Genomic DNA, 144,179 nt, shown 5'->3' on the forward strand with positions numbered 1-144,179 from the left:
TGCCAGCTGGGCATACGATCTTGCTGCCCCGGACAAGGCCATCCTGACTTCTCCAGGACATTCAATAAAAAACCTACTGCCTTGTTTTGTCTCACAAAGATATTATGTCTACAGAGTCAAAGGAATTTAACTGTCTCACAGATTCTAAAAGTCTAAAAAATATTAAACAGACAATGAAATATATGTAGTCAAAGTTTCTAAACCAAAATTAACACACAAACATAATCATTGTATCAAAATCATATTGTCTGACTTAATATAAATGCATAGAGATATTTATTACACTCAAAGTTTAGTGAATTACGCATGCATAGTGACCTGTGATGACTGTTGGGAGAAAAATCACAAAGAGGAAAAAGAGAGGAAGACAGTAACATTTCATTTTCAACAAGTATAATATTCAAATTATTTTAACAGCATACAGGGGGAGGCAGTGGAGTGTGTGGACAACATTAAGTTCCTGGGTGTCCATATTTCCTCTGACCTTTCTGGGTCACTCAACACCTCACACCTGAAGAAGGCCCAACAACGGCTCTTCTTCCTCAGGAAACTGAAGCGGACTGGGCTGTCCTCTCAGCTGCTCGTAAACTTTTACAGAGCAACAATAGAGAGCATTCTGTGTTTCAGTGCTACAGGTACGGCAGCTGCACGGCACAGAACAAAAAGGATCTAGCTCAGGTGGTGAGAACAGCACCGGGGGTTGTGGGCTGCCGTCTGCTCGATCTGGACTGTGTTTACTCATCCATCATCCAGAGGAGGGCCAGACACATTGCCAACGATCACACCCACCCAGGAAACAGACTGTTAGTACCACTGCTATCAGGAAAGTGGTACAGATACATCAAAACCAGCACTACAAGTCTCAGTAACAGCTTCTTCTCAAGGCTGTGAAAGCAATCACCCCCCTGTAGTGACGCAAATCCCCCTGCTCACTCACTTCCAACCCCCCTAATGGGGTTCCGTACTAAGTTCAGTACTAAGTGCACTTTATCTACACTACAGCTTTTTCAGATCATGTACAGTCATGTCTATTTTATTTTATTTATTCTGTTTTATTCTAACTATGTCTTTTTAACTTATTGTATGTCTTTAAGCCGCGAGTCTGAAGTAAATTTCGTTATCTTGTATAATGACAATAAAATCTCTTGAATCTTGAATCTTGAAACACACACACACACACACACACACAAACATACATACATACACACACACACACACACACACACACACACATAGAAACACACACACAATCACACACACGCAGAAACATACACATAGAAACACACAAAAACACACACACACCACATGCACACACACACACACACACACACACACACAGAAACACGCACACATACACACACACACACAGAAACACACACACACACACACAGAAACACACACACACACAGTGTGACTCAGCTGTTTTTTTTTATCCAGTAAAGTTAAAGTTTTATTCTGTGAATTAGTAAACCCAGTGACTCCAGTCAGAAAACATGGTTTTAACATGTTGTTGTTGTTGTTGTTGTTGTTCTAACACCTGCTGCTTAATGTCTGGAACAGTGAACAGAATAAACCAGACAGAGTCAAAACAGACTCTCTCCAGATATAGAGATGATTATAGAGAATAACTGAGCTGTCTGACTTTATTCTGTTGAAAAAAGGTAAAATAACATTTCTGTCACCTGATTTACTGTCAATCTCAGCAAGAAGGGATGCGTGTGACAGGAAGTGGTTGCTGCAGCAGGTGGAGGCTTCAATAACTGTTTCCTGTTTCTCACTCTTCATCTAATGTGAAAACACGCGGGACTTTCAGAGTTTCACTTCTTCTTCTGTCACATTTTGTTTTTCACTTTATTTGCATCATCAAACCGCAGACAGACAGAGAGACAGACAGACAGACAGACATGATCAGATCTGTAATCAAAACTGTAATCAATAACTGTTATCAATAACTTTAATCAATAGCTGTAACCAATACATTTAATCAATAACTGTAACCAATAACTTTAATTTATTTATTTTTTTATTTTACCAGGAAATCCCTTGAGATTGCAATCTCCCCCTTCGAGGGAGACCAGGCCAAGATTGGTTGCCAGTTACAGATTAAAATGGCAGTGACAAACATGGAAACATAAAGTAAAAACAGCATAAAAGAAAAATAAGCAATACACACATTATACTGTACATACAGAAAGGTACTGAATCCAACTCAGGTAAGACAAGTGTACTTTTCAGTAACATGGACGGTTTGAATTGCTTTAATTTTTTCCAGGGATACTAGATTTTTAAAATGTAACAGCTTGCAGATTATTCCAAGACCATGGGGCAAAGTAGGATAAGTTTCAGTGAGGACTCTTGGAACATGGTAGGTGATCCATTTAGAGGAACGACGCAGAGCATTGCTGTTGTTCTGTGTCAGGAAGTTACATAAGTAAGACGGGAGGAGACCCGGTATGGCCTTGTAGATGAAGATGTGCAAATGGAGTTTTCTATGTAAATTTAGTCAGAGCCACTTGAATAAAGCTGTACAGCACACAGTGGCGAGTATGAGGACCAGAATTAGTGATGAAACGTAGAGCACTGTGGTATACAGCATCTAATAGATGGAGTGTACAAGATGTAGCATGCATATAGAGAACATCCCCATAATCCAGTACACTTAAGAAGGTAGCCTGTATAAGTTTTTTTCCTGGCTAAGTGAAGCAAACCTTATTTTGATAATAAAATAATTAATAACTAAACAATAACTGTAATCAGTAACCAATTCTTATTATTATATATAATAATATTGATTACAGTTATTGATTCCATTTATTGCAGTTATTGATTACAGTTATTAAAGTTACTGATTACAGTTATTGATTTGAGAGGTTTGAATGTTGTGAGTTGTAAAAGAAAGAAAACATAATTTAGACTTTTGAAGCTTTGATAAAAGTTTTGATTACTTTTAATATCTGTTATTGATGATCTGTTATTGATGATCTGTTATTGATTATCTGTTATTGATCTGTTATTGACCTTTGTGACATTTAAAACTTGTTGTGATGAAACTTCTGATAAATGCCATTTTTCTTTCTCTTTTTACAGAACAAACAAACTGTGAAGAGGAAGAAGGTGAAGAAACATGACTGTTTACATCAACTTCCTGTTTTACACACACGCCACACACAGTCACACACACACACACACACAGTTTCAGTCAGTTTACACACTTTATTTAATATTAAAACATTTACATTCAGTTCAGTCTGAGAAAAGTTTCATGTTTCTAAACATCAAAATCATTCAGAAATTCTGTCCACGTTAGCATGTGAGCATATGTTAGCATGTGTTAGCATGTTAGCATGTATTAGCAAGTTAGCATGTGTTAGCATATGTTTAATAATTTGAAATCATTTCTAAAATTCACATTCAGAGAAAAATCACATCGTCACTTAATTCATGTGATGCGTTTCCTGTTCAAACACCTGAGGAGGTCATATGACCAAACTGTCCAACCACAGCAGCTAAAAGAGAGCTTCACATTTAATACACAGGAAGGTCCTGAAAGGTCATATAGGTCCTGGCAGTCCTTAAATATCAAGGTGACTCCAGTTCGGCTGTTTTATGTTTTTTTTTGTTGACAAACTGAAACAAATTTGAATTTAATGAATTTATCTTAATTTAAGTCTTTCTTTTGTCCTTTAATATGAAAAACTAAATGCCTAGAAGTCACCTTAATTTGAAAAGCCCTAAATGAACACAGGAAGTCGATTTTCAGGGCTTTGAAGATCAATGATGTCATCTGCTGACATCACAGGTAAACAGGAAGAAGCGACTCTACAGTGACAACGCCTGAGAGGTGTCGCTGTCCGACATCACGGAGGCGCGGGTCGAGCTCAGCGGGCTCCTGAACTTCAGTGGTTTCTTGCTGGCGGTTGTCCGACAGCGGCAGCCGCGCAGCAGCTGCAGCACGTCGCGGCGGAAGCGATCGCCCACAAAGGCGTAGAGGAACGGGTTCAGGCAGGCATGCAGGTACGCCAGGCTCTTCAGCACCTGCCCAACCACGTCCAGCCGTTTCAGCTCCTCACAGTCTGTCACCGTCATGCGGTATGCCTGCGCCGCCTCAAACACCAGCATGCCGTTGTATGGCAGCTGGGACACGATGAACACCACCACCACAGCCAGGATGACCCGCATCGCCTTGTGCTTCTGGAAGTTGCGCGTTCGGAGCAGCTTGGCGAAGATGACGCTGTAGCAGAACGCCATGACGAGGAAGGGCAGGCAGAAGCCCATGCTCACCTGCAGCGACAGCACCAGGACCTTGGTGCGGTTGCCCAGGTGAGACGGGTACACCATCTGGCAGTAATCCTTTGATTCCTCCTTGGTGGCAAACACAAGCTCTGGCGTGGCGAGCAGCAGGGCCAGAAGCCACACCCCCAGGCACACCAGCCGGCTGCAGCGGCGGCGCTCCACCTGTGAGTTCTGCGCCTTCGTACTCTGCACAATGACCACGTATCGGTCGACGCTGATGCAGGTGAGCAGCATCATGCTGCTGAAGAGGTTCACCTTGTAGAGCGCCGAGGTCGTCTTGCAGAGTGGTGAGCCGAAGCTCCAGGTGCCCTGCCACGCCTCCGCCGCCCACAGCGGCAGCGTGACGAGGAACAGCAGGTCGGCCACCGCCAGGTTCAGCAGGTAAACGTCCGTCATTGTCTTCAGCCGCCGCCGAAAGTTTGTGTAGATCCACACCACCGCCAGGTTCCCGACTCCGCCCACCAAGGCGATCAGCCAGAACAACGGTGGCTCGTAGCGACCTCGGAACACTCGAACCGATGCCCGGTCGCACATCAGGTCGTCATAGTCGTCATAGTCAGGAGTTACCGACGGGCTGACGGAGGACGGGTCCTGAGGAGACGGCACACGTTAACTCCTGACACACCTGATACACATGAACTCAACTGAACTCACCTGAACTCAACTGAACTCACCTGAATTCACTGTAACACACCTGAACTCAACTGAACTCATCTGAACTCACTGTAACTCACCTGAATTCACCTGAACACACCTGACCTCAACTGACCTCAACTGAACTCACCTGAACTCAACTGAATTCATCCGAACACACCTGAACTCAACAGAACACACCTGGACACACCTGAAGACACCTGAACTCACCATAACACACCTGATACACCTGAACTCAACTGAACTCTCCTGGACTCACCTGAACACACCTGAACCCACCATAACACACATGACACACCTAAACTCATCTGAACACACCTGAACTCACCTGACAAACCTGAACTCAACTAAGCTCACCTGAACACACCTGAACTCAACTGAACTCACCTGAACACACCTGAACTCAACTGAACTCACCTGAACACACCTGAACTCAAATTAACTCACCTGGACTCACCTGCACACACCTGAACACATCTGAACTCATCTGACAAACCTGAAGTAATTTGAACTCACCTGAAGTCACCTGAACACACCTAAACTCACCTGAACTCATCTGAATTCACCTGAACTCACCTGAACTCACCTAAACTCACCTGAACACACCTGAACACACCTGGACTCACCTGAACACACCTGAACGCACCTGAACAAACCATTAATTCTAAATCAATAACTGATAACGAAGGTGATCTGAGTGGGCGGAGTTATTTACCTCGGTGGTGAATTCCGTCATGATGTCATCCATGGAGGTCATCATGTGATCAGATGCTTTACAGTAATTATGTCATTCACCTTCAGGAGAAAGAGAGAAGAAATGTTGTTACAGAAATAATAATTAATAAATTATGTTAATACAGAAATTATCATAATAAATTATGTTATTACAGAAATAATAATTAATAAATTATGTTAATACAGAAATAATCAATAATAAATTATGTTAAGACAGACGTAATCGATAATAAATTATGTTAATACAGAAATAATCATTAATAAATTATGTTATTACAGAAATAATCAGTAATAAATTATGTTAAGACAGACGTAATCATGAATAAATAACGTTATTACAGAAATGAGTAATAAGTTATGTTAATACAGAAATAATCAGTAATAAATGATGTTAATACAGAAAGAATCATTAATAAAGTATGTTAATACAGAAATAATCAGTAATAAATTATGTTATTACAGAAATAATAAGTAATAAATTATGTTATTACATTTATAATCAATAATAAATTATATTATTGCAGAACTAATCAGTAATAAATTATGCTATTACAGAAATAATCAGTAATAAATTATGTTAATACAGAAATAATCAGTAATAAATTATGCTATTACAGATTAATCAGTTCATAAAGTCCCGCAGTAAGTCAGCTTGTACATTAACTAGTTTAAGGTTAATCAGGTTAAAAAATGTGTTACTAATAGAAACACATGATAAATGATGATTATTTTAAAAATAAACCCTGTTGTGGTTTATATTTGTTTTATTAACTGTTGATGATGAACATGAACATGATTAAGATTTATCCTACAGTAACCCCTGCAGTCCCACCAACAGCATTAACCCTTCACACACAGTGACACACCATGACGAGCTGTGTGTGTGTGTGTGTGTGTGTGTGTGTATGTGTGTGTGTGTGTGTGTGTGTGTGTGTGTGTGTGTGTGTGTGTGTGTGGGTCAATGACCCCTGACCTCCAGGCCACGCTGCCACACATGAACATGAATGTGTTCAGCTTCTGAACATCGTTTATTATTTTTCTTATCAAATAACAAAAACACGTAAACAGTCTGAGTAAACAAAGTACACATGTACATAAAATAAGTGTGTGAGTGTGTGTGAGTGTGTGGACTCACCGTGGTCGTCTCTCAGTCTGAGCTCGTGTTTCTATCTTCACAGTTTTTGTCCGTTAAACCGCAAAGTGACGCAGAGCAGAAGTTAGAGGAGGAGCTACACACACACACACACACACACACACACACTGATCACACATACACTCACACACACACTGATTAGTAGTGTGTGTAGAACTACACAGTGTGAGTATCTGTGGTACTGAGGTGTGTGTGTGGTCTGATACCGAACACACCGTCCTCTTTCTGTTTTTATTCACTTCCTCAAGTCAAGTCAAGTCAGATTTATTTATATAGCGCATTTACAGACGGCTGAGCCACACCAAAGTGCTTCACATAAAAGTGCAAGAAAGTGCAATAAAATACAGAATTGACAAAATTGACAAAGGTAACAAAGAAAACAAAAACAAAACAAAATTTAATTTAAAATACTTTACAAACTTCCTGTTAGAAACACACAAACACACAGTAATCAGACTACTCCACTACAGTAAAAGTACATGAGTACTTGTTGTTTTAAATATATTATTATTATTATTGATGCATTTGACTTGAAGGTAACAAACTGTTAATGATCTTTAATTTACAATAATCACTTTAAATGTTACATGTTGAATCTTTTAAGGAACTGAAGCTGAAAATAAATAATAATATTTACCTGTAAAAGTGCTTCAACATAAAGGTACACATGAGGAAATACTGCAGTAAAAGTAGTTCAACATAAAGGTACACACGAGGAAATATTGCAGTAAAAGTACTTCAACATAAAGGTACACATGAGGAAATACTGCAGTAAAAGCACTTCAACATAAAGGTACAAATGAGGAAATACTGCAGTAAAACTACTTCAACATAAAGGTACACATGAGGAAATACTCCAGTAAAAGTACTTCAACATAAAGGTACACATGAGGAAATACTGCAGTAAAAGCACTTCAACATAAAGGTACAAATGAGGAAATACTGCAGTAAAACTACTTCAACATAAAGGTACACACGAGGAAATACTGCAGTAAAAGTACTTCAACATAAAGGTACACATGAGGAAATACTGCAGTAAAAGCACTTCAACATAAAGGTACAAATGAGGAAATACAGCAGTAAAAGTACTTCAAAACTGACAGCAATGATTTAAAGCATGGCTGTACTCAATTTTTTTTGTGTGCTTTGATGAAAAAAAGACTGAAGTCATGGTCTTTAGTGGCACAAGAAAGTATGACCACATTTCACCTGTTTTAGCTTCACTGCACTGGCTGCCCGTTCATTTTAGGATTCATTTTTAAATTATTTGATTTGCTTTTAAAGCTTTGAATGGCCTTAAAAATACATCAGACAGGCCTCCTCACTGTCTCATTTTAAATATCTTCTTAAAACCCTCCTCTTATATTTGGCTTTTAACACCATGTAGAGTGTTGATTTTATGATGTTATGTTTTTATGTGAAAACATGCGTATTTTATTTTGTGTGGGCAGTACATTGTATTTTATTCTATTTTTTGTATTTAACTGGTCCATTGTTTACTTCATCTCTTTGTATTGTGTTATCTATTTATTGTTGTGCAGCACTTTGGAAACCTTGTGTTTGCTAAAATTGTGCTATATAAATAAAATGGATTAGAATTTGTGTGTGTGTGTGTGTGTGGACCCTTCCTGACCCTCTGTGTGTGTGTGTGTGTGTGTGTGTGCGTGTGCGTGTGTGTGTGTTTGTGTTCGTGTGTGTGTGTGTGTGTGTGTGTGTGTGTGTGTGTTTGTAAGCTTGTCATGCAACATTGTACAATGTGAACAGGTTGTCACGCAATGTGGCTGACTGCGGTTTCTATGTCGTCACACACACTCACACACTTCCTGTCAGAACAGGAAAAAACAAGCTGACATGTGACCTGACTGACTACCAACTGCAGTGACTGAGGTGCAAGTTGCCATGGTTACAGGTCGACCAATCAGATCAAAGACACTCAGTGCTCGGCCTCAGGAGGATTTATTGATCGTTCAATAACTTATTATTATATTGATTGATTGACAGGTAGTCACAATGGCTGACAGGAAGTGACATCACTTCTTCTTTGAGCTTGACTTGGTTGCCACGGCGAACTTCTGCATGCTCTTCACCACGCCGACCGCCACCTTATGCTTCATGTCCCGCATCGCAAACCACCCTGAGACACAATATATATATATTTATATTTATATAATTCATATATTTATGTATTTTTATTTAATTAGATGTTTATATACATTTAAACATACATTTATAGTTTTATTTATATCTATTTATATGTTTATATACATTTATATTTATTTATATGTGTATATACATTTATAGATGTATTTATTTATATTTATATATTGACTTATATTTGTGTATATGTTTATATACATTTATACATACATTTATAGATTTATCTATATTTAATTATATGTTTATACATTTAAACATACATTTATAGATTATTTATATTAATATATATTTATATGTTTATGTATATCTGTGTGTCTCTGTGTGTATATGTGTGTGAGTGTGTGTGTGTGTGTGTGTGTGTGTGAGAGAGAGAGAGAGAGAGAGAGAGGGCCGGTGGAGGAAAATGATCTGATTCTGTATTCTGTATTTAAATCCTCTTCTTACATTTCACATATCTAACATTAATATATGATATTAATATATAACATTAATATATAATAATATATAACATGCATATATAATATTAATGTATAACATTAACGAATACCATGTATTTAATATTGATATATGATATTAATAAATGGCATTAATATATAACAATAACATTAATATGTAATATTAATATATAACATTCATATGTAACATTAATACTTAAAACTTGCTGAAGTAAGTAAGTATCAAAACAGATTGTTATAAATATTCTAAATATAACATTAGATTATTTGTATTGATGTAATTATGTTGTCTTGAGCTGCTGTGACAACTACATTTCAACACTGCGGGATAAATAAAGTATGATTTTTTTTTTAATCTTTACTGTTTGCACTTACAAACATACACTAATAAAGAAAGGACATAGTCAGGTGCAAATATGGTTTAACCCTGAAAAATTCTGACAAAAGGTTTCTCAGTGGTTTACAGTAGTATCAGATGTCCTTAAAAACATACTAAAAGTTTACCAATTTTTGACTCAGAGAAATGCCACATTTCCATTATGTGATCTTTGTAAATGTAACAAATAATATAAGTGAAGCTAATAAAGTTCAGTGAAATGTATGCATGCTATTCATTTTTCAGAATATACTGTATATGACCTATGAGAACCAATATAACTTCCAAGCCACTCAGAAGGTCAATCTTGGTGTCAAAATATACATTTTCTGGGTCAAGGAATCATTTAAAGCTCTTCAGAATATCACTAGATGATTATTTGATTAAATAGATTTTGGCCATGTATTTACGCCATTTCCAACTCATTAATATAGGTCATATACGGTACATATATTGTGAAAAATGAATAACATGCATAAACTTAACTGAACTTTATTAGCTTCACTCATATTATTTATATTTACAACCACAAAAATCTGTGCAGTTCCAGTTCAAGGACATCTAATACTACAAGAAACAGCTGAGTGACATCTTGTTTTTTTAAGGAATTTTTTAGGGTTAGGTGTTTTTTTTTTTCATTTATGCACCTGCCTAACAGTACAAGAAACAGTTAAAATGTGCAGTGTTAGAGAAATGCATTGAGGAAACCTTTAAAATTAAATTATCTGACGCCAACAGTAAATCCTCTTACCAATTCTCTGCGCAGATTGTTTGATGGGTAATGATGATCAGGAGACGTCCAAGTTCTTCGTTTTTACATTTTATTCCAATACACCAAGGAATGTGCAGTTACAGTCTCTGGGTTCAGTCACATTAGGCTGGTCAGTTCATGGAGGTTGGACCCCCTTCTGTCCCTCAAACCCTTTTTTACAACCTAACAATGTTTTACTAATATGTGGGTAGATCTCTCCAGAAGGTGTGCCCCTCTTGAACCGTTGATTCATCAGTTGTAATCAATTTTGTGGACACGTCATGACACCAAGAAAAGAAGATAGTTACCTCCTCTCCTCAGCACACTGTGTCCATGACCTCAAAATTGTACTTAAGTCCAGTACTTGAGTAAATGTACTTAGTTACATTACACCACTGATCAGTAATGATGTGAATCTGAGCAGAAACAAAGTGCAGCAGAGACAAAAAATACTAAAATTAATACCTATAAACGCAAAGAGGGTGATGTACAAATAGGCCTTGATTTGTACACGTGTTTTGCTATCCACAAATACAAATTTGTAATTTGTAACTTGAATTTTGGTTTTTACAAATAAGTGTGTATTTGTAAATATATTGTGTATTTGTAAATACACAATTTTCCATTTGTAAAAACAAAAAAGCCATTTGTAAAACTGAAAATGTTGTTTGTGACGTGTGACTCTGCATTTGTGAATCGCCAATCACACACAAACATCTGTTTCCTTAAAGACGTATTTTTGAGACATTATTGACGAGATCCGCATATCCACAAACAGCTCGTAATTCACAAATGGCCCGCCCTCCTCGACAGTAGGTAGCAGTGTTGTTATACGCATTGATGGAGCGATTGTTTGGACTCTGCTTAAGGTGGACTTACACATAACTTTCGATTTTACGGTAAAGCCATGGCCGAAGATGGAGAGCAGCCACCATCCCCCGTAAGTAAAACTATTTTTCCTTGCCCTACATTACATTAGCACCTATACCGTGAAAATAAAATGAAAACAATAACACTCTGTGCGTATTAATGGCATTAATACATTAATATTAATTTATTAGGTATTAATGAGACAAATTTAAGCCCATACTTTTGATTCAATTAAAGTCTGATAAACATTCAAAAAGAAAAGAAGAATTTAAATCAAGTTTAAAGAATCAGAAAATGATCATTCTCTTCTTCTTCTTCTTCTTCTTCTTCTTCTTCTTCTTCTTCTGCTCCTCCTCCTCCTGCAGGTGGCGGTAGAAGGGTAGAAGCCATCTATGGTAGAAGCGTCCAGTGACGTAGAGACCGTAGAAGAAGAGAACCGGAAGTAAACAGCAGCAGCAGCAGGTGAGTCCGGAGACCAAAGTTCTCTTTAACTGGACACCTGGTATCCATGGTAACAGCTGTTCTCATCTGATCTCTCCCGGACCAGGTAAGTGTTCCATCAGCGCAGCTAAACAAACCGAAGGATTCATTAAACAGTTAGAATGAACAACAGCAACAACAACAACAACACATGAGTCCAGGCTGAAGCTCCTTTAACAGCTCAGCCTCAACCAGGATAGACATGAGTATATATACTATATATCCTCTATATCTATAGATATAAAGAGTATATACTATAAGTAAATATAGACCATGATGCCTTTTTTTCAATGCATTTTCATAAGAAAATATGAGCATTTTAGTTTAAAAGCATCTAGACTATGTGGCCTCATGGCTGAAAATCAGCCTCGGATCACATTGGCATGTCTGTTTTTACTGCCTTGAATAACCGACGTTTTATTTTGAAAATCATATGTTATCATAGACATATATACGTGTATATGTCTATCTTTCATTCTGTAATACGGGCGTACTAGAAAGACGAACATAATAAGTATATACGTATAAGCAGCTCAGATTAATCTATCAGGGATCAGCCAGTCAGATGTCTCTATAAGAGATGAACAGCAGCTGAAGGAGCTTTATGAAGAATATCAAGACAATCCTGCTCCATTAACAGAGCCAGAGAGATAAAATGACGACTCATTCTATCCTACTGATTGTGTAGTTGTTAATAAATGAACATGTATAGTTACTGTATCCCGAATCAGACACAGCAGTGATGCCGCACATTCCGATGTTTTCACGGTCATTCTGAATGCGATCGCCACCACCAGTGTAGGTATAATTGGTTTATACACATTTAACAATCTAGGTGTGAAATATCATTGATGTACATGGAGATTTACATGTCTAAGTACAATACGGAAGTAACTCTGGTGAGAGAAAGCAGTAAGAACACTCAGGCGGCGATCTTAAAAGTACATCTGTATTTTTACTGGACTGTATTTTATTGTGAAGGACAGAAGTATGGTCCGTGTGTGTGTTGATAACGGTGATATTTATTTGGCTTATCCAAAAATCCAATTTCCCCTGAAATTACAGACTTTGGTAAACCCGAGACTAACGTAAAGGTTAGAACAAAATAAGGTTCGAAAGATTAGACATTAGACTTTAGTTTCACATCATTTAATTAATTGGAAGCATGAAATGATAATTTATCTTAGAAGTTAATGTGAAATTTTAATCGATTGATCTGAGCCGAACGGTGTCCGATTTGGGATACAGTTACGCTATATATCCTCTATAACTATAGATATAGAGGATATCACCAGCCGTATTATTGGATAGTGGATCAGCCAATCAGATGTCACAATAAGAGTTGAAAAGCAGCTGAAGGATCTTTATGAAGAATATAATGTGAAATGTAAAAAAAAAGAATATAATGTGACCTCACAGAAACAGACAAACTGCTCCATTAACAGCCAGGAGTCATTCAATCCTACTGATTGTGTTATCTGTAATTGTTAACAAATGGACATGTGGATCAATTGATACAATCAGACTGGTTATATTATCAGTAGGCTGATAATAACAGCTGTATGTTCACAGTGATGCTGCAGAACTCACTACAATAAATTCACTGTAAATCAGTAACCCTGCCCTGTATTAATTAATTATTAGTGATTCTGTTACATCTGAACAGACTGAAAAGCAAGCAATAATAAACTGACACATTAAATAATAATCAGCTGCTCTTGCATGTTTTCTTTCTCAGGATGTCAGCTCCATCTACAAGCTTCAACTGCTTATAATATATATAATATAATATAATGAGACTCAAAATCAAAAACTCCATATGGAGACAACAAGCTAAACATTTAAGAAACTAAGTTGGAGATAAAGAAGTTAAATTTAATGTGTTTTTTTTTAAATTATATTATAATAATTAATATATATATATTATAATAATAATTTTTTTTGTCTGAACAGCTCGAACAAAATTACTTAATAAAGGACTAAAAAAAATGCACACTTTTGTAAATAATACATGTTAAGCTTTCATATAAAGGGTTCACTCCAAAACAAAAGTTGCATGAATTAAATAACAGATTGACTGAAATAGGTGTGTAAATTCATGCCTCGCCACATCATTAGAAAAAAGGTACAGAAGACAAACAGAAACGTGGCGGAACTGTCTTTGGGGATTTCGTTTCCGTCCGTCAGAAATAAATTGACACACAGCTAAAGTTAGCTTGTCTGTTATCCTGCCCCGGAGCAGGCTAGTTCAGTATCCGGTACCATGGTTGCTGAGCAGTATCAGTTACCACGGTTACCGAGCAGTATCAGTTACCATGGTTACTGAGTGGGGAGTCACATAAGCCACTTTAATGGAACACATCTTTCACTAAAATTAGTGAAACTTATCATGATATAACAAGGTTCTCCTGAATCCACCTGATGAAACATCCCTTTGGTCACCATGGTAACAGCCCTCTGGTCACCATGGTAACAGCCCTCTGGTCACCATGGTAACACCGGTTCTCACCTGGACCCGGTCTTATTGACATGATGCTGTTCGCTCCTACAGTCTGTTAACTTCCTGTCAGCATCAGGTTAGCATCCTGCGATGCTAATTTGTGTGTGTGTGTGTGTGTGTGTGTGTGTGTGTGTGTGTGTGTGTGTGTGTGTGTGCGTGTGTGTGTGTGTGTGTGTTAGCTGAGATACTATAATAATAATAATAATAATAACAATAATAATGATGAGAATAAAATATATATATTTCTATAATGATAACAATATTATTATTATTATTATTATTATTATTATTAATAATAATAATAATCATCATTCTGACAAATTTGATGAATTTCATGTTTTAATCATCTGAATGAACTCATTTTGTGTTTTCAGTGCTCTGATATCGTGGTGATGTCACGGTGATGTCATGGTGATGTCGGCAGTAAAGCAGCGGTACCGTGACATCAGTCCGGTGACGCTGCAGGTGGTGGGCGGGGCTGTGAGCTCCAGCCTGTACTGCGGCGAAGTGGAGGGGGTGGCCGGCGGGCTGGTCGAGGCCTTCATGGTCGAGTTCTTCCGCTGTAAACTCTGCCAGTTCACCTGCGGCCTCAAGGACGCTATCAGCAGCCACCTGCAGCTCCGCCACCGCCCCCCCTCCCTCACGTACCTGGGGCCGGAGGGGCAAGGGGGCGGGGCCGTGGACAGGGAGGAGGCGGGGCTTCAGCTGAAGCAGAGCGACGAGGACGAGGACTTCCTGCTCTACGACATGCTTGACAACATGAGCCCGCCCACCTGTGACATCAGCAGCGAGGTTGCACACACCTGTGAGGTGACACACCTGGCACACACACAGACACACACACAGACACACACAAACACAGGGCTTAGTGGAAAACATGGCGGCTGAATCAAGACGATATTTTACAGTCTGAAACTCGTCAGATAAACACTCTGATTCTATGTGTGTGTGTGTGTGTGTGTGTGTGTGTGTGTGTGTGTGTGTGTGTGTGTGTGTGTGTGTGTGTGTGTGTGTGTGTGTGTGTAGGTCACCACTCTCTTTGAGTCCTCCATGTTCCCTCTGAAGGGGGGTTCTGTGGACCTGGTCTGTCCCCCCTCCACCTCGGAGCAGATGGCTCAGTCGGCCCACCTGATGACGTTGGGTTTGTGTCGGATCTCAGCAACGGGACCTGCGGCAGCGTCCGCCGGCCCACCACGCCTGATCCCCGCCTCCCCCCGCCCGCCGCGGGAGAGGTCGTCCTCCTCGTGTCCCCTGTGTCCTCTGACACTGCCGTCCCGGCGGCTGCTGGATGTCCATGTGCGGTCCCACCGGGCCGGCGGCGGCTTCGGCTGCGTCTGCTGCAGCTGGACGGCGGGCAGCTGGGAGGAGCTGCAGCCACACTGGAGGAGACACCAGCGGGAGGAGAGGAAGAAGAGGAAGAAGAAGAAGAAAGCCGTCTGTCTGAGGAGCGTCGCCTCGCCAGATCTTCACCACGGCGACGCCTCAGGTCTGAGTGCCACCAGCAGCAGCTCGTCGTCATCAATCAGAGATCATGACCTTTGATTTGTTTCCTCAGACGGATGGAGCCGCCTGACTGGACGAGCAGGAGAGCAGGGGGCGGAGCTTACAGACAGGTCGACAAAGCTTCAATTTTGGAAATAAGAATATGAGAGTTTTAACAGTTTGAAAACAGACATTACCATCAGAGTTTCAGCTATGTTTCGGCCAGTCAGAAACAAGTATTTGTGACCAGCAGGTGTCAGACAGGCGCAGTGCCGAGCATCTCAGAGAAGAAGAAGACAAGCAGGAGGAAGAAAGAAGAAGAGAACAAGAGCGAGGAGGCGGCGGCGTTCTGCTGCTCTCTGTGCCACAGGTAACTACATTACCCACAATCCCTCACTGCACAGCTGAGACAGGTGTGAGACAGGTGTGAGACAGGTGTGTGACATGTAAGAGACAGGTCTGAGACAGGTCTGAGACAGGTGTGAGACAGGTGTGAGACAGGTGTGAGACAGGTGTATGACAGGTGAGACAAGTGACACAGGTGTGTGACAGGTGAGTGACAGGTGAGAGTGTGTTACCTGTTGGTCACTTTTACAGGAAGTTTTCCACCAAGCTGACTCTGAGGCGTCACCTGGGGACACACGGAGGTGAGAAACCGTTCAGCTGTCAGCACTGTGACTACAGCAGCAGACTGAAGGCCTCGCTGAGACAACACCTGAGGACACACACAGGTAACACACACCTTAGGACACACACAGGTAACACACACCTGAGGACACACACTTGAGGACACACAAAGGTAACACACAACTGAGGACACACACAGAAAACACACACCTGAGGACACAAACAAGTTACACACACCTGAGGACACACACAGGAAACACACACCTGAGGACACACACTTGAGGACACACACCGGGAGCACACACCTGAGGACACACACAGGTAAAACACACCTGAGGACACACACGTGAGGACACACACAGGTAACACACACTTGAGGAGACACACTTGAGGAACACACTCCCACACTTGAGGAACACTCACCCGAGTGTGTGTGTGTGTGTGTGTGTGTGCATCTACAGGTGAGAAGCCGTACAGGTGTGCTGAGTGTCCATATGCTTCGATCGACCGAAGCTCTCTGCTCAGACACAGCAGGACACACAGTCAGGACAGACCGTACAGGTGTCCTCACTGTGACTACAGCAGGTAACATGTCTCACACCTGTCTCTCACCTGTCTCCCCTGCCTCTCACCTGTCTCACCTGTCTCTCACCTCTCTCACCTGTCTCTCACCTGTCTTTCACCTGACTCACTCGTCTCACCTCTTACACCTGTCTTTCACCTGTCTCTCACCTATCTCACCTCTCTCACCTTTCTCAACTGTCTCTCACCTGTCTTTCACCTGACTCTCACTCGTCTCACATCTTACACCTGTCTCTCACCTGTCACACCTGTCTCTCACCTGTCTCTCACCTCTCTCACCTGTCTATCACCTGTCTTACCTGTCTCACCTGTCTCTCACCTGTCACATCTGTCTCTAACCTGTCTCACCTGTCTCTCACTTGTCTCACCTGTCTCTTACCTGTCAAACCTGTCTCTCACATGTTACACCTGTCTATCACCTGTCTCACACCTGTCTCTCACCTGTCTTACCTGTCTCTAACCTGTCTCGCCTGTCTCTCACCTGTCTCCCCTCTTTCACCTGTCTCTCACTTGTCTCACCCGTCTCTTACCTGTCAAACCTGTCTCTCACCTGTTGCACCTGTCTCTCAGTCTCTCATCTATCTCACCTCTCTCACCTGTTTCTCACTCGTCTCACCTCTTACACCTGTCTCTCACCTGTCTCTCACCTGTCACACCTGTCTCTCACCTGTCTCTCACCTGTCTCTTACCTGTCAAACCTGTCTCTCACATGTTACACCTGTCTATCACCTGTCTCACACCTGTCTCTCACCTGTCTTACCTGTCTCTAACCTGTCTCTCACCTGTCTCCCCTCTCCCACCTGTCTCTCCTTGTCTCACCTGTCTCTTACCAGTCAAACCTGTCTCTTACCTGTTACACCTGTCTCTCATCTATCTCACCTCTCTCACCTGTTTCTCACTTGTCTCACCTCCCATACCTGTCTCTCACCTGTCTCACCTGTCACACCTGTCTTTCACCTGTCTCACCTTTCTTTCACCTGACTCTCACTTGTCTCACCTCTTACACCTGTCTCTCACCTGTCTCTCACCTGTCACACCTGTCTCTCACCTGCCTCACCTATCTCTCATTCGTCTCACTTCTCACACCTGTCTCTCACCTGTTTCTCACCTGTCTTTCACCTGTCTCTCAACTCCCTCACCTGTCTCTCACCTGTCACACCTGTTTCTCACCTGTCACACCTGTCTCTCACCTGTCTCACCTCTCTCACCTGTCACACCTGTATCTCACCTCCCTCACCTGTCTCACACCTGTCACACCTGTCTCTCACCTGTCTCTCACCTGTCTCACACCTGTCACACCTGTCTCTCACCTGTCTCACCTGTCTCTCACCTGTCTCAGTATCCAGAAGAAGAGTTTGGACCTCCATGCTCGCCGCCATCACACCGGCGAGGCATTTCCATGCCAACAGTGTGAGTACTCAAGTCCAGACCGCCAATTGCTGCGGCGACACGTCCGCAGACACCACGCCCCCTCCCAGCATGCCACGCTCTGATGTCCCAGCCCAGCGGACGATATGATTGGACAGTTACTTGCTGCTGATGTCACAGACTTTTATTACTCTGTTTTTATTGGCTGAGCTTTGAATCAAAATAAAAAATATACTGAACTCAGTGTTTCCTTTTTATTTTATTCTATATGACATCCCATCATTATCAGGGGGAACTGTAGCTTAGCACAGGTGAGCTTGTGTTTTATTTGCTCTACAGGTGAGTCTGGAAGTACAGAATCACTCACCACTGATTGAAACATCCACTCCATTCCTCCTCCTCCTCTCCTCTTTCCCCTCTTCTCCTCCTCTCCTCCCCTCCTTTCCTCTCATCCCCCCTCCTCTCCTCTCCTCTCCTCTCCTCTCCTCCTTCTCCTCTCCTCTCCTCTCTTCCCCTCCCCCCTTTAATCTGTCAGATTAGTGTGTTCAGTGTGTTAGCAGTTAGCAGATTAGCTCTGTTTTGTTAATCCATTAGTCAACATGTCTGACAGAAGGAGCGTCGTCTTGCTCTCAGGTACGTCAACAAACTCCTCGTTTCACCTCCTTCTGAAGGCTTGGGTCAGAGGGCTGACAAGACGGGGCAAAACATTTAGGGTTTTTATAGACATCTGGAAAAATCTAGCAGCTCATTTCAACAGAAATTTTCTGAATCTGAAACACGACACGTGTTGCTGCAGGATTAACTTTGATCTGATGGGACAAAGAGACCATTTCCTGTTCCTCAGCAAGTTTTACTCTGGACCTTTCTGGCTTTTAAAAATCCTTCCATCAGTTTGGCTTCAGTAACCTTCTGAACAATTTTTTTTACCTTTATTTTTCTCACTGTGGCCTCGTGTTTCACTGCAATATATAAATCTAAAAGTCCAGCTCTATGGAATCAGCACAAACGTCTTTGTGTAGACATTGGAGTGTTTTTGTCCTCGCCCTCAGCTCTGTGTAAACATCCTGTCTGTCCTCTCCCCTCTGCTCTGTGTAAACAGCCTCATCTGTCCTCTCCCCTCAGCTCTGTGTATACAGCCTCTCCTGTCCTCTCCACTCAGCTCTGTGTATACAGCCTCTCCTGTCCTCTCCCCTCAGCTCTGTGTAAACAGCATCTCCTGTCCTCTCCCCTTAGCTCTGTGTAAACAGCCTGTCCCATCCTCTCCCCTCAGCTCTGTGTAAACAGCCTCTTCTGTCCTCTCCCCTCAGCTCTGTGTATACAGCCTCTCCTGTCCACTCCCCTTGGCTCTGTGTAAACAGCCTGTCCTGTCCTCTCACCTCTGCTCTGTTAAAACAGCCTGTCCTGTGTTTTCAGCGCTGCTGGTTCTGTCGGTGTCAGCTTTTGTCGAGGAGCTCGATGACACGTGAGTCCAAACTGCTGTTTTTAAAGTGTTGCTTTCTTAATTTATTTTAATAAACTGTAACTGTGAAGTGCAGCTTATCCTCTGTGTTTCTTTGGTTTTGTACCTGAGAACACAAGCATCAGAAACAGTTAGCTTAGCTAATAGCTTAACTGTTGCTTAGCATGAAACAAGGTCATAATAATTTCACCATAAAACTAATGATAATGAATTATTCTGTTTTTATTTCTGTTAATGAAGTTATTATTCACGGAAATAAAGAAAAACAGCAATTTAACAGCTGACAATGAACTTTAGTGTATAATAATAATAAAAAAATAATAATAATGATAATGATAATTAAAATAATAATAATAATAATAATAATAATAATAATGAAAATAATAATGAAAATAATAATAATAATGATAAAATGTATAATAATTACGACCAGGTCACAAGTTATGAAAAGGGGCGGGGCAAGTTAAGGGGGCAGGGCAAAGTCCGTCAAAAGGTTCATTAGTCATGAAAGGGGCGTGGTTAAAGCATAAGGGGCAAGACTTTATGAAGTATTTCATCAACTTGTTCAGAATCTCATCCAGCCGGACAAACTTTGGCCATGTTGGATGCCAGTTATGACAACTTCCTGTTTTTCTGGCAAAATGCCACATTGTGTGACGAAAACTCTCCATTCCATCCAAGATGTTGGTTTTTGGGTTCTTCAGACTTTTTTCTTCTGTGATACATAAAAGTACTGAATTTCATGTGAAGTAATTTAGCCACGCCCATTCGTGCAACCACCAGAGTACATTGTTTCATCGGAGATTAATTATTATTATCGGAGATTTATTACCTTCAAAAACTATAATAATAATGATAATTGGAACAAGATCCTGATAATGTATAAATGAAACACAAAACTGAATGAAAGTTGTTTTGTTTTTCAGTTTCATGGAGATGAAAGAAGCTGACGACATCTGGCTCATCAAGGTACTGAAATTATTTACTGTTACAGTTATTACATTATTAGTTATTACATCATTACAATTATTACATTTATTAGTCACTAAATTATTAGTTATTGCATTATTAGTTATTACATTACATTACTACAGTTATTGCATTATTACAGTCATTATATTATTACAGTTATTACATTATTACAGTGATTACATTATTACATTATCACATTTATTAGTAATTACATTATTACAGTTATTACAGTATTACTACATTATTACAGTTATTACAGTGTGTATCTTGTGTGTGTGTGTGTGTGTGTGTGTGTGTGTGTGTGTGTGTGTGTGTGTGTGTATCTGTGCGTGTGTGTGTTTGTGTGTAGTTCTACGCCCCCTGGTGTGCGTTCTGCAGACAGCTGGATCCGGTGTGGCATCAGATCGGATCAGAACTTCGGAGTCTTGGCTCTCCGGTCCGAGTGGGAAAGGCAGACGCCACCTCCAACCCAGGTCAGTACAGACTCATCATGCTGAAGTCCTCCTGAGGGACTCGAACCTGGTCACAGGTCAGAGGTCACAGGTTCTGTTTGTGTCTGCAGGTTTGGCCAAAGAGTTTCAGGTCAGGGTTTATCCAGCCATCCACATGTGAGTCTACACATCTTTCATTAATTAAAAGCTTCCGACCATAAAGCAACAAACTAAAACAAGAATAAAATTTTCTGTTTTGTTTTTTCAGGCTGAAGAAAGATGTGAAATATAGTTATTCAGGACCGAGAACCAGAGATGCCATCATGGACTTCGCTCATCGAGTCGGAGGGCGAGTCTTCAGACATTATTATCATTATTATTATCTTATATTATTATCATTATCATTATTATTATGATTATCTCATATTATTATTATTATTATTATTATTATCTCATATTATTATTATTATTATTCAAAGACCCTTATGAAGCGGATCAAAAAAAATCAGCGTACCTCGCCCGGCAAGGGTAAACCAGGCCCCCTCCCGGAGCCAGACCCAGGAGGGGAGCACACAATTATTGATGTGGCTGGTAGGAGATGTAGCCTGAAGGCCGTCGTTGCCTGTCAAGGCGGCAACCCAAGAACCCTGCTTGAAGGGAGGCCTTCAAGCTGAAGAAGGAAAAGCCAAAAGAGCTGCAGCTGCGGCAGTGGCTGAAGCAAAAACTCGGGTATGGGAGGAATTTGGGCAGGCTATGGAGGAGGACTTTTGGTCGGCCTCAAAGAGGTTCTGGAAAACTGTCGGGCGACTCAGGAAGGGGAAGCAAGGCTTGGCCTAAGTTGTGTTCAGAGGGGGAGGAGACCTGCTGACCCGACCTGGGGATGTCGTCAGTCAGTGGAAAGAGCACTTTGAGGAACTTCTTAATCCAGCCAACAAGTCCTCTGTGGGGGAAGCAGAGTCTGAAGACTCAGGGGAAGACTCATCAGTGTCCCTGGCAGAAGTTGCTGAGGTAGTTAAGAAGCTGCCCGGCGGCAAGGCGCCAGGGTTGGATGAGATTCGCCCTGAGGTGCTGACGGCTGGACACTGTTGGGCTCTCATGGATAACACGCCTCTTCAGTGTCGCGTGGAGGTCTGGGACAGTACCAGTGGAGTGGCAGACCGGGGTGGTGGTCCCCATTTTCAAAAAGGGGGAACAATGCAGCTTCCGTCCTGGCCAAGGAACAGTGGACCAGCTCTTTACCCTCGCAAGACTTCTGGAGAGGTCATGGGTGGTCCAGTCTACATGTGTTTTGTAGACTTGGAGAAGGCTTACGACCATGTCCCCGGGCTCATTGCTATGAGCTATCCAGTCCCTATATGATCAAAGTGAGAGCTGTGTCCTCATACTCGGCACAACGTCAATCACAATCCCGGTGGGTGTTGGCCTCCGCCAGGGTTGCCCCTTGTCTCCGATTCTATTCATGGTCTTCATGGATAAGATCTCAAGGTACAGCCGGGGGGAGGAATGGATCCGGTTTGGTAATTGGGATGAAAGTCAGCGCCTCCAAGTTCGCCTCAAACGAGTTCAAGTGTCTTGGAGTCTTGTTCACGAGTGAGGGTAGGATGGAGCGTGAGATGGACAGGCGGTTTGGTGCAGCATCAGCAGTGATGCAGGCGTTGTACTGGACTGTTGTGGTGAAGAAGGAGCTGAGCCGGAATGCAAAGCTCTTGATTTACCGGTCCATCTATGTTCCAACCCTCACTTATGGCCACGAGATTTGGGTAGTGACTGAAAGAACAAGATTGCGGATTACAAGCAGCTGAAATGAGTGTTCTCCGTAGGGTGGCTGGGTTAGCCTTAGAGATAGGATAAGGAGCTTAGACATCCGGAGGGAGCTTGGAGTACGCCGCTGCTCCTTCGCATCGAAGGGAGCCAGTTGAGGTGGTTTGGGCATCTGGTAAGGATGTGTCCAGAGCGCCTCCCGTTAGAGGTGTTCCAGGCATGTCCAACTGGTAGGAGGCCCCGGGGAAGACCCAGAAAATGGTGGAGGGATTATATCTCTCGCCTGGCCTGGGAACGTCTCGGGGTCCCCCAGGAGGAGCTGGACGATGTGGCTGGGGAGAGGGATACCTGGAATGCCCTACTTAGCCTGCTGCCCCTGCAACCCGGCCCCGAATAAATGAATGAAAATTGATGGATGGATTATTATTATTATTATCATTCAGTATTATTTATTATCTCATATTTTCGGATTAGATGATCAAATGTTATTAGCTTCTTACCTAATGTGCTGTTAGTGACATCACAGCTGTCAGTGTGACATAACGTGTCTGTCGTTCAGGCCGCTGGTTCGATCTCTGAGCAGCCTGCAGCTGTTCCAGCACGCCATGAACCACCATGATGTTATGTTTGTTTATGTTGGAGCCACATCACAGCTGAAGGTACACACACACGCAGACACACAGACAGACTGACACACAGACACAAAGACAGACAGACAGACAGACACACACACACACACAATAACCTGTTGTGTGTCTGCAGGGTAACTTCTCTTCAGCAGCTCAGGATCTGATCGTCCACACGTACTTCTTCTCTTCAACCAGAGATGCCCTGCCCAAGGTCTGAGGACAGGAGGGGACAGGAGGAGACAGTAGGAGACAGGAGGTTACAGGAGAACAGGAGGAGACAGGGGGAGACAGGAGGAGACAGGAGGACAGGAAGGGGACAGGAGGAGGCAGGAGGACAGGAGGGGACAGGAGGACAGGGGGAGACAGGGGGAGACAGGAGGAGACGGGAAGGGACAGGAGGAGACAGGTGGAGACGGGAGGAGACAGGAGGAGACAGGTGGAGACGGGAGGAGACAGGAGGAGACAGGAGGAGAAAGAAGGAGACAGGAGGGACAGGTAGATGTCCCCTGTCTGTATGGGACCTGAATTTGTGATGTGCCTTTGTCCCCAGGCGGTGTCTCTACCGTCCCTGCCAGCGGTGCTAGTCTTTAAAGATGGAACCTACTTCAGTTACGAAGGTGAAACAAGAAGCTGTCCCCTGTCCTTTGACCTCTGACCCATGTCCTCTGTCTCTGTCCTTCGACCTCTGTCCTCTTTTTCCTTCCTCTGTCCCCTGTCCTCTGGTGAAGTGGACTTTGTGTTGATGGGTTGTGATGTTTCAGAGGAACAAGACGGCGATCTGAAGTTGTGGATCAACAGAGAACGTTTCCCGAGCTACCAGAGGATCGACAGCTACACTCTGTACGCCATGGGAGACTCAGGTAACTAACGCTGTCACCATAGGAGACTCAGGTAACTAACACTATCACCATGAGACTCAGGTAACTAACGCTGTCGCCATTGGGAGACTCAGGTAACTAATGCTGTTACCATGGGAGACTCAGGCGAGTCCTAGGCTAACGTGTTATTAGGAACGCAGTCATGTGACCACATCGACTCTGCTGATTGGCTCATGTGATGTGAATCCACCACTGTCTCCAGGTAAACTGGTGCTGTTGGCGCTGGTGGAGGAGAACAGTCTGAGTGAGGAGGGTCTCAGGTAAGACCTTACCCAACAGGTAACACTGTGACATCATCTGTCAGCTGACTTTCATGTGACGTGTTTCCTGTTACCTGTTCAGGTATAAAAGTCTGGTGGAGAAAGTGTCAGAAGAGCACAGAGTGACATACAGCAGGCGAGTCTCCACAGCCTCCATCAGAGCGTCTCACAAAATCTCACAAAGTCTCAAACATTCAGAAAGTCAAATCATACTTTTATTCAGAGAAATTTCTACATATTTTAAACATAAATATTAAAGTTTCTCTGTCTGTTTGTCTGTGTCTCTCTGTCTGTCTGTCTCCTTGTCTTTCTGTCTGTCTGACAGGAACTTTTACTTTGGTTTCATGGAGGGGAGCGACTACATTGAGGGACTTGTGATGGGGTTAGTTTGTCTTTAAATTCTTGACATCTCTAGTTCTTGATGTCACTAGTCCTGGATGTCTCTAGTTATTGATGTCTTTAGTCCTGATGTCTCTAGTTATTAATGTCTCTAGTTCTGGATGTCCTTAGTCCTTGATGTCTGTAATTATTGATTTCTCTAGTCCTGGATGTCTCTAGTCCTTGATGTCTCTAGGTCTTGATGTCTCTAGTCCTGGATGTCTCTAGTTCTTGATGTCTCTTGTCCTGGATGTCTCTAGTCCTTGAGGTTTCTTGTCCTGGATGTCTCAAGTTCTTGATGTCTCTTGTCCTGGATGTCTCTAGTCTTGGATTACTCTAGTCCTTGATGTCTCTAGTCCTGGATGTCTCTAGCTCTTGATGTCTCTAGTCCTTGATGTCTCTAGTTATTGATGTCTCTAGTTCTTGATGTCTCTTGTCCTTGATGTCTCTAGTCCTGGATGTCTCTAGTTCTTGATGTCTCTTTTCCTTGATATCTCTAGTCCTGGATGTCTCTAGTCCTTGATGTCTCTAGTTAATGATGTCGCCTTGATGTATCTAGCTGATAACATCTCTCCATGGACACTTGGGGACTTGTGAGCCTGTCTTCTGTGTCTGTCCCAGGTGTCCCTGTAGAGACATGGTGACATGGTAAATAAACGTCTCTGTGTGTTGTCGACAGGGACGTGTCTCTGCCATCATTCATCGTGGTTAATCTGTCCAATGATGGCTACTTCCTGCCGCCGGGCGCCGTGGAGACGGAGCGCCACCTGCTGGACTTCCTGGATGGCGTCCTGGACAGCAGCATCGAGGTGAGTGGGTACAGCAGACACCTGGAGTACATTCAGCTGCTGTGAGCTTGTTTCTGAGCCATGTGTTTAATCACCAGGGTCAGGGAGGAAACAGCGCCGCTCAGCGCCTCCGGCGCCTCGTCTATGACATCAGAGTGACACTGACGGTAAGCTCTGACATCATCAGTACTGTGACCTGTTTCCTGTCTCAGTGACCTCTGACCTCTGTCTTCTGTCCATCCAGCTGCTGTTCAGACAGACGCCACTGCTCGGCAGCTTCCTGCTCTGCTTCCCGATCGCCGTCTTCTCCATCTTCTTCTATCTCTGCTGCAAGAACCACGCCGCTGGCGTAGACGAGGACGAAGACAGTACAAGGGACAAGAAGTCAGACTGAAGAGGACCAGGAGGACATCATACTTCATTGTCCAATGTCTCTGAACCTGTCTCTGACCTGTCTCTGAACCTGTCTCTGACCTGTCCCTGAATCTGTCTCTGAACCTGCCTCTGACCTGTCCCTGAATCTGTCTCTGAACCTGTCTCTGAACTGTCTCTGAACCTGCCTCTGACCTGTCCCTGAATCTGTCTCTGAACCTGCCTCTGACCTGTCTCAGAACTTGTCTCTGGACCTGTCTCTGACCTGTCCCTGCACCTGTCTCTGAACCTGTCCCTGAACTTGTCTCTGGACCTGTCTCTGACCTCTCCCTGAACCTGTCTCTGAACCTGTCCCTGAACCTGTCTCTGACTTATCAAACTATTAAAACAAAATAAAAATAATTTCACCTTTTGGTGTGTTTTATTGATGGCAGCTGAAACACTGAGGTGTAAATAAATGTGAGAAGAATACAGACGGAGGACGAACAGAGCTTTGGGTTTTCTGTCCCTGATGATTCTTGGATTCTCCTTCATGTTGGAAGAATCCAGCTGACGAGTTCTGGTTTGGGCCGGTCCGAGGATCAGGTTCAGGTTCTGTTGGTGTTATTGGATTTTAATTATTTTCACGGATTTGAAGAGCTTGAAGTGTTTGTTGGTTCATCTGAATGAAGTTTTACTGACAAACTTTACATCAGTGGGCCGGAGGGCTTTTATTTTGAAGGCCGTCAGTGAGGCCGGATGTTTCCGTACAGCAGGTGAGCTAACAGCTAACGGCTAACAGTTACCTGAGATAAAGTGCGTCCCGTCCCGGTGCAGCTGACCCCGCGGACTGCAGCCGGCAGCGGACACTCACCTCCACCTGTCTCATGCTGCCGCACGCCTGAATAAGCTTCTGGAAGCTGCTCGTGCACGCGCACAGTCTCCATGGCTACGGAAGAGTTCTACGAGGTGATGTGAGCTAATGCTAATAGCTAGCGGCAGAGTCCCGAGTTAACTTTGTAACAACAGCAGAAAAGTGAAATAAACTGGTTAGTTAGCAGCTGCTCGACTCGTTACAGTCAGACTGCTGGTCGGATTAGCTTCTTTGACTAGCCTGTAGAAGCCGGTGTCAGCTCAGTGCTAGCTCAGTGCTAGCTCAGTGCTAGCTTATAAAGTGAATACGTTCAGAGAAAGTTTGGTTTTAAACTTTAATTGCTTTGTAATCAGTAACAGAACTGTCAGAATCAATAATACTATCAATATCTCCCTAATAATCAATACAGCCGACCGATATTTAAACACTGATGTCAATATATCAGCTGGTGTGTGAACATGTTAATCTGTTAAATCATCAGTTAATATTTGTTGTTATTTTGTTTTGTTTACAGTTTGAATCATTAATAAAGCTGCTGATTTGTGACTGTAATAATGATAATACAGATAACTGTAAATAACAGAAAATAACGGAGAATAACTGATAACTGATAATACCGATAATTGATAATAGAAAATAACTGATAATACCGATAATAACTGATAATACTGATATCTGATAGTACAGATAATAACTGATAATACTGATATCTGATAGTACAGATAATAACTGATAATACTGATATCTGATAGTACAGATAATAACTGATAATACAGATATTAACTTATAATACAGATAATACCGATAATAACTGATAATACAGATAATAACTGATAATACCGATAATAACTGATAGTACAGAAAATTAACTTATAATACCGATAATAACTGATAATACTGATATCTGATAGTACAGATAATAACTGATAATACAGATATTAACTTATAATACAGATAATACCGATAATAACTGATAATACAGGTAATAACTGATAACAGATAATAACTGATAATACAGATAATAACGGATAGTACAGACAACTAGAAAATTTCCTCTGGGGGAAATTTTGAAAGGGCCACGGGAGCTACTGCCGGTGTGTGTACACTATGATGAGATTCTTCAGAGATTTCAAACAATTAATACTAGTAATGTTATGATACTATTCCTCTTCAAGTATTTATTTATACAGCAACCTATGCCCTTTAACCTCAAAATGTGTGTGTGTGAAACATTTGTATCTGGAGGAGTGTGCGCGCTTACGCGCGCGCATATGTGTGTGTGTGTGTGTGTGTGTGTGCGTGCGTGTATCTTTAACTGATATTACATTAAATGACCATTGTGTGTGTGCGTGCGTGTATCTTTAACTGTTATTACATTAAATGACCAGTGTGTGTGTGTGTGTGTGTGTGCGTGCGCGTGTATCTGTAACTGTAATCACATCAAAACATCAAAGCGTGGGGTCGACCAATCAGAGCAGAGCAATCAACGGAATTAACAGCTGTGGAATCTTCTGGCAGAGTGAAAGCATCCAGAGGTTGGCAGAGTGAAATTTCTGGCCTCGAACAGAAAGCATTTTTGGCAATATTATAAGAGCTAACTTATAATACAGATAATAACTGATAATAACTGATAATGCACATAATAACTGATAATAACAGATAATGACTGATTATACCGATAATAACTGATAATATAGATAATTGATAATACAGATAATTTAGCGTTTGGCCGTCAGTATTTTCACCATTTTTGTTTTTCTCACTGTTATGAATCTCCTGGAGATCCAGGAATCACACTATAAGATGTAAGGAATCTATAGGCTCCGTGTGGTGTAGGGAAGTTGTGGAAATAACGCTGCAAAGTTTGTCTTTTTTTCTGTTTGATTCAGAAACATTTTTAGCAGTGAAGCTTGTTGTTTGTGAAAGTTTGATAAAATGCTGCTGTTGTTGTCATCCATACATGTTTGATATCAGTTCAGTTTAGTTTAACTGAATACTTTGTTGGTCAGACTGTGGGTTTGACTCTTATTGTGGACAAATAAAAAGACTGAAGTGAGATGAATACACTGAGAATATATTGTACCAATACTCACCATATCACAATAATGTCATGTCATGGGCCAATACGCTGATTCACTCCTCTAATGTGTCCCATGATGCTTTGCGACCGTCCTCTCTACGACGTTAATGTTTTTTTCTTGTTCTTCTGGTACAAATCCCCGTAGTTGTCATGTTCTGAGCCAGTTAGAATCAGTTTTGTTGCTGTCAACTTTTCTGCCGAATAAACTGTTTGGACGGAACTGAAAGTCTCTGAAGAGCTCCACGCTCCATTTATTTAGACCCCTTAGATAACATAATAATGATGATGATGATGATGATGATAATAATAATTTAAAAAATAATGATAATAATAATAAACTGTGCCTGCTGGTTTTGTATTCACTGCAAATTGTTTTTAAACCAGTAAATATTTAAAATGAATCACAAAAATGAACAAGTTCATTCTGACGGCACAAAGACTTTTCTGTAGTTTGATGATGTCAGCAGTGAGGTGCTGCAGGTGGAGCATTATGTCAGATCTGTAAGTGTGGATGTGTGTGTGCTGTAGGTGGAGCGTATCGTGGACCGGAGGAAGAATAAGAAGGGGAAGGTGGAGTACCTGGTCAGGTGGAGGGGGTACGGCTCGGAGGGGGACACCTGGGAGCCTGAGGGTCACCTGTCCACCTGTATGATCTACGTCCACGACTTTAACCGTCAGTACGGCGAGCGGCAGAGAGACGCCACCTTCTTGCGCTCCACCCGCAGCTCGCCCAGCCACCTGTCCAGCCCCGCCCACAGATTGCCCTGCAGGTCCCCTGCCGCTGCTCGCAACAACCTCAGCGCAGGTTTCAGTGGCTGTGAGCAAGTGAGACCTCAGCTCCTCCCTGCCGGGCCGCCCCGCCCTGCCTCTGTCAGCTCCCTGCAGCCCTCGCCGGTTGCCAGGTTCAGCGGCAGCCTGATGTCAGCGTCTCCGGTGGGCTCAGCCCGCCGCAGCGTGGACCTGTCCAAAACCGGCATCAAGATCCTGGTCCCCAAGAGTCCGATCAACAGCCGGCTGGACTCGGAGGACTCGCACAGCGAGGCGGCTCACGGCCTGGAGGCCGGCGCTCAGGAGGCGCACCTGGTCCCCCCAGAGGTGGCGCTGCTGGAGAAGCCTGCCGGAGTCCAGCTGGGCCCTGGGGAGGAGAGGGCCCGCATGGGGACCAGACCCCGCAGCCAGAACCCCCCCGCCCCGCCCCCAGGGCCCATCACACCTGCTGCCATGCGCTCCCTCAGCGGCACAGGTAAGGTCAGAGGTCAAACAGCTGCCTCATGATGTCACAGGTCAGAGATCACACAGCTGCCTCATGATGTCACAGGTCAGAGGTCGTGGAGGATTTAATGGCTAATTTAAAAATATTCTGTTTTATTGAAAAGTCCTGATATTTTGGAGCTTTCAGAGGATATTTTTTATTACTGTCTATTAACTACTATTGTCTATTTATGTCCTGGATGCTTGCAGTCGACTCGCCAATGATGGAGGCCGTTGCCGCTAACGGGATGTCGAGTGTGCAAAGCACCGTCACTGGGGCGACTGGTGCGCTGGGGAAGCGGCGGCTGGAGGAGCGTTCAGCCTTCGACAAACGTCTGCGGTTCAGCGTTCGGCAGACGGAGAGCGCCTACCGATACCGCGACATCGTGGTCAAGAAACAGGACGGGTTCACCCACATCCTGCTGTCCACCAAGAGCTCCGAGAACAACACGCTGAACCCCGAGGTGAGGTAGACCGCAGGTAGGCCCCACCCCTACAGGACGACCCCGCCCCCACAGGTAGACCCCACTGGTAGGCCCTCCATAGGTAGACCACTCAGATAGGCCCCACCCCCACATGTAGGCCCCACAGCTAGGCCCCGCCCCCACAGGTAGACACTGGCCACAGATAGGCCCCGCCCCCACAGGCAGGCCATCACCCCCACATGTAGGCCCCACAGCTAGGCCCCGTCCCCACAGGTAGACCCCTCAGGTAGGCCCCACAGGTGGACCCTGCCCCCACAAGTAGGACCTGCCCCCACAGGTAAACCGGTGATTAAACCTATTTACCTGTCGTCAGGTGATGAAAGAGATCCAGAGTGCCATGGCGACCGCAGCGTCAGACGACAGTAAGCTGGTGTTACTCGGCGCAGTCGGCAGCGTGTTCTGCTGCGGCCTTGACTTCCTGTACTTCATCAGGCGTCTGACAGACGACAGGAAGAAGGAGAGCATCAAGATGGCCGAAACCATTAGGTATTCCCACGGCGGCCCTCAGTGATGTCATCAGGTAGCGGCGCCATTGCCAGCCTTAACCTCTAACCTCTGTCTCCTTTTCAGGACCTTCGTCAACACTTTTGTCCAGTTCAGGAAGCCGATCGTGGCGGCAGTAAACGGGCCGGCGCTCGGCCTTGGTGCTGCCATCCTGCCGCTCTGCGACGTGGTGTGGGCCAATGAGAAGGCGTGGTTCCAGACGCCATATGCCGCCTACGGCCAGACGCCCGACGCCTGCTCGACCTTCACCTTCCCCCGCATCATGGGCCTAGCCTCGGTGAGTCCGCCCGCCATGACATCACCACGTCGTTCTGTTCCTCGCCAAGTCTAATGTTCTGTTCTTAGTCTAATGTTCTCAGTCTACCGTTCTGTTCTCAGTCTACTGTTCTGTTCTCGGTCTAACGTTCTGTTCTCAGTGTAATGTTCTGATCCCAGTCTAACCTTCTGTTCTCAGTCTACTGTTCTGTTCTTGGTTTAATGTTCTGTTCTCGGTCTAATGTTCTGTTCTCAGTTTGACATTATGTTTTTCAGTCTAATGTTCTGTTCTCAGTCCGACGTTCTGCTCTAATTCTAACGTTCTGTTCAAAGTTTTATTGTTCTGTTCTTTGTCTATTGTTCTATTCTCAGTCTAACTTTCTATTCTCAGTCTAATGTTCTGTTCTCAGTCTGACATTCTGCTCTAATTCTAACGTTCTGTTCTAATTCGAATGTTCTGCTGCAGGCTAATGAGCTGCTGCTGAGTGGCAGGAAGCTGACAGCGCAGGAGGCGTGTTCGAAAGGTCTGGTGTCTCAGGTTCTCTGGCCGGGAACCTTCACACAGGAAGTGATGCTGCGAGTCAAAGAGCTGGTGACAGTCGACTCGCTGGTCAGTAAATATACACGCTGCGACCCTTGTTCGGTTCTGTGTTTTCGATCCTCACCTGTCAGTTCTGGTTCTGCTTCCTGTCCTGCAGGTTCTGCGGGAGTCCAAAGCTCTGATGAGGAACACGAGCCGCGGCGCTCTGGAACAAGTGAACGAGCGCGAATGTGAAGCCCTGAAGAGAGTCTGGGGCTCCTCGCAGGGAACCGACTCCATTCTGCAGTACCTGCAGAGGAGGACCGAGCTCTGCTAGGACCTGGACCAGGAGCTGGAACAGGAACAGGATTTGAACCAGGACCTGGACTAGGATCTGAATCAGGACTTGGACCTGGACCTGGATGTGAACGAGGACCAGGATCTGAACCAGGACATGGACCGGGACCAGGACCTGGACTAGGAACTGAATGGGAGCAGAACTCGGCAGCTCTGAGTTGGACAGGAAAGCGGTTCTGACGACATTTAAATTATAATCTCTGACGTTCTTTTCATCGTCTGGTTCTCGCATCTGATCCATGCTAAGCTAGGCTAACAGTTTCTCTCTGCTGCCAGTCTTTGAGCTAAGCTAGGCTTTCTTTTACCCCCTGCTTCCAGTATTTGTGCTAAGCTAGGCTTACAGTTTCCCTCTGCTTCCAGTCTTTGTGCTAAGCTATGCTAACAGGTTCCCCCTGCCTCTAGTCTTTGTGCTAAACTAGGCTAACAGTAGGACCTCTGTGAGAACGAGACGATGTATAAAATGTTGGACTGTTCCTTTAAGTGGAGGTGACCTTTGACCTCTGATGAATTTCTACCTGGAGGAGGAAGAGGAAGTGAACTAAAGGTGACATCATATTTCCTGTTTGGTCATAAGACGATGTTTCACAGATCTTATAACCAGGACCAGGACCAGGTCTGAGCAGGACCAGGGACACATCTGAATAATTGTTTTTTAGTTTAAAAACTTTAAACTGAAATTAAATTGTATTTTTCTGTCTGTAAATCACTTCTTGTTGTCAGTTATTTCATCCAGCAAATCAGCAGCAAGAACATTAATTAATTCATTAACCTCTTCTCCTCCTCGGGTCTCGAGCCGAGAGGCGGTTCACCTGGACAGGTCTCAGACTATCACAGGGCTGACACATAGACACGCTCTCATACACTCCTACGGGTAATTTCGAGTCACCAATTAAACTTCAGTGCATGTTTTTGGACTGTGGGAGAAAGCTGGAGAACCCACGCTGACACGGAAGAACATGAGAACTCCACACAGAAGAGCTGCAGGCCGAAGTCGAACCCCGACCCTCTGACCACCACACCACCATGGAGCTGCAGCAGTTTCAGTTTCTTATTATTTTATTCATTAAGAACTTAAACAGTTTAGTTCTCTGTCTGTAGACTGAACTCTAAAACCTGAACTCAGTTCTTTTTGAATGTAATAATATTCCTCTTGATGCTAAGCTAAGCTAATCAGACAGTTCCTGATAACCTCTCTGAAGTCTAGAAACTAAAATAAATCCACCAAACAACTTTATACATTTTTATCATTGTTTTATTATTTATTACTGAAATATTTCTAAATGCTGGTAAAACAAACTTTCACTGTTTCAACAAATTAAATATTCATACAAGTAAAAAGTAATTACAAAATAATGAAAATATAAACAATAAGGGAATAGATATTTTGGTTTCCCGAACCCGCCTGGCGCCTGATGACATCATCAGGGCGGGCAGGCGTCCTGAGCACCAGCGGCCAAGTGCAGCAGGTAGCTCTGGTCTCTGAACAGCAGCAGACTGTAGAAGTTCTCTCCTCCTCTCAGGACGCCGTGCTCGGCACCACCCCACGACACTGGACTATCAACAAAACCGTGAACGGTCAGCGCCACCCAGGACGCCGCCGGAGACCGCTCCAGGTGAGACCTGCGGGACAGGTGAGGAGGTTATTACTACTTTATGATAATATAGACCCTTTTTCAGCCGACGTCACAAAATATGCACATGCATTCTGGCAACGGAAGTGGTGTTGTTCTCCAGCCCTTCTGACTGACAAAAAAGCATTTATAAGCATTTGCAAACTGTTCCCAGCATCATGTCTGGTTGTTGTGTATACGGTTGTACGAATCGCTATTCCACCGGTGGACTAAAGTTTTCTAGGATTCCGACAGGATCACGACCATTTCAGAGCAACAGGTGGCGTCAGCTGCAGGCGATTAAACGTGTGGACTCTGTAACTGGTTCCTGGTTGGCTGCCAGGCCGTAGTCTGTCAACACAGGGGGAGAAGCAGTCTCCTGGGGCCAAAGTGTACTTAAAAAAAAAAAAAACGGAAAAAATTAACTCCATTGTATAATTCTCAAACCCGTGAACTGAAGAAAATTTCACGAAAGCTCGAAAGGGAATGGCGTTCAACTTAGAATTTCTTCTAACTTGGCAGGACAGTCTTAAAACATATAAGAAAGCCCTCCGAAAAGCCAGATCAGCCTATTATTCGTCATTAATTAAGGGAAAATAGGAACAACCCAAGATTTCTTTTCAGCACTGTAGCCAGGCTGAAAGGGAGTCACAGCTCTATTGAACCATGTATTCCTATGGCCCTCACTAGGACTTGTTTCTGTCCTTGTCTTGCTAGATCTGAGTGCTGCATTTGACACCATTGACCATTGTATCCTATTACAGAGACTGGAACATGTAATTGGCATTAGAGGAACGGCACTGGGCTGGTTTAAATCGTACTTATCAGACTTTTCCCAGTTTGTTCATGTGAACAATGAATCCTCAGTGCACACTGATGTTAACCATGGTGTTCCACAGGGTTCTGTGCTTGGACCAATTTTATTCACCCTTTATATGCTCCCTCTAGGTAATATCATTAGAAAACATTCGATTAACTTTCATTGTTATGCTGACCACACCCAGTTATATATACACAGTAGTGTTCAAAATAATAGCAGTCCAATGTGACTAACCAGATTAATCCAGGTTTTTAGTATATTCTTTATTGCTACATGGCAAACAAGGTACCAGTAGGTGCAGTAGATTCTCAGAAAACCAACAAGACCCAGCATTTGTGCTAATCACGCTCTTAAGGCTGTGCAATTGGGCAGTAAGTTGAAAGGGGTGTGTTAAAAAAAATAGCCCCTATTTATGGATGAAGCCAGCACGGGTTGAACATGCATTTCTCTTTAAAAGCCTGAGGAAAATGGGTCATTCAAGACATTGTTCAGAAGAACAGCGTACTTTGATTAAAAAGTTGATTGGAGAGGGGAAAACTTATAGAGGTGCAAACAATTATAGGCTGTTAAGCTAAAATGATCTCCAATGCTTTAAAATGGAGAGCAAAACCAGAGACACGTGGCAGAAAACGGAAGACAACCATCAAAATGGATCAAAGAATAAGCAGAATGGCAAAGGCTCAGTAGTTTTGAATTTGTAAAGTCAATGGCAGACACTGCTATATTTTTGAACACTTAAAACTTTCCTCTTTGACAAAGCCTATAGTTAGGGCTGGCTGAGGCCTTGGACCAGCCCCTAGTTTTGCCGCTATAGGCCCAATGTGTCGGGGGACACGATACACCGGGCCCCTCTTTTCTTCTCTCTCTGATGTCCCAATAATACATGTCACAAGCTTGTATTTTCCCAGAGTACTTGCACTTTTCTTTTCTCTCTCTTTTTTTTATAGGGTGTTGAGCTGTGGTCCTGCTCGGCACTCACTCCTGCTGGTCTCACCGCCGTTGATTTTGTTCAGCCCCAGATGGGCCAGATGGCCTCTCCTGATCCACTCTACACTCACCATCACTACTGGCCAATGGTGGCGCTTCATCACCTCAACTCTTCTCGGTCTCTCCCCCCCTCTCCCCCTTTAACCTCTATCTACTCTATTCTACTCTGTTGATCTGCCCTGTACAACGACACCTATTGCACGTCTGTCCGTCCTGGGAGATGAATCCCTCCTCTGTCTCTCCCTGAGGTTTCTTCTTCTTTTTCCCTGTTAAAAGGGTTTTTGAGGCCGATGTAAGGGTCTAAGGACAGAGGGTGTCGTACCATGTACAGTCTGTAAAGCCCTTTAAGCCCATTTAAGGCTATATAAATACAATTGACTTGACTTAAATGCTTATAAATGCTTCTTTGTCAGTCAGAACGGCTGGAGAACAACACCACTTCCGCTGTACAAACAGTGAAAGGGTCAAAAACACCACAGAGGTCAGCGTACCTGAGCTGCTGGACGAGCTGCAGGACATCGGCGGGACGCAGCAGCCCACTGACGGACACGATCAGTGCTCCGCTCGCTGCCGTCTTCGGCTCAGGGCACGTCAGCGTGGACAGGAAGCTGCTGGACGAGTTCTCGCTGAAACCACAAAAGAAGAATCAGTGGGAGCAGGCGGGTCACATGACGGCAGGTCGTCACGGTGTCCGGCAGCTCACCAGCTCACGTCGGCGTCCACGGCGCCCAGCCACTCCAGGAGGCTGTGAGGGTCACATGCCTGCAGGTCAGAGGTCAGCAGGGGGCGGGGCAGCGCGGGCAGGTAACGGCGGCTCACCTCCGGTCTGTGCTCCGACCAATCGTAACGCGACAGGAGGGCCGTCACACAGGTTCCGCCCCCTACGGACAGAGGGGGTTCTGGGTAATATGGGAGTGTAGCCCCGCTGATGACATCACTAAATTAACCTTTTTTTATAGGAAATCGACATCACTGCCAACACTGAGCATCACTGGTAACAGGTGAGTCTCACCTGGAGGAAGTGACAGTAGGAAGTCGGTCTGCAGGTGAAGGCGTGATGTCAGACCTGTGACGAGTCGCTGGTAGCCCCGCCCCCCTGGAGCCATGCTGCTGTCAGTCAAATCTACAGACACCACTGTGGAGCGCGCACACACACACACACACATACATGAAGCATGAGCTGTGATGTCACTGTGATGTCACTGTGATGTCACTGATGTCACGGACCGAATCTGCTGCTGGTTCTGTGGTTGAATCTGGATGGTTTCCCCTCAACGCCCAAAAGCTCAAAGGAGTCTTTATCCAGAGAGAGAGACAGGTGACCTGCAGACAGACAGGTAGAAAGAGAGACAGGTGACCTACAGACAGACAGGTAGAGAGAGAGACAGGTGACCTACAGACAGACAAACAGACAGGTAGAGAGAGAGAGAGAGACAGGTGACATCACACCAGGTGTTTTACCGTCTGACGTCAGAGCGACACAGTTATCTTCATCGAGCCTCATCCTGTAGGACAGACCACACACGCCTCCTGGAACACAGAAACATCAGCTGGGTGTACGGGTGTACAGGTGTGTGTGTACAGGTGTACAGATATCTATACAGGTATGTCCAGGTGTTACCGTGGTACACCGCGGTCTCCAGGAAGTGTTTGTCCAGCAGCTCATATACGTTCAGCTTCCTGATCAGGTAGAAACTGCTGAAACTGTTGACTGCTGCGTCCAGGTGAGAGGGGGCGGAGCTACACTCAGGCAGCAGCACAGACACCTGCACAGGTAAAACAACAGACACTCCTCAGGTGAGTGACAACGTTTGACATGGCATCACATGTTCTATTTATTTTATTTGTCTTCATATGATTGTTGTTTATTTGTGAATCAGTTTGTTTCAGACTGATAACACCGTTGTCACGGTGACGTCCGTCGTCATGGTGACGTCCGTCGTCACGGTGACGTCCGTCGTCACGGTGACGTCCGTCGTCACGGTGATGAAGTTGTGTTCAGATGAACTCGTTGCCGTGGATACACATTGTTCTGCTTCTGTCCTCAGTGGTGGAAAGTAACTAAGTACATTTACTCGAGTACTGTACTTTATCAAAATGTGTAGGTGCTTGCACTTTTCTTGACTATTTCCATTTTATGTAACTTTATACTTCTACTTCACTACATTTTGAGTTAAATATTGTACTTTTTAGTCCACTACTTTTAGCTGGCAGCTGTAGTTACTTTTTGGTTGAAGATTTATTATGAAAAACATGATAAATTTAAAGTGATTACACATTTGTTTTTAAATGATACCTCATAACAGTATATTAGATAGTTGAGTCCTGGCTTTACAAAATGAAAATGCTGCTTACATAATTGCATCAATACAAATAATGTAATAATATATTTGGAATATATAAAACAACCGTAGTGGATTCATTCTGCATAACGAGTACTTTTACTTTTGAGACTTTAAGTACATTTTGATGCTGATACCTTTGTACTTTTACTTAACCTATTAAAATTCCAACAGCCCTCTCAGCAAGAGAAGAACAGAAGTGCTCGTCATCCAATCGCTGAAAATACAGAACATATCTCCAAAATGACCAAAGTTTTTGAAACCAAATCTCAACATGTATTCTTCTATGTTGTTCCAAAGGTCTTGATATATTGATGTAATATTCTGGAGGGTTTTTTGACCATTTTCATCCATTCTCCATATGAATAAAATTGCATAAATCAGCAACAAATATGGATAACAAATGGTATCAACCCAAAAATGGTTGCAACAACTTATGGGACACAGTGGAACATGGAAATTGACTTCAAAGGGACATATTTATTTATTTAAACCTATTCAGGTGTATAAGGGGTTCATAACTTTAATAAGTAAATTTATTAGATATGTTTGACCAGAACAACTTGACACGCATCAATTAAATCTTCAGGTTCACAGCTTTCAGATGATGTAACCACTTCTATGTGGCATTTATTGTTGACCTGCTATCTCCCCCTAAACACAACCACCAATTTTCTAAAAAAAAAAAAAAAAAAAAAAAAAAAAAAAAAAGGACCAATAAGTTTTGAATGCAGGACTTTTATTTGTAGTGGAGTAATTTCACAGTGTTGTATTAGTACTTTTACTTAAGAGATCTGAATACTTCTTCCACCACTGTCTGTCCTGATGACAGCCACCTGTCAATCAAACCTCACCTGCTCCTTCAGGCTTTCTTTTGGACGGACATTATTTACACATTTATTTATTCATGAGTAACATCAGAGACAAGAGACAAGATTTTTGATGTTTCTTCTGACGTATAAATCAGGTGAAAGAGTCTCATTGGACCGGGCGGAGGCGCCCCTGCTGGAGGCTCAGGCAGGCCTTTATTCTGAAATTCCGCTCGGCATGTTAGCAGGCAGAGCTAGGCTAACATGCTAACGGTACCTTGTGGTTGAAGTGCAGCTGCTCCACCTGCGCGCTCAACCGGTTCTTCTCGTCCCGGAAACTGGACCGATCCACGGTCAGCAGAGTCCGGGGGGTCCGCTCCAGATCCGCGGTCATCTCCAGACCCGCTCCTGTAGAACTCCAGTAGAACTTCAGAACACAGAACACGGAGCTAACGAGCACACATTATACACACTTCCTCCCAGCGCTTTTCAACATAAAAGCCTCTGGAACATTAAGTAACAAAGAGTATATATATATATATATATATCTATATTTATATATATTTATTTATATATATATTTATATATATATATAACACATATAAACAAGTACATGTAAACATGCAAACAATTAAATAGGTAAACAAGTAAACATATAAACATGTAAACTAAATGTTTTAATATCTATATTTATGTTTATATTTATCTTCATAATTTATGTGTATGTATAGATATATGTATATATATATATATATATATATATATATATGTATATGAGTGTGTGTATATGTAACCGAGTATAAGGGCGCCTATACTAGATGGATAATAAAATAATAAACGTATTATCATGATATATGTATGTTTTTATTTATAATCATATTTATGTTTAGGTTTATATTCATATTCATGCTTATATTTACATTTATATTTATTTTATATTTACATTTATATTTCCATCTCAGATCTCTTGTTTTTTTTACACTTCACACAACGTCCCAACTTCTTTAGTTAACCCGTTTAATAAACTCAGCTGGTTAAGCAGTCTGTGGCCGATAGGGGGCAGCACGGAGCCGCTTCGCTAAAACTCCTCATCAGCCGCCGTAGACACGTGTTCGAACCCGGAAGTGAAGACAACACGCTGCCGCTTGAAACTCAGCTGCTCTGAAGGCTCAGTTTGGACCGGTTCCTGGCCCTGGTTTCTGGTTCTGGTTCTGGTTCTGGCCCTGGTTTCTCTGTTGGTGTGTGACGTCATGTCGGCCATCAGCTGTGTACCTGGACAGTTTGATGACGCGGAGGAGGACAGGTGAGACTTTCTGTTTATTGTTTATGTGTTTATAGGTAAACAGATCAGGTTCAGAGTTATAAAAGGACCATTAACCCATTTAATCCCATTGTGACCGTAATATTTCTTAGTTATAAGGCTCTAAAAATGTTTCTTAATGTATTTCCAGCAAATATTGAAAAAATAAAGGGTCTCTATAAAATGTGTGCAGTATCACATATTTACTGTTAATTGTCACATGACCACAGCTGTTTACATCCTGCCTGTATAATGAGTAGAGGATGGCCTCATCAAAGCTCCCACAAAATAAGTTTGTAAAGTATGTTAAGCTGGAGATAGGAAAATATTTTTGGTACACATCATGTTTAGGGTGTCTAGTATTCATACATGCATTTGCAATTACTCAATTTTGTATAGTGTGGTCATAGAATGAGCAAACATGTTGATGGCAACAATTGTGACCGGTGGGATAACAGTGTTGAATGTATGCTAATGTTGCATTACAATTGCATTGCATGATTTAAAAAAAAAAACATTAGGTAATTTTACTGTCCGAGAGTTAGTGATCTGAGTCCGTAAAAAGACCTGAATTTCCCAACACTAGCCAAAAGGGCCAGACAGAGGAAAACCATAAGGGCCAATCCAAAGAGCCCAGTGTCTCTTGCCACCAGAGGCAATAAGAAGAGGCAAGGGTCGGTCCACACCAGAGGGGCCAATCTGAAGGGGCCATGGCCTCAAACCATCGGAATGGCCAATCAGAAGAGACAAATAAAAGCTACATGTGGTCAAGAACAGAGATAAGACCAGTTTCCATTTCATGCATAACCAGAGTAATTAATCTGATTGAGTGGGGTTATGGAGAGAGGACACACCCAGAATCTGCCCCTATGGGAGATTGATCTGGGAGAATTTTGTACCGAGGCAAGTCCGAGGCAAGTTCTTTTGAAACGTCCATAAATTGCCTTCACGCTGTTTGGACGATTTTCGCGTTTGTTTTTTTTGTGCGGGCTTGACGTCAGTAGGACTTAACGCAGTCTGGCCAACAACAACAGTGCTTGTTTCCTAATAACGATCGCCATTGCCATGAGCATAAACACAATGACCAGGAAACCGGCAACCAACTGATCTTCCATGTCGACATCTTCTTGTTTTTGTTTAGGATTTCGCTTCAGAGTTAGCCCGGTCGCCTTTGTGTCGTCACGATCAAAACAGTCGCTAAATGATTACGTAGCTTTGAAATAGACGCATGGTGTTTACGTAATCACCAAAACTCGCGAGGGAATTGTTGTAAGTGGAGACACACCATCTAAGAGGGCGAAGTTAGTGGGCGGGGTGACTTGGGACTAATGCATGTAATGGTAACGGGGCTATTGAGTCTTCAAACGATCGTAGAGGCCTGCCACCATTCCAGAACACATAGTTTGTAGCCCAAATCCTGCAGGATATGTCAAACAAGGCTGCCCTGACCCAATGGATGTTCTCCTCCTGCCACTCTATGGGAGATTACATTGGAAATGTACAAAAGTAAAAATGTTATGTCTGTTACAGTAAAGTAATACATACATACATACATACACACACACATACACACAATGTTTTCAGTGAATGGTAAAAGTTTCTTTTCTGTCTGCAGCCAATCAGAGCTGTTGACTGTTGGGAGTCAGAGTGATGTTAATGCGGCGCAGTCAGACCATCAGGAGGAAGAAGAGGATGAAGATGTTGATGATGATGATGATGATGATGATGATGAAGACTGGGCGTGGTGTTTGTCGGGAGGAGATCTGACCAAGAGATACAACAGGACGAGTCAGAGCTGTCAGGTGACCATCATATGATGATTTGCTGTTAGCTCTGAATCTCCTCTCTGATGGGTGTTTATTTATTTATTTTTTTGTCAGGCCAATAGACAGAATCCATCCAATAAGATGCTGCCATCCACTCCGTCTGATAAAGCTCTGAGGAGATACGAACACAAGATCAACCTGGGTAACACACACAAACACACACACACACACACACACACACACACACACACACACACACACACACACACACACGCTCACTTGTGTGATTGACAGGTTGAGGTTGATGACATCATCGTCTCGTTGCAGATAAACTGGACTTTGACGACTCTGTGATCAATAAAGTGACGACGATGCAGAAACAGAAAGAAAACGACACGTAGGTCTCCATCAGCATCGTGACATCACAGGTCATGTGTGACATCACAGGTCATGTGACTGACTGACTAACGATCTGATTGGCTGTTTTCCGCAGGTTCAGAGTGAAGGACAAGTCAGACAGAGCCACAGTGGAACAGGTGAGCTACGTGCTTTTATTTAGAAAAGGCCTGACAGGAATTGTTGATCCGATCGTTCAGTTCCTGAATCTATCGGTTCTTCTTCTGCAGGTTTTAGATCCTCGGACTCGAATGATTCTCTTCAAGATGTTGAGTCGAGGCGTCATCAGCGAGATCAACGGCTGCATCAGCACCGGCAAGGAGGTCAGCTGAGGCCCAGCAGCCAATGACAGTCCAGCACGCAGTCACCACTTTGTTGCTGAGTGCGTTTGTGTGTTTCAGTGGGGTCCCCTCTTTGTTGCTGAGTGCGTTAGTGTGTTTCAGTGGGGTCCCCTCTTTGTTGCTGAGTGCGTTTGTGTGTTTTAGTGGGGTTCCCTCTTTGTTGCTGAGTGTGTATGTGCGTTTCATTGGGATCCCCTCTTTGTTGCTGAGTGTGTTTGTGTGTTTCAGGCAAACGTGTATCACGCTGTGACCTCATCAGGAAGCTGTCGCGCCATCAAGATCTACAAGACGTCCATCCTGCTGTTCAAAGACCGCGACAAATACGTCAGCGGGGAGTTTAGGTAAACACCACCGAAGAAGAACTGTCTAAAGTTCATCAGATTAAACATTAAATATTAAAAAGAAAATATAAAATCAGTCTTTGCTGTGTTCTGCGTTGTCCTGTTGTTCTGCAGGTTCCGTCACGGTTACTGTAAAGGAAACCCCCGGAAGATGGTGAGAACCTGGGCAGAGAAGGAGATGAGGAACCTCATCAGGTCAGAACCTTTTTACTAACACAGGTGGAAGCCAGTAGAACCTGTATGACTGACAGGTGGAACCCAGTAGAACCCGGTCTGATTGACAGGTGGAAGCCAGTAGAACCTGTATGACTGACAGGTGGAACCGAGTAGAACCAGGTCTGATTGACAGGTGGAACCCAGTAGAACCTGTATGACTGACAGGTAGAACCCAGTAGAACCGGATCTGACTGACAGGTAGAACCCAGTTGAACCCGATATGACTGACAGGTAGAACCCAGAAGAACTGGATCTGACTGACAGGAAGAACCCAGTTGAACCCGATATGACGGACAGGTAGAACCCAATCTGACTGTCAGGTAGAACCCAATATGTCTGACAGATAGAACCCAGTAGAACCTGATATGATTGACAGGTCGAATCCAGTAAACTCAATATGACTGACAGGTAGAACCCAGTAGAAACTGATATGTCTGGCAGGTTGAACCCAGTAAACTCTATGACTGACACGTAGAACCAGATCTGACTGACAGGTGGAATCCAGTAGAAACCGAAATGACTGACAGGTAGAACCCAGTAAACTCAATATGGCTGACAGGTAAAACCCAGTAGAACCTGATATGACTGGCACGTCGTACCCAGTAAACTCTGTGACTGACACGTAGAACCCAATCTGACTGACAGGTGGAATCCAGTAGAAACCGATATGACTGACTGGTAGAACCCAGTAGAACTTGATATGACTGACAGGTAGAACCCAGTTGAACCTGAAATGACCGACAGGTGGAACATGATATGACTGTCAGGTAGAATCCACTAGAACTCGATATGACTGACAGGTAGAACCTAGTAGAACCTGATATGATTGACAGGTAAAACCTGATAAGACTGACAGGTGGAACCCGATATGACCGAGAGGTGGAACCCAATAGAACTTGATCTGACTGACAGGGAGAACCCTATCTGACTGACAGGTGGAACCCAGTAGAACTCGATATGACTTCCAACTAGAACCTGATATGACTGACAGGTGGAACCCAGTAAACTCGATATGATTGACAGGTGGAATCCAGTCGAGCCTATATGACTGACAGGTGGAACCCGATATGACTGACAGGTAGAACCCAGTAGAACCTATATCACTGACAGGTGGAACCCATTAGAACCTATCCGACTGACAGGTGGAACTCAATCTGACTGACAGGTGGAACCCAGTAGAACCTATATCACTGACAGGTAGAACCCAGAAGAACTCGATATGACTGACAGGTAGAACCCAGTAGAACCTGATATGACTGACAGGTAGAACCCGATATGACTGACAGGTAGAACCCGATATGACCGACAGGTGTAACCCGATATGACTGACGGGTGGAACTCAATCTGACTGACAGGTGAAACCTAGTAGAACCTATATGACTGACAGGTGGAACCCATTAGAACCTATATGACTGAAAGGTGGAACTCTATCTGATTGACAGGTGGAACCCAGTAGAACCTATATGACTGACAGGTAGAACCCAGAAGAACTTGATATGACTGACAGGTAAAACCCAACAGAACCTATCTGACTGATGGCTGGAACCCAGAAGAACCTATATGACTGACAGGTGGAGCTCGATATGACTGAAAGGTAGAACCCAGTTGAACCTATATGACTGACAGGTGGAACCCAGTAGAACCTATATGATTGACATGTAGAACCCAGAAGAACTTGATATCACTGACGGGTTGAACACAGAGGAACTTCATATGATTGACAGGTGGAACCCAATAGAACCTATATGACGGATGTGTGGAACCCAGTAGAACCTATATGACGGATGTGTGGAACCCAGTAGAACCTGTATAACTGACAGGTAGAACTTGATCTGACTGACAGGTGGAACCCAGTAGAACCTATATGACTGGGAGTTGGAACCCGATATGACTGACAGGTAGAACCCAATGACCCAACCTATATGAGTGATGGGTGGATCCCAGTAGAACCTTACAGTGTGTGTTTTCCAGGCTGCAGACGGCGGGGATCCCGAGTCCAGAACCTTTACTGCTCAGAAGTCATGTTCTGCTGATGAGCTTCATTGGAAAAGACACCATGTGAGAACAGGTTATTGATTGCTGATCAGACTGATCGAGGCGACAGGTATTGATAATTTTCTCCCATCAGGCCGGCTCCATTGCTGAAGAACGCGGCGTTGTCTGAGTCAAAGGCCCGAGAACTCTACCTGCAGGTTCTGCAGAACATGAGGAAGATGTTCCAGGAGGCCCGACTCGTCCATGCCGACCTCAGCGAGTTCAACATGCTGTAAGAGGCCATGCCCACCAAACATCCCCCTTAAAAATAGAACCCAGTATAACCCAATATGTCTGACAGGTAGAACCCAGTAAACTCGATCTGACTGACAGGTAGAACCCAGTAGAACTGGATATGACTGACAGGTAGAACCCAGAAGAACCTGATATGACTGACAGGTAGAACCCAGAAGAACCTGATACGACTGACAGGTAGAACTCGATATGACCGACAGGTAGAACCCAGTAGAACCTGATCTGACTGACAGGTAGAACCCAGTAGAACTGCATATGACTGACAGGTAGAACCCAGTATACCCCGTTTGACTGACAGGTAGAACCCAGTAGAACTGGATATGACTGACAGGTAGACCGTGATCTGACTTACAGGTGGAACCTGCTGTAAGAGACCGTGCCCACTAAACGTTCCCCTTCAAATTAAAAGTCCTTTGACCGGTCACCTGTCCGCAGGTATCACGATGGAGACGCTTACATCATTGATGTATCGCAGTCGGTGGAACATGACCATCCGCACGCCCTGGAGTTCCTCAGGAAGGACTGCAGCAACGTCAACGGTGAGTTCTCCGTTCGACCGCCAGAAACGCCGGTTCTACCGCCGGTTCTACCGCCGGTTCTACCTGTCAGCTGATCGGTGCGTTCTGTTCCAGAGTTCTTCGTGAGGCGTGGCGTGGCAGTGATGACGGTCAGGGAGCTGTTCGACTTCATCACAGACCCTTCAATCACCTGCAGCAACATCGACCAGTACCTGGAGAAGGTCTGCTCGGATTACAGAGACGCCGTCATGTGACCAAGACACAGGCAGTAACTGTGTGTGTGTGTGTGTGTGTGTGTGCGTGCGCGCAGGTGATGGTGATAGCAGCTGAACGGACGTCAGATCAGAGGTCAAATCAGGATGCTGTGGACGAGGAGGTGAGACAGGAAACTCGAACACCTGTCTCACCCCTTCCTCCACCTGTCTCACCCCGTCCTCCACCTGTCTTCCCCCCCTTAAAACATCTCACCCCCTCCACCTGCCTCACCCCTGCTCCCACCTGTCTCACCTCCTCCACCTGTTTCACCCTGTCCTCCACATGTCTCAGCCCCTCCTCCACCTGTATCACCCTCTCCTTCACCTCCTCCTCTACCTGTCTCACCCTGTCCTCCACGTGTCTCACCCTGTCCTCGACCCGTCTCACCCCCTTCATACATCTCACCCCCTCCACTTGCCTCACCCCCGCCCCCACCTGTCTCACCTCCTCCACCTGTTTCACCCCGTCCTTCACCTGTCTCAGCCCCTCCTCCATCCGTATCACCCTCTCCTTCACCTCCTCCTCTACCTGTCTCACCCGTCCTCCACCTGTCTCACCTGCTCCTCCACCTGTCTCACCCCGTCCTCCACCTGTCTCACCCCTCCTTCACCTCTCCTCCACCTGTCTCACCCTGTCTCCACCTGTCTCACCCCCTCCTCCACCTGTCCAACCCCCTCTCCACCTGTCTCACCGCATACTCCACCTGTCTCACCCTCAGGTTTTTAAGAGGGCGTTCATCCCGCGGACCCTGACGGAGGTGAGTCACTACGAGCGAGACGTGGAGCAGGTTAGGGAGGACGAGTCGGCCAGTGGACACGACGACAACGTAAGAAACACAAACATTAGAGTACGACTTTTAGTGTGAAACTGTGAGTGACTTCCTGTTTTGTGTGTTCAGGTTCTGTACCGGACACTGACTGGACTGAAGAAGGACCTCTCTGGAGCCCAGACGGTACCAGCTTAGCTTAGTCCTACAGGACATGTACCTGCAGATAACACTTGAGCACTTAACACTTCCTGCACGGATGTTTCACAATAAAAGCCTCAGACATTGCTTTCTCATAGACTTCTATGCAGTCAGCGGGATGGACACACAGACTGAACAGGTTTGTCTCCTTAGGTCCCCGTGCTCCTGCAGGAAGACCCGTCTCTGTCCTCAGAGGACGAAGGGGACGAGGAGGATCGGGACCAGCAGCAGAGTGAAGACGGGGACCACGGGGACCAGCAGCAGAGTGGGGACGTCTCAGAGGACAGGAAGGTACTGGACACGTGATGAACGTCTGTCTTCCGGCGGGACGGGGAGACATGTCTCATGTTTGTTTTATTGTTTCAGGAGAAGAAGAAAATGGTGAAAGAAGCTCAGAGAGAAAAAAGGAAAAACAAAGTCCCGAAACACGTGAAGAAGAGGAAGGAGAAGGTGTCCAAGATGAAGAAAGGAAAATGATGACTTCCTCTCTGTCTGTCAGCCAATCACAGCAGGTCGTTGATGAGCGCTGTAACTGTCTGAAGAAACTTTTAATAATAAAATATTTAATCCGAAAAATCGTTTATCATAGAGTGATCTGTAAGACCAACTTCTGTTTTATCTGCTGATATCAAATATCTGTATGTATGTGTGTGTGTTATCAGTGTTGTGGGACACTCTGTGAAGTAGCGTCTCTGATGATGTCACCGTACGTGTCATCACTGATTGTTAATCGCTGGTTGTCGATAAAGATTTGAAAGTTCAGTATGACTCAGAGGTCATCGTGTTTCAGCCAATCAGAGCCTGAGACACACACACTAGCTGTATCCCAAAGTCAAGGGTCCTTCCTTGGTACACACGTTTTGTAAGTTATGTGACAACATTCAGTGTAAACTGAAAATACTTATATATTTAAATGCATATTGCGCAGCCGGCGTCGCTGTTTCTACGCTCGCCATTTTTAAATCTCCCGGTAGACCGGTGTGCGCAAGGCATTATGGGTAGTCGGAGCGCACGGAGGATACACACATGCATCCTTGGAATTTGGGCAGAAGAAGGCAATGGCTGCGTCTCATGTCGTCTATTTCGCATCCCTGCTTCCCTCACTTGCGCCTTAGTCCCACCCACTGGGGATGCATGGAGAGACGCAAGTGAGGGAAGCGAGGAGAGGGGAAACGATTTAAGAGACATGCAGTGCATCCCAAAGCTCTTAATTTTCGCCTCCTCCATCCTCCTCTATCCCCCTAACAGACGACATGAGACGCAGCCATGGGACGTCCTTCCCTCTGAAGCGTAACGAATGGGGAAAAAAAAGAGCAAGAGAAAGAGCGCTCTTTCTCTTAATTTATTATAAATGTAGACATACGTTTGTGATGTTTTTGTTGTTCAGAGTCACAATAAAACAGATTTTAACTACATGGTGAATCACATAAATAAAATATAAAACTTGTGGTGACACACTTTAGTTTAATCTGTGATCTGTCTTCACTCCGGTATGAAACTACAGCGATGTTGCGATGTATAACATCAGTCAGATCAGCTGCTGCGTCTATTCAATAAGTCAGGGGGCGGGGCCACCGCTAAATAACTTCCGCATAGGATGCTCTCGCGTATCCTCGCTTGTGCCTCCTCCGATATGCCTCCTCTATCCTCCGGAGTCACCAGCATCCGTACACGGCGGCCATCTTACCACAGGCAGCTCACCCACTCATACTGTAACATCAGTCATGGTGCACGTAGCATTTAAATAACCATAGTTTGCTTAATTTAAACCGATTTTCAAATGGTTTGGTTTGTTATAAACCTCAGAGTTGTGGTTATGTGCCTGCATACTGAAGAATAATTTTAACCATAGACTTTAATAAAAAAATATTAAGCAGATAGGTAGAGCTATAGCTATAGGCCTACACACACAAGGTAGTTAGCCTACATTAAATAATTTATAAAACATTTATATAAATCATTCCATGTATATTATATTAGTAATATTTCTATTATAATGATAACAATAATGACACATAACATTAACATATATGTATTTATTTTATATATAAATAACAATATAAATATTCATTATTGTTATTATAATAGAAATATTACTAATGCCTGTGGTAAGATGGCCGCCGTGTACGGATGTCGGTCTCCATTGGCTAACAGTGAGCGTGAGCCATCTAGTGTTTATATATATATATCTATGGAAGAAGGACTCTGTCCTCCAGAGGATCCTCGACATTAGGACGGTCCTTCAGTGGATGTCGATGACGCAGTATCCTTCAAATCCAGCCGTTTGAGCATCCTTCCTTGACATTAGGACACAGCCAGTGACACACAAATATTTAACTAGTAAATATATTAAATGTTCGTATAATAATATTTATTAAGAGTTAATATATATTTAAATAATATTTAACCAGTTCACATATTAAATGTTCATATAATAATATATATTATAATATATTATTATATGAACATTTAATATATTAACTGGTTAAAAATTTAAATATATATTAACTCTTAATAAATATTATATAAAGATTAAATACATTTACTAGTTAAATATCGTCACACTGTTGAAATAATCGCCTGAGTAATTTTTTGTCAAAATTTTTTTTTTTTCCTCAAATCATCTCCTCATGACGCCGGCCACCTATGGTAAAATCGCCTACATCCTCAGATCAGATCATGTGATTTTACCCCTTTAAGATCATCACTTCTTTGACAATTTGCCACATTCATAGGCATCAGATAAGAACCCAGCAAAGAAGAGCTAGAGGGAGATTGTTTAGTTATCAGTTTAGTTTATCAGTGTTTTATTGTTGACACTAATATTGGTAACACTTTACTCTAAGGTGTCTACATAAGAGTGACATAAGCATGTCATAAACATGACATGGGATGTGTCATGAACATTAATGAGACTTTGAAGTAACATTAATGCTCATAATACTTGTACATAATACATCATACTTGTCAGGCTTGTGTGACTCTTATGTAGACACCTTCATAATAAAGTGTTACCATATCTTGCTTAAGTCACAAAGGCATGTTCAAAAAATTGCCTAAGTCATTTATTTATCTTAAGTTATATAATTTACACACAGTGTTATTACTATGCCAATAGCCATCCTTCGTTACATCCTTTTTAAGTGAAATCAATAAATGTCATATGATACACTTTTGGTGAAGTTTTTTTTGTTTTCTGCAAAAAATGAAAAAAGTGTGTGTGTGTGTGTGTGTGTATGTGTCTCAGGCTCTGATTGGCTGAAACACGATGACCTCTGAGTCAAACTGAACTTTCATATCTTTATCGACAACAAGCGATTAACAATCAGTGATGGCACGTACAGTGACATCATCAGAGACGCTACTTCACAGTGTCCGACAACACTGATAACACACACACACAGACACACACACACACACACACACACACACACAGAGACACACATACAGACACGTACAGACACACGTACACACAAATGCACACAAAAATACAAACACACACATATAGGCACACACACAGACACACAACTGGCTCTAATGGAATCAGTGTGTGCAGCGTGTCTGTCAGCTGACTGACAGCTCGTCACCACTTCCTCCTGACCTCTGACCTGTTTAACGTCTTTCTGTTTCTGAAACTTTTCTTTCTTTTCCTTTTCTTTTCCTCTCTTTTCTTTCCCTCTCTTTCCTTTCTCTTTTTTCTTTTCTTTTCTTTTCCTCTCTTCTAAAATCAAGACATTTTACTATGACATTTTTAATGAGAGGAGACTGCTGATCCGTGCTGCGCTGCCATTGGCTGTCGTGTTGCAGGGAGGCATGTTGAGCTCTGATTGGCTGTTTGTGGAATAAAAAGAGAGAAACTTCATCAGAGTTCAGAAAGTTTTTCTTCTTCACAAAGTCACCGACTTCCTCAGGTACCCGGGTTTCTTCTCCTCTCCTCTCTTCCTCCTCAGGTACGCAAGGTTCTCCTCCTCCTCTCCTCTCCTTTTACTCTTCTCCTCCTCCTCCTTCTACTCCTCTTCTCCTCTCCTCCTCCTCTTCTTTTTCTTGTCTCTTCTCTCCTTTCCTCCTCCTCCTCCCTCTACTCCTCTTCTCCTTCTCCTCTCCTCTCCTCTCCTCTCCTCTCCTCTCCTCTCCTCTCCTCTCCTCTCATCTCATCTCATCTCATCTCATCTCATCTCATCTCATCTCATCTCATCTCATCTCATCTCATCTCATCTCCTCTCCTCTCCTCCTTGTCTTTATTGTTGTCATGTTTTATTTACCTCCTTGTACTTTTCCCGTTGTCTTCGTGTAGTTTGCTGTGTTACTTGTCCTTCCTCATTGTTTGTGTTTTCTTCAGAGTTTCTTCATCATGGCCAACTGGACCGACTGTCTGAACTTCGGCATCTCGCTCTGCAAACAGGCCAGTGAGGTAAGAGACGCCGCCGTGATGTCACAGCGCCGATACAGACGCTGAGGAATGTGAACGTGTTTGTGTTCCAGCTGCTGACCTTCAAATGACCCCCCCCCCCCCACACACACACACACACACACACACTCTGATGACTCTGTGTGTGTGTGTGTGTGTCTGTGTGTGTGTGTGTGTGTGTGTGTACACTTCTACAATTCTACAATGTCATTCAGCAGACGCTTTTATCCAAAGTGATGTACAAATGAGATTAATACAGCACAAGCAAGGATGAAGTCAAGAAACATAGCAAGAGTAAGAGCCATGGTTCAGTTGTAGTCCGTTAGTCGCGTCAGTGCTTTTAGGTCGCTGAGCGGTCGGTGTGATACTTGTCGTAGTCATCTGTGTAGAACAAGAGTGAAGGTGTTCAGCCAGACGTCTTTCACTCGAAGAGCGTAGTGGTGAGGGTTTGTGGACCTGAACAAAGGAGTTCAGATGTGTGTGTGTGTGTGTGTGTGTGTGTGTGTAGGTCGTCCTGACGGCGTTTCAGCAGCAGAAAGACGTGAAGTTAAAAAGTTCTCCAGCTGATCTGGTGACAGAAACGGATCAACGAGTCGAGAAGATTCTGATTGCTGCCATCCGGAACCGATACCCCGAGCACAGGTTCTACTGTCATTCTACTGTGTTTTTCTGTCATTGTACTGTTATTCTACTGTGTTCTACTGTCATTCTACTGTGTTCTACTGCCTTTTTACTGTGTTCTAATGTCATTCTACTGTCGTTCCACTGTGTTCTACTGTCATTCTACTGTGTTATACTGTGTTCTACTGTCATTGTATTGTCATTCTACTGTGTTCTACTGTCATTCTACTGTGTTCTACTGTCATTCTACTGTGTTCTACTGCCATTTTACTGTGTTCTACTGTCATTCTACTTTGTTCGACTGTGTTCTACTGTCATTCTATTGTCATTCTACTGTGTTCTAATGTCATTCTACTGTGTTCGACTGTGTTCTACTGTCATTCTACTGTGTTCTACTGTCATTCTATTGTCATTCTACTGTGTTCTACTGTCATTCTACTGTGTTCTACTGCCATTCTACTGTGTTCTACTGTCATTCCACTGTGTTCTACTGTCATTCTACTGTGTTCTACTGTCATTCTACTGTCGTTCTGCTGTGTTCTACTGTCATTCTATTGTGTTTGACTGTGTTCTACTGTCATTCTACTGTGTTCTACTGTCATTCTACTGTCGTTCTACAGTCATTCTGTTGTGTTCTACTGACATTCTACTGTGTTCTGATGTGTTCTACTGTCATCTACTGTGCTCTAAGGTTGTGTCAGGGTTAGTTTGACCTCTGACTCTCAGTTTGACCTCTGACTCTCAGGTTCATCGGGGAGGAATCTGTGGCTGCAGGTGAGCGTGTGGAGCTGACAGACCATCCCACCTGGATCATCGACCCGATCGACGGAACTGTCAACTTTGTTCACAGGTGAGAGGATCTCTGTCTAACACCTGTCACACAGGTGAGAGGATCTCTGTCTAACACCTGTAACACAGGTGAGAGGATCTCTGTCTAACACCTGTCACACAGGTGAGAGGATCTCTGCCTGTCACACAGGGGGTGAACAATCCGTGCAACTTTAATTTGAACCTGTCCACTTGTTCCTCCATGCAGGTTTCCGTTCGTGGCCATCTCCATCGCCTTCGCCGTCAACAAGCAGGTAAACTCACCTGAGGCGGGTCAGAGGTCAGAGTTCAGAAAGGAATTTAATGACGTGTTGTTGTTGTTTGTCAGACGGAGTTCGGGATCGTGTACAGCTGCGTGGAGGACAAACTGTTCTCCGCTCAGAGAGGACGAGGAGCGTTCCTGAACGGAGCGCCGCTGCACGCCTCCGGACAGGAAGGTGACATCACACACCTGACATCATACACGTGACATCACACATGACACCACACATGCTTTGAGCGTACTGAACCTGTTCTTTCTCCTAAAATCAGACGTCAGCAGGTGTGTGGTGGTGACGGAGATTGGGGCGGAGCGTGATGACCTCGCTCTGTCCACCCTGACCTCCAACATCTTCAGACTGCTGAAGCTTCCTGTCCACGGGTCAGTGTGTGTGTGTGTGTGTGTGTGTGTGTGTGTGTGTTTGTCTGTGTGTGCGTCTGTGTGTGTGTGTGTGTGTGTATGTCTGTGTGTTGTTGCCTCTGTAATGTGTTTTGTGTGTGTTTCAGTGTGCGTGCGTTGGGGACGGCGGCGGTCGACATGTGTCAGGTGGCAGCGGGCGGAGCTGACGCCTACTACCACATTGGGATGCACTGCTGGGACATCGCCGCCGCAGCCATCATCGTTAAGGAGGCAGGAGGCGTCGTCATGGATACAGATGGTGTGTAAACGAACGGACAGATTATTGATTCACTGACCTGTGATGTGTACCTGAGTGTACCTCTGTGTACCTGAGTGTGCACCTGTGTGTACCTGATTGTTTACCTGTGTGTGTACCTGTGTGTACCTGTGTGTGTACATGAGTGTACCTGTGCGTACCTTTGTCCTCCTCTTATTGGTCGGTGTGTGTCCTCAGGTTCAGAGTTTGATATGATGTCACGGCGAGTCATTGCTGCAAGCTCCGACGCCGTGGCCAATCGAATCGCTCAGGTCATCCAGGCGTTTCCCTGTCGCCGCGACGATGAGGACTCTGACAAGTGTGTCTGTGGAGCGCCAAGTGTGAACGGCGTGTAGGTCAGCTCATAAGCCATACCTGTAAACGTGATGGTCCTCTCTGTACTTCACCTGTCTGCTTCTTCCCGTTGTCACAAATAAAACTGACTCGATAAATAAATAAAATCTTGTTGTTCTTTCCAATTATACATATTTTTGTATCTTAATGACAACTCCAACAGACCAATCAGCTGATAGTCAGTACTGCAGAGTACTACAGAGTACTGAAGAATACTACAGAGTAACAGTACTGCAGAGTAATACAGAGTAATAGAGTACTGCAGAGTACTAGAGAGTACTGCAGAGTACTACAGAATACTGCAGAGTACTACAAAGTACTACAGAGTATTGCAGAGTAACAGAGTACTACAGAGTACTGCAGAGTACTACAGAGTAACAGAGTACTGGAGAGTACTGCAGAGTAGTACAGAGTAATAGAGTACTGCAGAGTACTCCAGAGTACTGCAGAGGAACAGAGTACTGCAGAGTACTACAGAATACTGCAGAGTACTACAGAGTAACAGAGTACTACAGAGTACTGTAGAGTAGTACAAAGTACTGCAGAGTACTGCAGAGTAACAGACTACTGTAGAGTACTACAGAGTACTGCAGAGTAACAGAGTAACAGAGTACTGCAGAGTAACATAGTACTGCAGAGTACTACAGAGTACTGCAGAATAGAGTATTGCAGAGTAAAAGAGTACTGCAGAGTAACAGAGTACTGCAGAGTAACAGAGTACTGCAGAGTAATAGAGTACTTAAGAGTACTGCGATTACTTTAGAGTAACAGAGTACTTCAGAGTAACAGAGTACTTAAGAGTAACAGATTACTTTAGAGTAACACAGTACTACAGCGTATTGCAGATTATTGCAGAGTAAAAGAGTATTACAGAATACTGCGATTACTTTAGAGAAAACAGAGTAATACAGAGTACTTCAGAGTAACAGAATACTGTAGAGTAATAGAGTATAACAGAGTAACAGAGTACTACAGAGTACTGCAGCTATGCAGCATAATAGAGTACTACAGAGTACTTTGGAGTAACAGTACAGAAAAGATCACAACTTTATATTCTTTAATATTTCTTTATATTTCTCTGCATGTTCTCCAGGATCAGATTAAACAATATAAAGTTTAATAAACAGAGGAGAGCTGAGCCAATAGGAGCAGAGGAGAGCTGAGCCAATAGGAGCAGAGCTGACGTCACCAGCAGGAGGCAGCCGCTGCTGCTCCAACAAGAAGAAGAACCCGGGAAGCTCCGAGCCGCTGACCTGCAGCAGTAAACAGTGCTCAGGTGAGACTTTAATGCTGCTGTAGATGTTGATGTTGTTGTTGTTGATGTTGTTGTTCACCCGTGTGTTCCGGTGCGGCGGCTCCTCCTGCTCTGTCTCTCTGCAACGGCCTCTGTTCATTAAATCTGCTGTTTTAAGACGCTTAGTTAAACAGAGCGGACCGACGCAGCGCCCGACACGTCACACGTCTTCAATGCGTCATCACGTACAGTCTGTTGATGCGGCTCGTTAACCGTATTAAGCCTGAACCATGAAATAATTGCCAGAAAAAAATATATATTTTTAAACTGGAGTGTTAATTGAACCTGCTGACAAATTAAAAAAAAAAAAGAAATGTCAATTTTCATATATGAATTCTAATATCTATCATATTTGATACATCAGGTCTTTTGGTGGAATATGTTGCTCACAGTTTGTCAGTGGTGGAATGTAACTAAGACAATTTACTCAAGTACTGTACTTAGGTACTATTTTGAGGTACTTGTACTTTACTTGAGTATTTCCATTTTTAGTAACTTTATACTTCACTACATTTTGAGGCAAATACTGTACGTTTTACTCCACTACATTTAGCTGACAGCTTTAGTTACTTTACAGGTTGAGATTTAACATGAAAAACATGATACATTTAGAGTGATTAGGCATTTATTTCTTTAATAAAACATCATAACTGTGTATTAAGTAGTTAAAATTAGCCCTATTTTGAGAAAATTAAAATGCTGCTTACATAATTACATCAAAAATAATAATCCAGTAAAAATTTGGAATTTATTTAAGTCAAGTCAAATCAAGTCAAAGTTTATTTATAGAGCACATTTAAGAACAACCTTAGTTGACCAAAGTGCTGTACAGTTATTAAAATACAATAAAAATCCAACACAAATATAGTAATAAATAAAAACAATGAAAACAATAAAATAATACTAAAGCAATAACAAAAACAATAAAAAAAGAGTTAGAGTTCAAAAGGAAATAAAATAATAAAACGTTTTTTAAAAATAATATATATATAAAATTATATTTATTATTTAATATATTTAACAATCTGAGTGGGTCCATTCTGCATAATGAGTACTTTTACTTTTGATACTTTAAGTACATTTTGATGCTGATACTTTTGTACTTTTACTTCAGTCAGTTTTGAATGCAGGACTTTTACTTGTAGTGGAGTAATTTCACAGTGTTGTATTAGTATTTTTACTGAAGTAGGAGATCTGAATACTTCTTCCACCACTGCAGTTTGTTTTTCTTAAACTAACAAAAACCCAACATTTTTAACCCATGAAGACTTAGCCTTTCCTTTTAAGATTTTCCTCAAACATAGAAAATATATATTTTTTCCATACAACACAACATCATACATCTGCTGATATGAAGTTTTCATGCAGCAATGACAGATCCACCAGTGGAACCAGCAAAACACTTTTGCTACATCTGGTGTTTTTGTGCAATTTGTTTCTCAGTTTGTTTATTTACAACACATCTGCAATGCTCATTTTTTTGCCATCTAAAAAATACACCAACAAAAACAAATTATGTATTTCTTTGAATTGTTCGAGAGATATCTCAATTTTACTCTAAATATACCTGATTATGTCAGTTAAACCTTAACTTAGTTAACCTAAATGAGACAAATACTTTATGTTGCTTTATTTCATGCATAATGTATGAAATGCAAAAAAATGACAATAGACAAATTTTCAAATAACTTGTCGTTAATACCTGCTGTATCAAATTTTATACACACATTTTCAACACGGTTTTACTATAAATTAAGTTATGAAGTATAAATCAATTTTACATTACATCAGTCCATTAATACTCCTATTGAAGTATCAGTAATAATTTGAAAGTTTTTCTTATCTTAACTTTTTCAAAATTGACAAAAATATTCTTGAAAAATGACATGTGGGTCACTGATTGACGGTGATGGCCCTCTGATGCATTAATCACTGATCCCTGGTGGATTATCCAGCTACTGCATGTACATCTACATTTTATAATCTATTATAATCTGTTATAATCTACTATAATCTAGTATAATATGTGATAATCTACTATAATCTGTTATAATCTATTATAATATGTTATAATCTATTATAATCTATTATAATCTACTATAATCTGTTATAATCTAATATAGTCTACTATAATCTGTTATAAAATACTATAGTCTGCTATAATCTGTCATAATCTGCTTAATCTACTATATTATACTATAATCTGTTATAATCTACTGTAATCTATTATAATCTACTGTAATCTATTATAATCTACTATAATCCATTATAATTGACTATAATCTGTTATACTCCACTATAATCTGTTATAATATAATATAATCTGTTATAATCTACTACTGTTGGCGACCTTCTCCACTGCTGCCCCAGCCCTCTGGACCTCCCTCCCTACTCACATCCGCAATTCCGACTCCCTCCACGCCTTCAAAAATCAACTCAAAACCCACCTTTTCAAAATAGTTTACAAGACCTGAACTCATAATGTCTCATCTCTGTTTAGTTTTTGTTTTTTTCTGCATTTTGTGTTTGTGTGTGTCTTATTTTTGTTATGTTAAGCGACTTTGAGTATCTTTAAAAGTGCTATAAAAATCTAATGTATTATTATTATTATTATTTATATTATTACTATAATCTACTATAATATACAATAATCTACTATAATATGTTATAATATATTATATTCTACTATAATATGTTATTATCTACTATAATCAGTTACAATCTACTATAATCTGTTATGATCTACTATAATCTAGTATAATTTGTTATTATCTACTATAATATACTATAATCTGTTATAATCTACTATAATATACTATAATCTGTTATAATTTATTATAATCTCTAATAATCTGTAAAAATCTCTTATAATCTACATAATCTCTTATAATCTTTCATAATCCGTTATAATCTCTTATAAAAGTCTATAATCTGTTCTAATGTGTTCTAATCTGGTGCACCTGCAGCGACTTGGTTACGGATTATGATGCTGATGATGCTTTATAATCCTTGCCAACAAACAATAAGTAAATAAACAAATTAAGATCCTGAATGGAAGAAAAACAGAATCACAAAATTAAAGTTTCACACAAACCAAAATAGAAATAAAAAGTTACAACATAAAAACAATACATTTATATAAATAACATTTATATTGTTTCTCTCCAGCTGCTCCAACAACATGACCGACCTCTGGCAGCACGCCATGGACCACGCCGCCGCTGTTGCCCGCCGGGCCGGGGAGGTCAGAAGTCACCACGTCTGTGTGTGTGTGTGTGTGTGTGTGTGTGTGTGTGTGTGTGGGTTTTTCAGAATAAAAGCCTTTATGATTCCACACAGCTGCAGGTTCTTTCTGTGGTCTGATGATCAGATATTGACGGGGTGTATTGATCAGATATTGATGGGGTGTAATGATCAGATATTGATGGGGTGTATTGATCAGATATTGATGGGGTATTGATCAGGTGGTGCGGGACGCTCTGCGGGACGACAGGAAGGTGATGACGAAGAGTTCGTCGGTTGATTTAGTGACACAAACTGACCAGAAAGTGGAGCAGCTCATCATCCAATCAGTGAAGGAGAAATTCCCCACTCACAGGTGAGTTATTGATCGATGATCAGTTCAGTATATTTATAATAATATTTAACATATATGATGTATAATAATAATATATTAGACCAACTAATAATTAATGAATAATAGAATCAGCTCATTATATGTGTGTGTGTGTGTGTGTGTGTGTGTGTGTGTGTGTGTGTGTGTGTGTGTGTCAGGTTCATCGGGGAGGAGTCTGTGGCAGCAGGTGAAGCCTGCGTGCTGACCGACAGTCCCACCTGGATCATCGACCCGATTGATGGGACGACCAACTTCGTTCATGCGTGAGTTTTTTAATTAAACACGTTATTGTGAAGATGACAACATCAGTTATAATCAGTTTTTATTGTGTCGACTAGGGTGCACCGATTGCAATTTTCTGGCCGATCACCGATTTTTAAAAAGCCTGACCTGCCGATTCCGATTTTGGCCGATACCGATTTTTTTATAACTCACAGCATACACCTTCAATGTTTGAATCTTATTTTATTGAAAAACAATAACACAGCAGTATTTTTCTTGAACAAATAAAGGAAATCACAATGTCTGAGGTAGTTAATAAAATATTGAACTTAAAATAAATAGCAGCTATTTACAGGACAAACTAACAAAAGAATTGCAACCATAAACTAGAAAATTTCCCATGGGGAAATTCTGAAAGGGCCATGAGGGCTACTGCCGGTGTGTGTACACTATGATGAGATTCTTCAGAGATTTCAAACAATTAATACTAGTAATGTTATGATACTATATTATATACAAGGAGCACACCTACAACAAGCATTCCTTTTCAAGTATTTATTTATACAGCAACCTATGCCCTTTAACCTCAATGTGTGTGTGTGTGTGTGTGTGTGTGTGTCGGTGCACCCCTAGTGTCGACTTGAAATCAAAATTCATCAATCAGGTTGTTTGATGATTTCAAAGAAAATATTTATCATCAGTGACACATTAACCTTTGATTTTTGAGTAATTTTGTTTGTAATAAATGACCTCCAAAATCATATTTTTTAATATTTAACAGATATCCTTTTGTTGCTGTTTCCATCGGATTTTCTGTCAACAAACAGGTGAGTTCAATTCATTAGTCATCCATGTCATAACATACTATGTACACACCTGCTGCTATAATCAACTGCTGCTCTATCACCTGCTGCACTGCTACACTATCACCTGCTGCTCTATCACCTGCTACACCAGGGATTCCCAAAGTGTGGTGCATGGACCCCTGGGGGTGCACGAGCTGCTGCTAGGGGGTGCGCGAGATAAAAAATGTAATGGTGGTCTGATAATTAAACAATAACATTTTTTTCCCCCACACAATAAAGACGTGCAAATAAACATTTCCTTTGAAAAAATGTAAAATCAAAAACTGTAACATTAATTAATAAATAAATGCAGGCTATTCAAAATGCACTTCATCTTAAAATGAAGCGTAGAAGAAGTTATCTTCTTCCATGTTTCCAGCCTGTTATGATGACGGGTTGTTTTAGCTCCACGCTCATTTAAACTTGCTGCAATTTTTGTTCAACGCGGCTCAAAATATTATAACATTTTCCCAACTTATGTGCTTTCTGCCTCTAATCCTGAGCCTTCATCATCCTCTTTGCTCTTTAAAGTGGAAGCTTGTTCATAACTTTGTTGTGATGGTGATTATTTAATTATTCTCATTCGAGCATGATTAAACATGCTGCCTTTAATATGGCTATAAAAAAGTTTATTGCATTTTGTTTTTTTTGAAGGTGTGGGGGATTGGGGGTGCATCAACACGGTTGGGACATAGAAGGGGGTGCACGGCTAAAAAAGTTTGGGAACCGCTGTGCTACACCATCACCTGCTACCCCATCACCTGCTGCATTATCACCTGCTACACTATCACCTGCTGCACTGCTGCTCTATCATCTGCTACACTATCTCCTGCTGCTCTATCACCTGCTACACTATCACCTGCTACACCATCACCTGCTACCCCATCACCTGCTGCTCTATCACCTGCTACACGATCACCTGCTACACCATCACCTGCTACACTATCACCTGCTACACCATCACCTGCTACACCATCACCTGCTGCACTATCACCTGCTGCACTATCACCTGCTACACGATCACCTGCTGCACGATCACCTGCTACACTATCACCTGCTACACGATCACCTGCTGCACGATCACCTGCTACACTATCACCTGCTACACCATCACCTGCTGCACTATCACCTGCTACACGATCACCTGCTACACGATCACCTGCTGCACTGCTGCACTATCACCTGCTGCACTATCACCTGCTGCACTATCACCTGCTACACCATCACCTGCTGCACTATCACCTGCTGCACTATCACCTGCTACACTATCACCTGCTGCACTATCACCTGCTACACCATCACCTGCTGCACTATCACCTGCTGCACTATCACCTGCTACACTATCACCTCCTGCACGATCACCTGCTACACGATCACCTGCTGCACTATCACCTGCTACACCATCACCTGCTGCACTATCACCTGCTACACCATCACCTGCTACACCATCACCTGCTGCACTATCACCTGCTGCACTATCACCTGCTACACGATCACCTGCTGCACGATCACCTGCTACACTATCACCTGCTACACGATCACCTGCTGCACGATCACCTGCTACACTATCACCTGCTACACCATCACCTGCTGCACTATCACCTGCTACACGATCACCTGCTACACGATCACCTGCTGCACTGCTGCACTATCACCTGCTGCACTATCACCTGCTGCACTATCACCTGCTACACTATCACCTGCTGCACTATCACCTGCTACACCATCACCTGCTGCACTATCACCTGCTGCACTATCACCTGCTACACTATCACCTCCTGCACGATCACCTGCTACACGATCACCTGCTGCACTATCACCTGCTACACCATCACCTGCTGCACTATCACCTGCTGCACTATCACCTGCTACACCATCACCTGCTGCACTATCACCTGCTGCACTATCACCTGCTGCACTATCACCTGCTACACGATCACCTGCTGCACTGCTACACGATCACCTGCTGCACTATCACCTGCTACACCATCACCTGCTGCACTGCTACACCATCACCTGCTGCACTATCACCTGCTACACCATCACCTGCTGCACTATCACCTGCTACACCATCACCTGCTGCACTATCACCTCCTGCACGATCACCTGCTGCACTATCACCTGCTGCACTATCACCTGCTACACGATCACCTCCTGCACGATCACCTGCTGCACTGCTGCACTATCACCTGCTGCACTATCACCTGCTACACCATCACCTGCTGCACTGCTACACCATCACCTCCTGCACGATCACCTGCTGCACTATCACCTGCTGCACTATCACCTGCTGCACTATCACCTGCTACACGATCACCTCCTGCACGATCACCTGCTGCACTGCTGCACTATCACCTGCTGCACTGTTACACTATCACCTGCTGCACTGTTACACTATCACCTGCTGCACTGTTACACTATCACCTGCTGCACTGTTACACTATCACCTGCTGCACTATCACCTGCTACACTATCACCATAATATAAATTGCCCTGCTGGTCTTTAGACGTCCTGCTTGTCCTCAGATGGAGTTCGGCGTGGTCTACAGTTGTCTTGAAGATAAGATGTACACGGCAAGGAGGGGGAAGGGAGCTTTCTGTAACGGAGAGCCACTTCAGGTTTCTGACCAGGAAGGTCAGTAATAAACAACACACTGTTTTACTCAACAATGAGTCAATCTCAGCAAACCCTGTGTCAGCCAAAGACCAGATCCTTACCTTATATTTTTTTTTCCATCAGACATTAAACAGTCGATCATTGCCACAGAGTTTGGATCTAGCAGAGACCCTGAAGCTGTTGAGAAAATCTTCTCGAGCCTGAGGAGTATCCTCTGCCTCCCTATACATGGGTAATACCAACCCTCCTGCAGAAATAGTGCTGACATTGCAATGTAAATGTGTATTTAATGTGGCTATGTGTTTCTAGGGTGCGTGGTGCAGGAACTGCAGCGATCAACATGTGTCAGGTGGCCTCCGGTTGTGTGGAAGCGTATTATGAGATTGGGATCCACATCTGGGACGTGGCTGCCGGCTCCCTGATCGTCTCAGAGGCTGGAGGAGTACTGATGGATGTGGAGGGTAAAGTTCAAACAGAAACTCACTGTTTCTGACAAAGATTCAAATGGAGAGAATGACATTGAAATGTTGTGTGTCCAGGGGGAGAGGTGGACCTGATGTCCAGAAGAATTATTGCCGCCAATAGAAGAACAATCGGTGAGAGGATCGCCAAAGAGATCGACTCCTTCAGTCCGCTCCGAGACGATGCTCCGCCGCTCAAACAGTGAACTGCTGCTGTGGATTTTATGTTTGTTAAAGTTTGTGATAAAGTTCCTTTTCTAAAACAAACAAAAGACTGCATTTGCCAGATTATCACTCCTGCAACAGTGAACACACAAAATAATTGAAGACTAAATAATGCGTCCAAAAACATATCGAACCATGTTGTAAAATAAATAAGTAAAGATAACAGAGCCACTACATTTAATGACTTCTTTGTCTTTTGGTTCTCCAGCTGACTTTATACTTCACTGAATGTTTTTGAGCCTGCAAACACTCCTGAAGTATTTGATATAATTAGAGTCTTGAACTCTTCTCCTGGCCTCTTTGATCAAAAAGGCAGCTTTTTTAACTATTATTATGATTTAATCCTTTTTTCCATGTCCCTTCAATCAGGTTATTGATGATCCATCTTTATTCTCAAACTGTTGTCCTTTATCAACACTGCCTTGTTTTTCTAAAATCCTTGAAAAAGCTGGTATACAATATAATCATGAAAGTTTGTTACCAAAAATGTTATGTCATGGTTTTAAAGACCTGGTAAAGCAGTTGATGATCACTCACAGAATGCTGGACCAAGGTTATTATAGTTAACGAAAACTAAAGAAATAATGAAACCTAGTATTGAAAAATCATTTTTGTCAACTGAAATAAGATAAGATCAAAAATAAGATCATTTAAAAAAAATGATAACTAACTTACTGTATTGTGTGGTTACAAAACTAACTAAAATTATAGTGAAAATGTTCTTTGTTTTCGTCTTTGTCAACTTTTTTCGTACATAATCCAGTGTTTCTATTTCTCTGCCACTGAGTGTGTGTATTCCTGCTTTGTGGGCTTCCGGGAGAATACATGTAGGGGAAACACTGCATAATCCTTTTTTGTTGATATGAAATGTAATTATTTAGTTCCAACTAAATAGCTGCTGGTTAGTGAACATGCAACACGTTGGTAAATATGTTTATTGAGACTGGGATGCTCCGGAACTGTAAGAGTGAATAACCTTATTGGGGCTAAGAGGGATAAACCAAAGGAAATAAAGGCAAAATGTATTATGACCTCTTTGAATCTCGCACCCAACACATAGCCCATTACAAGAAAAACAAATACTAACACTAAAACTAATAAAATCTAAACTAAAACTAAGCATTTTCAAAAACTAAACTAAAACTAGCAAACTCACTCTAAAAACGAACTGAATTTGAAAACAAAAATTCACAACGAAATTAAACCTAAAACTAATGAAAAATCCAAAACTATTATAACCTTGGGCTGGACTGACATGTTGCGTCCCACAGAGCTCAGTCATAGGGCCCCTGTTGTTTTTGAAATATGTTAATGATCTCGATGCTCCAAGTTTATTGTCTCCTATATATTATTAAAATATAGTCTTCGCTGATGACACAAAGAGTTTGGATTCCCTTATTGCTAAAATAAATGCAGACTCATCCATTGTTCTTATTGGTTTAAGTTTAATAAGTTATCAGTCAATGTCAAGAAATCTAACTATTGTTTTTAGAAATAAGAATTAGAATGCAAACAGCCCCAATAAACATTATTATAACCATTATAGAAGTATCATACGGGCTCTAACGTATAAAGTCTCCCTACTACATGTATGAACAGACCATAATAAGACCATTTTGAGATTATCCTGGCATTTAAAAATGTCATGACTTTTTCGCCCAAAAATACAACATGCTATGGTTTCTTTTCAGATTTTGGACATCTCTAAATATGGTGTTTTTTTGTTATTTCTATAAAAAAGCCACCCGACTACATGTGTCAACAGTCTATATTTAGACCATTTTGAGAGTATCGGGGTATACAATAGAATCATGAAAGTTTGTTATCAAAAATGCTATGTCAAGGTTTGAAAGATCTGGTTTTACAATGGGAGAGCTGTTTGTTGTTTATACAGTTGAAACCAGAAGTTTACATACACTATATAAAAATACACATATGCTTTTTTTCTCACTGTCTGACATGAAATCAGACAATCACTTTTCCTGTTTTAGGTCCGTTAGGATTACCAAAATTATTTGTATTTGCTAAATTCCAGAATAATGAGAGAAGGATTTTTTTAGACAATTTTTTATTACTTTCTTCAAAGTCAGAAGTTTACATACACTAACATTATTATGCCTTGAAACAATTTGGGAAAGCCCAGATGATGCTGTCATGTCTTTGGAAGCTCCTGATAGGTTCATTGACAACATTAGAGTTAATTCGAGACACACCTGTGGATGTATTTTAAGGCACACCTGAAACACACTGCTTCTTTGTGTAACATCATGGGAAAGTCAAAAGAAATCAACCAAGATATCAGGAAGAGAATTGTGGACTTGCACAAGTCTGGTTCATCCTTGGGTACAATTTCCAGATGCCTGAAGATGCCACATTCATCTGTTCAAATAATTATACCCAAGTATAAACACCATGGGAATGTCCAGCCATCATACTGCTCAGGAAGGAGACGGGCTCTGTGTCCCAGAGATGAACGTGCTTTGGTCCAAAATGTGCATATCAACCCAAGAACAAAAGCAAAAGACCTTGTGAAGATGCTGGCTGAAGCTGGTAAGAGTGTGTCATTATCCACAGTGAAACGAGTACTGTACCGACATGGGCTGAAAGGCCACTCTGCCAGGAAGAAGCCAGAAGATAACAGTTTTGTAAGACCACAGGACATGTCTCCAAAAATTAAGGTCTTTGTCCCTGTGTGCATTTGAAACTGTTATTTGGCTGTTTTATGTTTCTTTTGGAGTAATGGCTTCTTCCTGGCAGAGTGGCCTTTCAGCCCATGTCGGTACAGTACTCGTTTCACTCTGGATAATGACACACTCTTACCAGCTTCAGCCAGCATCTTCACAAGGTCTGTTGCTTTTGTTCTTGGGTTGATATGCACATTTTGGACCAAAGCACGTTCATCTCTGGGACACAGAGCCCGTCTCCTTCCTGAGCAGTATGATGGCTGGACATTCCCATGGTGTTTATACTTGGGTATAACTATTTGAACAGATGAATGTGGCACCTTCAAGCATCTGGAAATTGTACCCAAGGATGAACCAGACTTGTGCAAGTCCACAATTCTCTTCCTGATATCTTGGTTGATTTCTTTTGACTTTCCCATGATGTTACACAAAGAAGCAGTGTGTTTCAGGTGTGCCTTAAAATACATCCACAGGTGTGTCTCTAATTAACTCTAATGTTGTCAATAAACCTATCAGAAGCTTCCAAAGACATGACAGCATCATCTGGGCTTTCCCAAATTGTTTCAAGGCATAATAATGTTAGTGTATGTAAACTTCTGACTTTGAAGAAGGTAATAAAAAATTGTCTAAAAAAATCCTTCTCTCATTATTCTGGAATTTAGCAAATACAAATAATTTTGGTAATCCTAACGGACCTAAAACAGGAAAAGTGATTGTCTGATTTCATGTCAGACAGTGAGAGAAAAAAAGCATATGTGTCTTTTTATATAGTGTATGTAAACTTCTGGTTTCAACTGTATGGTGAGGTTGGACTGACATGTGGCATCCCACAGGGCTCTGCATAGGGCCCCTGTTGTTTTTGACATACGTAAATGATCTCGATGCTCCAAGTTTATTGTCTCCTATATATAATATTAAAATATAGTCTTCGCTGATGACACAAAGAGTTTTGATTCCCTTATTGCTAAAACAAATGGCAATTCATCCATTGTTCTTATTGGTTTAGGTTTGGTTTAAGTTTAAGTTATCAGTCAATATGAAGAAATCTAACTTTATTGTTTTTAGAAATAACAATTAGAATGCAGACAGAGCCAATATGTCTATCAGTGACAGTGCACTTAGTTCTGAGGATCATTTATGAAAAGCATTCTAGCAGCATACAACAGTTTCATTTATCCTCACATCTCTTATGCTACCTAGACATCAGAAGACTTTGAAAAGATTTGGAAATCCCGGAAAACTACCAGCTCACACCTGCTCACATCTAAAGACAAGTGTTTAGATTTTTTAGTCCCAGCCTAGTCTCAGACTGAGATTTTAGACAGACTGTGAATATTGCAGGGTAACTATTTACAAGACTACAACTAGATTCTTTTAGCATTTTTTCCCACCATGTCATTTTCCCCCCCATCATGCTCTTAGTAAAAACTTTTTTAACAGCTTTTGGCTACAGCTGCTCTAGTGCGTGCAGTGGTTTGTGTTGAAAGAAAAAAAAAAAGATGCCACAAATTGCCCCCTCACAAAGCTGAAAAACGTTTCTGTTTTTCTGACATGAAAAGTTGACTATTTTCCAGTAAAAATAGATATAAGGAAGAATAAAGGAAAGGAAAATTTAGAAATGAATTAATGATATACATTTATGTCCTATTTAATTATAATTTGTTTAATTGAAAAATTATATTTATGAGCTCTATCCACTTTCACTTAGTTAATCATACTTTAATCATCAATTATTTATTACTCATTTATGTATACATTTATTTATACATTTTAACTGGGTCTTCTTACTGTTCTCTTTACTAAGAAACAACGCCCCCCAAAATCCCGCTTGTGGCTGTAAATATATGACATATTTTATTGATGACATCACTATATTTCTTTTGTAGGACTGAGCTTATTAGCATTATTGTGATGTTACTTTTTCCTGTCGAAGTGGTTTTACTGCCCTGTCTGGAATCAGGGACCTTTCTTGTGCTCATCTATTGGTTGTGGATTGTGACTGTTACTGCGACTTGCGATCATAATCAAACACGTTTCATATGATCGCAAACCCAAGACTAGAAAAAGACTGATATGAAACAGTGCAGATTACTACCTTAAACTTAACGATGGAGATGATGGGAACACGCCGTGACTCCAGTAAAACTCCTAGATTTACTAAAGACTTTAGTCTGGGACTGTGGAAATCTTTGGGTGTAAGCCCAGCATTAGTTACTTTGATTTTTATTGTCATTATGATGCACATATTCCTCTCTGTTAGTCGAGGTGGAATAACAGAATCATATTTCTCTTTAAATATATTTAAGACTACAGATGTTTAAGTCACCTGTTGTCATGGTGTTTGCTTTTATCTCTTATTTTATTTAGCTATGGAATTATTGTTTGATCCTGTATTGTATATATGTGTGTATCATTATAACAGTTTATTTTACTTGTAAATGCAAACGACAATAAATAAATAAGTATTACAGTAATATCAGCAGGTTGTCATGTAAACAAAAGAGAGGAAGCTAAAGTAAAACAGATTATTTATTTAATATATTTTATTAAAAGTGTTAAAGTGCAGCAACAAGTCAAGTAGAAGAAGGTCGACAGTTTTAGCTGTGCTAACACATGCTAACAGCTGCTAACACATGCAAACAGCTGCTCACATGCTGAAATACTGAGAGACAAGTTAGCATCGTTAGCTGGTGCTCATTAAGTGGAACATCAGTTCTAATCTCTGATTGGCTGCTTGCTCCGTCTTTGGTCCCTTTTCATTCATCAGCCAATCAGAAGCCAGCAGCTGCTGTAGCTGATGACATTGTTAGTTTCATCAGTTCAGCCTGACCACGCCCCCTGTAGTGATATCACCTTCCCCCTGCTGTGACATCAGAGATGGGGGCGTGGTCAGTACTCCTACACCAACACAGAGCCACCATCTGATTGGCTGGCGCATTAGGAGCAGGTGAGGAGGCGGAGCTCCAGCAGAGGTCAGAGATTGTCACGTTGCTGCTTCTGGAGAGGAACACGATTGGTCAGAGTCTGAGGAGACAGAGATTATTGAATCAAGATGTTTCTCATAAATCTGCAGTTAAAAAAAACAGGAATTTAAATAATTTTTGCTCATTTCAATCTGTTAATATAATAACAGACTACAATAAGACCATTTTGAGAGTATCAGGGCATTTAAAATTTGTATGACTTTTTCGCCTAAAATTTCGACATGCTATAGTATTTCCTTTCCCCCCCAAAAATTGGACATCTCAAAATTTGGTGTTTTTTTGTGAAATCTGGAAAAGCCACCCTACTACATGTATTAACAGACTAAAATAAGACCATTTTGAGAGAATCGGGGCATTTAATTAAGTGATTAATACTCATGTTACACTCAAGAGACATTATTATAATGTGGTGACTTACCTGTAGGAGGCGCTGTGTGTACAGTGGCTCTGTTTCCTCTGGCTTCCTGCTCGGCGTGGGGATGTTCCAGCGCTGCAGCTCGGCCGCTATCTCTGCCGCGCTGAAAATCGCTGCAGGGTCGGCATGGCAACGGTTGATCAGCTCCACCAGCCGCTCCTTATAGTGCGTCCTGCGGGACAGAGGACACACAGGTAAACTCTGCAGACTGTTAAAGAACAAGCTGACTATATAGAAGTCTATGAGAAAATGAAACATGCTCATCATGAATTTATGTTCCCTAACACGCGGGGAACTGACAGGTGACTGTCACTCTGGTCTCACTGGGAGCTCTGGTCTAACTGGGAGCTCTGGTCTTATTGGGAGCTCTGGTCTAACTGGGAGCTCTGGTCTTACTGGCAGTATCCTCTGTACTCGGGCGCCGCCGGGCGTCCACACGGCTCCTCCTGTCTGCCGCCGTCGTCTCGCAGCTCCAAAATTGAACATACAACTGAAAAGGACGGACAGGTGAGTCAGACTGGGGACAGAAGATTCACCTGATGAGACAGAGAGACCTCACCTGTCTGACCCGCCTCAGGTGAGCTGCCAGTGGCTGGTTCCAACCAGGTGGGAGACACTCTGTAATACTGAGACAGCAGAGACAGTCAGCACCTGATCTCACCTGATCATAACTGATCCCACCTGATCATAGCTGATCTCACCTGATCATAATTGATCTCACCTGATCATAGCTGATCTCACCTGATCATAGCTGATCTCACCTGATCTTACCTGATCATAACTGATCTCACCTGATCATAACTGATCTCACCTGATCATAGCTGATCTCACCTGATCATAGCTGATCTCACCTGATCATAACTGATCTCACCTAATCATAACTGATCTCACCTAATCATAGCTGATCTCACCTGATCATAGCTGATCTCACCTGATCTTACCTGATCATAACTGATCTCACCTGATCATAACTGATCTCACCTGATCATAGCTGATCTCACCTGATCATAGCTGATCTCACCTGATCATAACTGATCTCACCTGATCATAACTGATCTCACCTGATCATAGCTGATCTCACCTGATCATAACTGATCTCACCTAATCATAACTGATCTCACCTGATCTTACCTGATCTCACCCAATCATAACTGATCTCACCTGTCAGCAGCTCTTACCTGCAGCAGCAGATGCAGGCGGGGGACGCTCCAGTCCCTCAGGTGGTACAGGCAGTCTCGGGGGTGGTGAGCGTGGAGCCCTTTGCTGCCGCAGTCGGCAGAGAAACCACAAACCTGAGGAGACGAACACGGTCTGCGTCAGCAATGCGACCCACAAAGTGAAACCGCGATAAATGCTGAAAAGCCTGGTTCTTCTACGTCTGGTTCTTCTATGACTTGTTCTGCTACGTCTGGTTCTTCTACGACTGGTTCTGCTACATCTGGTTCTTCTACGACTGGTTCTGCTACGTCTGGTTCTTCTACGACTGGTTCTGCTACGTCTGGTTCTTCTATGACTGGTTCTTCTACGTCTGGTTCTTCTATGACTGGTTCTTCTACGTCTGGTTCTTCTATGACTGGTTCTTCTACGTCTGGTTCTTCTATGACTGGTTCTGCTATGTCTGTTTCTTCTACAACTGGTTCTGCTACGACTGGTTCTTCTACGACTGGTTCTGTTGCTAAATAATAAAAATGTTTCTTTCCTAAACAGCGAAGGACGAAGAAGACATCTGTGTCTTCAGAGAGGGACAGAGGACAGACGGAGGACAGACAGAGGAGAAATGGAGGACAGACAGAGGACAGGCGGAGGACAGACAGAGGACAGACAGAGAAGAAATGGAGGACAGACAGAGGACAGGCAGAGGACAGACCCAGAACTGAGGACAGAGGACTCACAGAGCCAGGTGTGAAGGGACGACTGCAGCCGCCGCAGAACTGATGGAGACACTGAGTGCAGGTGAAGTGAAGACAGCCGCCACGTGACAGACTGAAGACACTCTGACACTGAGGACACTCTGAGGACAGACAGAACCTTGTTGGGACATCACACACACTCATCTGTGTCAGAGGGTGTGTGTGTGTGTGTGTGTGTGTGTGTGTGTGTGTGTGTGTGTGTGTACCGATGCTGTCGTGGTGCAGCAACGAGGCGGTCTGCTGGTCCGGATGGTTCTGCTGCTGCAGGACTCTAAACTGCTTACAGGACAGTCCCTGATGTTGAGGGGACCACTGCAGAACCACAAATCTGTTAATGTTCTGATCCAGGACCAGTGTATACCACACAGTATATGTGTATGTGTGTGTGTGTGTGTGTGTGTGTCTGTGTGTATACGTGTATGTGTGTGTCTGTGTCTGTGTGTGTGTCTTACAGGGGACCTGCACTGACAGCAGGTACTCTTCTTACAGCTGGGACAGTCCATCCTGAGCCGGTCCGCTTCATGAAGCATGCCGAACGAACACTGCAGCACACACACACACACACACACACACACACACACATTATTGCAGGCTGATGCTAAGCTAGCTGGCTAACCTGCATCATAAGGACTGTAACCACAGCACCTTTAACACTGACCAAGTCTCAGCGACTCTAACGTTGACCTGCAAGTTACTGCTCGTGTCCTTTTCTCAGTGAGACCCCGGGTGTGTGTGTATGTGTGTGTGTGTGTGTTCCTGGTCTGAGTGAGAGCCCAGATCCTAGTCTGTTCCTTACATGGGCACACCAGCGGAAGGAGGGCATGTCCTGCAGGGCCCGGTCTCTGAGCTTCCTCTGGAACAGCTCGTGGATCTCCGGATGCAGGAAGTGACGGATCTGCACACGCACACACAGACACACCTCACTTCCTGTTGGTAATGTGACTTCTGACCCGACCTGCAACCAGCTGACCTCTGACTCACCTGTGTGTCGAGCAGGTTGAAGTAGTCCATCCCGGCCTGACCTTTGACCTCGGGACAGCCACACTGCGGGCAGACCAGCTGGTCGATGCTTCGCTCTTTGATCGCTGCCGAGAAAAACGACTTGAAACACGTCAGACACAGGAAGCAGCTGCAGTGAGTCATCTGCAGGATCTACAGGAGATACAGGAGAGAAGAAGAAACATCATCTGCAGGAGATACAGGCAGAGAAGAAGAAGAGATGTGTGGTGATTGGCCTGCCGGTCTCACCTTGCTGAAGGTCACCTGGTCCTGGCAGATCGGGCAGCGGTGCGTAAGGAACTTCAGCGCCGACGGGAAGTCTGCAGTCAGCTGCACCGCCTCCATGACATCATCAGGGCTGAAGCCCCGCCCCTCCATGGTCACAAGGGACAGGAAGGTGGCGGCCTGGTCCGGGGGGAGGCAGGACGCCATCTGAGGGACAGAGACAGACCTGCTGAGACCAGCTGAGACCTACAGAGTCCACTTGAGACCTAATGAAACCTGCTAAGACCACCTTAGTCCGATTGAGACCTGCTGAGACCTGCTAAGACCCTAACCCTAACCCTAAGACCACCTTAATCCTCCTGACACCCGCTACGACCACCTTAGTCTACCTGAGACACGTTAAGACCACCTTAATCTACCTGAGACACGCTAAGACCACCTTAGTCCACCTGAGACCACCTGAAACTACCTCACCTTGATGTGTTCCAGTCCAGCTGCTGGCTCAGACTGGAGTCTTTGAGCACCAGGGTCCTGTTGCAGTCCAGCTGCTGGTGCAGAACCCGGGACCAGAACCACAGAATCTGTGGTGTGACGGCCTCTGGCTGCCTGTGATTGGACTGTCCGTAAAGGTGATTCACCCTGCTGGTCTCTGCTGGACTTACCGTCCAGCCTCAGAGCCCCCATCCGCCTGCTGAGAGAATCTGCAGGGGGGACACCTGCAGACACCAGGACCATTGTAGTACTGTAGAATTATGGTACTGCAGTACTGCCCTGTAGTACTTTAGTACTGTAGAACTACAGTTCTTTAGTACTGTAGAACTATAGTACTGTAATACTGCAGTACTGTAGCACAGTCTTGTAGTACTGCAGTACTGCAGTACTGTAGTACTGCACTATAGTACTGTTGAACTATAGTACTGTAGTACTGTAGAACTATGGTACTGTATTACTGTAGAACTATGTTATTATAGTAATGTAGTACTGCAGTACTGTAGTACAGTTTTGTGAGGGGTTTCTGTAGCTCAGTTGTGTCTGTCTTACCTGAGGTGGAAGCGGAGTTCAGGAAGGGGTTGTTAGAGGAAGGTGAAGGAGCGCTGAAGTCGATCCCCAGCAGCTCCTCCGTATACGACCTCCTCACCTGCCCGCTCTGATCCCATTGGCTGCCTGCAACAGAGGGCGAGGGGCTTCGTCAACTCTCTACATTTAGCACGCTAATATACATGCAGGTAGCATGCTACATTTAGCACGCTAATATACATACAGGTAGCATGCTACTTTAGCACACTAATAAACGTACAGCTAGCATGCTACATTTAGCTCTCTAATATACATGCAGGTAGCATCCTACATTTAGCACGCTAATATACATACAGCTAGCATGCTAAATTAAGCACGCAAATATACATAGAGCTATCATGCTACATTTAGCACACAAATATACATACAGCTAGCATGCTAAATAGCTATTATTTAGGCACGCAGGAAGTTTACCTTTCTGTCCGGACAGGTGGGAGGAGGTGAGGTAGAGACGAATGCTCTGTGGAGAGGGGGAGGTGCTGAAGGAGGAGGTACTGAAGGAAGAGGTGCTGGAGGAGGAGGTGATGGAGGAGGAGGCTATGGAGGAGGAGGTGGAATGATGGTTGCTGCAGGAGGAGAGCATATAATGCGTTGAAGACTTCAGTTCAGTTATTAAGGATTATCAATAGTCATGAACTCTGACCTTCCAGCTGACACCTGCAGACTTGCAGGGGGCGGGGCTTGTACAGGACATCTGGCATAAAGGGGCGTGTCCCTCCGGAAGGCCTGCCTCATCTCTGACACAAGCAGTGACAGGTTGGACACGCCCTGACAGGAAGTTACACAGACAACTTATTAATATGGACTCTAAGTAAACTCTACCTGGACTCTACCTGAACTCTACCTGAACTCTACCTGGACTCTACCTGGACTCTACATAAACTTTACCCGGACCCCTAACTCGAACCTCGACTAATGCCCCTGTCTGACTGAGCATGCTCAGTGGGGCTTACGTGGGTCCAGTTTTTTAGTGCGTCCAGGTCGATGTTACCGGAGGCGTCCACACAGGAACAGGACGGGTTGATCACCATGGAGACAGAGGGACAGACAAAACAGCGAGGCCTGGACACTGGGTGGGTCTCATGAAGCCAGATGCAAACTGGGATGTTATAGTCACTTCCTGTAAAGACACACATGACAAGTGTCAACAGAAGGGACGGACCAGGCTAGACCACCTTGGACCTTGTGTTTCTGTTTATCAGGTGAGAACATGAAACACGATGGAGGGCAATGAATCACAGTCTCACCTTCATAGTGAACAGGAAGTGTCCCGGCCAGGTACACCAACTTCTTTTTCTCTTTGTTTGGAAAACCTGTCGGAGGAGACCACACCTTCATCTCCATATTTATCATAACCAATTATTAATCATATCACTCTGCCTGAGCTGAAAGAGACAGATGGTTAATACAGGTTATTAATACAGAGACCTGAAGACTGTTGGTACTTACAGTAAAAATCAACGTAGAGACGAAGATCAGGGAAAACGGAACGAACCTCCTGAAGATCACAAAGAGTCTCTACTGGATAACTGTACTGACACTGAGGAGGAGAGGAGGAGGAGGAGGAGGAGAGGATGAGAGGAGAGGAGAGAGGAGGAGGAGAGCAGGAGTTTTATGGACATAATAGAGAGTTTGTTGTTGTTGTTGTTGTTGTTGTTGTTGTTAGCATTGTGTTAACTAAGCTAACCCTTCTGAATGGATCTGAGCGGACGCTGTTAGCATCGGTGGCTAGCCGGTTAACAGCAGCTGAAGTGGGATGCAGACTTGTTTTTTTTTCTGAAATAAAGTTTGATATATTCTCTAAAGTTGCAGATAAAGTTTTTTCCAAACCTGCGTCAGGGTCCGCAGCTCCGCCTCAGCCCCAACTCTCGGCATGTTCTCCCAAAACTCTCACAAACTGTTTATCTTCACCTGCTAACAGGCTGCCATTCATTTAAACACGACACACCCTCATCCGGTCCCAGACTTTCAAATTAATACCAGGGAGATCTGAGCAACAAAAACAAAACCCTCTGGACCTCCCTCCCCATACACATCCGCGATTCAGACTCACTCCTCCCCTTCAAAACTTGTTAACTTATACCGCTGAACTCTGCTCCGTGCCAGGCTAACTGACGAGCTAATTTAAGCTGTGTCACTGTCAAATAATTCCCGACAATTCATTCCCGACGATTTTGTTTCCCGGAAACAAAATCTCATAACAGTTCCGTCACGTTTCTCTTCGATCTCGCGTCACTTTTGACATGTCAGTGTGGAAAGTTGAGGCTTAGTTTTTATGTGTATATGTTTTATGTATTTATGTGTGGTTTAGACCTTTTTTCTCACAATGTGAGGAGGCATTAATTTACACACCTATTTCAGTCAATCAGTTTTTTTCAATTCATGCAACTTTTGTTTTGAAATGAACCTTTTATTTGAAAGCTCAACATATATCATTTAAGACAAATGAGCAAAGGTTTTTTGTAGTCCTTTATTCGTTCGTTTTGTTCTAGTTGTGGAGATTAAATCCAGTCTAAACCTTCTGCTGTGGTAAAACGTATACTTCCATCATTGTCTAGTTTCTTTATTTCCAACTTCATTTATTACATTTGAGCTTTTTTTTTAAACTTCATATCGAGTTTTTGTTTTTCTCCCATTAGCAGATGAAGCTTGTAGACCAAACCGACGTCCTGAGAAAGAAAACGTGTCAAAGAGTAGCTGATTATAATTGAATGTGTCTGTTTCTTCCCTGTTGCAGCAGTTATCCCAGCCGTGTCCTGCAGCAAGCTGCACGGTTATACACAATCTGTAGGATGAAGATACAGCCCCAACATTCAGTTTTCACTGTCCAAGTCCTTTAGTCTGTTCAGATTGCTCCTGTTGAGTAGTAACAGAATAATTAATATAGGGCAGGGTTACTTCGCCTAGAACTAACTAACGTGACCCTAACACCGGTAGAACTAAACTGACCCTAACCCTAACCCTAACTTGACCCCTGCCTGGAAACCAACGTGTCCGAGGTAAAGCGAAATGTAGCTTCCAACACCACACGGATGAAAGAGGCTGAAAACCGCATAGCATCAGCAGAGGATCAACTAAAGAAAAGCCAAACGGAGCTAACCAAGGCTGTGAAAAAAATCGCCTACCTGGAGTCGAAAGCTGAAGGAAGAACTTGAGGCTGTTTGGACTCCACCAAGCAGCGCACCATTACGCATGAAGGGAACTGGCTGTTCTTCGCACACAGGGCCGGTTCTAGCCCATTGGCTGCCCTAGGCGATATTGAGATTTTGCGCCCCCCCCCCCCCGAACCACATCCATTCCATGTATTCATTCTGATATAGGTACACTATGTTATATGTATTATGCTGTACACTAATATTTGATACATGAACTACAAGCAAGGTAATGGTCTCAGAACATTTGGAACTTTACCAACAACCATGCACGTATCATATTTTATATAATATAATATTACATTTTCATTCGAAATATGGGTTGGGGCATGTTCATTTAATTCAATGAGGGTTTTATTGCCCATGCTTTTTAAAAAATGTTTCGTTAATCAATGTTGTTAAAACAAAGATGTATGCTTAAGGGCGCCCCCTTGTGGCGCCCCCTGCCAATTTGGCGCCCTAGGCAGCCGCCTTGGTGGCCTGTAGGAATAACCGGCCCTGTTCGCACAGGACCTCTCGGCTGAGACAATGCGGCAACGGCGCGCATTTGACGCGGCCAGGAAGGTGTTCGTGGAGAGAGGGACTTTCCGCGGATTCCAGTATAATCCATGCAAGATGAGGATCCTCTACAGTGGGAAAATACACCTGTTTTCATCACCAAAAGAGGCAGAAGACTTCCGCCGCGAACACGTTGGAGAGGACTGAAGGTGGCAGTGGAAACTATTTGCTTCCTTACACAAGTCAGCTGGCACCGACTGACTTACAGGTATGAAACGAAAACCAGACTGAGACTCAGAAGACATTTTTTTCCTTTTCTTTTTCTTTCCATTTCTTTCAGCCTACTTTATTTCCGGCATCCTGTTATATTTTGAACATGCTCGGTATTTTGTGCCGTCGGGATAACTGTAGTAGATAACTGAGTATTTTATTTATTTACATTATTTAGCCAGCAGGTGTCTGGACACAAGAAGATTTATTTTTTCTTCTCACAGGATGTGCTGTGTTTTGCTAAAAAAAAAAAAAAAAAAAAACTGTCTCCTCAACCTCTATAATTATTATTTTAGATGATGTCTATACTGCCAGAGTGACTTCATCATTCTGCTTACTTTCATTTGAAAAAAACAAACAAACATTTTTTCATTTAAAAAAAAATGTTTTAAAGGATGTCACTGTACCTCATCAACTTCTATTGTTTTTTAAAGGAGTTTATTAAGAGGAGGTTTATGTCAACAGAGTAGCTACATTATTTGTGTTTGTTTTCTATAACAGCTCTGGTTGCTTTTGAAACTTGAATTGAGTCTTAAAGAACATTTTACTATTCAATATTGGCGTTCAATATAGTTGCTACTCTGATGTTATTATTATGCCATGAGGATTTAATACGCAATGTTTTAATAGATAATAAGGTGCACGGCTGATGGAGACCATTGGCTGCTTGCAGGGTTAGGTTTGCACAGTTTAGCTGCTCCTCCATAGGGTGGATCAGCATAAGTCCCACCAGGGCCGGTTATTCCTACAGGCCACCAAGGCGGCTGTCTAGGGCGCCAAATTGGCAGGGGGCGCCACAAGCATACATCTTTGTTTTAACAACATTGATTGACGAAACATTTTTTAAAAAGCATGGGCAATAAAACCCTCATTGAATTAAATGAACATGCCCCAACCCATATTTCGAATGAAAATGTAATATTATATTATATAAAATATGATACGTGCATGGGTGTCGTCACTCGTCATGACGATGCAGTTGCAAGTCACAAAACACAAGAACTAGATCACGCTAACGGTCGTAGAAGGTCAACTAGCAAAATGAAAAGGACCAAACTGTCTGGTGCACAGGGGCGAAAACGAAGAAAAGAGGAGGAGGAGAAGAAAGCACAGTATAGAGGTATGTATTTTCATCTCAGACATTAGTTCTAAAATTTAATTAAAATTGTGTTTTCTTTCACTGTTCATGGTTGACGTTTCATTAGAAGCTAGCTATCGCTGCATAACGTTACTCCGCTAGCATTAGCTATTTCTAGAATGCTTGTGGGCTATCGTTTAGCCTGCTAGCTTAATCCACAAGCTGTCTTTCACAGGCAACAAAATCGTTTTTTTGTTTTATCAGTTAACATTTGTCGAGCCTTCCAGCTAGGTAAACAGTATCAAATATTAGTGTACAGCATAATACATATAACATAGTGTACCTATATCAGAATGAATACATGGAATGGATGTGGTTCGGGGGGGGGGGGGGGGGGGGCAAAATCTCTATATCGCCTAGGGCAGCCAATGGGCTAGAACCGGCCCTGAGTCCCACAAGTTCTTGTCGTGAGGGGAGGGGGGTTCCAAGGATTCAAATGTTCATATGTGTAAGTTTTTATATGTTTTTTGTTTTCTTTTATGAGCCTGTCAGGAGCACAACAAAAATACCTTTAATGACTTCTCCTTGTAAAACCAACAAATTCTATATATGGAACAAACCAACACCCTGAATACCTCTGACATTAAAATCACAAGCTGGAATGTTAGGGGGATGAGGAAGCCAAGAAAATTGAAATAGGTCATAAACAGGATTAAAGAGCTTATGTCCAAAATAATTTTTATTCAAGAAAGCCATTTGCCATTTGCCTCAGATATTAAATTGGTTCAGAATAGATGGACTGGTCAGGTAATATACGCATCATACAACAATTATGCTAGGGGTGTACTTATTCTTATTCACAGAACTATACCATTTCAGACCACAAAAACCATTCAAGACCCAGCTGGAAGGTATGTTATTACCCAAGGTCATATTTTATCCGTCACATTAAGTCTAGTAAGCGTATATGGGCCAAATGAGGATAATGTGAAATTTTTTGAAGATCTTTTTCTGACCATGTCCACTTTACGAGGCTCTTATATAATTGGGGGAGACTTCAATTACGTTTTAAACCCAGTAAAAGACCGATCTACAGGCTGTGATACCTCTAAGGCACAAACTAGAAAATCATTGAAACAGTATATTGTGGATTTAAATCTGGTTGAAGTATGGAGAGAACAGAATCCTGGTAAAAGAGAATACTCCTGTCACTCAGGTGTTGGTAAATCCCGTTCTCGCATTGACTATTTTCTCGTCTCAAGGGAGCTTTTATCAAGGATTAAAAGTTTCTGGTATGATAGTGTCATAATTAGCGATCACGCTGCTATTTCATTAAGTATTCATATAGCAAAACTCGTACACAGTCCCCCTAGCTGGAGATTTCAGGTTTGGTGGCTACATAACCCTGACTTTGTTAAACATATAGGAGCTAAAATAGATAGCTACTTTGAAATCAATACGGATCAAACTAGCACTAGCACAAGGTGGGAAGCATTCAAAGCATAAGGGGGGAAATTATTAGCTATACAACCTCCAAAGCAAAACAACGAAGAATAGAGATGGAAAATTTGGAAAAGCAAATAAAATCCATGGAGACAGATTTAAATAAAAGAGACGACCCAACAAAAAAACAACAACGAACTGTTAGTCTTGAGAACCAAATACAATAAATTATCCGCAGACAGAGAAAAACTGCTTCTCCCACTCTTAAACATGTTTAACGAGTCCTATCAAAGTGAAACCAGGCAAACCTTCTACAGAGTGTTCTTCATTTACACCAAATAGAATGGCCATATCTATTTAATGTTTTGCCGCAATTTGGTTTTGGAAATCATTTCTTGAAATGGATTTAAATTTTATATACTAACCCAACAGCCAGTGTCTTAACAAATGGTATGGTCTCTAAACCAGTTACCTTGGAACGGTCTACTCGCCAGGGATGTCCTCTGTCGCCGATGCTGTTCGTGTTGGCCATAGAGCCATTGGCTATGGCAATAAGAACACAGACAGGTCTGTCAGGCATCCAGCTAGGGGAACAGGAGCATCGAATTTCCCTATATGCTGACGACGTTATTATTTTTTTAACAAATTTATCTGTCAGTATCCCAAACTTAATGCAACAGATTGAAATATTTGGGAGATTCTCCGGTTACACTATCAACCACTGAAAATCATCAATACTATTTCTGAATAAGGAAGAAAGACTGAAACCAGTCATAAGAACTCCTTTTATTAATTCAAAGGAAGGATTCACCTACCTCGGTGTCAAAATTACCCCCAAAATTAAAACTATCATCCCAACAAATTATGATCCGTTAGTGGATGAAGTGAAGGAAACATTGGACCGTTGGATGACATTGCCCATATCAATGATCAGCCGTATAAATTTGATTAAAATTACTATAGTACCAAAATTTGTATACCTATTTCAATCACTCCCCCTACCATTATCAGAAAGCTTTTTTGACAAAATAAATAGCATTTTTAGTAAATTCATCTGGAATAATAATAAAGCCAGATTGAGACTTAGACTGCTGTACCTGCCTTATGAACGGGGAGGGTTAAGGCACCCAAACCTGAAACTGTATGATTGGTCGGCACAATAATGCTCTGCAATGTTTTATTTTTCAACGGAAGCTCCTCCATCCTGGATGAATATTGAACAGGCATCAGCACTATATCTCCCATTAAAGCTGTATCTTTATGCTGCAGACCGAAAAAGACTGAAAAGAACAACAAAGAACCCTTTCCTCAAAAATACTATTGATATCTGGTACAAAGCGCATCAGTATATTCAAGACATTCCTCCCATATCCCAGTTCTCTCCCATATGGGGTAATACAAATTTCAGGGCAGGAAGAGCAGATGGCGGTTTTAAACTCTGGGCAGATAGAGGTGTTGTGAAAATAGGGGACCTTTACATGAATGGTAATTTTCTCACTTTTGATCAGATGTGTCAGACTTATAACATTCCAAAAAAACATTTCTTCAAACATTTATAATTAAAACATTTCATACAATCAAAACATAAGCAAATGTTATCTAAACTGCCACTGCTATCACATCTTGAAAATCTTACAATTTCAAATTTATATGGGAGAGGTCAGATTTCTCTTTTCTATACTGTTTTGATGTCATATGATAAGGAAACTAGTACGACAGGCTTGAGGCATGGAGAGTAGATATTCAAGAAGATATACATGAAGCTGACTGGAAAATGGCATACTTAAAAGCTTAAAAACAACCAATCAATACTAGAATGAAGCTATTGCAATACAAGTGGTTAATGAGAACTTACATTACCCCAGTGAAATTGAATCGTTGGTGCCCTGATGTTCCAGATACTTGTATTGAATGTTTGGAAGGAAAAGGCACCCTGTACCATTGTGTATGGGAGTGCCCAAAATTAAATGAATACTGGGTGAAAGTTGTTGAAAATATATCTGGGATTGTGGGAATGAATGTGCCCCACCAGGAAAAGCTGTGTGTACTGGGTATATACCCGGACAATTGTGTAGTCGGCTCTGAACAGTCAACTTTGATTGACTTTGGACTCCTGCAGGCCAGGAGAATGATAGCTCTATCTTGGGAAAAAATGGATATACCTTCAATAAACGTGTGGGTGAAGGAGATGGCATTCTCTGTGGTACTGGAAAGACTGACTTATATAACCAGAGGAAAGGCGGAGGGATTTGAAAAAGTGTGGAGACCCTTATTGAACTTTCTTGCAAATCAGGGTGCGCATTCACCTTGACCTGGTTGTGAGGTGCTGAGTTGTTGTTTTTTTTGTTTTTTTTGTCAATTCACTTGTGTTATGTGGAATATGTGAAATGTGATGTCTTTTTTATGAGAAATGTACTCACCCGGTGTACTCACCGGGAAATGTACTCACCAGGTGGCACACCTGGTAGAGCGCGTACCATAGAGGCATTGTCCTCGTGAGTGGGCGGCCTGGGTTCGAATCCGACTCGGAGCCCTTTTCCCGCATGTCTTCCCCTCTGTCTCCCCCTTTCACTCTGTTACTCTCAATAAAGAAAAATGGCCCCAAAAAAAAATCCAAAAAAAAAATAAAAATTCAATGAAAATATTGTGGAAAAAAAACCTGACCCCTGCCAGAATCTGAGGTTGTGCGGTGTATGGAACACAGAGACTGGTTCACAGAGAGACAGAGAGGGACATCCTTCCTTCAGGTTCATTTGTCTCTTTGCCTTTTTGGATTTTTCTTTTCAAAGTTTTGGAAAACGCTTTTTGTTTGTTTTGGTTTTGAAAAGACCAAAGATGGATGGCTGGACGGATGTTCGCTATGGCAGGGGACGCCAACGTGCCCGCCAGCTGACATGGGATCGGAACTATGGGAGGTCCGTCGGGTGGATGGACCGAGCACCCCCCATCCCCAGATGGGAGACTACAGTCCCCTACCCTGACCCGAACACTGGTAGAACTAACCTGACCCTAACACCGGTAGAACTAACCTGACCCTAACACCGGTAGAACTAACCTGACCCTAACACCGGTAGAACTAACCTGACCCCAACACCAGGAGAACTCACCTGACCCCAACACCGGTAGAACTAACCTGACCCCAACACCAGTAGAACTCACCTGACCCTAACACCGGTAGAACTAACCTGACCCCAACACCGGTAGAACTCACCTGACCCCAACACCAGGAGAACTCACCTGACCCCAACACCAGGAGAACTCACCTGACCCCAACACCGGTAGAACTAACCTGACCCCAACACCGGTAGAACTAACCTGATCCCAACACCGGTAGAACTCACCTGACCCCAACACCGGTAGAACTAACCTGACCCCAACACCGGTAGAACTAACCTGACCCCAACACCAGGAGAACTCACCTGACCCCAACACCGGTAGAACTAACCTGACCCCAACACCGGTAGAACTAACCTGATCCCAACACCGGTAGAACTCACCTGACCCCAACACCGGTAGAACTAACCTGACCCCAACACCGGTAGAACTAACCTGACCCCAACACCAGGAGAACTCACCTGACCCCAGCACCGGTAGAACTAACCTGACCCCAACACCGGTAGAACTCACCTGACCCTAACACTGGGAGAACTAACCTGACCCCAACACCGGTAGAACTAACCTGACCCCAACACTGGGAGAACTAACCTGACCCTAACACCGGTAGAACTAACCTGACCCTAACACTGGTAGAACTAACTGGTCCCTAACACCGGTAGAACTAACTGGTCCCTAACACTGGGAGAACAAGTTTCAGACGCAATGAGATAAGTCACCTTATGTTGCCACAGTCTGAACTTTAATTGGCCCAATAAAACTTTGACAAATGTAACTTTACCAACTCTTATTTATTGAACTTGAATAAAGGTTTTTGGTATCTACATCACATGAAATGTCTACATTAAGGTTTAACTTCACTGTCAAAGAGAGTGACATCATATTTGTTGACCTACAGAACTGTTTGAATATGAAGACCTGAAATATACCGACAACACAGATTGCATATTGCATCACTTAATACCTTCCTTGTGTTCCAATAAACAGCTGATAAGACTAACCTCCTGAAACCTGGGCAGGTTTCCATCTTCAGGTAGTGTTAGACCAAAATATTGTTTTTGAAGCTAATGGAAGAATTGTAAGGCCAAAATGTATTAATGAAAGGTAACATCTTCTATTTTCTGCAGCTGTGCTTGTTTAGCATGAAGCTAAAACACAACAGACACAAGGTTTTGGTCCAGCCCCACCTACAAGTTACTGTCTTCTGGTTGGCTCTGTTTCTTAACTGCAAATATAAGTTTGGTAAGACTTATTGAGCTACACAATGACAGATTTTTAGTTCTTTCATTCTGTAATACTGACTTTGATAAAAGACTTTCATGCCGGAGGAGCGCTGGTTTGTTCACATTAACACTCTGCAGTGACATCATTTAGAGTCACGCTGGACCATTAAGTCACAGAAACACACTAAAAAAACAACAAACTCAAGAGTTTCATGTTACACTCAAGAACATTTAAATAGATCACAGCACTACAGGTTATGGTATATTCCACAAAATGAGCACAACACAAGTGGTGTAAAGAAGGTTTCCTTTTTTTTTTCCTGCTTCGTGTTGTGAACATGTAGAGATTGCAACATTCCCAATAAATCATACATCTTTTTTTCTTTTAGCAACAATAAAAAAAACTCCAGAGAAGGGTAGACCATACTATCACATCATGCTCATAAATTTTTAATTATGCTGGGAATAGAACTACTTTTTATTACCATGACTTTTAGTTTCAGTAGATGAAAGAGTGTGGTCCTGCACACAACAGCAGCAGGTCATAAACCTGCTGCAGGACGGATTGGACACCGATGTCTCAAACTCATACCAGCTGAAGACGCTTTTTACTCCAAACGCTGAGTGAAGTTGTCTGGGAAAAGTCCTTTGTGAGCAGCAGCACCGAGTGTTAACCAGTCACTTTCTTTGACCCCTGTGAGCCAGCCGGCCTCCTGCAACAACAAAACATCACCATCAGCCTGAATCCCTGACAATATTCACTTTATTCCTCAGCAGCTGTCCTCACCTGGTCCTCTACAGACGCCGTGGGAACCACCAGCACCACATCGCCTCTCTTCAGTTCCAGCTCGTCGGAGTTTGCAGCCTCAAAGTCGTGCATCGTCTCCACCTGCAGGAAGATGACAGACTGAGTGGCCGCTGATAAAACAAACCAATGTGTGGTGTGTCTGTTAGTGATGTGTCAGTCGCAAACGAGGAGGAGACACACAGAGAGGAGGGAGAGGAGTGAAGATGAGAGAGGAGTGTGGTGCAAAGATGAATGAAAGTCAAAAAAGAAGTAGCATTTGGATGCATTTTAACGCTGGTGACAACATGTACGCACAGTGTAGGATTAGTAAAGTGAAGCTCTCCTGTATTTAATTTCTATTTTTTCAGTACTTTACTTTGTTTGTTTGTTTTTTTGTTAGGTGTAATAAAAAATATTATATAGTTATAGGTATAATAAATAAAAAAGTAAATATCGGTCCTTTTTAAATTTCTATGCTTAGGTTTTTAGAAGCATTTTCTATCTGCTTTGTGTAGCAGAGTGGTTCTTCAAGCAAGTTAGAGAGTTAACAAGGGATTTTACAACTGTAAATGCAATTGGCTACAGCGATTTATTGAAATTTAAGTGATATATGTATTCAAATACAAATCACAAGTCAAAACAGTGTTAAATTTGGCTGAATTAAAAAAAGGTATAAGTGGTAAAATGAAGAGCCATTTGGGAGCCCAAATTCCCATCACTGGTCCGTGTTAGTATGTAAAGGAGGTCCCACCTTGTACAGGAAGTCATCAGGGAGTCCCGACACTCCACCAGAGGGACTCATGTGTCTGATGCTTTGGTTCTCAGCTGTCACACCGTTGTCACTGATGGCGGTGGGAGAGATGATATCAGCATCACGGTCGTCGTCGCCTTCATTACTGGAGGCGGGCTCGATGACCACGGATGGGATCGGCATCTTCTCCTGCACACCACAAACACTTCTGTTAACCTACAATCATTTCTGTTGATTTTATTTTTTCACTGTCCAGAATTTAATTTTAGTTCAATTCATTTTTCATTTCATTTACAGTGCCCAGAATCACAAATAACAAATTTGCCCTTTAGAGTTTTACAGCCTGTCCCTGTGACCTTTGACCCTCATTACATTCATTATCTCTGATTTCTACTTAGATCTCTGATTTGAACTCTGATTTCTGCTTAGATCTCTCATTTCTGCTTTGAACTGTGTTTCTGCTTGTGATTTCATTATTTCTAATTACTATTTTTATTACGACCACAAACGTCCTTATGTTAAACTCTTTATCCACAGTTTCTCCTCCAGCAGCATCAGGACGCCTCAGCTCCCTTAGTTACTCTGAGGTTAGATTACTTCTTGTTAGATACTCTGAGGTTAGATTACTTCTTGTTAGTTACTCTGAGGTTAGATTACTTCCTGTTAGTTTCTTGGATAGTTACCGATGGAGCAGCTTCACCTGGAGATGTTTTGGTTTCATCTGCAGGAATCTGTGCAAACACAAATACTTAATTAATAAATAAAGTTATAGTAGCTGTTAGCATTAAATATTATATATTATAAATAATAAACTGAACATGACAAAGCATGATTCCTCTAGTTTATTGATCATTGATTACTGGGTTAGTTATGAACCTCTTTAAGAATCTAAAATAAAAACTATAATAATCAAAGAAAAGGTCACATCAGCACTGTTTGTTAAACTTTATTAACCCTTTACTGTCAGTGTCAAACAAATACTCATCTGTTATTCTGACAGATATTATGGTTTCTATGCTTAATAAAGACTGAACCCATCAAATCATCACAAAAAGTAAAAAACAATCCAACAAAAAAAAACAGCTTTGTAATAAGAAATGTGTTTTCTTAAAGGCACACATGGAAAATTTCTAATTATCATATGGTTTAATGACCATCAGGTACATACCTCACCAAGCTCTGCCTTCTCAGAGCCTGGAGATCCAATCGTCGACTTTGGAGAGAAAATCACATTTTATCACATTATTCCTTAAAAAGAACAAACTGACAGAGAGAACATCCACAACACCTATTTTGACGATGATGATTGCGATGGTCAACATTTTCATAATGATGGTGATGATACTATGATGATTTTGATGATTACAAGGATGATGATGATGATTTTAATGATTACTACGATGATGATTTTGATGACGTTGATGATTTTGATGATGATTACGATGATTACGACAATGATGATGATGATTTTGAAGATTACAATGAGGATGATTGTGATGATGATGATTTTGATGATAATGAGTACGACAATGATGATGATTTTGATGATGATGATTAAAATGATGATTTCGATGATTACTACAGTGATGATTACGATGATGATGGTTGTGATGATGATTACTACGGCGATGATTTTGATCACGATGATGATATTGCTGATTATGAGGATAATGATTTCAGGGATTGCGACGATGATGATGATTCTGATGATGATTACATTGATGATGATGACGATAATGGTGATGGTGATGATGATGATGGGGAGGCTGATGGTGATGATGATGGTGATGATGATTATTATGGTGATTACAATGTTATTAGAGAGTTATTGTGATCAATATATTCACTCACATCAAGCTTTTCCTCCTTCGGGCTGCCGGAATTCTCTGCTGTAACTTCCTCACCTGCAGGGGTAGCTGCAGGTTCTTCACCAGCAGGGTGAATCGCAGGTTCCTCACTAGTAGGGGGAGCTACACGTTCTTCACCAGCAGGGGGAGCTTCAGGTTCCTCACCAGCAGGTGGAATTGCAGGTTCCTCACCAGCAGGTGGAGTTGCAGGTTCCTCACCAGCAGGTGCAGTTGCAGGTTCCTCACCAGCAGGTAGAGCTGCAGGTTCCTCACCAGCAGGTGGAATTGCAGGTTCCTCACCAGCAGGTAGAGCGGCAGGTTCCTCACTAGCAGGGGGAGCTGCAAGTTCCTCATCAGCAGGTGGAGTTGCAGGTTTTTCCCCAGCAGGTGGAACTGCAGGCCTGTCTGTCTCTGAGGCTTCTGGGGCTTCAGTTGATGCAGCGTTAACTTCGTTCTTTTACAAAGAAAGGTGGTGATTGCTAAAACTTTTCAAATGTGGCAATGTGGCTGATGACACTTAAATACATAGATATATAGACATACAATATTGGCTCTTCTGTGTGGAGTTTGCATGTTCTCCCCGTGTAAGCGTGGGTTCTCACCGGGTACTCCGGCTTCCTCCCACAGTCCAAAAACATGCACCTAGGTTTAATTGGTGACTCTAAAATTGCCCGTAGGTGTGAATGAGAGTGTGATTGTCTGTCTCTATGTGTCAGCCCTGCGATAGTCTGGCGACCTGTCCAGGGTGTACCCTGCCTCTCGCCCAATGTCAGCTGGGATTGGCTCCAGCCCCCCACGACCCGAATGCAGAAAATCGGTTAATGGTAATGAATGAATGAATAAATAGACCATTCACAAAAACTAACTAGCCTTCATATCTGCCCATGCTCTTCATCTCAACATCTCAAGTCAAAAGATCGGTCCACACAACACATCACATACAACAAAAGATATATGACATAGAAAAATTTTAAATTTTAAAATATATATTAGCTATTTTTTAATTCAATATTTTCTGTTTCTTATCGTAAGAGATATGTTGTTAGTTTTACAACCTGTTTTTGCCTTTTGGGAAAGCGTCTGAAATGTTCCTTAATGACGGTTCTAACAAAATGAAACAGATCCTCCTGCGTTTGTTGTTTTCCCAAGGAACCGAAGTGACACCGAACTGTGACTTTTGTTATTTCCAGCTATACAGTTTTTCGGTTGTAGTACAACAAACAGATTTCAGGACAGAACACTGACTCAAAGACAGCAATATTTCATTCCAAGTATGTGAATTTAAAACTCACCATCTTATCAAAATCAGCAAAAAAGGATGGAACAGTGGCATCCTCCAGAGTGTATGTGTAAAAAAAGGAGAACAAGGGTCACAACTGACATTCAGGACTGTAAAAACATCATTATTTAGTATCAACAGGAGAAAGAAAACCCTTTAGAGAACATGAAGTTACAGGTTGTAAGTGTCGCCATTACTGGGAATTACTGTGTTTCTACGTTTCTAAGGGCTCAATGATGGAAGCATGCAGTTAGGGTCAATATCTGCTTTAAACCTGTGAAGCCATCTCTGACCTCTGCTGTGACCTCTGACCTCTGATGTGACCTCTAACTTCTGCTTTGAATTCTGATTTCTGCTTAGATCTCTGACTTGTGATTTGAACTATGATGCTTTGAACATTGATACAGTAGTGTTCAATATAATAGCAGTCCAATGTGACTAACCAGATTAATCCAGGTTTTTACTATATTTTTATTGCTACATGGCAAACAAGGGACCAGTAGGTGCAGTTGTTTCTCAGAAAATGTATCTCATATCAGGGATCATGGATCAGTTTGCATATGTCAAAATACTTGAAGAGGTCATGTTCCCTTATGCTGAAGAGGATGTGCCCTTGAAATGGGTGTTTCAACAAGACAATGACCCCAAACACACTAGTAAACCAGCAAAATCTTGGTTCAAACCAACAACATTGATGTTATGGAGTGGCCAGCCCAATCCCTGGACCTTAATCCAACTGAGAACTTGTGGGGTGACATCTAAAATGCTGTTTCTGAAGCAAAACCAAGAAATGTAAATTAATTGTGGAATGTTGTTAAAGAATCTTGGAGTGGAATAACAGCTGAAAGGAGCCACAAGTTGGTTGACTCCATGCCTCACAGATGTGAAGCAGTTATAAAAAACAGTGGTCATACAACTGAATATTAGTTTAGTATTGCTAAATCCTAGAGACAAAAAAGTTTGTACAAAATAGTTTTGTGTTTGTAAAGTCAACGGCAGACACTGCTATATTTTTGAACACACTCCTTTAAACTAATTGCCCAATTGCACAGCCTTAAGAGCTGCATATCACCAATGCTGGGTCTTGTTGGTTTTCTGAGAATCTACTGCACCTACTGGTACGTTGTTTGCCATGTAGAAATAAAAAATATACTAAAAACCTGGATTAATCTGGTGAGTCACATTGGGCTGCTATTATATTGAACATTACTGTATCTGCTTTGAACTCTGATTTCTGCTTAAATCTCTGATCTCTGGTTAGAATCTCTGATTCTGCTTTGAACTCTAATTGCTGTTTAATTCTCTGACTTCTGCTTTGATCATAAATTAAGTGTCATACACAGTGATTGATTTAAATTAACAGCAGGCAGGCTGAAAGGTAAAATTAATGTTTACCATCAGAAGTGCCTTTGGAGTGTCTGATCCTTTAAAAGTCTGTAACTAAATATGTTAAAAATGCTGTAACCAGAACAGCTGAATTCACCTCTGCAAACTGATCATTATATTTTATCTGCACAATGGGTACGAATTGAAGTTTTTTTTAAAAATTACCTGTGAAAATCCATTAAATGCATTGGTCACCTAAATTAAATTGCAAAGACACAAATTAGTATTTGACTCCTTCAGTTAAAACAAGTTTGGTGAGTTGTAAAGATTTGACTCAATGTGAAAATCAAAGTATGGAATGAAGAAGCAGGCAAAGCAAGCAAGAGGAGAGGCAGGAGGAGCTCAGGCTGGGATCCAGGTTTCACTTCGTTTCTCAATCTGTGGGAGGGTCGAAGACAGGAATTGGGTTTTCATTTACTACTAGTCTACTCTATGCTAATCTACCGGACTAAAGACAGGAGGAAGTCAAGTACCTCTTCCTTTTCTGTACCTAGCTCTTGGTACAACTTTCCAATTCTCCGGTTTGCAGCCTCGTCTTCGGACATGTCTGAATTTTCTGGTTCTTTTTTGGTCATGTTTATATCTTTAGTTCCTTGTGCTGATCCAGAGACAGAAGACTGGACGATGCCACCGCTGTGACTAACTTCCTGCAAGGATGTGTTGTTGGAGGCTGGACCCTCAGGCCCTGAAGATGCTGCTGGGAGACTGTTGGCAAAAAGCTCAGTTTCCCTACCATTGCTTCCCTCCCCAGAAGACACAACTCCACCTTCCTCTGAGCTCTCAAATCCAGAACCACATCCCTTGTCTCCTCCCTGTGTCTCAGCAAAAGGATCCGAATCAAACGCATCTCCTCCCTGTGTCTCAGCAAAAGGATCTGAATGAAGCGCACCTCCTCCCTGTGTCTCAGCAAAAGGATCTGAATCAAACGCACCTCCTCCCTGTGTCTCAGCAAAAGGATCAGACTCAAACGCACCTCCTCCCTGTGTCTCAGCAAAAGGATCAGACTCAAACGCACCTCCTCCCTGTGTCTCAGCAAAAGGATCCGAATCAAAAGCACCTCCTCCCTGTGTCTCAGCAAAAGGATCAGACTCAAACGCACCTCCTCCCTGTGTCTCAGCAAAAGGATCAGACTCAAACGCACCTCCTCCCTGTGTCTCAGCAAAAGGATCAGACTCAAACGCACCTCCTCCCTGTGTCTCAGCAAAAGGATCAGACTCAAACGCACCTCCTCCCTGTGTCTCAGCAAAAGGATCAGACTCAAACGCACCTCCTCCCTGTGTCTCAGCAAAAGGATCCGAATCAAAAGCACCTCCTCCCTGTGTCTCAGCAAAAGGATCCGAATCAAAAGCACCTCCTCCCTGTGTCTCAGCAAAAGGATCCGAATCAAAAGCACCTCCTCCCTGTGTCTCAGCAAAAGGATCCGAATCAAACGCACCTCCTCCCTGTGTCTCAGCTATAAAAGCTCTCTTGTCTCCGCCCCCCTGACTTTCAGAAGGATCCATGTAAACTGATGTGAGGTCAGTTTCAGCTGAAAGGTTTCTGTCAACTGTCTCTACTGCTACTCTCTCATGTCCTCCCTGTGAGACTCTCTCATGTCCTCCCTCTGAGACACTCTCATGTCCTTCCTCTGAGACTCTCTTATTTTGGGGACGATCATCATATGACAATTCATCATCAGCGCTCGCCCAGCCTCCGCCCTGACCTCCATCTCCCCACTCCTCTGCAGTTTCATATTCAGACCCAGACCCATCTGGAGACCTGGACCATTTGTCTCGTCTGTCCTCTGTGCTGTCCTCAATCTGTTCACCGTACTCATTGGTAAATATAAGTCCTGGGGTGGACTTCCTGCGGTCTTCCTGCCCTGCTGTATCTCCCCCTGATTCTGCCTGCCATGTCTCGTCTTCATCATGTTTGACTACAGAGGGATGAAGGTCGGGGTCAGTTCCCGAGTTCCCGCTGCTAACCTCATCTTCATATGCTGCAGCTTCCTCGCTGTCCTGAGGAGGCCAGCTGTCTACCTGTGCCCCGCCCTGCACCTGGCCCTGCACCCCATCCAGCCCTGCAGCAAGGGTCCCAGCTCCTGAAGCAGCATCTCCATTTGCTGACAATGAGCCAAAGTCAGAGGCCCAGTTGGCGACGAAGCTGGCGTCCGCCTAATTGGAAAGGCAGGATTGGAGGGTTAAAGTTTGACGGCCCTGCTCTGAACCCACAGCACTGAGTCCAACTGGAGAGCCAGTGCATGAAAACAGACAGTGTTTTAACACAGACAGGATGGTGTAAGAATCCACAGACGGGTTGCACAAAGACACTCATCACAGTTCAAGTGTCGCTTCCTGACTGCCTTCAGGAGATACAAATTAAGGCTAAAGTCATTCCATTGACCCATCGCTAAGTCCCGCCCATCAAACGCAATGGCCAATCATCATCACTTGACACTCTGCGGCTCCACTCTCCACTTTAGCTCCACTCTCAGTACGTTTACATGACACTTGAAAAAAGCGAATTTTTGCCTCAATCTGACTATAACTGGGCAACCGAAGTGCCTGGTCGCATTAGCCAGCCAGTCGCAGTAGTTGGTCGCAGTAGCCGGTTGCTTTAGCCGGCTGGTCACATTAGCCGATCAAATAAGCCAGTCACATTAGCCGGTAGCATTAGCCGGTCACATTAGCCGGCCGGTCGCATTAGCCAATCACATTAGCCTGTCGCAATAGCTGGTCACATTAGCTGGCCATTCGCAGTAGTCGGTCGCACTAGCCGGCTCCTCGCAGTAGCTGGTCACATTAACCGGCTGGTCACATTAGCCGGTGGCAGTAGCCGGTCACATTAGCTGGTGGCAGTAGCCGGTCACATTAGCCGGTGGCAGTAGCCGGTCACATTAGCCGGTGGCAGTAGCCGGTCACATTAGCTGGTCACATAAGCTAGTGGCAGTAGCTGGTCACATAAGCTGGTGGCAGTAGCCGGTCACATTAGCCGGTGGCAGTAGCTGGTCGCATTAGCTGGTCACATAAGCTAGTGGCAGTAGCTGGTCACATAAGCTGGTGGCAGTAGCCGGTCACATTAGCCGGTGGCAGTAGCCGGTCACATTAGCTGGTCACATAAGCTAGTGGCAGTAGCTGGTCACATAAGCTGGTGGCAGTAGCCGGTCACATTAGCCGGTGGCAGTAGCTGGTCGCATTAGCCGCTCACATTAGCCGGTCAGTAGTGACGGCACAAAGTGCCAAACTGAGGTCAACCGGAAAGAGGGTCGTATAGTACAGAAGTCTGATGAGACGCCAAAATCGATTTTTAAGCATAGCCCGACTAAACTGTGCATGAAAATGCACTGAGTGACCGTTTGTGGTTTTCCACATACAGTCTCTCTCTGTACGACTGTATGTAATGATATCAGGCACTTTTAGTGAACGCACTGCTGCAGTCAAACACAAGTGCAGAGTAGATCTACTGGATCAGAGGAGATCTACGGGATCAGTTCGAACCTGTTTCGAACCTGTCAGTCATTAAACACAGTCCAGGTCCAAATATACTGCAGTTCTTCACTGACAACAAAGGGACGGGGTTAGCGAAGGGTCACTTATGTTTTGAAAATCAACAGTTCAAACATAAATTTACAAAAAGTTTTCTTTGTGCAAACAGAAGCAGCTGAACAAGGTCAAAGGTCAAACCCAATGGATGATTCTACTTACAGGCTCGGCTGTTTGAGCATTTGCCTTAAAAAACACAAAGAAAGGACAGAAGATGAAAACTGATCTGTGTATTTCATAGAACATATCAGTAATTACTTTTTGTATGTATGTGTATTATGTATGTATCATAAATGTAAAATAAGATTAAGTTATGTTATTATATATCTTTACTCACCGACCACATGTCCCACGGCACAGCTGTCTGAAAGGTCATTAAAATAAACACGATCACATCCAACTGCTGATGGGCATGATCATCTTCTCACTTTATTTCACAGAAAATATTCAAATATGTTTTCTCTAAACCTAGCAGAGGGGTGTTCCATCAATGTGGATTAAGGAAAAGCCTGGCTCATTATGATATGTCTCGCTAATTTAAGTGAGAGATGCATTCCATTAAAGTGGCTTATGTGACTCCCCGCTCAGTAACCATGGTAACCGACGGGCGGAAACAAAATCCCAAAAGTCAGTTCCACCATGTTTCTGTTCGCTCGTGCGTCACTTTTGTTATGGCATCATATTTGCGCGAGTGATAACACATCTGCGCACGTGAATTATTTCGTGTCGCGCGTGCAGATTTCAACTGCCGCGCGCACTTGTTTGATCTTCGGGCACATATTCAGCAACCGAGTGAAGCAGAGGCATGCGCGAGCGAGTAAAAAACAACAGCAACACGCACAACAACACTGTTCAGCTACTTTGTGCGCGATGGCCGGTGTTATCTCTCGTGTGACTTATGACTCAAATATGACGCCATATTTTGTCATGTCCGTGTGGAAAGTTTAGACTTAGTTTTTTATGTTACAGTCTGCTTTAGACCTTTTTTTCTCACAACGTGACGAGCCATAAATTTACACACCTATTTCAGTTAATCTGTTTTGTTTTTTTTAAATGTATTTTTTGGGCTTTTCATGCCTTTAATGGACAGGATAGCTGAAGATAGACAGGAAGTAGGGGGCAGAGAGAGGGGAATGACATGCAGTAAACGGCCGTCCGACCGCTACCGACCACCCGTTAATCTGTTTTTTAATTATGCAACTTTTGTTTTGGAGTGGATCTTTTATTTGAAAGCTAAACAGCATAAAAAAACACATTAAATCCAGTCTACAACATGACTTTCTGCTGCTGCTGTGGTAAAATGTGTACTTACATCATTCTCAAGTGTCTTTATCTCCAATTTGATTTATTACATTTTAGCTTTTAGTCTCCATATCTAGTTTTTGGTTTTCAGTTCCCATAAACAAGTCCTTTTTTGGCTGTTCAGATTTCTCCTGTTGAGATATAACAGATTAATTAATATAGGGCAGGGTTACTTTGTCCAGTTAGGCAAATTTACAGTAAGTTCATTGTAGTTGTGAGTTCTCCCAAGTTAGCCTACAGCATAATTGTGAACATAAATCTGTTATTATCAGCCTACTGATAATATAACTAGTCTTATTGTATCTAATGATCTAAATGTTAAGTTATTAACAACTACAAATAACACAATAAGTAGGATGAATTACTCGTGCATTTTATCAGTCTGCAATTTTTTTTTGCCATGCCATCGCCCTGGCTCTGCTAATGGAGCAGTACTGTCTGTTTTTGTGACCGTCACTTTATATTCTCAGCCTCAAGTCAAAGTTGGTGTTAGTTCTAACCAGGCTTTTACAATAAAGCTGCGGTTTGTTTAGCCACATTGATGGAACACCCCTCTGGTCACCTGTCTGTGTTTGTCGTGTTATTTTTAAAAACATAAAACAGTAAAATAAACCTCCATCAGAAACAACATGTCAGTATCTCACCTGTGGTATCGGCGAAACACTTTCATCTGGCTGGAAAGCATCGAAATCGAGGTCGAGGAGAGATTCTCCGGGTCGTTCGTTGGGCTGCAAACACAAACAGAATTAAAGCTGCAAGCAGCAATTGGCCCCAAGCAGAGTGGAGCAACCGTGATTAATTTGCCGTTATATAATAAACAGACCAATTTCAATGGCGTCCCCGCACTGTTAGTGCTCTGGCCCTAAACATAGTGTTTATTATTTATTATTGTTTATTTTTCATCGCTGTACTGAGCTCCACTGACCTGTGATGGGGAAGGTGCTGGTAGAAACTCTCCTCCAAACAGGTCGATGATCTGCTCCTCGGCCACCTCCTTAGTGGGCGTGACCTTTGGCGGCGGCGGCACTGGCGGTCCCTTTTTCAGCTGCAGAGAACCAAACGAGCCTCAGCAGAGTTTCACTTTGTTTCAGTTCCATCATTAAATCTGTTCATTTCTGTCACCAGCAGCTGTGAAGGGGCATCACCTGTATCACCTGCATCTGTCTGTATCACCTGCATCTGTCTGCATCACCTGTATCAACTATATCTGTCTGTATCACCACCTGTATCTGTCTGCATCACGTGTATCTGTCTGCATCACCTGTATCTGTCTGCATCACCTGTATCTATCTGTAACACCTGTATCTGTCAGTATCACCTGTATCTGTCTGTATCACCTGTATCACCTGTATCTGTCTGCATCACCTGTATCTGTCTGCATCACGTGTATCTGTCTGTATCACCTGTATCTGTCTGCATCACGTGTATCTGTCTGCATCACCTGTATCTGTCTGTATCACCTGCATCTGTCTGCATCACCTGTATCAACTATATCTGTCTGTATCACCACCTGTATCTGTCTGCATCACGTGTATCTGTCTGCATCACCTGTATCTGTCTGCATCACCTGTATCTATCTGTATCACCTGTATCTGTCTGTATCACCTGTATCTGTCAGTATCACCTGTATCTGTCTGTATCACCTGTATCACCTGTATCTGTCTGTAACACCTGTATCTGTCTGCATCACGTGTATCTGTCTGCATCACCTGTATCTGTCTGTATCACCTGTATCTGTCTGCATCACCTGTATCTGTCTGCATCACGTGTATCTGTCTGCATCACCTGTATCTGTCTGCATCACCTGTATCTGTCTGCATCACGTGTATCTGTCTGCATCACCTCTATCACCAGTATCTGTCTGCATCACCTTATCTGTCTGTATCACCTGTATCTGTCTGCATCATGTGTATCTGTCTGCATCACCTCTATCACCTGTATCTGTCTGCATCACCTCTATCACCAGTATCTGTCTGCATCACCTGTATCTGTCAGTATCACCTGTATCTGTCTGTATCACCTGTATCTGTCTGCATCACGTGTATCTGTCTGCATCACCTGTATCTGTCTGTATCACCTGTATCTGTCTGCATCACCTGTATCTGTCTGCATCACGTGTATCTGTCTGCATCACCTGTATCTGTCTGTATCACCTGTATCTGTCTGCATCACCTGTATCTGTCTGTATCACCTGTATCTGTCTGTATCACCTGTATCTATCTGCATCACCTGTATCACCTGTATCTGTCTGTATCACCTGTATCTGTCTGTATCTGTCTGCATCACCTGTATCTATCTGCATCACCTGTATCACCTGTATCTGTCTGCATCCCCTGTATCACCTGTATCTGTCTGCATCACCTGTATGACCTGTATCTGTCTGCATCACCTGTATCTGTCTGCATCACCTGTATCACATGTATCTAGCTGCCGCTATGCACTGAGAGGACGTTTCTGTTATTAACATCAGTTGATTTAATAAGAAATAAAAGCACACACACACACACACACAGAAACACCCACATCACATAAACACACACACACACGCACACACACACACACACATACACATACACATAAACACACATGTGTGTCAGTATTACAACATGTGTGTGTGTGTAACAGAGTAAATTTTCTCTGTTTCAACACAGACAAATGTGACATTTTCACTCACCAGGTAACAAACAGCAGCAGAGAGAGACAGTCAGAGAGTTAACCCTCAACATGCATCATCAATATCAATCATCAATTATATCTATCATCAATATCTATCATCAATAATATCTATCATCAAACCCACCATCAATAATATCTTTCATCAATATCTATCATCAGTAATATCTACCATTAATAATATCTATCATCAATACCTATCATCAATATCTATCATCAATAATATCTATCATCAATATCAATCATCAATAACATCAATCATCAATATTTATCATTCATATCAATCATCAAGAATATCTATCATCAATATTATATATCATCAATAATATCCATTATCAATATCGATCATCTATAATATCTATCATCAATTATATCTATCATCAATATCCACATCCATCATCAATAATATCTATCATCAATATCCATCATCAATAATATCTATCATCAATATCCATCATCAATAATATCTATCATCAATATCCATCATCAATAACATATATCATCAATATTTATTATCAATATAATCTATCATCAATATCCATCATCCATCATCAACAATATCTATCATCAAAACCAATCATCAATATCCATCATCAATAATATCTATCAATAATATCTATCATCAATATCCATCATCCATTATCAATAATATCTATTAATAATATCTATCATCAATATCCATCATTCATCATCAATAATATATATCAATAATATATATAATCAATATCCAATATCCACCATAAATAATATCTATCAATAATATCTATCATCAATGTCCATCATCAATAATATCTATCAACAGTAATTATCAACAATATCTATCATCAATAATATCTATCATCAGTATAATTTATCAGTTCTTGATTAATCTGTTATAGATCAGTCTCTGATTTTGATCAGTTACTGTTATTGATCAATGTGTTTATTGATCAGTCACTGTTATTGATCAATCTTAGTTATTGATCAGCCTGTTCATCATCGATCTTAGTTATTGATCAGTTATTGATCAGTATCTGTTATTAATCAGTCTGTTAATGATCAGTCTCAGTAAATGATCAGTGTCTGTTATTGATCACTGTTATTGATCGGTCTCTGTTATTGATCACTGTTATTGATTAGTCTCTGTTATTGATCACCGTTATTGATCATTCTCTGTTATTGACCACTGTTATTGATCAATCTCTGTTATTGATCACTGCTATTGATGAGTCTCTGTTATTGATCACTGCTATTGATCAGTCTCTGTTATTGACCACTGTTATTGATCTGATATCTGATATCTACCTGTGTGGGGGATTTAGGCCGTGGCGGTCCTGGTGAGACAGGGCGGAGCATATGGTTGGATGTGGCATCCGGACTCTCTGGTGGACTGTCGTCTTCTGGCGGTGATGGCGTTCTGGCGAGTCGCAGCGGCCCAGAGTCACTGAGAGACAGAAACCGTGTGATCATACGGAGCTGTATGATTGACTGCTGGAGAGTCTCTTTTAGTTTGTTAAAGAGTGACGAAAATATAAAATAAGCATATAAAACTGTATCATCAGCAGAAAGATGCACATTTTATTTATAATGGAAACAGCAACTTGTTTTCTGTTTGAACTGCTGAGTGTTTGTGTGGACGAGTCTCATGGGACGCAGGACAATGAGATAAACGGGAACAGGGTGAGATAGACAGTGAGGGACAGACGGTGAGGGACAGGGACAGTGAGGGACGGGCAGGGACGGACAGTGAGGGACAAACAGTGAGGGACAGGGACATTCAGGAACAGTTAGGGACAGATGGTAGGGGACAGGGGCGGACCGTGAGGGGCAGGGATGGTGAGGGACAGACAGTGAGGGACAGACGGTGAGGGACAAACAGTGAGGGACAGGGACAGTGAGGAACAGTGAGGAACAGATGGGGAGGAACAGGGACGGACGGTGAGGGACAAGGACAGTGAGGGAAAGGGACAGTGAGGGGCAGACAATGAGGGACAGGGAAGGTGAGGGACAGATGGTGAGGGACAGGGAAAGTGAGGGACGGACGGTGAAGGACAGGGACAGTGAGGGACAAACGTGAGGGACAGGGACAGTGGGGGACAGACAGTGAGGGACGGACAATGAGGGACAGGGACAGTGAGGGACAGAGACAGACCTCGGGGCTCCCTGGATGGTGAACATCTTGTCAGAATGCTGCTCAGCCAGTTGGGTCATCACCTCGTACAGCTGCCTGCACACCTGCAGGTCAGAGTTCTCTGAGTTAGTACAGCTCACCTGATCAGGTAAGTTGTGACATCGCAAACTGAAACATTTTTCTGGTTTCTGATTGTTGAAGTTGTAAGAAAACGTCCTCACCAGAGAGATCTCACGGTGAAATTTGGCCTCCAGACTGGTGACGCTCTTAAAGGTGCTGATGTAGAAACCGACGCGGCTGCAGACAGAAACATCAAACTGACTCAACATTCAGAGAATAAGAACCAGATCAGAAACTTTATATGTAGTGGTTATTATCAGAGTTCACTGTTCCTGATGTCAGACAGGTGTGTAAGAGACTCACCTGTCCCACAGAGTCGGCAGTTCGTCCTGAAGACCGACGTTCAGCTCATCGAACACTTTCTGAGCCTTTTTCAGCTCGTCTTCTGCCTTCAGACACAACAACAGGTGTGTTTAAGCCACAGCAGCTGTTCACCTGGTATATACCGCCTGGACAGGTAACCCTGACACCTGAACAGGTAACACTGACACCTGACCAGGTAACATAAACACCTGAACAGGTAACACTGACACCTGACCAGGTAACATAAACACCTGAACAGCTAACACTGACACCTGACCAGGTAACATAAACACCTGAACAGGTAACACTGACACCTGACCATGTAACACAGGTAACACCGACACCTGAACAGGTAACACTGACACCTGAACGGGTAACACTGACACCTGCACAGGTAACACTGTCACCTGAACAGGTAACACTGACACCTACACAGGTAACACTGTCACCTGAACAGGTAACACTAAAACCTGAACAGGTAACATTAACACCTGAACAGGTAACACTGACACCTTAACAGGTAACAACAGCCATGTTTCCACTAGGGGGGAAAATGGCCAACGGGAAAGTCTCAGGCCACACCCTCTCAAAAGTCCGCTCACTCTGCGTGTCTCCATAACGAGTTAGCCCCCAGAGGGATTTACGAGACTTCGGAGGTGACATATGGTTTTCAACTGTTGCATAATCGCTTAGCAACAGCTTTGACCGTGATGTCACATAGGCGACGGATACACAGGAGACTCAACTCTAGCCGTCGCTAACTGTGCACAATGTCAGCAGCTGATCATAAAGAAAGCAGTATGGCTAATTATGCACAGCGTCTCCGTTGATCACAAACATAGTGATCGTGAATTAACCGGCATCGCTAACTGTGCACAGAGTATCCGGTGCTTGTTGTAAATAAACAGAGATTGCTAAGTGAACACCTCCTGTAGCAGCCCCACATACACACTGTATTGCTACAGAGCTAACTGTAAGCCTATTAACAATTTGCAGATTGGCCGCTAAGGGGTTACATTCCCTCCGGCTCTGCAGCTGGGAGAGACTGCTTCAGGAGGACTGTGCCGCTTTGACTCGTTCTTACTCTTCTTAACAAGTGGCTCGTCACTCATTAAGGAGAGTAAGAACCAGTCTCCAATCACAACGGAAAAAGTCGCTGGATTTGTCTCCAGTCGCTTTCTTGAAAAATAGTCACTAAGGGGGTCTGAAAAGTTGCTAAATATAGCAACAAAGTTACTAAGTTGGCAACACTGCATCGCAGGCTTTTACAAATGGTGTGTGTTGTTGTCATGTAGAGTGCTATGTCACATCCCGCTTAGTACGTCACATCCTGCTTAGCGTTCTATCCAATCAGTAACCAGGCTTTTTTCAGGGGAGAAAAAAGGCCCTGCCCTTCGACAGGGACTATAAAAGTCCGCTCCGGAAGGCTCGTATTCAAATAAGGGGCGTTTTGGTGAGTGAGACCCGCCTCATTCCAGGTATTGGGCGGTAGTGGAAACAGCCCTATTAACACCTGAACAGGTAACAGTCACCTGTCTGTTAGCTGAATCTGGTATCCACCATGTTTACATTACAACAATTACAGTAAGGAATATTACCTGTTCAGGTGTTTGACTTACCTTCATCATCTTGCGGTCGTTTTTCATCCCGGATATCTGCAAAGTTTCGACGTGATGGCGAGCGCTGTCGTAGTCGATGAGTTTGCGACTTCTTTTGGCCACACGAGTCTGAAAGTCAGTTTGAGTTTTTGTGATGAATCTGTTTCTATGCATAAAATATTATTTTGCCTTTTAAGATAAACTGTTCATTACTTTAAGGTCTGGGAACTGCAGCAGGTACCCGTCCAGGTTCAGCAGAGTCGAATCCACCAGCTTGTTGTGGAAATCTTCCCACATTGCATCACAGTCCTGCAGGAAACACACTTTGTGATGTCAGAACCGGCCCGGTTCTGTACAGGTCAAATCAGAAGAATAAACACAACATGCAAGACAAAGTTCTAACTAATGAACACAGCCCTCTGACATCTGGACACCTGAACACCTGTCTGTGTGATACTTTCAGGTGATTTTATGACTCTAACCTTCCCAATAACCATGACGTCGTCTTTCCCGTGCCAGTCCGGCTCGTAGACTTCGTGCAGAGACTGCGTGAGGTTGATGGAGGCCTGCTGCATCCCTGCAGGACAGACCAGCGTCAGCTAAGGATCATCATTATTACACTGTCATATGTGAGAATGTGTCACCTTTAATGGCCGCCATGTAGCCCTTCATCTCCCTCTGCAGCCGAGAGCCTTCAGACTGACACACACACACATTATTCGATATTAGTCGTTTTCCTTTTGTGTATCATGATGGCATGATGGTGGAAGATGAGTAACTAATGAACCAACCAACCAACCAACCAACCAACTAACTAACTAACTAACTAGTTCCAGTTTAATGTATACTAACGGGTTAAACAGTTCTTTTAGAATCAGATGATTTGATTTCAGCATTGTAATTTGTCAGTTTGAACATGAAATATTTTTTATATTTCTTCTGGAATTAAACAGAATATATTTCCTTATTTCTCTTTGTGAGCTGCAGAAGTTACAGTGTTTGTTTACAGAAAAACAAAGAGTAAACACATCTCACCTCCTGCCTCCTGAAGTTGATGACCACTTGTTCAAACTGTTCATCTTTGGTCTCATCTGCTTTCCCCAGTTTCTGCAGCACCTGAGAGCCCAGAAAAACATTTATTATGAGACACTTCAACCAACAGCACAGCATTTTATTGATGTTAAAACTTATAACAGCATCACATCAATAAGTTCCAACAGCAGCATGCTGTTTTTTTACACAGACAGGAAGTAAACAAAGATCTCGTCCAAACTAAACTCTGAGCTGTGAAGCAGATTTAATATTCCTTCTCCTTTAATATTTCACAGGTTCAGTGTCAGCTCGAATTTCTGGATGGAACACAAATCAACACGCTGAACGTGTCCCTGAACGCAATTACTGTCATAGTATCAGCATCAGCTGATTGTGATCTCATTGGTTAGCTGTCTGCCCATATAAGGACAGCAACGTCACATAGGGCTGGGCGATATGGCCCTAAAAGAATATCACAATATTTCAGGGTATTTTTGCGATAACAATATTCTTAACGATATTACAAAATAATGAGAAATATCTAGAAAATATGATTTTTTTTAAGTCCGTATAAACAAATAAAAAACGAAGATCAATCATAAATCTAAAATGTAGTGTAAATTCTCAAAAAAGTCTCAACAGTTGCCAAATACAAAGCAAAATACTTTACTTTACTTTAAATTAGCAAACAATTAAAAATAATCATCTATGGGGTCCAGGGGCATGAATTTGTTTTCATAAAAGCCCAAATTTGGTGCATCTCACATTCTAATGCCAGTATTCCATCATATTCATTGATCTTATCATTGCATATTTCAATTAATAATTGTGAAGGAGAATAAGGGTTCTAGTATGTTTTATTTAAGGCATCCTATTTTGACAGTCTGCTGAACAATGGCAATACAAGGCAAAATACTTCATATTATGAATTGTGTCAATATACCTTCAGTAGCTTGAAATGTTATGTTAGCGCAGCACATGAAACTCTGGCGGGCCGCCACAGTCTAAGTAATTAATGGGAACCCTTACGCCACTACGTCAAGAAGAAGAAATGTTGCCAATATCATGATATGCATTTTTTTGGTCATAAAAAAATAAACTAGTATAATCGTGAACAATACGGTATGGCACACCCCTAACATCACATACTGACTTCTTTGTCCAATCAGAACCAGGTAATGTTTCAGTAGGGCTGGGTAATATGTATATATAAAAAATATATTTAGATATTTTTAAATGTGATATGGAATTAGACCATATTGCATATATTGATATAGTTCTTTTTTTTTTTTAATATAAAAATGCTGCCCTTACTAGATATTTTTATTTAAGATTTTTTTTATTTAAATGTGCACTTTATGGGGCTTTGATTTTTTTTTAAAAGGTACTCCTGCTGTTATACAGTATTTATGTTCACTTAAATAAATGGTTTCAATAAAACATTTGCTCTCACTTTGAGATAAAAATGTCGGGATATATATCATATATCGATATTCAGCCTAAATATATCGGGATATGACTTTTGGTCCATATTGCCCAGCCCTATGTTTCAGTACAGACAGCTCTCTGTCCAATCAGAACCAGGTACTGTTCTGCAAACAACATAGATATTTTACTTCCTCATGTTATACTTTTGAATAATTTTATGTGGTGTTTTTATTTATTTTTTTACACACAAATATTTCAGATCACACACACACACACACACACACACACACACACACACACAGATACAAGATAAGTCAAATTAAACATAAGAAGTCAAAATGCAAAATAGGAAGGATATAAAACAGAAAAATAACAGGTAACATTAATAAATCTTTATGAATATAAATAACGAGCAGGTTCCTGAGTCTGCGTCAGAAAGACGTCATCACCCCCCACCACCACCATATTAAAAACCTAAAAAACAGCGTGACACGTTTCACCGCGTCTGTGAGGTCATCACGAGGTGTTACAGTCCACCGTCTGCTTCAGCCAATCAGAGCCCTATGTGTTTCTGATCGTTTTACCGTGTTTATAACGCCGATTTTAACGGAAACCTCATGACGTCACGCTCTGTGTGCATGATCAATGACTGATGATCGAAAATAAACTGAAATAACAAATATATAACAAATATATTACATATATTGAGAGGAAAAAAAGGAGAAGCGCTCAGAGGCCCGCAGCTCCCATCAGCCTGTCCTCCATCTGTCAGCCGCTTCACCACCACCACCATCATCATCGTCGTCATCATCACCCTCACCTTCACCTGCAGCACCTTACCTTCTCTTGCGCGCGGTTCAACCGTTTCTGCACGTTTTTAGCGAAAATTCCCGGTTTGATTTCCGCCATGATTCCTGCAGAGAGAGAGAGGATTAACGGAGAGACGAGCTGACAGGAGGGGGAGGTGTGTGTGTGTGTGTGTGTTTGTATGTGTGTGTAGGGGCGGGGCTTAATGTGACGTCACTTAGTCAGCTGATTAGGTTGTTTCAGTTTCTGGTATCATTTGTGTAAATAAACTGGATTAATATACCTAACAAAAATATAAATGCCCCATGTCAAATATTGATGCAACATGGAGTTATAATAGAATAGAATAGAATATCTTTATTTGTCATTATGCAGTGCATAACGAAATTCAGTGCAATACTCAGTGCAGTATACAAATATGTACTATGTAAAAACACATAGTATTGAACATAAATAAAACAGATAAAAGGGTCCGGGTAGGTCCGGGTACTATAGTATAATTCCTTTTTCTGTCCAAACGAAAATACGAAAAAAGGAAAACAGTGCCCCCTTTTCCTTTTTTCGTTTTAAACCAAAAATGAAAAAACGGATTTTGCTATCAGCATCAAAAAACGAAATAACCAAACAACCTAAATGAAATAACGGCCGTTATTTGTTTTTTGCAAATTCATTTTTCCTTTTTTCGTTTCTCATTTGTTGATATGACGTCGGACACATCGGAAGCGGAAAAATAAAAGTCCCATCAAAATAAAAGTCCCGTATTAATAAGTACTTATTATCAAGCATAAAAAGGATTAAAAAACGTATAATCGTACACTAGTATAAGCTACTGTTCTCTGAACCATGCATGGTTCACATTTATTAACATAATTATTATTGATTATTAATTATAATCATAACTAATGCCGGCGGGTGAGCCAGGCATTAGTTATAGTAGCCTATACTGTGTTCACTAGCATAGGCTACTGTTCTCTGAACCATGCATGTTTCACATTTATTAACATAATTATTATTGATTATTAATTATAATCATAACTAATGCCAGGCCTAACGTCATAAATGAAAGCTATCGCTATGAAAGAGTTTGTTTTTTAGTAGTAGGACATTAAAAGATTCCCTTTGATTATCACACTCAGAAAATTGTCATATCATTTAATTACAGCCATAGGCGGCGGGTGAGCCTGACGTTTGGGAAGCCTATCTGACCACATGTTATACAGCCCGGTCGCCGGTGCTGATCACTTCTGAAGTACCTTTATGTTGTTTATCTTATCACCATGGCAACGCGTTGTCACCGGCAACTTGTCAGCATAGTGACGAACGGGCAGCAGCTGCAGCGACAACCTCACACACATTATGAAAATAATAATTATTAAAAATGAGAATTTGTGAAGTTATCGCTTCAGTGCTGATGTTTAGCCACAGGGTAGCGCTGTTATTACATGAAGACTAGACCTGAGGGCTTTAGTACGGTGGAGGCTCAACCAGGCTCTGTGTTCATGTTCCGGCTCAACAAAACCTTTAGCCCCGGTTAGAGTTAACTGATTTATTTTCCGGTTATTGTCCGGCTCTGAGCTTTGTGCTCTCATCAAAGGAGCTGCGATCGCGAGCAAGCTTCCCCCATATTCCAGGGATTTATTATGATGCAGCTGCTGCGTTGCGATGCCACCCTGGCTAAACATCAGCACTGAAGCGATAACCTCACAAATTCTCATTTTTAATAATTATTATTTTCATAATGTGTGTGAGGTTGTGGCTGCAGCTGCTGCCCGTTCGTCACTATGCTGACAAGTTGCCGGTGACAACGCGTTGCCATGGTGATAAGATAAACAACATAAAAGTACTTCAGAAGCGATCAGCACCGGCGACCGGGCTGTATAACATGTGGTCAGATAGGCTTCCCAAACGTCAGGCTATGGCTGTAATTAAATGATATGACAATGTTCTGAGTGTGCTAATCAAAGGGAATCTTTTAATGTCCTACTTCATTTATCTTGAAAAAAAAAAAAACTCTTTCATAGCGATAGCTTTCATTTATGGCGTTAGGCCTGGCTTCAGTTATAATTATAATCAATAATCAATAATAATTATGTTAATAAATGTGAACCATGCATGGTTCAGAGAACAGTAGCCTATACTAGTGTATGATGATACATTTTTTCCCCTTTTTTTATGCTCGATAATAACTACTTATTAATACGGGACTTTTATTTTGACGGGACTTTTATTTTTCCGCTTCCGATGTGTCCGACGTCATATCAATAAATGAGAAACGAAAAAAGGAAAAATTAATTTGCAAAAAACAAATAACGGCCGTTATTTCATTTAGGTTGTTTGGTTATTTCGTTTTTTGATGCTGATAGCAAAATCCGTTTTTTCGTTTTTGGTTTAAAACGAAAAAAGGAAAAGGGGGCACTGTATACCCGGACCTTCGGACACATCGGAAGCAGGAAAATAAAAGTCCCGTCAAAATAAAAGTCCCGTATTAATAAGTACTTATTATCAAGCATAAAAAGGATAAAAAAAAACGTATCATCATACACTAGTATAGGCTACTGTTCTCTGAACCATGCATGGTTCACATTTATTAACATAATTATAACATAATCGTGATTATTATTATTAGTGCATGTCTCCAGCTGTAAAAGTGACTGACAGCTGATCCAGCTGTGATCTGCTGCCGCTGTCATTAGAAACAGACGTCGCTTCACGTGGCGCTTCGGAGGGAAGGACGTCCCATGTCTCTTAAATCGTTTCCCCTCTCCTCGCTTCCCTCACGGCGCAAGTGAGGGACGCATTGATGCAAAGTAAGAGCAATGGGATGCAGCCCAGGAAGTGCCTTAAGCTGCATTCTATCAAAAATTCCAGCAGGGGGTGTTAAGTAAGGCTGCAAAAACATTTCTGTCCATTTATTTCAATGCAAAATGAGGCAACTTCTCACCTGATGTTTTACCTCAGAAATGTTTTTTAGGGCACCACTATGGCCTCAATCGCTTGTAAAAAAAATCTTCTTCAAGACAATCTGATGTTAATAGTTCAAGTAATGGCCCCATTTAGAAGAAAATAGAAGATAAAGAATCATCGTATGATTTGGGGCGGGGCTACCTTTGATTGACAGGTCACTAGCAGGGCGAGCGTCATCAGGAGAGAAGCAGAACAATGCGTATCCACGGCAACGTGTCAATAAAGTTATATATAACGTTATATAGATATAAAAAAGGACATTTAGCTGCTTGGTCTCATAACTTTGACCCTTTCACTGTATTTTCACTTAATGACAGTTTTTTTGAATGTTTTGTTCATTAAAAATGTCTTCTTCAACGATTGGTTGGACTAACAGACACTCCAATGAGTCGTTGTTCATTTTTCTGAGGTAAGTAACAAACATTTTGTTTTTGTTTTTTACTAGCCAAAACTACCAACCCTGTTAATGCTCCAGTTAATGCTAACATGACTCAGTCAGGTTGAGGTGTAGAGAGGCGTGTGGTCAGATCAGATCCTTCTTGCTCCTCCACAGTTCAAATACGGTCTGCTCCCCATATCGGAAACAAGATGGAGACACAAGATGCCGACGAGTGTAACGATGAACTCGATGCTTCCAACGGGCCACAAACCAATGAGTAATGTCACGGTGACTAGGTCCATTATTTATGTTGTCTATGGATCAGAAAGAATGAGCTGTACCCAGTCAATCCTTATACTGGGGACAATATAAGGCCACCATAAAATGTCAAACTTTGACCTAAGTCATCATGCCTCAGATGTCTCAGGTCATAATGGATGCAGGGATGTCCACCAGAGGTTGCTGTGCAGCTGGATGTTAATTATCTGAAGATGGTCCGTTTGAGAGCTCGTATTGCCGGACATGTCGCCCATAGAACATCTGGGATGTTCTGGATCAACGTGTCTGCGACCAGCTCCGTGTGGCCCTCCAGGAAGAATGGAATAACCTTCCACAGGCCACGATTGACAACCTGATCAACTCCATGAGGAGAAGTGTTGCTTTGAGAAATGCAAATGGTGGACACACAAGATATTGAACATTCAGTTTCTTCAACCTGACCCCCAACGTGTTCAAAGGATTGTCACTCCTTTGCTGATGTCAATATCAAGATGTAATGAACGTTGATCTGAAGATTAGTCATTAAAAAATTAAATAAAATTTTGATTCACTTCATATATTGTATAAACCTAATGATAATAAAAATTCTAAAATTTGACATGGGGCGTTTATATTTTTGCTCAGTGTAATATATAAAGCAACATTTAAATTCATCTGTTAATCTGTTTTTTTACTAATTATTTTCCTGTTTATCATTCACTGTCCAGTAAACAGGAAGAGAATATATTACAATTAACCCTCTGTACTAATTTCACTGCAATAAAAATAAACTATATAAATATAGTAAATATATTGTTGCTCCAGTTTGTAGAAACGTCCCGACATTTTCATAGATTCTGGCACTTTTAATGAGGTAAAAAAAAGAGACACACATTATTATTATAACATTATTATTATTATTATTATTGTTGTTGTTCCAAGCAGCTTTTCGTATTTATGTCTCAGTGTGACTTGATCTTTAGAGTAAAGTGATTCTGACAGAAAATACATTTTTGTAACAGAAACTTTGGTCCCACGTGAGACATTTGAGGACTGACAGAGAGTGTTGTTATATTCTAAACGTGTTTAAAGAAAACAAAGCGGTTTTGGGGTTCAGAAGTAGTTTTGATGTTAAAGTTGAAGGCAGGTAGGTGTAGGTACCAGATCAGGGTCCTTCGTCTGCTGCTGATTACGTCACACAAAACGCTACAGTGACTCCGACAAACTAAGTAGCTTTCGACTTTTAGATAGATAGATAGATAGATAGATAGATAGATAGATAGATAGATAGATAGATATGTGTGTATATATATAATATATGTGTATACACAAATACACACACATAAGTGAAAAATAGCTTACAAGTGTATATGTATATATATATATATATATATATATATATATACACACACATACACACACACACACACACACACACACATACATACAAATATATACTTTTAAGCTATTTTTCACTTGTCTGTGTGTATTTATCTATATATACACACACAAATATCCAACAGAAACACAATTATTCTCATATTCTATGCACATTTACAGGAGTCCACACACCACACCCTTATAGTCAAAATAAAAAGCAGTTTATTGCTGCTTAGCACACAAATACACAAAACTTGAACATTGGTTTCGCCACAGGCAAGCGTTGCTATGACTGCAGCCGTTGCCATGATGTACAGCCAATCACAGCTGTGTTACATACAGCCAATCACAACTGTCCGTTGTACATTGTACTCCCATTTAAGCGTACAGCCAATCATATTGTTAGACGTAATCAACAGGCGAAGGACCCGGAGCCGATCTGGTACCTACACCAGCCCTAATTAATCTGGCGCCCTAGGCAAGATTTTAGGTGGCGCCCCCCTTGCATCGCCAGTGTACTCACAGGAAACCGAAGAGCTTTGTCTTTGACCTTTTTTTTCACTTAAAGAAAGCAAATTCACAATCAGTATAGTTAACAAGATAAAAATATATAAATTAATTAATACAAAAAAAAAATTATATATGAAATACAATCATTTTTACATACAGTACATTCATAAATATCTTACATAAAGTATATGATCTGACTAAACACAAAAAAAACGTGTCAACAAATTGCATAAAACAATTTAAAAATACAATATAAATAAGGCGCCGCATAAAACAAGATATTAAAGAAACCAGTAATGACTTTAACAACTATATTACAAAAAAGGGGATCCTACTGCTGAGGTGGAGGCAACGGGAGGACCACTTGATGCTGCTGCATCACCGGTGGGTTGTGTTGCTGAGGTGGAGGCAGCAGCGGTAGATGTGGTAGATGGCCCAGAGGGGATTCAGAAACTTCAGCAAGGCATCTGAAGAGAGGAGTATGTGACACCATTGAGTATCACAGTCTAATAATAAAAACATATGATTCCAGGAATAAAATGAAATGATATATAAATGAAAAACCATAGAGATATATGTATGATGTTGACTGATTAGATTTATTGTCATCATTACAGTGAAATGCTGAATATCAGAATGCAAAGTATCAATATAATATATCATATGAGAATGTTATGTTATGATTATCTTTGACCGAATCACAGCAGTGCTGATATTCAAAACAGCATTCCCTCTCATGTGATATTGCTTTATTAACATTAATGATGTGCACTTTAACAACTAGGCTTACAACTATAATATATAAAGGGGTGGAAAGATGACTTTTACCAGCAGGGCATTTTTATTGTCTTCTGGTGAGAAGGCAATAAAAAATGTAAAGAAATGTAAACACCTGCTTAAAAGATCTTATATTTACAAATGTCCCAGAGGAATGTAAGGTGGGAGTACTGTAATTACCTACATTATTATTTTCCATAACAACTAAGCCCCCTCCACTGATGTTAAAACAGTTAACGCTAGCTATTTATTGATTAGCAATTAGCAAATCATGTCGCTTAATGTTAAAAAGCCAGGTTACTATCACCTTCTGTAACAGACAAATTATTTCATGTAACGTTACCTCTGTCTTTATCTCGTTTTTCCTCCTCTTCTTTTCTTTTGTTTTCTTCCCTGGGCACCGGACAGTGTTGGCCGTTTAGGGGCAAAGTAATGTTGTAACATTACAAACATATTATATTATTTTTTAATTAAATAGGCTTTACTTTGCATTTCAATTAACATGGGATTATTTTTGTATTAAGAAATAATAGAACCAACTAATTATAAAAAATAGTGAACGTTACTCTTTTTTTTCTTTCCCATTTGTGGCGCTGGCGTGGCGCCCCTCAATGGATGGCGCCCTTAGCATTTGCCTATATGGCCTATGCCACGGGCCGGCTCTGGTTGAAGGATAGGGACACTTAGCTTAGCTTAGCTGTAACTTAAGTGTTAAAAATATTATTTGTTAAAAAACTTCAGTGACTTTGCAGATCTGTTCAACGAACATTTAAGGCTCACTTCCTCTATTTGCAGTGGTAGTTCTACACATGGGCCTACAGGGGCCACTGCCCCTGTGAAGAAGCCCTTGGCCCCTGCTGTGGCCACTGTGTCAAATTAATAATAAAATGATCAATTTATAACAATGAACAACGGAACAATTCTTTCCTATCTTTTGTTCAAACAATATTTCATTGTACGCAAAAGTAACCCAGAATGTGTATGTTATATAATAGTTTAATTGTGCAACTTTCCAATGTCATTGTTATACAAAATTGTTATTATTGGTAAGTCTCATTGTTTCAATCAATGTATTTGTATCTCCAAATATATCTAAATGAGATGTTTAAAGAAGCTATAATAAAGAGTTTGAATGCTTAAATATCATCTTTGCCGTTTTTTTAATGTGCCCCTCTGATTCAGCACTGGCCCCTGCTTGGACCCAAAGTAAAACTGGTCTAGAACCGCCACTATCTATTTGGCTATAGGTTAAGAGGGCACATTGTGCCCTCTTACAGAACCTTTCCTGAAAACCAGTTAGAACTAGATCAGGGTTCAGCTATTTCAGTAAGAAACATACATACAAGACACCATAGGCCTCACAAAAGGGAAATAAGAAATATACATACAAGACACTGTAGGGAAGTAAGTAAGGAAAGGTGTCTAGTTTTGAAATATCACGAGGTGTCCAGTATGGGTCGGCTACTGCTTCACCACCCAAAATTGACCAATTGGGACAAGCCCAACTTCCTGTCGGGGTCCCACACCCAGAAGAAAACTGTGAATAGAGGAACTTGTTGGTACTCTGACTGGTGATCCCGGCGTGGTCCAGCTGCTCATTGCATTTGGCTATTTTTCTTTCAGTAAATGGTAAACTGTATTCAGTCATTTTGAAGTCTAGAACAGAAGAACCGGGGTAGAGTGCGTGAGGCTTCAAGAGCCCCAGCCCTAACAATCTGGTGTTTCCACCCAGTTTCTTCTTGGTTTTGGAATTTTGTCCATTTTCCTTCTTTTTTTTTCACGCTGACCGATCAACTCTTCCCAAAAGACAAGGAGATCTGAAAAATCTATCAGTCGTTTGGGTGGAGATCGTTCTGGAATATCTGGATCTGGAAGAAAAAAGATTCTAAATTGTGAGTATTAAATTGTAAGTATTACATTGCTTGTTAGAACTGTGAATTGTATATAGCTACATGTAATGTTGAAATCACATACACATAAGTGCCTGCAAATTAGAATAAAACCAAACTGGTCAGGCTTCCCATACTGGGGAAGGTGCCCAAAATTTTAGGCAAAATACTATTCAGCGAATCAGTCGGTCTAACACCGTCAGGTTTAACTCACCTCGGATAGTAAGGGACTGTGAAACGTGTTCAAAACACAGAGTATCTGGGAACCAAGGGAATCAGGGCCTCACCATAAAGAAAAACAAATGAAAATAAGAGAAGAAGTTAATGTTTTCACATTGAATGTTGGGAGGTTCCTGTGTTCTGAAGTGAATTTAAACTTCCGGGATGCACGAGTCCATTGCATGGAGCTCTCCAGGCACAGTTCTTTGGAAATTGGTGGGTGGTAGTGAAAAACAGTAACTTTGGGACCTAGAATTATAATTGGACACCATAGGACACTGCATTTGAGTCTGTTGTAAAAGGGACATCAGAGACGTTTAGGGAGAAGGGTTAGCCAAGTAGGGTTGCCAACTCCCCGAAAAATAAATAAGGGACACTTCATTGGCAGGGCCGGCCGACCCGATTGCCTTCACCCATCCTGGCGTGGTGAAATTTTTTAGCCCCTTTTTTGTAAGTAAAATTATTTTTTAACAATTTGACTCGAACCTGAATTGAATTAGATGCATATTTTTGTGTATTTTTTCATGAATACATGAAAACAAATGATTATCCAGCAATTCACTTTAACACAAAATAACAATTAGGCCCTGTTTTTCAAAGATGTAGTGGAGTTTGCTGATAACAATTTTATTCACTGCTTTTGTTGGCTTTTAAAATGCAGTATGTATGCAATTGAATGGCCATTTTGGAAGATTATAGCATTCCATAATTCCAAATTGGTTCAGTAAAAAGGCATTAAATTCATGTCATGAACACATGGGGACCTGGTCTTCAAGAATGCACTGGAGTTTGCTGATAACAAATTGATGTATTTATTTTACTGGAGCAGCATGAATACAATTGAATGGCTATTTTGGAGTCATGCAGCTGACAAACGGGCCGTAAAGTGCAATGTAATTGCGCACTAAAATTTAAAGTGCAGATGGCGTGACCGCAGTACTGGAAGCATGTTGTTTCAGATCAGTCAGTCCACCATGGGCTACGGGAAAAGAGCGCCGGCACAACGTGCAGTGCGCTTTATAGATGTTATCACGCACTTTTTCCACCCAGGTGCTTCCTTTAACCCATTCTTCAGTATTTTTGCATCCTTTTCTGTTTTTTTCTCGGAGGGGTACTAGACACATTGCTGCTGAAGGTGTAGCGCCCCGTAAAGCCGTGTCGGCGTCTGTGTCACTGTCACCTACGCATGCTGCTTTGTTGTCTTCTGCTATCTTCTCCTCGACCAATGGGATGAGCGTATTCTGTATCGTCATACTCGTGTGTGAATATGCTGTCAGTTCATTGGTCACAGAGCAGGACGGGGCCTGGGAACAAGTTTACCGTAAGTTTACATATAAAGCGCCCTGCTATTACATTTTCATTGGCATTTACTGACTATTTTATGACTGTCACAATAATACGGGACAAAGTGCGTCCTTTTTCACCTCAATACGGGACGGGTGCTTTTGTTTCTAAATACGGGACGATTCCGTTTTTCAAGGGACGGTTGGCAGCACTATAGCCAAGACACACCCGCCTGCAAAGGTAGAAGTCTGCTGGTTACTCCCGAATTACCATCTCGGGCCAGAGACATTCAGTGAGTCCAGACGGCTGACCTCCTGGTAAAAATAGAGTCCTCTGCCTCCCCAGCTGCGAGGGTTTGGGGGCACTAGGCTCACCTCGAGACCACTTCAGACAAAACGATCGCCGAGTGTGGCAAAATATCGCTGTGTATTGTGACTAAAAACCGGTAAGAATGTCTGACAAAAAGATGGTGGAGAAATGGTACAACTGTAAACCCATTACAGTAGGAGATTTGATTAATTTTTTTTTTGAGAGACAAAACGATCGCAAGCAATCAGACCTAGGAATTAATCAAAATGCTAATAAGCGCTCTAAGTGATCTCCACTCACAGGTGCAGGAGAGTCTGCTCCAGGATCCAGACGACATACAACCCACCACAGTTGAAGTGGGGGACCGGATCCTGAGGCGACAGTACCAAAGGGACTGTTTGTTCCAGTCCCTTCTTTTCTGTCGCCTCAGGATGTCTGTCCTTCCGTCTGTCCGTCCGTCTGTCTGTCTGACCCACTCCTTCACTGCTGATAAAAGTAACTCCTTCCTGACATAATTAAGATAAAGATTTACACACTGAAACAACAAGAACTGAATTTAACTCTTTACACAGCTGTGAACACAGCATGCTGGGAGCAGGGGGATGACATCACTAATCATAAAGCATCTTCTTATGTCCTGGTGAAATATCTGCAGGTTTGGGCCCCTTGGTCTTAATGTCTCAGTTATAATGGGAACCAGTTAATATCTCTATGTTATGAGGACAGACAGGAAGACCAAAGGGCTGTCGGAGGATGTGGTTCAGGTGAGGAAGATGCTGTAACAGCTGACTCCTACCAGCAGAGGGCGTGCTGATGTCACAGTGTGTGTCTGTCTGTGTGTGTGTGTGTGTGTGTGTGCTCCATCTGCTGTGTGCAGAACTCTGATTATAACAACAAACTCTTCACTTAGTCTAAAAATTAATCTCACACCGACAGAGTTTCTCCTCCACGTGAGGTGATGATGACGCTGTGCTGAGTCATCTGTGTGTGTGTGTGTGTGTGTGTGTGTGTGTGTGCGCGTGTGTGTGTGTGTGTGGTATGAATGAATCAGGGACACTCTCTCTTCCTCCTCTTCCCTCCTTCCTCCTCCTCTTCTGTCGTGACGTTCATTCAGGAGGAAACACCACAAACAGTCCTGAGATATTCTGAGAGACTTTACTCACAGTGTGTGTGTGTGTGTGTGTGTGTGTGTGTCTGTGTGTGTGTGTGTGTGTGAATCACAGGGAATACCTCTGTGGATGGAGGGAGGGATTAAACAGGCAGAGAGGTATAATTACAGTAACAGAGCAGAGAGGGAGAGTAGAGTGACCCTGCACACAGTGTTCATTCAGCTCAGATCACCGAACCGACAGGACCAGAAGCAGCAGGACTGGATAGATCAGGACCAGAAGCAGCAGGACCGGATAGATCAGGACCAGGCCTATAACACAGAGAAGATTCAAAGAGCAGAAGATTCACCTGGTGCTCCTCTGTGAACTCTGTGAGGACTCTGCTGTCTCTACTGTGTCTGTCAGGTCTGAATCTGAAGGATCTTGAACTCTTCAGTGTCAGTGACTCTGTGAGACTCGACGCCTCTACTGTCAGTGTCAGCCCATCATGTCCTCTCTGTTTTCTGCCTTCTTCTTCATGGCCGTTGGTCTCCTTGTCGACACCTCTCCGACAGTCTCTCCGGGTCCCGATGTTGAAGTGGCGTCTCGGCTCCAGGAGGGGGCGTCATCCTCAGAATGCCCGTCCTGCTCTCTGGCTCAGATGAGGAGGAACTCATCTTCGTCAGGAGGACAGAGTGACATGGTGGAGGCGGTGAAGCGTCACATTCTCAACATGCTGCACCTGAGCACGCGGCCTAACCTGACGCAGCCGGTCCCTCGCGCCGCGTTGCTCAACGCCATCAAGAAGCTACACGTTGGCCGCGTGGCTGAAGACGGCAGCGTTGAGATCCCGGAGGAGGGCCGGGGCCCCAGGGCCCAAACACCGCCTGAACCACCTTCTGAAATCATAACGTTCGCAGAGCCAGGTGAGTCTAACAGTCACAGCTGTTACAGGTCACAGGTTACAGAGTTACTAAGTTATATTGATATAAAGTTATATAGTTACAAAGGTATATTGTAACAAAGGTATATTGTAACAAAGTTATATTGTCATAAAGGTACAGAGTTATAAAGTTATATTGTTATAAAGTTACAATTACTAACCCTACTTTAAATCACAGCCTGTAGTTACCCTATAGTCACCCTGTAGTCACCCTGTAGTCACCCTGTAGTTACCCTGTAGTCACCCAGTAGTCACCCTGTAGTCACCCAGTAGTAATCCTGTAGTCACCCTGTAGTCACCCTGTAGTTACCCTGTAGTCAGCCTGTAGTCAGCCTGTAGTTACCCTGTAGTCACCATGTGGTCAGCCTGTAGTTACCCTGTAGTTACCCTGTCATTACCCTGTAGTCACCTGTAGTTATCCTGTAGTCACCATGTAGTTACCCTGTAGTTATCCTGTATTTATCCTGTAGTTACCCTGTAGTCACCTGTAGTCACTCTGTAGTCACCTTGTAGTTTTCCTGTAGTCACCCTGTAGTTACCCTGTAGGCATCCTATAGTTATCATTCAGTCACCCTGTAGTCACCCTGTAATTACCCTGTAGTTATCCTGTAGTCACCCTGTAGTTGCCCTGTCATTACCTGTAGTCACCCTGTAGTTACCATGTAGTCACCATGTAGTTACCCTGTAGTTATCCTGTAGTCACCCTGTAGTTACCCTGTAGTCAGCCTGTAGTTACCCTGTAGTCACACTGTAGTCACCCTGTAGTCACTCTGTAGTCAGCCTGTAGTTACCCTGTAGTTACCCTGTAGTCAGCCTGTAGTTATCCTGTAGATACCCTGTAGTTACCCTGTAGGTATCCTGTAGTCTGTAGTTATCCTGTAGTCACCCTGTAGTCACCCTGTAGTCACCCTGTAGTTACCCTGTAATTGCCCTGTAGTTTTCATGTAGTCACCCTGTAGTCACCCTGTAGTTACCCTGTAATTGCCCTGTAGTTTTCATGTAGTCACCCTTTAGTCATCCTGTAGTCACCCTGTAGTCATCCTGTAGTTACCCTGTAGTTACCCTGTAGTCACTCTGTAGTCATCCTGTAATCATCCTGTAGTTACCCCGTAGTTATTCTTTAGTCACCCTGTAGTCCCCATGTAGTCACCCTGTAGTCACCCTGTAGTCAGCCTGTAGTTACCCTGTAGTTACCCTGTAGTTACCCTGTAGTTACCCTGTAGTCACGATGTAGTCATCCTGTAATCATCCTGTAGTTACCCCGTAGTTACCCTTTAGTCACCCTGTAGTCACCATGTAGTCACCCTGTAGTTACCCTGTAGTCAGCCTGTAGTTATCCTGTAGATACCCTGTAGCTACCCTGTAGTCAGCCTGTAATTATCCTTTAGTCACCTTTGTAGTCACCCTGTAGTTACTCTGTAGTCACTCTGTAGTTACCCTGTAGATACCCTGTAGTTACCCTGTAGTCACATGTAGTTACCCTGTAGTTATCCTGTAGTTACCCTGTAGTTACCCTGTAGTCTGTAGTTATCCTGTAGTTACCCTGTAGTTATCCTGTAGTTATCCTGTAGTCATCCTGTAGTTACCCTGTAGTTACCCTGTAGTTACCCTGTAGTCTGTAGTTATCCTGTAGTTACCCTGTAGTTATCCTGTAGTCACCCTGCAGTCACTCTGCAGTCACTCTGTAGTTACTCTGTAGTTACCCTGTAGTCACCCTGCAGTCACCCTGTAGTCATTCTATAGTCACCCTGTAGTTATCCTGTAGTCAGCCTGTAGTTACCCTGTAGTCATTCTGTAGTCACCCTGTAGTTATCCTGTAGTCAGCCTGTAGTTACCCACTGAGTACAAATATTACACCATAAATGTCTGTCTGCTCTGCTCATTCACAAAAATCCCAAAAGTTCAAAGTTTGTTTACAGATTTCAACAGACTGAATCTATTGATTGTCAGTTTGAATGAACTCTTGGATTCCTGCGTGAGTTCACCTGCGGTCATCCACCTGTTCATCATTAATACCAGCTGCATGTATTCATGTACTCTATTTGTGTGTGCCTTAAGCCTTCATGAATGAACCTGAACACACCTGAGCATCTTGTTGCTGATTGGTCGGCAGGTTGATGACAGGATGAAGACAGGCTCTGCCTCCATTTTTGTCCCAACTTTTTTGGGATCGTGGTTGTATTTTGTTTTTATCACAATTTAGTGCGTTGCTGTGAATTTAATCCCTGATTGTACAAAAGAAGAGATTTTCAACACAAGAGTCTGTTGGATCTGCATCGTGAATCAATCCAGTCATTTTAATCATAAACAGTTTTTAAAGTTATTTAATATGTTGATGATCACAAAACCTTCAAGAGTATTGTTTGTTTGAATGTGAACCAACTTGTGACCAATCAGATCGTCCCATTGCTTGTTTGCTTACATAAATGTACAGAATGGCTTTGTGCTATAAATAGAGTGCTTTGAGAGGAATCTTTAATTAAAAATGTCCCTCAATGGCTCGCCCAAATTAGAGGACAGTAACGAGGGGGAGGGGCATACCGAGTGGTCTTGGGCCGTAAATAATCTCTTCATTCAGACAAATCTGGGCCTCAATAATTATTCTGGAAACAAAGAGTGTGTGTGTGTTGCCTTGTTAACAACATTCCCTGAAACCAGGCCTTTTCTTTTTTTAGTGTTTCTGCTTATATCGAGTATATTTAGAGGCAGCGGCTTCATTCATGCTTTTATTCTTAATGACATTTTGTTCATTCATTCAAGTGACAGGAAGACAAAAAAGCTGGGAGGGAGGGTCTCTGAGCTGTCATCATTTATTATCAACATGACGTCAGTGAAATAAATAAAAACTATTTCTCTGTTGCAGGAGACTCACCGGACACAGTGACCTTTGACATGTCGAAGGAGGGTAGCGGCTCGTCGCTGGTGGAGCAGGCCAACGTCTGGATCTTCCTGAAGATGTCGAAGGGAACCCGAGCGAAAGGCAAAGTGACGCTGCGGCTGCTGCAGCTTCACGTCGACGAGGAGAAGGAGGAGTGTATCTCCGAGAAACTGGTGGACACCCGTCGCAGCGGCTGGCACACCGTGGCCGTCCCCCGCAACGTCCAGGCACTGCTGGACGCCGGCGACAGCTCGCTCACCCTGCGAGTTTCCTGCCCAATGTGCCCAGAGGCCGGAGCCTTGCCCGTCCTGATGCCATCCATTGATGGCGAGCGAGCCAGCGGCCGTGATCAGTCTCACAGGCCGTTCCTCATGGTGGCGCTGCGGCCCGGAGAGGAGGCGACTCAGCGACGGGTCAAACGAGGTCTGGAGTGTGACGGGAAAATACGCCTCTGCTGCAAACGACAATTTTACGTGAACTTTAAGGATATCGGCTGGAACGACTGGATTATCGCTCCGTCCGGTTACCACGCCAACTACTGCGAGGGCGATTGTCCGAACCACATGGCGAGCTTCAGCGGCTCGTCCCTGTCCTTCCACTCCACCGTCATCAACCATTATCGCATGCGGGGCTACGGCCCGTTTCAGAACACCAAGTCGTGCTGCGTGCCAACGCGGCTCCGCGCCATGTCCATGCTGTACTACAATGAAGAGCAGAAGATCATCAAGAAAGACATCCAGAACATGATCGTGGATGAGTGCGGCTGCTCGTAAACGCTTTGAACACGATAGAAACATTTCCTGCTTCCTGCGGGGAAAATATCAGGTCAGCACTTTCCAGTAAAGATCCAGTATTTATGTTTAGTGATGAGCATTGTATTTCTTATTGGGAGAGACTCTTTTCCACATTGGAACCAGCTGAGATACTATGCAATGTGTTTTCTATTGTTTTCTATTGTTAAAGTTCATCTCTGATAATGTTCAGATACTTGAAAAAAATGTATTCAATAGGCTGCTGGAGCCAAACATTATTACAACATTCCTGGCAGAGATTTTGAGATTTCTAAAGAAAGCCAAAGACGGTCGATGACGAGAGTTTGAAGGATGTGAAGACGATTTTTGATTTATTAATAAATAAAGACAAAGTGTACGTTTAATAAAAACAGAAATGTTTCATTGTGAAGAGAATAAGACGTGTCACTGCCAACTTTCTATAATTTATTTGCATTTTGTCTTTTATAGGTTCATTATTAAACAATGATGTTTGTCAACATTTCATCATCAGCGTCTCTTTATTCTGTAGAAACAGTTAAAACTCACTTACCCAGCTGATCATATAGTATACATATTATATTATATGATAATTATATGAAATTATCTACTAATTATCTCACGTGTATACGGCTGGCTCACTATGCTGCCGTTCCGCGGCCGTAACGCGCCCGGTGTGAATTGTCTGTCTCTGGAACTGCTGCAACAGCTTGGACAACATTGGAGGCTCTTTGTCTGGCCCTCGCCTCTGCCTCTATCACCCACAGCTCAAGTGCTACCCAGTCAACTTCAACATTTCTCATAGTGCTCTAATCGAAATTTTAGGATTGCAAGTTGGTTAGTGCTGAAGCTACCCCCAGTTGGAAATCCCCATTTATCCCATAGATCAAGCTGTTCACATGTCCACTCGCCATATTTTTCAGACATAACTCTTGCTGGCCATCTAATTGGATTAGTTTTGTCTTCTTTCCCAATGAACAACCCATTTTCTTTTTACTTAATTTAATCAATGTTAGGGTTTTCACCTAAAATGCAAGACTTATGCTACCTATACACCAGAAGACTTTGAAAAGATTTGGAAAGACTCCTGCAAGACTATCAGCTCACACCTGCTCACATCTAAAGACAAGTGTTAAGAGTTTTTAGTCCCAGCCTAGTCTCAGACTGAGATTCTACAAAGACTGTGAATCTTGCAGGGTCACTATTTACAAGACTACAACTAGATTTCCTTTAGCATTTTTTACCTACCATGCAATTTTTGTGTGCGCAGTGGTTTGTGTTGAAAAAAAGAAGAAAAGACACCCTCACAAAGCTGAAAAAGGATTTCTGTTTTTCTGAAAAGTTGACTATTTTACAGTAAAATAGATATAAGGAAGAATAAAGGAAAGGAAACTGTAGAAAAGAATTAATGATATACATTTATGTCTTATTTAATTATAATTTGTTTAATTGAATAATTATACTTATCAGCTCTATCAACTTTCATTTAGTTAATCACACATTCATCATCAATTATTTATTACTTATTTATGTATACATTTATTTATACATTTTAACTGGATCTGCTTACTGTTCTCTTTACTAAGAAACAGCACCCCCAAAATCCCGCTTGTGGCCGTAAATATATTACATCTCTATATTTGTATTTAGGACTGAGCTTACTAACATTATTGTGATATTATTGTGATGATACTGTGATGATAAGTGGTTTTACTGCCAGTCTGGAACCGGGGACCTTTCCCCGCTCATCTATTGGTTGTTGATTGTGTTACGTCACTGCGACTCGCGATAATATCAAACACGTTTGATATTATCGCAAACCAAAGACTAGGAAAAGACTGATAAGAAACAGCGCCGATCACTACCTTACACTTAACGATCGGGATGACGGGAGCGCGCTGTGACTCCAGTAAAACTCCTAGATTTACTAAAGACTTTTAGTTTTTAGTCTGGGACTGGGAAAATCGTTTGGTGTAAGCCCAGCATAAGGGAAACCTTCAAGGCTTCACCCAAGGTGAGAATAAGCAATGGACAGTCAACACCTCCCTCCCCCTCTTTGTTAACGTAGTTAACATAATCAACACCTAATTTAAATTAAAAGAGGTAATAATCACACGGTGATTAGGAATGCATTTTTGTAAATGTAACTGGTAGCTAAAATAATAGATACATTTAATTTAGTAGAACTGAGTATTGGCTCACCCATGTCCGGTAAAATCACGCATTGAGTAGTTCCAGATCATTCAGCAGGCGCTCAAACCTCTCACCCCCTCCGGCGTCCAGCAGCCTGTTCCCAGGGGAAGGTACATGAGTTCCAGGATCCGATCCTCACCTGCACAATAATCCTGGTCCAACTCAAGTGGTGATCCCGGACGAGCCCCCAAACTGTCGTGGCAATTTTGACAACTGCACTAAGTTAATGGGTGAGCTGGCTAAACACAAAGCACTTTATACTCTGTTCAGCAAATTTTATTAGCACATTCGTATTCCATACACCGCACAATCATGGCTCTTGCACAGCACAACAAAGTCCCGTACACCGCTCGACTTATATCTGTTGTATTTCCCAGCATTGATTCTTCAGCAAGTCTCAATGTGGCCCTATCTTCCTGCCCTATACATCACATCAGGACAGAGCCCACTGAACCACATGTTCCCTTCAATCATGGTGTAATCAGAGTTAAGTTCACAGTTCAAGGGTACGGTCGAATAGTCAAAAAAATCAGCTCCTAGGTCCTTTCCTAACCACTTTTCCTTAACCTCAATGGAAAACGTCACGAGGTCAAGGAAAGATGAGAAGGAGAATTCATGAGGAGTTAGGAGAAGACGATCGCAGTGTTTAGAGAATCCAACTGCACTTACACTTAGTCTACGTCATCACGCGACGGCGAATGTTGATGACGTCGCATGTCGTGGTGAAACAACAATTTTCCGAAGATGGACTACAAAAATCAGCGTTCTCACGAATATTAGGCGATTACCATGATTGGAAATGAAATGTAACAAAAAAGAATAATAGACCACGCCAGTCACAAAAGTGAAACAAAATGGTGATCACATTGAGAAAGGTTGATCATGCACCTGTCCATTCATATTTATAGACAAAATACCAATAGGTATGATTGAATGAAAACTGATAAATCATGGCACATTTACAACGTTGAGTGCTACAAAGCCACTACTGTACATGTTATTATTATGCTTTTAAAGCATACCTTTATTATTATGTGTCAGATCTTATTCACATATACACAATCTATAAAATTGCTAAGAATTAAAAAAAAAAAAAAAAAAATTGGATGAATTGAGATCCTATGTCATTATTCTTCATTTTCAACGTATTGAACCGGAATAGTCAACCATATTGTTGAGATTCATTTCCTGATTTTGATCCAATTTTAAGATGGCCTATGAATATAATAGTATTACGGTCCAGTGTGTACAATTTAGACTACACAGAATATGACAGAACTGGATTACAATATGCATATGCAAGTATGTCTGTAAATAAGTATGCTTTCATTTGTGAACCACCATACATATCACCAAACACCATGAAATGGCACTTGATTGTGCTTTGAAGTTGTTCTGGCTGATACAGGTGGCAAACATCTAATGTGTTTAATGTGACAAGGGCCCAACACAATTACACTTAATGGAATCCAGTCCATCTATCCAGCTGCGAAGTAGATCCTGATGAGTGATGATCCTCAATCAGTGACCTATAAAAGGTCAGCTGGGGAGTATCAGAATTGTAAAGCACAATGGGAGATGTGGAGCTTGCTGCTGCTGTCTGGTTCATGTTCCAGAGGAACCAAAGAGAGATCCACAGGAGGAGGGTGTGACGGCGGAGGCTCATGGCACTGTGCTCACAAATGGTAAGAGGATGCTGATATGGTTTTGAACATAGATGACTAGGAGGATGCTTAAATTGTACATTCCATAAAAGCATTGTTGTTTCTGTAATCTAGAATATAATCTGTAATTCTGTAATCTAGAATATAGCTGTTGTGTTTTGCCTTATTCAACATGAACAATTTATTGGTTTTTTTTTAATTTAAAACAAGAAAGGAAAAAACTGCACACTAGTTATGAACTTACACTTTATTCTATTTACACTTTGTCTTTTACAGGAGAGGAGCAAAATATATGCCATCCCTAATAGCCATGTCCCTCTCTTGGACATCTATTTGGATGAGTCCAAACCCATGCAGTATGACTACCGCCTGTCAAGGACCTCAATTGAGGCACTTATGGCCCTTCTCAGGAGGGAGAAGACCCATGGCTGGGGTCTGCACGTGGAGGTCCTCATCACAGTGTACTGGTTGGCACATGGACTGTCTTACACCGTTGTGTCCAGGGTGTTTGATGTGCCAAAGACAACGGTCTTTGACATCATACACCGGATGTGTGCTGCCATCCTGTCACTCTTGGGCAAGGTGGTCCATTTCCCATCAGTGGCACAGTGTGCTGAAGTTGGTCGTGGCTTCCAGCACCTAGCCAACAGTGCAGCCTTCAGCCACTGTGTGGGAGCCATTGATGGATGCCACATCCGCATCAAGGCTCCTCATGGTCCACATGCACAGGATTACCTCAATCGGAAGCTGTTTCATTCTGTCCAGCTGCAGGCCATTTGTGACAGCACTGGCAAATTTCTGGACATATTTGTTGGCTACCCTGGGTCGGTCCATGACACCAGGGTACTAAGAAATAGTCCAGTGTTTGTCAGTGGCTGTTACCCACCACCTGGCCATTTCATCGTGGGAGATGGAGGATACCCCTGTCTCTCGGCACCAGTGACCCTCATCACTCCATACCGGGAGCCAGTGCGAGGAAGAGTGGAGGTCCGCTTTAACGGACATCATGCCAGAGCCCGCTCAATCATAGAGCGAACTTTTGGCATGATGAAATCGCGGTGGCGTGGCATATTCCTCAAAGCCCTGGAAGTGGAGCACACCTTTGCCCCAAAGGTTGTTGCAGTGTGTGCAGTGCTCCACAACATTTGCGTCACATCTGGGGACATCCTGGAGCCAGCTGCAGAAGAGGATCCTGTGCTGCAGCCACCACCTGTGCAAGAAGATCAAGGAGGTCAGCATCTGAGGGACAGATTGGCAGCACAGGTGTCTGCCCCAAATCGGCGTCCCTCACCTCTGCAAGAGCATGATTATTTCATTTTGTAAATTGAAAGAATTTTGTTTTAGTGAATTGAAGAAGTTTTCTTCTGCATTTTCTTTATCGATTAATAAATCGACTTTCCTTATTTCACACAGTGTTTGTCCTATTTATTGCAGTGGATCTTTCTAATGTGCAAAACCCATTTGATGCCTAAGAAACACTAAACTCATTAAGTCAGTGGTAAAGGAGCTTTAAACTGATTTACATAATGTCTCAATGTAAATGAAGTCATTAGCAAATAGGACAACATGATGGCTCTGTCCTTCACTTAAAGCCTTCATGGAGAGCTTGCAGTTCCAGCACTACAGCTTTGACTGCAAATGTTTTGGAATGTGACCACCACACTAATGGTGAGAACATACAAGGAAATCAGTATTTTCAGTGATGTTGATCACAACAGGTCAGGTAGTGTGTGGTTCTATACTTGAATCTCACATTCATTTTGAAGTCAACACAACAGGACGGTTTGCTTTGCTTGTTTTTTTTACTAATTCGCTGAACAGGTTAAGAAATCGTTCATTTTGCACAAAAAGTGCTGCATCCCTGGCCTCCTCCTTTTCGGCCTGCTTTTTAAGAAAGGTCAGCACACTCGTGCCCCTTGTCCGTCTTTTTGGAGGTGGCTGCGAGCTGCAGGATGGCATGGACTCCTCCTCCTCCTCACAACTGGAGACACCATGGCCTGATGGCACTTCACCCCCAGATGTGGCATTGCTACAGGGCGAGGCTTCAGCAGCAGGCGGGCCAGGATTTGATGCCGAGCATGAGGCAACAAGGGTGGGAGGCTGAATAGATGGCCTCTCACCAAGTGCCTCATGCATGGCATCAAACCATGGCCAAGTAGCTGCTGTTGCCTCACCACTGTCCGTGCCTGTTCCCGTGGGGGGATTCTTTAACTCCTATTAACATGGATGAAAGCATGTTACTGTAAACACAGTTGAGGCAGAACAGTCTGTTACTGGGCATTCAGCATTGTGCCTTTTCAACTGTTTTAGCCTCAGAAGTCTGCTTTAAATTAAATGTGAGAATCAAATGTACAACACAGTGTCCACAAACATTATTCCACCACCAAACCCAGCTATATGATTTGTTTCACCTTATATTTTGTTTTTAGGTTGTCCCATTTTTTGGCAGCCTGCATGGCAGTCACCTGCCCCTGCAGCCCAATCTCCTTCACCACCTGCCTATAAATCACAATTAGCTTAATTCAACACAACACTTACAATCATATTTTAACTCACAGATGTACTTACTAGAAGAACTAGAAGGTGTGGCTAAACGGGTTAAAGTAAACAAGCTTTTCCTGAACATATCTAAAACTAACTGCATGATTGTAGGCTCAAATTATAATATTGATAGAAACCCTGTATTAAATATTAAAATGAATGATATCTCTATAGACCAGGTACATGAGACCAAATTGCTGGGAGTGACAGTTGATAACAAATTATCATGGAAAAAACACATTAATAATATGATTGCAAAGATGGGCAGAGCGATATCAATTCTAAGAAGACATGCAACTTTTATGAATCCAAAAATCTTGAAAACAGCAATCCAATCGATAATATTATCACATCTCGACTACTGCCCAGCAGTTTGGTCGAATGCCACTGGAGACATGTTAAATAAACTACAATGTATACAGAATAGAGCTGCCCGCACAAAACTAAAGTGTGACTACAGGACAAATATTATCTCTATGCACAAGGAATTTAATTGGTTATTGGTCAAAGACAGACTATTGTACTCACTGCTAATTGTTATTAGAAATATATCTGTCCTAAAAGCACCTTCTATTTTGTTTAAAAACCTTGCTTTTAGTGCAGAGAGTCATAAATATATCACTAGACATGCAGCTGTAGGTAACTTTACATTACCTAAAGCAAGATCTAACGCCATCAAGCGCACGTTTCTGTTTAGAGGTATGAAAGAATGGAATTCACTGCCTAAAAATATCAAACTCACCACTAACATAAAGCAATTCAAAATATTAATAAAACAGTATTTATCAAAATAAGAAAACATGGTATATTTATATGTATGTAGTATATTTCTATAGATATATGATATGTGTTATTATAATGTATATGCTGTAGAAAGAAGGTGTATAACATATGTATTATGTGTTAGTAGATTTTGTAATGATGTATATATGTAGAAATGTGTGTAATATGGATTAATATGTGAATATTTTTTTGTTTTGTTTTATTTTTAATTTTTATTATGTTTTGTGTTTTTAACTGTATATTTGATACTGTTGGACCCCAGGAAGAATAGCTGTGGCTTTGCTGCAGCTAATGGGGATCTTAATAATAAACTAAACTAAACTAAACTATACTCCCAGCCTGATTTCGCTGCATTCCTCTTCCCACTGAAGAGCTGCTCCAGTTTTCCAGGTTTCAGCATCTGTGACTAAAGTTCAATTATTTCAATAAATTATATTCGTAAAGGCAGAGACACATAACGTTCAAAAGGAGGAAATAACTAATGCAAACTGATGCAACAAATTTATGACAAGTTCTTATGACATCATATTCATACATTAAACATATAATTAAATTAAGATGAAAACACATCAGTAACTTACACGACGATCTGCGGGATTTGTCAGTCATTTTGTTCGTTTCTTCTCGTGACCGGTCGGCCTTATATGCTGCTACTGCAAGGAATTGTGGGACGGCATTACCTCCTTTCCTTTCGTAAAGGATGGTCCGGTGTATCCTATGCTAAAGGAGATACTAAAGGAAGCATTGAAGCTCCTTTCCTTAACAGTTAGAGAATTCGAACAGCTCTTATCATGGCGGCTACGATAATACTTCCGGGTCATTTCACTCAGTTAGGAAGGTTCCTAAGCAAATTTGACTATTCGACCGCAGCCCAAGTTCCCACAAGGCCTAGCGTCTTGAATATCAAGTAGGTCGCCGCCTACTTCATGTCCCACCATGCAGGAAACACCAAATTTCCTTCACAGGACCATGAAGGCCCTGAACTGCCTGTCTGTCTGAGTCTGTATGTTTTTTTTGTTCTCCTTTCTGATTGAAGTGTCTGTTGTTTGTTGAATGGCTGTCTTGTTTTATGGTTTGTGCCGGTCAGAGCTGCTCTGATTTTCTTTTTTTAATAAAAGCCTCCTTCAAATAATAGCCTGCCCTATTATTAGCCGGGTACCAAACTGATTTTTTATTCATAGAAGCCCCGGCTACTATTTGAGGAAATACGGTATATATATATATATATATATATGCTTACTTCAGAAGCGATCAGCAGCACCGGCGACCGGGCTCTTCCCGGTCCACCACTACCTGGTCCACCACTACCTGGTCCACCACTACCCATCGCTGTGTATAACGTGATCAGATAGCCTTCCCAAACGTCAGGCTCACCCGCCGCCTATTGCTTTAATTAAATGATATGACAATGTTCTGAGTGTGCTATAGCCTATCTAATCAAAGGCACGAGTACTATCGGGAGGATTTTGGCCCATATAAGCACTTGCCAATGAGTTGATAATGTCCTCATAGCTCAGTATTGCTGCCACAAGGTTCCGAGCTGACTGACTCATGCTCACTTATTGTGGCAGCAAAATACAAGATGGCAGTGCCTTGATGACGTCAGTTAAGTTTCATTCAATATATTCAAGCTTCATTCCATATATTCAAGGTTCATTCCATATATTCAAGGATTTATTCAATATATTCAAAGATTAATTTCCTGAACGGCATGCCATAATATATGTATATATACACACACACACACACACACACACACACACACACACACACACACACACCTCTGTCTGCTAAATGACATGTAATGTAATGTAATGTAATCTAATGTGTAACCTGTTTCAGGTGTGTTTGAGGTGTGTTTGAGGTGTGTTTCAGGTGTGTGACAGGTATGTGTCAGGTGTGTTTCAGGTGTGTGACAGGTGTGTGTCAGGTGTGTGACAGGTGTGTGACAGGTGTGTGAAAGGTGTGTGACAGGTGTGTGAGAGGTGTGTAAGGTGTGTGACAGGTGTGTGAGTGTTCAGACAGTTCAGAGAAACTTTTTCAGCTCGATGAGCCAGGCCGCAAACCAGTTGGCATGGCAACGCTCTGTTTGTTCGCTGACCTACAAACTCATCGAAACACAAAGACGCTGCTGAGGCACACAGCACTCTGAGGACCGCAGCACAACATCACAGACACACAACAAGACAATACAAAATCACAGACGCACAACAAGACAACTCAACATCACAGACACACAACAAGACAACTCAACATCACAGGCACACAACAAGACAACACAACATCACAGACACACAACAAGACAACACAACATCACAGACACACAACAAAATAACGACGCACAACAAGAAAACACAACATCGCAGACAAACAAAAAGACAACACAATATCACAGACACACAAAAAGACAACACAATATCACAGACACACAAAAAGACATCACAACATCACAGACACACAACAAGACAATGACACACAACAAGACAACACAACATCACAGGCACACAACAAGACAATGACACACAACAAGACAACACAACATCACAGACACACAACAAAACAATTACGCACAACCAGGCAACACAAAATCACAGACAAACAAAAAGACAACACAATATCAAAGACACACAAAAAGACAACACAAAATCACAGACACACAACAAGACATCACAACATCACAGACACACAACAAGACGATGACACACAACAAGACAACACAACATCACAGGCACACAACAAGACGACACACAACAAGACAATGCAACATCACAGACACACAACAAGACAACACAACATCACAGACACACAACAAAACAATTACGCACAACCAGGCAACACAAAATCACAGACAAACAAAAAGACAACACAATATCAAAGACACACAAAAAGACAACACAAAATCACAGACACACAACAAGACATCACAACATCACAGACACACAACAAGACGATGACACACAACAAGACAACACAACATCACAGGCACACAACAAGACGACACACAACAAGACAATGCAACATCACAGACACACAACAAGACAACACAACATCACTGACACACAACAAGACAACTCAACATCACAGACACACAACAAGACAACACAACATCACAGACACACAACAAGACAACTCAACATCACAGACACAGAAGACAACACAACATCACAGACACACAACATTGCAGACACACAACAAGACAACACAACATCGCAGACACACAACAAGACAGCACAACATCACAGCCACACAACAAGACAACACAACATCACTGACACACAACAAGACAACTCAACATCACAGACACACAACAAGACAACACAACATCACAGACACACAACAAGACAACTCAACATCACAGACACAGAAGACAACACAACATCACAGACACACAACATTGCAGACACACAACAAGACAACACAACATCGCAGACACACAACAAGACAGCACAACATCACAGCCACACAACAAGACAACACAACATCACAGACACACAACAAGACGATGCCACACAACAAGACAACACAACATCACAGGCACACAACAAGACGACACACAACAAGACAATGCAACATCACAGACACACAACAAGACAACACAACATCACAGACACACAACAAGACAACTCAACATCACAGACACAGAAGACAACACAACATCACAGACACACAACATTGCAGACACACAACAAGACAACACAACATCGCAGACACACAACAAGACAGCACAACATCACAGCCACACAACAAGACAACACAACATCACAGACACACAACAAAACAATTACGCACAACCAGGCAACACAAAATCACAGACAAACAAAAAGACAACACAATATCAAAGACACACAAAAAGACAACACAAAATCACAGACACACAACAAGACATCACAACATCACAGACACACAACAAGACGATGACACACAACAAGACAACACAACATCACAGGCACACAACAAGACGACACACAACAAGACAATGCAACATCACAGACACACAACAAGACAACACAACATCACAGACACACAACAAAACAATTACGCACAACCAGGCAACACAAAATCACAGACAAACAAAAAGACAACACAATATCAAAGACACACAAAAAGACAACACAAAATCACAGACACACAACAAGACATCACAACATCACAGACACACAACAAGACGATGACACACAACAAGACAACACAACATCACAGGCACACAACAAGACGACACACAACAAGACAATGCAACATCACAGACACACAACAAGACAACACAACATCACTGACACACAACAAGACAACTCAACATCACAGACACACAACAAGACAACACAACATCACAGACACACAACAAGACAACTCAACATCACAGACACAGAAGACAACACAACATCACAGACACACAACATTGCAGACACACAACAAGACAACACAACATCGCAGACACACAACAAGACAGCACAACATCACAGCCACACAACAAGACAACACAACATCACAGACACACAACAAAACAATTACGCACAACCAGGCAACACAAAATCACAGACAAACAAAAAGACAACACAATATCAAAGACACACAAAAAGACAACACAAAATCACAGACACACAACAAGACATCACAACATCACAGACACACAACAAGACGATGACACACAACAAGACAACACAACATCACAGGCACACAACAAGACGACACACAACAAGACAATGCAACATCACAGACACACAACAAGACAACACAACATCACAGACACACAACAAAACAATTACGCACAACCAGGCAACACAAAATCACAGACAAACAAAAAGACAACACAATATCAAAGACACACAAAAAGACAACACAAAATCACAGACACACAACAAGACATCACAACATCACAGACACACAACAAGACGATGACACACAACAAGACAACACAACATCACAGGCACACAACAAGACGACACACAACAAGACAATGCAACATCACAGACACACAACAAGACAACACAACATCACTGACACACAACAAGACAACTCAACATCACAGACACACAACAAGACAACACAACATCACAGACACACAACAAGACAACTCAACATCACAGACACAGAAGGCAACACAACATCACAGACACACAACATTGCAGACACACAACAAGACAACACAACATCGCAGACACACAACAAGACAGCACAACATCACAGCCACACTACAAGACAACACAACATCACAGACACACAACAAGACGATGACACACAACAAGACAACACAACATCACAGGCACACAACAAGACGACACACAACAAGACAATGCAACATCACAGACACACAACAAGACAACACAACATCACAGACACACAACAAGACAACTCAACATCACAGACACAGAAGACAACACAACATCACAGACACACAACATTGCAGACACACAACAAGACAACACAACATCGCAGACACACAACAAGACAGCACAACATCACAGCCACACAACAAGACAACACAACATCACAGACACACAACAAAACAATTACGCACAACCAGGCAACACAAAATCACAGACAAACAAAAAGACAACACAATATCACAGACACACAAAAACACAACACAGAATCACAGACACACAACAAGACATCACAACATCACAGACACACAACAAGACGATGACACACAACAAGACAACACAACATCACAGGCACACAACAAGACGACACACAACAAGACAACTCAACATCACAGACACACAAGACAACACAACATCACAGACACACAACAAGACAACTCAACATCACAGACACACGACAAGACAACTCAACATCACAGACACACAACATCACAGACACACAACAAGACAACACAACATCACAGACACACAACAAGACAACTCAACATCACAGACACACAACAAGACAACACAACATCACAGACACACAACATTGCAGACACACAACAAGACAACACAACATCGCAGACACACAACAAGACAGCACAACATCACAGCCACACAACAAGACAACTCAACATCACAGACACACGACAAGACAACACAACATCACAGACACACAACATCACAGACACACAACAAGACAACACAACATCACAGACACACAACAAGACAACTCAACATCACAGACACACAACAAGACAATGACACACAACAAGACAGCACAACATCACAGGCACACAAGACAACACAACATCACAGACACACAACATTGCAGACACACAACAAGACAACACAACATCGCAGACACACAACAAGACAGCACAACATCACAGCCACACAACAAGACAACTCAACATCACAGACACACGACAAGACAACACAACATCACAGACACACAACATCACAGACACACAACAAGACAACACAACATCACAGACACACAACAAGACAACTCAACATCACAGACACACAACAAGACAATGACACACAACAAGACAACACAACATCACAGACACACAACATTGCAGACACACAAAAAGACAACACAACATCGCAGACACACAACAAGACAGCACAACATCACAGCCACACAACAAGACAACACAACATCACAGACACACAACAAGACAACTCAATATCACAGACACACGACAAGACAATGACACACAACAAGACAGCACAACATCACAGGCACACAAGACAACACAACATCACAGACACACAACAAGACAACAACACACAACAAGACAACACAATATCACAGACACGCAACAAAACAACGACGCACAACAAGGCAACACAACATAGCAGACAAACAAAAAAAGACAACACAATATCACAGACACACAAAAAGACAACACAATATCACAGACACACAACAAGACATCACAAAATCACAGACACACAACACAACACCACAGACACACAACAAGACAACAACACACAACAAAACAATACATCGAAAGACAAATTTCTGCTCTGTTGAACAGACAATAAAGATATATTCTATTCTATTCTAACATCAGAGGCACACAACAAGATAATACAACATCACAGGCACACAACAAGACAACTCAACATCACAGACACACAACAAGACAATGTCACACAACAAGACAGCACAACATCACAGGCACACAAGACAACACAACATCACAGACACACAACAAGACAACACAACATCGCAGACACACAACAAGACAGCACAACATCACAGCCACACAACAAGACAACACAACATCACAGACACACAACAAGACAACTCAACATCACAGACACACAACAAGACAATGACACACAACAAGACAGCACAACATCACAGGCACACAAGACAACACAACATCACAGACACACAACAAGACAACACAACATCACAGACACACAACATTGCAGACACACAACAAGACAACACAACATCGCAGACATACAACAAGATAGCACAACATCTCAGCCACACAACAAGACAACACAACATCACAGACACACAACAAGACAACTCAACATCACAGACACACAACAAGACAATGACACACAACAAGACAGCACAACATCACAGGCACACAAGACAACACAACATCACAGACACACAACAAGACAACAACACACAACAAGACAACACAATATCACAGACACGCAACAAAACAACGACGCACAACAAGGCAACACAACATAGCAGACAAACAAAAAAAGACAACACAATATCACAGACACACAAAAAGACAACACAATATCACAGACACACAACAAGACATCACAACATCACAGACACACAACACAACACCACAGACACACAACAAGACAACAACACACAACAAGACAACACATCGAAAGACAAATTTCTGCTCTGTTGAACAGACAATAAAGATATATTCTATTCTATTCTAACATCAGAGGCACACAACAAGATAATACAACATCACAGGCACACAACAAGACAACTCAACATCACAGACACACAACAAGACAATGTCACACAACAAGACAGCACAACATCACAGGCACACAAGACAACACAACATCACAGACACACAACAAGACAACACAACATCACAGACACACAACAAGACAACTCAACATCACAGACACACAACAAGACAATGGCACACAACAAGACAGCACAACATCACAGGCACACAAGACAACACAACATCACAGACACACAACAAAACAACACAACATCACAGACACACAACAAGACAACACAACATCACAGACACACAACAAAACAACGACGCACAACAAGGCAACACAACATCACAGACACAAAACACAACACCACAGACACACAACGAGACAACAACACAACATCACAGACACAAAACACAACACCACAGACACACAACAAGACAACAACACACAACAAGACAACACAACATCACAGACACACAACAAGACAACACAACATCACAGACACACAACAAGACAACACAACATCACAGACACACAACATTGCAGACACACAACAAGACAACACAACAACGCAGACACACAACAAGACAGCACAACATCACAGCCACACAACAAGACAACACAACATCACAGACACACAACAAGACAACTCAACATCACAGCCACACAACAAGACAATGACACACAACAAGACAGCACAACAACACAGGCACACAAGACAACACAACATCACAGACACACAACAAGACAACTCAACATCACAGACACACAACAAGACAATGGCACACAACAAGACAGCACAACATCACAGGCACACAAGACAACACAACATCACAGACACACAACAAAACAACACAACATCACAGACACACAACAAGACAACACAACATCACAGACACACAACAAAACAACGACGCACAACAAGGCAACACAACATCACAGACACAAAACACAACACCACAGACACACAACGAGACAACAACACAACATCACAGACACAAAACACAACACCACAGACACACAACAAGACAACAACACACAACAAGACAACACAACATCACAGACACACAACAAGACAACACAACATCACAGACACACAACAAGACAACACAACATCACAGACACACAACATTGCAGACACACAACAAGACAACACAACATCGCAGACACACAACAAGACAGCACAACATCACAGCCACACAACAAGACAACACAACATCACAGACACACAACAAGACAACTCAACATCACAGCCACACAACAAGACAATGACACACAACAAGACAGCACAACAACACAGGCACACAAGACAACACAACATCACAGACACACAACAAGACAACAACACACAACAAGACAACACAATATCACAGACACGCAACAAAACAACGACGCACAACAAAGCAACACAACATAGCAGACAAACAAAAAAAGACAACACAATATCACAGACACACAAAAAGACAACACAACATCACAGACACACAACACAACACCACAGACACACAACAAGACAACAACACACAACAAGACAACACATCGAAAGACAAATTTCTGCTCTGTTGAACAGACAATAAAGATATATTCTATTCTATTCTAACATCAGAGGCACACAACAAGATAATACAACATCACAGGCACACAACAAGACAACTCAACATCACAGACACACAACAAGACAATGTCACACAACAAGACAGCACAACATCACAGGCACACAAGACAACACAACATCACAGACACACAACAAGACAACACAACATCGCAGACACACAACAAGACAGCACAACATCACAGCCACACAACAAGACAACACAACATCACAGACACACAACAAGACAACTCAACATCACAGACACACAACAAGACAATGACACACAACAAGACAGCACAACAACACAGGCACACAAGACAACACAACATCACAGCCACACAACAAGACAACACAACATCACAGACACACAACAAGACAACTCAACATCACAGACACACAACAAGACAATGACACACAACAAGACAGCACAACATCACAGGCACACAAGACAACACAACATCACAGACACACAACAAGACAACACAACATCACAGACACACAACATTGCAGACACACAACAAGACAACACAACATCGCAGACATACAACAAGATAGCACAACATCTCAGCCACACAACAAGACAACACAACATCACAGACACACAACAAGACAACTCAACATCACAGACACACAACAAGACAATGACACACAACAAGACAGCACAACATCACAGGCACACAAGACAACACAACATCACAGACACACAACAAGACAACAACACACAACAAGACAACACAATATCACAGACACGCAACAAAACAACGACGCACAACAAGGCAACACAACATAGCAGACAAACAAAAAAAGACAACACAATATCACAGACACACAAAAAGACAACACAATATCACAGACACACAACAAGACATCACAACATCACAGACACACAACACAACACCACAGACACACAACAAGACAACAACACACAACAAGACAACACATCGAAAGACAAATTTCTGCTCTGTTGAACAGACAATAAAGATATATTCTATTCTATTCTAACATCAGAGGCACACAACAAGATAATACAACATCACAGGCACACAACAAGACAACTCAACATCACAGACACACAACAAGACAATGTCACACAACAAGACAGCACAACATCACAGGCACAGAAGACAACACAACATCACAGACACACAACAAGACAACACAACATCACAGACACACAACAAGACAACTCAACATCACAGACACACAACAAGACAATGGCACACAACAAGACAGCACAACATCACAGGCACACAAGACAACACAACATCACAGACACACAACAAAACAACACAACATCACAGACACACAACAAGACAACACAACATCACAGACACACAACAAAACAACGACGCACAACAAGGCAACACAACATCACAGACACAAAACACAACACCACAGACACACAACAAGACAACAACACACAACAAGACAACACAACATCACAGACACACAACAAGACAACACAACATCACAGACACACAACAAGACAACACAACATCACAGACACACAACATTGCAGACACACAACAAGACAACACAACATCGCAGACACACAACAAGACAGCACAACATCACAGCCACACAACAAGACAACACAACATCACAGACACACAACAAGACAACTCAACATCACAGCCACACAACAAGACAATGACACACAACAAGACAGCACAACAACACAGGCACACAAGACAACACAACATCACAGACACACAACAAGACAACAACACACAACAAGACAACACAATATCACAGACACGCAACAAAACAACGACGCACAACAAAGCAACACAACATAGCAGACAAACAAAAAAAGACAACACAATATCACAGACACACAAAAAGACAACACAATATCACAGACACACAACAAGACATAACAACATCACAGACACACAACACCACAGACACACAACAAGACAACAACACACAACAAGACAACACATCGAAAGACAAATTTCTGCTCTGTTGAACAGACAATAAAGATATATTCTATTCTATTCTAACATCAGAGGCACACAACAAGATAATACAACATCACAGGCACACAACAAGACAACTCAACATCACAGACACACAACAAGACAATGTCACACAACAAGACAGCACAACATCACAGGCACACAAGACAACACAACATCACAGACACACAACAAGACAACACAACATCACAGACACACAACAAGACAACTCAACATCACAGACACACAACAAGACAATGGCACACAACAAGACAGCACAACATCACAGGCACACAAGACAACACAACATCACAGACACACAACAAAACAACACAACATCACAGACACACAACAAGACAATGGCACACAACAAGACAGCACAACATCACAGGCACACAAGACAACACAACATCACAGACACACAACAAAACAACACAACATCACAGACACACAACAAGACAACACAACATCATAGACACACAACAAAACAACGACGCACAACAAGGCAACACAACATCACAGACACAAAACACAACACCACAGACACACAACAAGACAACAACACAGAACAAGACAACACAACATCACAGGCACACAACAAGACAACTCAACATCACAGACACACAACAAGACAATGTCACACAACAAGACAGCACAACATCACAGGCACACAAGACAACACAACATCACAGACACACAACAAGACAACACAACATCACAGACACACAACAAGACAACTCAACATCACAGACACACAACAAGACAATGGCACACAACAAGACAGCACAACATCACAGGCACACAAGACAACACAACATCACAGACACACAACAAAACAACACAACATCACAGACACACAACAAGACAATGGCACACAACAAGACAGCACAACATCACAGGCACACAAGACAACACAACATCACAGACACACAACAAAACAACACAACATCACAGACACACAACAAGACAACACAACATCACAGACACACAACAAAACAACGACGCACAACAAGGCAACACAACATCACAGACACAAAACACAACACCACAGACACACAACAAGACAACAACACAGAACAAGACAACACAACATCACAGGCACACAACAAGAAATCACAACATCACAGACACACAACACAACATCACAGACACAAAACACAACACCACAGACACACAACAAGACAACAACACAACATCACAGACACAAAACACAACACCACAGACACACAACAAGACAACACAACATCACAGACACACAACAAGACAACACAACATCACAGACACACAACAAGACAACAACATCATCACCATCATCGTCATCATCACCATCATCGTCACCATCATCATCACCATCACCATCATCACATCATCATCATCATCATCATCATCATCATCATCACCATCACCACATCATCATCATCACCATCATCGTCACCATCATCATCATCACCATCACATCATCATCACCATCACCATCACCATCACCATCAAATCATCATCATTATCATCACCATCATCACATCATCACATCATCACCATCACCATCACCATCATCATCACATCATCATCATTATCATCATCACCATCATCATCACATCATCACCATCATCATCATCATCACATCATCACCATCATCATCATCGCATCATCACCATCATCACCACATCACCACCATCATCACCATCATCACATCCTCACCATCATCATCATCACATCATCATCATTATCATCATCACCACGTCATCACCATCACATCATCATCATTATCATCATCACCATCATCACATCATCACCATCACCATCACCATCACCATCATCATCACATCATCATCATTATCATCATCACCATCATCATCACATCATCACCATCATCATCATCATCACATCATCACCATCATCATCATCACATCATCACCATCATCACCACATCACCACCATCATCATCATCATCACCATCATCATCATCACATCATCATCATTATCATCATCACGTCATCACCATCACATCATCATCATTATCACCATCACCATCACCATCACCATCACATCATCATCATTATCATCATCATCATCATCATCACATCATCATCATTATCATCATCACATCATCACCATCACATCATCATCATTATCATCATCACCATCACCATCACCATCACATCATCATCATTATCATCATCACCATCATCATCACCATCATCATCATCATCATCATCATCATCATCATCATCACATCATCATCATCATTATCATCATCACCATCATCACATCATTACCATCATTATCATCATCACCATCATCACCATCATCACCATCATCATCATCATCATCATCATCACCATCACATCATCATCACCATCATCATCATTACATCATCATCATTATCACCATCACCATCATCACCATCACCATCATCATCGTCATCATCATCATCACATCATCATCATTATCATCATCATCATCATCATCACCATCACATCATCATCATCATCATCATCATCACCATCATTATCATCATCACCATCATCACCATCATCATCATCATCATCATCATCACCATCACATCATCATCACCATCATCATCATTATATCATCATCATTATCACCATCACCATCGTCATCATTATCATCATCATCATCACCATCATTATCATCATCACCATCATCATCATCATCATCATCATCACATCATCACCATCACCATCGTCATCATCATCACCATCATCATCATCATCATCATCATCATCATCGCCATCATCATCGTCATCATCATCATCATCGTCACCATCATCATCATCATCATCATCATCACCATCCTCCTCTTCCTCATCAGATGAATGAGATCTTCCTGTGTTATTAAAATGTTTCTGACCTGCAGTAAACTTCAGTTCGGCTCCACAGGATCATTAAACTGAACAAACAGTCAGAGTTCATTCACCTGATCAGAGACAAACATTCAGAGACACAAACTCTGTCCATACTGGTTTCACTGGTTTCACAGGTTTCAATGATTTAACTGGTTTCACAGGTTTTAACTGGTTTAACTAGTTTAACTGATTTAACTGGTTTCACTGTTTTAACTAGTTTCACTGGTTTTGCAGGTTTCACTCATTTAACTGGTTTCACTGGTTTAACTAGTTTCACTGGTTTAACTGATTTAACTGGTTTCACTGTTTTAACTAGTTTCACTGGTTTTGCAGGTTTCACTCATTTAACTGGTTTCACTGGTTTAACTAGTTTCACTGGTTTAACTGGTTTCACAGGTTTCACTGATTTAACTGATTCGCTGGTTTAACTGATTTACTGGTTTCTCTTGTTTAACTGGTTTCACTGATTTAACTGGTTTAACTAGTTTAACTGATTCCCTGATTTCCCTGATTTCCCTGATTTCACTGATTTCACAGGTTTCAACGATTTAACTGGTTTAACTGATTCACTGGTTTAACTGATTTACTGGTTTAACTGATTTACTGGTTTCACTTGTTTAACTGGTTTCACTGGTTTCGCTGATTTAACTGGTTTAATTGGTTTAACTGATTCACTGGTTTCACAGGTTTCACTGATTTAACTGGTTTAACTGATTCACTGGTTTAACTTGTTTCACTGATTTCACTGATTTTACTAGTTTAACTGTTTTCACTGTTTTCACTGGTTTCACTGATTTAACTGGTTTCACTGCTTTAAATGGTTTCACTGATTTTACTGGTTTAACTTGTTTTTATTGATTTAACTGTTTCACTGATTTACTGGTTTCACTGATTTCACTGGTTTGACTGGTTTCACCGATTTCACTGGTTCAACTGGTTTACTTGTTTCACTGATTTAACTGGTTTAACTGGTTTCACAGTTGTCACTGGTTTAACCCTACC

General features: G+C 42.3%; 12 protein-coding genes across 22 annotated transcripts; 8 read left to right on the forward strand and 4 right to left on the reverse strand.

The window, feature by feature from the left end:
* Positions 1-3,199: 3,199 nt before the first annotated feature.
* ccr9a (chemokine (C-C motif) receptor 9a) lies at positions 3,200-6,920 on the reverse strand. Of its 2 annotated transcripts, XM_059344676.1 has the most exons (3): positions 6,818-6,920; positions 5,663-5,742; positions 3,200-4,884 (listed from the first exon to the last, which is right to left on the reverse strand). In XM_059344676.1, exons 2-3 carry the CDS (start codon positions 5,705-5,707, stop codon positions 3,820-3,822), a joined length of 1,110 nt encoding a protein of 369 aa, XP_059200659.1. In that variant the 5' UTR covers positions 5,708-5,742; positions 6,818-6,920; the 3' UTR covers positions 3,200-3,819. The 2 variants fall into 2 exon arrangements, with proteins under 2 accessions (XP_059200659.1, XP_059200658.1); XM_059344675.1 differs by lacking the exon at positions 6,818-6,920 and having other exon boundaries at positions 5,663-6,077.
* A 4,900-nt stretch (positions 6,921-11,820) lies between these two features.
* si:dkey-154p10.3 (zinc finger protein 64) lies at positions 11,821-18,713 on the forward strand. 3 transcript variants are annotated; one of them, XM_059343835.1, is made up of 8 exons: positions 11,821-11,906; positions 14,799-15,234; positions 15,451-15,910; positions 15,980-16,037; positions 16,160-16,276; positions 16,504-16,637; positions 16,995-17,118; positions 18,455-18,713. In XM_059343835.1, exons 2-8 carry the CDS (start codon positions 14,833-14,835, stop codon positions 18,606-18,608), a joined length of 1,449 nt encoding a protein of 482 aa, XP_059199818.1. In that variant the 5' UTR covers positions 11,821-11,906; positions 14,799-14,832; the 3' UTR covers positions 18,609-18,713. The 3 variants fall into 3 exon arrangements, with proteins under 3 accessions (XP_059199818.1, XP_059199817.1, XP_059199819.1); XM_059343834.1 differs by having other exon boundaries at positions 11,852-11,991; XM_059343836.1 differs by lacking the exon at positions 11,821-11,906 and adding an exon at positions 12,013-12,130.
* A 315-nt stretch (positions 18,714-19,028) lies between these two features.
* LOC131980549 (protein disulfide-isomerase TMX3-like) lies at positions 19,029-26,822 on the forward strand. Its single transcript, XM_059344803.1, has 16 exons — positions 19,029-19,116; positions 19,897-19,945; positions 20,869-20,911; positions 21,264-21,387; positions 21,477-21,522; positions 21,614-21,694; positions 23,666-23,765; positions 23,869-23,946; positions 24,286-24,352; positions 24,497-24,595; positions 24,816-24,873; positions 24,956-25,009; positions 25,199-25,255; positions 25,931-26,060; positions 26,138-26,206; positions 26,284-26,822. The coding sequence occupies exons 1-16, from the start codon at positions 19,083-19,085 to the stop codon at positions 26,431-26,433; spliced, it is 1,239 nt and encodes a 412-aa protein (XP_059200786.1). The 5' UTR covers positions 19,029-19,082; the 3' UTR covers positions 26,434-26,822.
* Positions 26,823-27,022: 200 nt separating this feature from the next.
* Positions 27,023-33,437, forward strand: cdyl (chromodomain protein, Y-like). Its single transcript, XM_059344801.1, has 7 exons — positions 27,023-27,359; positions 29,873-30,587; positions 30,806-31,059; positions 31,394-31,566; positions 31,651-31,861; positions 32,306-32,449; positions 32,538-33,437. The coding sequence occupies exons 1-7, from the start codon at positions 27,336-27,338 to the stop codon at positions 32,694-32,696; spliced, it is 1,680 nt and encodes a 559-aa protein (XP_059200784.1). The 5' UTR covers positions 27,023-27,335; the 3' UTR covers positions 32,697-33,437.
* A 522-nt stretch (positions 33,438-33,959) lies between these two features.
* rpp40 (ribonuclease P/MRP 40 subunit) lies at positions 33,960-39,775 on the reverse strand. The gene is made up of 8 exons (XM_059344802.1): positions 39,562-39,775; positions 37,755-37,899; positions 37,595-37,663; positions 37,361-37,456; positions 37,146-37,268; positions 36,837-37,014; positions 36,625-36,759; positions 33,960-34,336 (listed from the first exon to the last, which is right to left on the reverse strand). The coding sequence occupies exons 1-8, from the start codon at positions 39,676-39,678 to the stop codon at positions 34,138-34,140; spliced, it is 1,062 nt and encodes a 353-aa protein (XP_059200785.1). The 5' UTR covers positions 39,679-39,775; the 3' UTR covers positions 33,960-34,137.
* A 633-nt stretch (positions 39,776-40,408) lies between these two features.
* On the forward strand, positions 40,409-48,864 carry riok1 (RIO kinase 1 (yeast)). Its single transcript, XM_059345358.1, has 17 exons — positions 40,409-40,587; positions 42,200-42,386; positions 42,465-42,552; positions 42,678-42,747; positions 42,844-42,886; positions 42,977-43,069; positions 43,316-43,428; positions 43,543-43,623; positions 45,616-45,702; positions 45,773-45,910; positions 46,369-46,472; positions 46,566-46,672; positions 46,762-46,827; positions 47,425-47,532; positions 47,605-47,658; positions 47,827-47,964; positions 48,040-48,864. The coding sequence occupies exons 1-17, from the start codon at positions 40,535-40,537 to the stop codon at positions 48,148-48,150; spliced, it is 1,641 nt and encodes a 546-aa protein (XP_059201341.1). The 5' UTR covers positions 40,409-40,534; the 3' UTR covers positions 48,151-48,864.
* Positions 48,865-51,609: 2,745 nt separating this feature from the next.
* LOC131980570 (inositol monophosphatase 1-like) lies at positions 51,610-54,848 on the forward strand. Its single transcript, XM_059344825.1, has 9 exons — positions 51,610-51,623; positions 52,013-52,084; positions 52,590-52,723; positions 53,448-53,552; positions 53,739-53,784; positions 53,859-53,967; positions 54,062-54,170; positions 54,296-54,447; positions 54,643-54,848. The coding sequence occupies exons 2-9, from the start codon at positions 52,025-52,027 to the stop codon at positions 54,798-54,800; spliced, it is 873 nt and encodes a 290-aa protein (XP_059200808.1). The 5' UTR covers positions 51,610-51,623; positions 52,013-52,024; the 3' UTR covers positions 54,801-54,848.
* A 1,143-nt stretch (positions 54,849-55,991) lies between these two features.
* On the forward strand, positions 55,992-64,550 carry LOC131980296 (inositol monophosphatase 1-like). The gene is made up of 9 exons (XM_059344508.1): positions 55,992-56,074; positions 59,261-59,336; positions 59,557-59,690; positions 59,867-59,971; positions 60,712-60,757; positions 63,302-63,410; positions 63,516-63,624; positions 63,702-63,853; positions 63,932-64,550. Exons 2-9 carry the CDS (start codon positions 59,274-59,276, stop codon positions 64,057-64,059), a joined length of 846 nt encoding a protein of 281 aa, XP_059200491.1. The 5' UTR covers positions 55,992-56,074; positions 59,261-59,273; the 3' UTR covers positions 64,060-64,550.
* Positions 64,551-69,254: 4,704 nt separating this feature from the next.
* Positions 69,255-76,413, reverse strand: si:dkey-181m9.8 (E3 ubiquitin-protein ligase RNF31). Of its 4 annotated transcripts, none has more exons than XM_059344626.1 (19): positions 76,203-76,413; positions 75,822-75,912; positions 75,620-75,685; positions 75,326-75,492; positions 75,016-75,140; positions 74,787-74,938; positions 74,337-74,459; positions 73,770-74,011; positions 73,320-73,502; positions 73,053-73,223; positions 72,868-72,966; positions 72,524-72,613; positions 72,278-72,383; positions 72,054-72,172; positions 71,340-71,453; positions 70,721-70,787; positions 70,558-70,651; positions 70,165-70,333; positions 69,255-69,759 (listed from the first exon to the last, which is right to left on the reverse strand). In XM_059344626.1, the coding sequence occupies exons 1-19, from the start codon at positions 76,245-76,247 to the stop codon at positions 69,736-69,738; spliced, it is 2,247 nt and encodes a 748-aa protein (XP_059200609.1). In that variant the 5' UTR covers positions 76,248-76,413; the 3' UTR covers positions 69,255-69,735. The 4 variants fall into 4 exon arrangements, 3 of the variants coding, with proteins under 3 accessions (XP_059200609.1, XP_059200608.1, XP_059200611.1); XM_059344625.1 differs by having other exon boundaries at positions 69,256-69,786; positions 76,203-76,407; XR_009395222.1 differs by lacking the exons at positions 69,255-69,759; positions 72,054-72,172 and having other exon boundaries at positions 70,289-70,333; positions 76,203-76,407.
* An 8,286-nt stretch (positions 76,414-84,699) lies between these two features.
* amph (amphiphysin) lies at positions 84,700-106,262 on the reverse strand. 5 transcript variants are annotated; one of them, XM_059344562.1, is made up of 22 exons: positions 106,128-106,262; positions 103,863-103,943; positions 103,472-103,526; positions 103,310-103,404; positions 103,041-103,136; positions 102,849-102,956; positions 101,230-101,315; positions 101,028-101,103; positions 100,828-100,910; positions 99,981-100,119; positions 96,949-97,059; positions 96,668-96,751; positions 95,059-95,085; positions 94,884-94,907; positions 91,366-91,395; positions 89,828-89,869; positions 88,540-88,989; positions 87,857-87,901; positions 87,372-87,419; positions 86,689-86,877; positions 85,938-86,039; positions 84,700-85,863 (listed from the first exon to the last, which is right to left on the reverse strand). In XM_059344562.1, exons 1-22 carry the CDS (start codon positions 106,194-106,196, stop codon positions 85,759-85,761), a joined length of 2,145 nt encoding a protein of 714 aa, XP_059200545.1. In that variant the 5' UTR covers positions 106,197-106,262; the 3' UTR covers positions 84,700-85,758. The 5 variants fall into 5 exon arrangements, with proteins under 5 accessions (XP_059200545.1, XP_059200544.1, XP_059200546.1 ...); XM_059344561.1 differs by having other exon boundaries at positions 96,949-97,068; XM_059344563.1 differs by lacking the exon at positions 91,366-91,395 and having other exon boundaries at positions 96,949-97,068.
* Positions 106,263-117,374: 11,112 nt separating this feature from the next.
* Positions 117,375-122,238, forward strand: inhbab (inhibin subunit beta Ab). Its single transcript, XM_059344736.1, has 2 exons — positions 117,375-118,077; positions 120,958-122,238. Exons 1-2 carry the CDS (start codon positions 117,660-117,662, stop codon positions 121,743-121,745), a joined length of 1,206 nt encoding a protein of 401 aa, XP_059200719.1. The 5' UTR covers positions 117,375-117,659; the 3' UTR covers positions 121,746-122,238.
* A 3,268-nt stretch (positions 122,239-125,506) lies between these two features.
* Positions 125,507-127,703, forward strand: LOC131980981 (putative nuclease HARBI1). Its single transcript, XM_059345282.1, has 3 exons — positions 125,507-125,581; positions 125,876-126,830; positions 127,534-127,703. The coding sequence occupies exons 1-3, from the start codon at positions 125,507-125,509 to the stop codon at positions 127,701-127,703; spliced, it is 1,200 nt and encodes a 399-aa protein (XP_059201265.1).
* The last annotated feature ends 16,476 nt before the right edge of the window (positions 127,704-144,179 follow it).

This window comes from Centropristis striata, chromosome 11 (genome assembly GCF_030273125.1).
Source record: "Centropristis striata isolate RG_2023a ecotype Rhode Island chromosome 11, C.striata_1.0, whole genome shotgun sequence".
Taxonomy (NCBI): Eukaryota; Metazoa; Chordata; class Actinopteri; order Perciformes; family Serranidae; genus Centropristis; species Centropristis striata.

Bases quoted from the DNA above. Each gene is read 5' to 3' on its own strand.
- rpp40 (XM_059344802.1), bottom strand. From the start codon at position 39,678: ATGACCGCGGATCTGGAGCGGACCCCCCGGACTCTGCTGACCGTGGAT. The intron at 37,269-37,360 runs GTCCGTGACATC...CGCGCTCCACAG, and splicing joins CAGAACCAGCAGCAGATTCG to TGGTGTCTGTAGATTTGACT. The intron at 36,760-36,836 runs GTGAGCTGCCGG...TTGTGGTTTCAG, and splicing joins GTGGACGCCGACGTGAGCTG to CGAGAACTCGTCCAGCAGCT.
- LOC131980296 (XM_059344508.1), top strand. From the start codon at position 59,274: ATGACCGACCTCTGGCAGCACGCCATGGACCACGCCGCCGCTGTTGCC. The intron at 59,972-60,711 runs GTGAGTTTTTTA...AATATTTAACAG, and splicing joins ACGACCAACTTCGTTCATGC to ATATCCTTTTGTTGCTGTTT. The intron at 60,758-63,301 runs GTGAGTTCAATT...GCTTGTCCTCAG, and splicing joins GATTTTCTGTCAACAAACAG to ATGGAGTTCGGCGTGGTCTA.
- si:dkey-154p10.3 (XM_059343835.1), top strand. From the start codon at position 14,833: ATGGTGATGTCGGCAGTAAAGCAGCGGTACCGTGACATCAGTCCGGTG. The intron at 15,235-15,450 runs GTGACACACCTG...GTGTGTGTGTAG, and splicing joins AGGTTGCACACACCTGTGAG to GTCACCACTCTCTTTGAGTC. The intron at 15,911-15,979 runs GTCTGAGTGCCA...TTGTTTCCTCAG, and splicing joins TCACCACGGCGACGCCTCAG to ACGGATGGAGCCGCCTGACT.
- LOC131980549 (XM_059344803.1), top strand. From the start codon at position 19,083: ATGTCTGACAGAAGGAGCGTCGTCTTGCTCTCAG. The intron at 23,766-23,868 runs GTACACACACAC...GTGTGTCTGCAG, and splicing joins GAGCCACATCACAGCTGAAG to GGTAACTTCTCTTCAGCAGC. The intron at 23,947-24,285 runs GTCTGAGGACAG...CTTTGTCCCCAG, and splicing joins CCAGAGATGCCCTGCCCAAG to GCGGTGTCTCTACCGTCCCT.
- LOC131980981 (XM_059345282.1), top strand. From the start codon at position 125,507: ATGGGAGATGTGGAGCTTGCTGCTGCTGTCTGGTTCATGTTCCAGAGG. The intron at 125,582-125,875 runs GTGTGACGGCGG...TGTCTTTTACAG, and splicing joins GAGAGATCCACAGGAGGAGG to GAGAGGAGCAAAATATATGC. The intron at 126,831-127,533 runs GTCAGCATCTGA...GTCTTTTTGGAG, and splicing joins TGTGCAAGAAGATCAAGGAG to GTGGCTGCGAGCTGCAGGAT.
- riok1 (XM_059345358.1), top strand. From the start codon at position 40,535: ATGTCGGCCATCAGCTGTGTACCTGGACAGTTTGATGACGCGGAGGAG. The intron at 42,887-42,976 runs GTGAGCTACGTG...CTTCTTCTGCAG, and splicing joins ACAGAGCCACAGTGGAACAG to GTTTTAGATCCTCGGACTCG. The intron at 45,911-46,368 runs GTAAGAGGCCAT...ACCTGTCCGCAG, and splicing joins CTCAGCGAGTTCAACATGCT to GTATCACGATGGAGACGCTT.
- cdyl (XM_059344801.1), top strand. From the start codon at position 27,336: ATGGCTACGGAAGAGTTCTACGAG. The intron at 27,360-29,872 runs GTGATGTGAGCT...TGTGTGCTGTAG, and splicing joins CTACGGAAGAGTTCTACGAG to GTGGAGCGTATCGTGGACCG. The intron at 31,862-32,305 runs GTGAGTCCGCCC...GTTCTGCTGCAG, and splicing joins GCATCATGGGCCTAGCCTCG to GCTAATGAGCTGCTGCTGAG.
- si:dkey-181m9.8 (XM_059344625.1), bottom strand. From the start codon at position 76,247: ATGCCGAGAGTTGGGGCTGAGGCGGAGCTGCGGACCCTGACGCAG. The intron at 74,939-75,015 runs GTCAGAGTTCAT...CTCCTCCTGCAG, and splicing joins CTGCAGGTGTCAGCTGGAAG to CAACCATCATTCCACCTCCT. The intron at 70,652-70,720 runs GTGAGGTCTCTC...CGTCCTTTTCAG, and splicing joins ACCTGAGGCGGGTCAGACAG to TTGTATGTTCAATTTTGGAG.
- ccr9a (XM_059344676.1), bottom strand. From the start codon at position 5,707: ATGATGACCTCCATGGATGACATCATGACGGAATTCACCACCGAG. The intron at 4,885-5,662 runs GTAAATAACTCC...CCGTCTCCTCAG, and splicing joins TGACGGAATTCACCACCGAG to GACCCGTCCTCCGTCAGCCC.
- inhbab (XM_059344736.1), top strand. From the start codon at position 117,660: ATGTCCTCTCTGTTTTCTGCCTTCTTCTTCATGGCCGTTGGTCTCCTT. The intron at 118,078-120,957 runs GTGAGTCTAACA...TCTCTGTTGCAG, and splicing joins CATAACGTTCGCAGAGCCAG to GAGACTCACCGGACACAGTG.
- LOC131980570 (XM_059344825.1), top strand. From the start codon at position 52,025: ATGGCCAACTGGACCGACTGTCTGAACTTCGGCATCTCGCTCTGCAAA. The intron at 53,968-54,061 runs GTGACATCACAC...TCCTAAAATCAG, and splicing joins GCACGCCTCCGGACAGGAAG to ACGTCAGCAGGTGTGTGGTG. The intron at 54,448-54,642 runs GTGTGTAAACGA...GTGTGTCCTCAG, and splicing joins CGTCGTCATGGATACAGATG to GTTCAGAGTTTGATATGATG.
- amph (XM_059344561.1), bottom strand. From the start codon at position 106,196: ATGGCGGAAATCAAACCGGGAATTTTCGCTAAAAACGTGCAGAAACGG. The intron at 88,990-89,827 runs GTGAGTTTTAAA...TCTTTGTAAAAG, and splicing joins TTGCTGATTTTGATAAGATG to AACGAAGTTAACGCTGCATC. The intron at 86,878-87,371 runs GTAACTATCCAA...TGTGGTGTGCAG, and splicing joins CAGGTGAAGCTGCTCCATCG to GAGAAGATGCCGATCCCATC.